This window comes from Paramormyrops kingsleyae, chromosome 1 (genome assembly GCF_048594095.1).
Source record: "Paramormyrops kingsleyae isolate MSU_618 chromosome 1, PKINGS_0.4, whole genome shotgun sequence".
Classification (NCBI taxonomy): domain Eukaryota; kingdom Metazoa; phylum Chordata; class Actinopteri; order Osteoglossiformes; family Mormyridae; genus Paramormyrops; species Paramormyrops kingsleyae.
In genome coordinates this window covers 73,949,919-74,085,078 of record NC_132797.1, presented here as the reverse complement: position 1 = coordinate 74,085,078, position 135,160 = coordinate 73,949,919, and the positions used below count along the sequence as shown (strand labels likewise).

The following is a 135,160-nucleotide window of genomic DNA, read 5'->3' as shown; positions in this document are numbered from 1 at the left end:
TCAGTTTAAATTGTTCTCCCGCTAATTTCCACCTTTGGCCATTTGAACTCAGGGGCCTTGGGAATCGTCCCCCTTTATGGTGGCCCTGGACACCATAATTGAATGGTCATGGTGTTCCTTCAGCAAGTCATTTTACCTCTCCTCTGCCATGTAAAATATACTCAAATATCCAGCTTATTTCTGGACATTTTCAGCAGTAAAAATAACCAATTTAGTAGACACTACCAAGGGGGCCACTAGACATTTTGGGCCCCGTGACAGCATATCATATTGGGCCCCCAACCCAGACCAATCCAATTATATTCCCAATTTTTGTCACTCAGGGGCCCCTGGAATCACCCTAATGTCCCCCCTTTATGGTGGCCCTAGACACCATAATTGAAAGTCTGCTGGTTGCTTGAGATGCTCTCTCTCCTTTGCTCTACAGTCAAGGCTTCCATCAAACCCTCTACCGCACTGGCCAGTGCTGAACCAGTGAGTGGGCACCATTCTTGGGGGGACTCATCATACTGACTGCCATATTGTTAGCTGACAAGTAAAACAAACTTTTACCCCTCTGCAGGATTTGCAGTGTTAATTATAGAATCTTTGTTTCTAGTTATTCCTGAAATAAATATCGATTGTGCAGGATAGGGTGGGTGGTGGTGATCATAGCGGTCTCTCGCTTTTTTTCATACATGTGACAGTAACTATTAATACAGCATGTTTATTTGGTTACTGTGCCTAGGCTTTTAGCACGCTGTTCTTGGGGACTTACACATAAAAGGCAGGGAGGCTGTTTTCAAGAACATCGTCTGAAATTAGCTGCTCATGATGTTCTCAGGAATTATTCCTCCACTATTGGTGCCAGATCCTCCACACTGGTGAAATGTAGCAGAAGCAAACCCTACAAGCCTTCATTTTGTCCCCTGTTCTGTGTGTGTGTGTGTGTGTGTGTCCTAAGGATTATGTGACCTGTTGTGATAATCTGCATCTGTTCTAAAATGCTTAAGCTTGAATTAATTGCGTACCAGTGTAACCTGTAATCTAGAGAATGTTCCTCTGTGCATCGGTGTGTTTATGGTTTAGAACCTGCCAACACAGTGATCTTGTTTATAAGAGACCTCTTTACCTGTGCATATCCAAAGACCTACTCTGAGTATCATATTGCAATATTGCAACCACAGAAGTGGTATATAAATTTTATGTAAAATTGAGGTACTTATGTGATTTTATTTGAGTGATTTTGACTGCTGATGTGGGACTAGGATGGTTGGTGTGTGATTTTTGCTGTGTATAGGGCAGTTTTCACAGAATATTCTGATGGATTTTGGTTTCTAAATGTTGATCAGCTTCACACCCCCAACTGATCCCAAACTGTCCCTTGGCTCAGGGAGGGGTGGTTAATTTTCCATTAAATGTTGCTCGCTCTGCTGCTCTAGGACAATGTACACGCATCAGAAAAACCCCTCAGGTTTGCAGAAGAAGAGTTTAGCCTGAAAAACATTTCCAGTGGCTTCAGCAGTAATGAGTCCATGTTGGAAGCTGCTCTGCCTCGTGGCTTCCTGCGACAGCCACAGGGCGGGCCGGCTGGTAAGAATGATGTCACTATAATAGAGGGGAAACCCGGTTCAGCACCAATTTTCCAATGAAACGAATGCAAACTGTCTGTAGACCCCAAGGTCACCCCCAATAAAAATCCAATAGTGAGTGGGTTCTGTATCTTTCATGTACACTCACAACGGCGTATTGTGTACATGACAGAAGTGTGTGTGTGTGTGTTATTTGTATATTACCCTAAATGTCCCCACAGTATAATAAAAACCTGTTATTTTGACGTTGTGGGGGACCATTTTTTCAGTCTCCACAAAGGTAAACTCAATTTTATAACAATCTGTGGCTGTAATGAAGAAACTAAAAATGACAAAAATCTTGCATTTTGTTTGGTTACTTATGGTTAAGGTTGGGTAGGGGTTAAGGTCGTCATGAGATAATTGATCTATGTCGGGAAATTTTCTTTCTGCCTGCCCCATCTTGCTGTCTGTGGGTGAGAGCAAACTTGGCAGCAAAGGGCAGCCCCTTGCAACGTCGCCCGGAGACCTGGGGGTTATGGACCTTGCTCTAGGGCCCTCAGCCGTGCTGAGGCCGAGCTTTGAACTGGTGACCTTCTAATCACAGGCCCAGAGGCTCAGTGCACCGAGCCACTCACTGCCTCCTAATCAGCTGTTGCTGGGATTAAGGTTTTGCCCATAGAAATTAATGGACGGTCCCCACAAAGATATGAATACAAACACGTGTGTGTGTGACTGTATATGTGTATATGTATATATGCATATGTATAATTATGATTCCAATGTTTTATTTATGACTTTTAGGTTATGGAAATATTGATCTAGAACTCCACCCAAGTGAGCCGGGACTCTCCAAAATGGCACCAGCTGATATCCTAGAGGAAGTCATCTGAAGGACCATCAGTTCTAGAGGCCAGGGGGCTCTTGGAAAACTTCTTGGACATGGAGTCAGGATCAAGCCCTTCTGGAGATGAGCTCTTGCAATGGTTACCTGAAATGACTGGGGAGGATCTTCGGGTACCTGGGACTGAGAGTGGGCAGATTGAGGTGCATAACTCCTCACTTATATTGTTGGAAGAGAATGAATTATTCTCACAATCTATAGATGCATTTGATGTTCAGACTCCACTTTTAGAGGATTTTTATAATTCCCTGGTAATAACCAGGGCAGAGGAGTCAGAAAAATACCAGGCAACAAAGGAACCATTTTTGAGCAGAGTTCCTGTGACTAATACCCAACCTCAGCATACGATGACTGAAGCATCCCCTGTGTTCTGGACTATGGAATCCCTGACAGTGGAGTGGACTGATGAAGCCTCTGGGTTTTATGATGGCTTCAACACAGAGAATCTTGTGTCAGGAGAATTTCCCTCTATGATTATAACTGCAACCACTTCAAATAAACCTCCAGTCTTTGACTTGAACCTTGTGGAGCAAGCACCAGGTCAGATAGTTGAGAAGCTCATCTTTGCCATAGATCTTTATGAGCAGCTGGTTATTAATCCCTTCACAGATGCAGAACAATACTTGTTGCCTGTTACTGAAGAAGATGATGAAGTCCAGAATTTGGAGGTGGTACAAGCTGAGGATGTTCTCACAGAATCTACTGCTACAGAAATTTCTGTATGGGACATAACTAACGACAAAATTTTAATAGCTAGCAGGACAACAAGATGGGCAGAGGTCACTGAATCATTGATTCCTACATACTTGTCTTTACTGTCTTCTTTCACCCATGTCGCTCATGTTGTGCCAGAAGAAGAGCAGTTTCCCATTCTGTCCACATCAACAGACAATACCAGTGAAGTTCCATTTTCCGATGTCAGTAAGACTTATATTCAAACAACCAACTCCACAGAAGGTAAGGAGGATGACGCCATAGACAGACCTTACTGAACCACTAATCCCAAGACACTCATACTTTGATTTGAATTTGGACACAAACATTGGACACAAACAACGTTTGACACAAACACCACTGTATGTCGGAAAGGTCACTGTGATGACGAGATCGTCTTTCTGCCCTGTGACCCAAACTTCATTCCCGTCTAAGACTGTGACTCCTATCATAACTGTTTCTGATGACGTACTTGGGGGAACAGAGCTTCATACTGAGACTGCATCAACCACAGAGTCACCTGCGACTTTCTTAGATTTACCTGAAGATACTGAAATGGCGGGGTCAGTCAAGGCCACCATTGTGTCGGAAGTGTCAAAGATATCCACTGGCAGTCTTGCTAGTGGTGACTTGGCTACCATTTTGACTGAGTTTACTAACTCTCCTCCATTTCATCAGCCAAAGCTCAGACCAACAGAGAACATGAGGAAGATGACGTTTCAGGTGTTACGGTGGAGCCAGTTTTGACAGAGCTCTCATCTCATAATAAGCCAGAGAGTTACCCTGATAAGGAGATTGCAACGCTCCAGAAGATGCAGACATATGGGCTGGATAATGACCTGTTTGATGCGTGCTATCTTGGCGGAACAAGCCTGACAAAGGATGAAGACACTGAACATCCAACTAGTACTGCCCAAGGAACTGAATTGTCTGGTGTTTCCATGCCAGGTAACCAAGATCGAGCCCTTATAGTCTTCTTCAGCTTAAGGGTTACCAACATGATATTCTCTAAAGACCTTTTCAACAAAAGATCACCTGAATATAACGCCCTGGAGCAGAAATTTTTGGAATTGGTCAAATAAAAGTGTTTTTTTTTAAGTGAAGAATCCTTGTATCTCTCCTGTGGGTGTAGTTCTTGTGTGTTACCGTGATAACTTTTTTTCCTGTTGCTTCTGCAGCTTGTGCCTTGCCTGCAGTCCAGTCTCAGCAATTTCAAGAACCGTGAAATCCTCAACTTCAGGAATGGCAGCATTGTGGTGAACAGTAGGATGAAGTTTGGCAAGCTTGTGCCCCGCTGTGATACTAATTCCATCTATCTCATTCTGAAGGAGTTCTGTAACACGGCCTACCAAACTACGAACCTTGCCATTGACAAGTACTCGCTGGATGTTGAGTCTGGTAAGATGTTGCACCAGAATAGGGCTTGTTTAGTGCCACACCAAAGCCTCATTATACAATATCCCTTTTTTTGTTTGGATGTTGAATAGCAATGATATGGTGCTAACAGACACCCAAATAATCCAGTACTTTTGTTAATGTGTTTTACAACCATTCAAAATGAAAATAAAAGTGGGAAAAACCGACCAGGTTCTCTATATATAGTATGATGAAATGGGCAAATGCAAAGTGGGAACTGGGATTGCTCAACAGAATTAGTTTTGGCAACTCTTTGGGAGTTTCTTTGGGAGTTTCTGATTCAGAGTGACTACACTATCCCTGATCTAGTAGCCAAAAACTATTATTGCTAAAAGTTCAGTTGCTTCAGTTGAAAACATCAGTATTGGCTTGTTTTGGTGGATGACAGCCTGTTCCACTAATTACATGGAAAACGAAAGAGCGGTGTATCACATCGATTTTTGCACTTGTTACACTGGGCCAGAGTGAAACTGCCAGAAGAGATGTAACTGTCTTTACGGTAGACTGGGGACACATTAATCGGAAGTAGTTCAGACTTATATAATCAGACAGGTTCCCAGACATTATATACAATGAATGACCCTTGGAATTTGAGGAGTGGTGACCTATCTGAACAGCAACACAGTTTCTTGTTGCTTAGCAACAGCCTCAAACTCTACCTGAATGATGATCAAGTTTGCAGTAACGTTGAGGAAGATGATGCATGAGAATGGCGTGTTTCCTGAGTAACAGCTGTCGGTCCCTTCAGGTGATCAGGCAGCCCCCTGTAAGTTCCTGGCCTGTAATGAGTTCTCAAAATGCCTGGTGAACCGTTGGTCGGGCGAGGTCGAGTGCGCCTGTGACCCCGACTACCTCAGCGTGGACGGCCTGCCCTGCCAGAGCATCTGTGAGCTGCAGCAGGAGTTCTGCCTCAATGATGGGAAGTGTGACATCATTCCGGGACAGTACCGTAAGGATGATTTGGAGGACCCGGTTTGGTGAGTTAAGTCATTTGATTTTGTCATTGTGTCATAGAAGAAATTTGTCATTTGTGCATTTGTTTTTAGTCTGAATTCTGTTTGTGGCCATAGTATTCTGCTTAGAGCCAGACTAGCATGTTTAGTCTAACGTGAGGATCTTACAAAAATATTTGTATGGAGGTGGTTAAAATCTTATTTAGAACAGTAAGATACACTGTTTTCCTGGAGAGAGACTTTCCGATGTTATTTTTATCAGTCCTTTTTATAAATGCACTGTGTTTGTATGCAGAGGTGAGTAGTTCAGGTCCGGAGAGTAAAAGTCCAGACTATGAACTAACCAGCTGAGTACTCTGTGACTGTGACTCTCTGTCTGGATTCTACTCTCTGTACCTGAATTACCCACCTCTGTTTGTATGATGTGGATGTTCATGCTTGAATGTGCAGTGGTTTTGAGGTTCTTGGTCTCCTAATGAGTTTTTGCAGTGCTGTTCCTGCTTCTTCATGGTATGGAGAGCCAATAGGGCATTTTCCACCTCTCTGAAGGAGCTACATTTAGACCTCCTACACTCTTCCTGTAATGTACATCTACCCCTCAAATTGCTTTTGTGTCGGTGATTGCTGTCAACACCTCTGTCTCTCAGCCTTGGTGACAATATGCTGTCCTCAGAGTGGGACACTAAGTGCCAACCTATGTGCCAGAGTGAGAGTACTGCCAGGCAGGGCCACTGCTACCCATACCCAGAGACCACCTGCTCCGGTGACACCAAAGCCTCCTCTGACACTGCCAATGAGGAGATCCAACACATCTACCAGAACAGCGAGCTCACCAAGGAGGCAGGCCGTTTAGTTTGCGGGGGTAGTCCTCTCTGTCAGTGATGGAGCCTAGATGGATTGAAAATCCTTTGCACTCAAATGGAAAAAAAAATAGTCAAGTTTACTTTCGTGGGCTCTGCTACATATTTGTGTCTTTTCAGAAAATTCAGGATCGAATCTGGACGGTCGAGCTGCACGCAAAGGACGGCCACTTTGCAAACTTTGGGCAGCAGCATGAGGTGTATGTAAGGCCATCGTTGCTGTTTTCTTCGTGGTGCTGGAGCTCTCTGAAGATTATCCAGCCTTGCTGGCCAGGAAGAGCTCTGAGAGATCAGCAGGACTTTTATCTGCTGAGGATATGTGATTATTGCCCACAGAAATCTGTTTGACCTTAACTGACAGGAGACTGTAAAGATAATGAAGATTGTTGCCATGTTGCCCCTGCTGTTGCGCCAGTGATGTCATTCATTTGTAACTGATGTTAGGAAAATAGCTGGTGCTTCAGGCACATGTTTAAGCACGAAGCCAGGTAGATTTCTAATGATCGCTTAAAACATGAGACGAAGACCTCTTGAAACATGCCCAGACCGTTTGGTAAAAGCTGCTCTTTGAAGCAAAAGCATTAAGAGAGAGTCTGGAAAGAGTTTATTCCTACAGATTTGGCAATCATTTTAAAGATATACCGGCTGCAGCATTAGGGAAAAGTAGCATGTGTGTCTTCTCTTTACTTCATTTTCTGTCTCGGGAGTTATGTCCAAACCCGTGTCTTGCTTGTAATTTTCTGCAGGTATATCTTGCCAAGTTTTTCCAAGCCAAACTAAACTAATCGGTTTATTTTACTCAACCAGGGCACTGGACATCCAAAATGAGCACTCTTCCATCTAGGCTTTCTGGAAGCTTCTGTGAACAAGGTACTTTTTTGTGTTCTCATATTATGAGAACACAAAGTTATGAGGTAAAACTTCACATCCACCACGACTTTTCCATGAAATAGAAAAGATATTTTTCAAACAGTCATAAAAACTCTGCTCTCAGATACAGAAATGACCAACCACTACAGTGATGTGATGGGGGGGATTATCAGACTTTACTCATTGGAGTTTATTGGGGAAAAAACCTTGTTTGTAACTGTAATGTTAACTGGCAAACAGGTATGATAACAAGTATTTCTGATTATTATTAGTCCTGTCCGGATTTGTAGTACAGTATGTTCTTGTCCTAGGTTCTCTGTTCCAGTTATGTTTTGCTCTCTGTCTAACTTTGCTCGTTACCAAATTCTCTTTTGTAGAAATTCGCCTTTGTCTCTGGAGAGAAAGAAAGCAGCAGTCTGGATGGATCTTGTGGCCGTGGTGTTTGTAGTGGGAGTTGAGTTGTTGTGTGTTCTGGTGTTCTGGTGTTTTTTGTCTGCTTCGGGCTTATCAACTCAGCAAATGTTTCACTGTTTCTGGTTAATGTTTTCGTTCTATTTATTACCCGTTACTACCTTTTCCTGATGTTCTAACACCTGTTATAGACTGAATTAAAAGTCTGCATGCAGTTTAGAGAGCATGGGTGGGGTTGGGGGGGGGGGGGTCCCAGTTACTATAGGCATTTTAAAAAATCTCATTGCCTTCTGTATTTTTAAGTGCTAATAAACACTCTTTGTCTGGAAGTCAGTTTTGCGTCCACCTTATTTGAGGCCAAGTCAAGACCCAAACATAGGGGAAATCCGCGACAAGACCGAGTCCTTTACCTGAGCTGTGTAGCCGAGTCCAAGTCTGGAAAAGCACAAGTTAAATTCTAGACCATAAATCTAAATTTATATTCAACATGAATAATTGCTGACTTGGCAGACATGCTGAGGACGTGAGGTAACTGCATATTTTGTGTGCTCAATGTTGAAAAACATTCAAGCTAATAAGCTAATATATTTTTTAAACGGCAGTGGGGGGCGCTACAGCTCTATAAGGCTGCATATGAACTTGGGAAGCCTTTTTGAGTCACTCGTGTTTGAGTCCCAGTCAAGACTGATCAAAATTCGGCCAAATGTGTGACAAGACTGAATCGACTCATATGGGAACTCGAGAGCGGATGCATAAAAATTAGATGATGTCATCGACTTCATAGTGCACAGTACACAGCTTCAGCTTCATATCAGATTTCGTTTAGGTTGGTGTGACAGCGATGAGCATTTCACTCCATAAGGACTGAATAAGATGACCGCCCGGCAATGTCTGGATGTGTATCTTGTATGTGTGTTTTGGTCTGTACCTACAAGCATGGTTCTGAAATGGTGCATTTTGGGAATTGTGTTTTGGTGCTATGTTACTGTTTTCTGATGCGATGTTTTTAACTGTAGGGAATGGGGACAGAACATAAACAGAAACATTTCTAAAGATGCTTGTTATTTGACCACAGGTTTGCTATTATGCAACAGGAAACATTTTGAGGTTACCTGTAGAATCATAGAGTCCTATTTTACTTATGAACAACACAACCAAGGTTTTAAGATGGAGAAATGCACACAGTTTCCAGTTTAAAACTGAGTAACAAGTAAATGGAAATTAATTAGAAAATAAAGTACAAAAGGTGAGGAAGTGTGTAAATAACCTGTGTCTTCTACCATTAAAGAGATAATGTCAGACTCTAGCATTTAATTTGTTTTTATGTGGTAAGTTAGTGTTTCTGATATTTGATAGTAATATTTTCTGCATATGAGTTTTGTGTTGAAGTCCCTGTATCCCAGGATCTAATTATATACATTTTTGACATTTTTATGGATCCAAAATATGGGCAATTTGGTACCTGTGCTGTAAACTGAATTTAAATAGAGGCCAGTAAGTTACTTTCCCTGCTGAAAAAGTTTGATTCTGACGATTTTAATTATGAGTGAAGAAGAATGCAGAGGTATCTCGACAGCCTGAGGCGACTGACATGCAATACCCTCCATACCAATGGTGAGCGAACAGTCTGCTCTCAGTTTGATGGTTAGTCTTTCAGAGTCATTCTTATCTGGAAGCTTTTCTGATTGCTTGAGAGTCAGGAGGAATTTTTTTTCATAAGCTGAGGCCTGCAACAAAGAGAATGATCAAATCCCTTGTTTCGGGACAAATCCATTTGGTTATGGAGTCTTTTTGGCTTGAAGCTATATGAACTGGGTAGAGTATTGGAAAAAAGGTTTAGTTTTTACATCTGGAATTGTGCTTCAAGATAAAACATTAGTCCCGTTGTTGTCATTTATGAAATGTTTTTACATTGATGACTAATTTTTATATATATGTGCTTTCCCACAAACTGTAGTGCTTATCTAACAAAAATCTTTAACTGTCCACAGTAGCGCCCCAGAATGAGGTCAGACCTATCTGTCTCCTGTCACTCCTTTAGTTCATCATTACACGCTATAGTGCTTTTATGCAGACCATTCAGATAAAACCAACAAACACGTCAGTGCTTGCATTGAGGCAGGAAATAGTTCAACAGACTCCAGATTAGGTTCAGCAAACCTGGCGCGACATCTTTGTCTCATTACTAGAGCTTGTTTTTAAGTATAGGCTGCCAGTCAGTACTGTGTGAACCGTAGTAACTGTACTAAGTCCATTAAGGTCCTGACGGTGGCTTGATGTGCCCAAACATTAGCAATACCTGCAAGGCTATGTCAACTCAAAGCTGACAACATTCAGGGCCACGAAGGAATGCCTTGGAGCCTGTGCTCTGTGCTTTCAGGGTAAACACTCAAGCTTTTCGCATACTTGTCTTGAACTCCGTTGCTCATTAAAGGTTTGAGAGCTGCACTGGTAAAGTTCACCCCAATGCCTTGACCTGCATTTAACACTGCAACCTGGCAACGAAGGAATCTGGCCTCCTGTTTGCCCTTTTCTTTTTAAATATCACCGTGTCTCCGTTTTAATGATGAACCTTGTTTAGTTAAACATATGGTAGCTGACTTCCGAGGCCCCTTACTGGCTTAAATTCACTATATAGTATATAATTCAGGGAAAAAAAGGATAAAGTCTGCTATGCTGGAATGTTCTTCACGTGAAGAGTGCTGGACAAGGAAACGTTGGACAGAATGAGTGCGGACACATCCAGTGAGCTTTACTTGTATGTCTACAGGTTGGCTGGTCTCTAGTTGACCTACTGCTATCTCTCCAACAATTTGAACAATGCTCAGGATGGATCTTCAGGCCCTCTTGTTTACGGCCTGAGCTATGACTACTTATCCATAAACACTCTTGAATGGTGCCAAGTGTGTGAGGAGTGGTATTCCACCACTAGGGGGGGCTGTATATTTATTTATATATTACCAGTAAGTGTAATACAAATGAGATATGGAAATAAGTAGCTAATGTAGCTGTCAATCCGTCCATCCAGTTCTGGGTCATGGCGGGGTAACTGCGCATTTTATTTGAAATAATTCCATCTGTTTTGCTGTTTTGTGGCAGCTTGTCTCTTAAGAGCTTCTCGCTGGTTGCTTCTGGTCACAATGGGCCGACTTTCGCTGTGATGGTTCGATAGTCCTTCCGTCACTTTTCACATCAAAAGCAGAATAAATGCCAGTGATGTCCAGTGGGCTCTGACTGGATACATGATCAAAGCTATGAGCAACTGGATAAGATTGCAGTGAAACGTATTTCATGAGCACTGCGCTTTTCCCTTCTTTGTGTGGAAGTGTCTCCGTTACTTGGATGGCTTATCAGTGCCCATCAGGACTGAGTGATTCCGCCCCCCCGTCCCACCCGTCTCCTGTCACAATCACTCTTTTCCTCTTCATTTTTTATGTTTAATGTTCATGGTGCAGGGAACAGCTCGCAGTAACACACTGCGGCTGCAGGCATTGCGGCCAGATGTCTCTCTCCCTCCTACACAGATTGGCGCCACCAGCTCTACGTTGGAAACTACTTAACACCCCACCCCCAAATAGAGGAACACCTCGGTATCGTGCCACCAGCAAGAACAGGAAAGTCCTTCAGACAAAACATCACAAACATCGCACCTTGACTGATTGTCTCCTTCCCTATTCTGCATCCTCTCAGTGGGAACTTCTAGATTCAAGATTCAAGAACTTTATTGTCATTCCACATATGTTTCTACATGCCGTGGAGCGAAATTAAGTACTCAGGTCACGGATAAGCCACAGAGCTAGTCACACACACACATATATAAAGATGAAAATTAAATATAAAGGTATAGAAGTATAAAGTATGGATTATAAATTAGCAATATGTACAGTTTCTGATACGCAGAAGCAGACATGGATGCAACATAAAACGGATCCAGGTAATTTATTATATATTAGTAATAACTAGTTACTGTGTTATAATGAGCATTGCACATATGGGCTTATTGCACATTTTAAATATCACTACGGTAGGAGGTGATAATAATTTGAGTACTATATGCTGGAGGGTTGTAGTATATTTGTCCTTTTTGTGATGGAGATGGGGGGGATCTGTGCGGGGGCTGAAGGGGGGGGGGCAGAGTTCAGCAGTCTTACAGCATCTGGAAAGAAGCTGTTACACAGCCTGGTCCTTCTCTTGATGCAAACTGTGTGCTGGCTGGGTGGCTGGGGTCCCCTAGGACAATGGATCTCAAACGTTTCGTCTGGAAACCTCCCAAAATCATTGGTCATGTCCCATGATCCCTTTCCTATCCTGACACATTGATCTAACAGGAGATGCTAACGGATTAACTTTATTTTTTAGGATATTCAGAAAATCTTCTTGCTACCCCTCCTATTTATATGCCGACCTCCCCCAGTGGGTTACGAGCCACAATTTGAGAGCCACTCTTCGAGGGAGTATCAACATATACGATCGTAATGATGCAATCAGAGGGTTCAAACCCCCCGGCCTTCCTGCTTGCTTTTGGAGCAGTCTTTACAATTAAGGAGCAAGACGAAATTATTTTACTAACAGTTCGCTCACAAGAATAGTCTGGAACTTTCCCTTTGGATGGCAGGTTTGAAATATTGCAGGCAAGTGCCAGAAAGTAAGACCTGAGTAACAGCTGAGTGATATGGAAAAGAGAACAAAAAAGAAAAGATAAATGATGACTTCCTGAGTATCAGCATATTTCCCCATCCAATATGGAACAAAGAATGTTGAGCAGTGAGGATTTGGTAATCTGAAGCGAACAGCTCTGACAGGCTATTTCGCTGTTTATATGCCAGTTCTTTTCTTGTGGTGCTACGCCGTATATCTAAATAAGTTTTTAGGGTTATATCTTTACTGAACTTGTGGCACTTCAAGGTAAAGCAATAAAATATTCCTGTGTTTTTCTGCCTTATTTTTCCAGACGTCATTTTCAATTGGAAACCAAGATGCTGGCTTATACGAGAATTTATCACCCTCTGTGACCAGAAATTCCCCGATTCTCTCCTGACATTCTTGATTCTTATGTCATCCATGGACAGTTTTTGTTGAACTTAAAGAGGCAGGGATATTCTAATTACATTTTATTATTATTTTTTTTGCAAAAGGTTCTCAGATTCATATTTCGGACCTACGAAACTGAAAGCTGAAAATATTAATGTTCTGTAAGTTGCAGCTGTCGCTGGACGTTTCTAACCACCTTTAAGAGTTTTGTCCTTCTTTTGGTTCTTCCATGAGCTGAAATTCTTGGGCCGCATTCTAGAAAGGACTTTAATAACGCGGTATATAACAGTCCCTACTGAGGTGCTGGTTAGCTGGCTGTGACGACGCCGGATCCGTCCTGCCCGTTTGCTTTGACGAGCTAGCTATAAGCTAATATAATGCTAGCTATAAGCTAATATAATGCTAGCTATAAGCTAATATAATGCTAGCTATAAGCAAATATAATGCTAGCTATAAGCTAATATAATGCTAGCTATAAGCTAATATAATGCTAGCTATAAGCTAATATAATGCTAGCTATAAGCAAATATAATGCTAGCTATAAGCTAATATAATGCTAACTATAAGCTAATATAATGCTAGCTATAAGACTCCCGCTCATGTGGAACACAGGCAGTTTTAATTTCCGCGTCTGTCACATGTCCAGGCGCAAATGAGTGGAATATTGGGAGCCAGGCTTCCTTGTTAACCCCCCCCCCCCAAAGTTGGATTGCATTAAGGCTGTGAAGACGTCAGACTACAGGGCTACTTACACATATAAATTCTGAGCAAGTCTGTGCATTGGCTTTGTGGAGGCTGGAATATGAAAGTTGCTTTTCCATAAGCCAGCATTTATTGAAGGTGGAAAATATTCGCATATTTTGGGAAACAGAAAATTATTCTGAATCTTTTTCGTTCGCAATCATGCAGAAGCTGTTTGGATTTTCCCCCTTCAAAAGGCAAGGAACAATGCACAGAAAGATCATTTTTATGACCCCCCCGCAGCATGCATTTTGCTGACACAGCAGGAAGACAATAGCCCCTAATGTTCTGTGGGACAGGCCTCTGTGTAAATCAGGACTGAAGCCACATCCATGCAAATCCACGCTTCCCCAGCACACCTGTCCACGTTTGTGTGTATTCCTGTAGACCAGTGTTTCCCAATCTGGTCCTCGGGGACCCACAGACAGTCCAAGTTTTTGCTCCCTCCCAGCCCCTTTCAAAAACGTGTCCAGCAGCGAGCTCAGAGGGTGCAAAAATGTGGACCGATTGTGGGTCCCCAGGAGTGGATTGAGAAACACTGCTCTAGATTACCTGTATTTTGTAAACTTTCCTGTATTTTTTGAAAACTTTGAATGCATTCGATCCATTTTTTAATCATACCCAGGTCCAGGAAACACTCAAACCACTCACCTACCTGGAGCCTCTGGAGGTTCTCCATCAGAATGGTCTTCAAACCACGCTGAGGTCCAGGATGGTACTCTGAGCAGAACTTAGGTCAGCGGTTCAGACAGGATGATAAATCAGCCTTTTACAGCTGAAAAACTGGCCTCTGTCTCATCATCCCTCATGGCCCCCAGATTTATTCCAGAGTACTCAGTATGTACGAGTCTCACTGACAAATTGGGCTCTTGTTCACTCTATGGTTTTATAATCAAAACCGTCAGATACACCCCCCTCCAATACATTTATTTGGAATTTATTCTGAAGTGTTTTTAGAACTTATTTCACATGTGCTTTTTATCCAAGCTTTCTTTATGTGCTGGTTATTACCTGCATCTCTGGAAGTTCCCCCTAAAAATGAAAAACTTGACTTGTGCTCATCCTTCATGTATTTGTTTAGCAAAGTATATGCCATTGATCGGTCATTAGTGATGCCCAAAATCTTAATTTAATAGGTTGTTGAGCAATGAATTGAAACATTATTAGAATCTACCAAGATATACATGCACTTTTTCATCATAGTTGTAGTTTGGCGAATGTGAATGAATTTTATTTGTGATGCTTTTGGTAGCTGAGGCTATGGGGCCATCATCGGTCTCCGTCATCGGTCTCCGTCATCGGGCTCCGTCATCGGTCTCCGTCATCGGTCTCCGTCATCGGTCTCCGTCATCGTTCTCACAGCTTGCCGTTTTTCCACCTCCTTGTTGTTCTGCCAGATCGGCCAATCAAGCCATTTGAGAAGCGTGTTAAAGCCCCTCTTAACGCATGACATGGTTCTCCTGGGCACTTGACCTATCATTAGCCATTTTTATTAGCCGCCGTCCTTCTGGTGGAGAATCGTCTTGTTTAGCTTGTGCCAGCAATGGACTTTGATGTGGAGGGCCAGCATCTCCGGCAAACACAGCGAGGAATCGGGAGGTAGACTGCAGCTGCGCATGACAACGGCTGCTTTTTTACGCAGTTAACTCGACGCTGTTATTTTCTGTAGGATCCTGCAATGCCTGTACCTGTGTTAACCTGGTATAACATAGTCACCACGACAAGGCTAATTTTCACCTAAAAAGTCAAGGATACCATTCAGTTTCAGTGTATAATTGTTTTATGTGGATAGACTAATGCATTAATTGACTACATACATAAGAAATGTTAAGTTGAATAAAAGGAATGGAGCGCAATGAAAACCAAAAATCGACTGATAATTTGCAATTTTTGCAGCGACCTGAAATGGGCAAGAATTCACAATATTATGACTGTGTTTATGTTAGTATTTAGATGCAACACGATATTTTAATGTGTCATTTAACCAGAAGGCTGAATGTGCGTAGCAGATGCATGCAGATATATTATTCCTCCCATCCTTTTGCAGCTAACGGTATGATTGCAGTTGACATCAGAATACTGGCAAGGAGAAAGGAGTGAAGAGCAGGTCTATCATGGAGGCAGAACTAACGTGATAATCGTAAATTTAAGTCTACTGGTTTTTTTTACTAGTGTGGAGAGTTTTATTTGTGGTGCCTTAGCTATTGGAAATGGCATCTACCCTTTCAGGTCAATGTTCCCCATTTTATTTGTGCTCATTATGATCGGCAGATGCTCTCGTAATGTCAGGTGTTGTTGCCGTGGTTTCCATAGCATGAGGGATCTTGCGGTTTTTGTTTTGAGGTGTTACCATGGAAACAGACCATTTTTTAATGTAACCTGCGGGTGCCTGGGGGAATGTGGAGGGGGTAAGTAACGTTAGAGTCATATTCCGTCAACGGCAATATTGTGGTTGTTAGCTACAGGAGTAGTTCCTCTGTAGGTTGACCCCTTCATCCTGGGCAAAGGGTTTGCTGATCTTTGTCCTCGCGGACCCTAGTGGAGCCTGAGACATCGTGTGAAATCCAGTCTCTGAACGGACCTAAAGTTACTTCAGCATCTTTCCTTGTTTATCATGAAGTCACGTGGCCCATGTGTCTGTCTGTCCATGGCTCAGTTAGTCCTTTTAGAGCCTTCCAGAAACACAGGGGCGCCATTACTTGCTACGTTTCCATCTCCTAATGCCTCTGTTAACAGATGTTAGAAGATTTTTCACATATTCGATACGGATAAGTTTTTATTCTTTATACAGCGGTGATCGAAGTCCATCATTTGTGATCTACTGAGTGCAGCATTGGTGTAGCTGAGTTTAAACCAGGCAGCAGTGCTTCTGGGAGACGTCCATATCCAGCACTTTATAATGTATCCTGCAGACCTCGCATTAAATTGAGAAGCAGTGCGTGCCAGCCCTACCGGAGTTTCTGTAGCCCATAAAACTCACTTGCACTTGGAGGAGGAGAGGAATTAAGCCCGGGGAGGGATAGGGTGCTGGAAGAGGCATCGTAGTGGCCCTCGTCCTCTTCACTCTATCGCTGTCAAATATGTGTCCATGTGTGAACTTGATTTCAGGTCGCCTTGGAGCTGCGGCCAGATGTTCTCTGTCCAGCTACGGTTCTTCACCTGCTTCCATCAAGACGACCATTTCCTGGGGAGGGCATTCTCCAGCAAAAGGGGCAGCATTTTGCCCGTCGTGATGTGGTTTCTGGCATAAAACGTGATGTCCATTCAAGCTTGAAGGACATTTCTGGCTTCTGCCTGCCTTAGCCTGTGTGCTTTAAGCTAAAGCAGTAGCTTTCAGCATGATTATAGTCTTTAATAAAGGGAAGGAGCACATCCACAGTTTATGTTGGAAACAGGATTCATGTGTAAATGACAAGTATTTAAGGTGCAATACAACTGAGGGGATTTTTAAATTAAGGTTAATTTGAGAATATAGGGGAAATGGGTATAACAGAATTATAACTTTAAATTGGAACCAGCATAGACAAGTATTATATATCTAAATCAAATTCAAAATGCTAAAAAAACAAATCTCCGAATACATCACCGGTAAAAGTAAGGCTGAAAAGGATGGAGGATCAGCTGTGTAAATACAAAGTAAGCTTGGAATGGAAAGTCAGGCTGAAGCCCCAGCTTCAAATACTCTGCGTCCCGCTTTGTACAGGCATGGGGCTTCATTACCGTCTGTTTCTTTTGGCTTCCACTGTTATGATCTTTGTGTGTCTTTCAAGATGGGTGTAGTGTCGTATCGCGCCGACTGTACAAAGGAGTAAAATACTCTAACAATGCAAGGATGAGCTGTACTTGTATATCCATCATTTCATTTTAATGACATCTTTTGAAACGTGGTGATTTGCCTGCAAGCCAGCTTTTACAGAATGTTCAAAGGCATAATTGTGGTTTTTTTGTCCTTTTTTGTCCATTAGAAGAAAATCGCTTAGTTGCGTTATCCGAAATTGACGCCTTTGGCCTTGTGTATAGGAACACTCAAAGCGTATTGCAGCTTGACGTTTCCCATCAGTGTAGCTTGTAGTTTCACACTCTGTCTTTGTGGTGCATATGGCGTTTTACAGACGCTTCACTTCACTTTCAAGACCACTTTTAAGAGTAGCTGCTAAGGCCATCCTTGGATCCTATTTTTGGCTAACTGGTCAAGATCTTTAAGTGTCACAAGACCCGGTTCTGCTCTCCTGCTGAGCACACAGACACTTGTCTTTTTATTGCCCAGAAATTTAAATCGGGATGTTTGGAGGCCCAAGACTTACCTGTCATCTTTATAGACTTAGTTTAACATGAATTACTCCATACTCATGAAGGAATGGGGAATGTTCCGGTTTCTTTCAGCTGGCAAGATGTTCTTGGATTTGTGCGACTTTTACTTCTATACATTCCTTTCTTCTTTCTAAACCAGGGATTTTCCTGGGTTCAAATTTCAACCTAATTTTTTATTTTTTTTTACATTGTCTTTGATTTGTGATAGATCCAGACAAAGTTTGCAGCCTAGATATGACTCTGTGTAAATTGCCTGCTGATTTTCACTTGGCTCCTTCAGGAAATAATCCGAGAGACGGGATGGGGGCCTTGATGCACCTTTTGAGGTGAATTGTTCTTCCTGAAGCACCAAACTTTATACAGAGGCTGCTCAGCAGATCTTATTGTCTCAGTAACTCCATCCATCCATCCATTCCTCTTTTATACCTACTTGTCCTATGCAGGGTCTCAGAAGCTATGGACAAAAGGCAGAGTATAACCCAGAACCAGGTGGCATCCCACCACAGGGTATTCACACCTACAGACAATTTGGCAACACCAAGTCCCCTTAGCCCTTTTGTGGAGGGACCTGGAGGATACCCCACAATGGCATGTAAACACCACACACAGGGAGTCAAGGCGGAGTCATACCCGAGTCTGAGGCGACAGTACTAACCACTGCGTCACTGCGCAGCCCCTCCTTTTCACCCAGTCTTTATTAAATTCAGTTGTTTCTGACTCTGTTGGGGTAACAGCTGCTGGTGTGAGACACCTCAGCTGAGTATCAATAGCTACTGCTTTGGTGAGCCACCGTCTGGTGTCAGAGACTCCGCCCCCCCCCCCCGTGCTGCCGTCTGGTCCAAACGCTCCTCAGTGGCACATCTATGTGCGTTACAGTCCGACGCAGGTTTTCAGTCCTCAGAGATCGTCCATTATGGACTGTTGGTATCTCAAGCGCAGATTTTTGTTTTTCTGTCGGGAACAAAGGAACTGATCTCTGCCATGCCTTTCCGGTGACGTCTTCCAACAAGCTGCATTTCCCTCACTGGATCTTTCTTGGCATATTTGTCAGAGTTGCTGCTATTAGCAGACAGCAGTGATTGATAGTTCTACGTCAAAGCTAGACCGTCCCTACTCAGGAAATTTTCAAACCCTTTCATTTACCAAACAGACAAACAGTATAAATCATAAAAAAAAAAAATCATATGAGATTCATTCTGCACAGACACGGTCTAGTCTTGAGACACCCGATTTCTCAATGTGGTGTAAATTCTGTTTCTTAGAATTCATACATGGTTATGTAATAATCTTTATTCTTCATGCATTAATAGTTTTCTTATGGTGATGAATGTATTTCATAAATACAACACAGATACCTATAGAAACCTGGAATAAGTCCTGAGGAACCAGTGTTTTTTTTTTATTACTCATATTGTTGATGTTTATTAGGAATTCTCATAAAGTCTGTCTTTCCAAACCAGGCTTCATTATACATGAAACAGTGTCTGAGACTAATTTTCAGTAAAGTCCCCACGTGTGAAAAGTAGAAAGACTTCAGCTGGCAGCAGACGATATTTGCGAAGCTGATATGAGTTTGCCGTTTGTGGCGCGTATCCAGTGGCGGAGAGTCCCCGGCATCTTTCACAGACATATGGCTCCCAGATGAAATTCGCGCCAAACTGTGTTTTTTAACTCCTCCTTTTGTTCTAAAAAAAGTCAGACGCTATGCATAGTACCGGCCCCAGCCGATGTGGCAGCTGGGCGAGGGCACCATAGAGACTGATGCGGACCAGGGGCGACGCTGGTGGCATGCGAATCACAGAGTGACTGTTGTGACTTGTTAGGTGGGGCGGAGGGAGGGGGGGGGTGACAACCTGTGTCAGTGGACGTCTTGTCTAATGCAGCCGTAATTTATTCAGTTCTGTTTGCGCTCTTCGCCTTTCGGCTTGGTCCAGGTCCTGCACGAAAAGAACAGCCTGTCCAGTACTGAGAGAGGTCACATGGGGTGAGGCGTGAAGACCGCTCCAGGTGTTCTGGTTAGCGATGGACGCTTAACACGTAATGGAGCAAAAAAAAAAATGAAGTAGACGCACAATGAAGTCAAAGCCCTTTCAGTGCTGCCTGCTTGCTTTGGCCTCCTAGACAGGGGAGTGATCTAGTTCATTACATTTCTGCGTTTTTAAAGTTTTGGTAATATATTTAACAGGAATAAAGACCGGAACTAAATATTAATTTGCATAATGTATTATACTATTAATAATGTGAATGTACTTTTACCTTGCTATTGAATTGTTACAAATATATCAGAATTTCAGAAAACCAATCCCATAATTTGGTAAAATGTTGATTCAGGTTAAGTGCATGGCAGTAGCAGCGCTCCACAGGGTACGTACTTGCCAGCACAGACCTCCATCGCTTCCATGCTGCAGCCATCCATCAGCGTGCCTTTGCTCTTGGTGAGACGTCTGGAAGTTCGTTAGACGTTGTGTAACAGAGTACGATAAACGTTATGGAAAATGAAAATGGCTTTTCAGGGAATATGGCTCGCTGGGCATAAGGCTTTTTCCAGCGATAGACTGGGTGTGCGTGCTGGTCATCTGCACCCAATTATCTCAGAGTGGCGTTTTGGGCCGTGGCGATGAATGTCTGTGTCATGTCTCTCTAAGCCTAGATCATTCTTTTTTCACAGTTCAGTTGGCTGGACCTGGATTTGTGCCTTCCAGCAAAGATGGGCTATATTTATTTTGTCTGTCGTGACACACAAAATTCCCCAGTGAAATTTAGTCCTAGATTCATATGCTACATATAACATGCAACCCTGGTTTGTGGGTAATATAGACGGTACCATACTGGAATAAACCCAGTAAAGGAAAATATGGGTTATCGATTTTCAAAGTATTTCTTCATGCTGAATCTTACACTAATTGCTTGAACTACTGAAGAAAACGATTCAGTTTGCATGTAAGTCTTGGTGTATCATTCCTGCTGTGGAATACTGCAACAGAGCCATGCTTTGACATGATTAAGGAATACCTTTTTATGTTTGAGTTTGTTCCTTAGTTACACTAAGCCTTCCTGACAGTGATTCTCAACTGGTGGGTCACAACCTACAAGTGACTCGTGGAACCATTTTCATCGGGTCACGGATTGCGTGGTTAAACAAAATGTTTCGAATTTTCTTTGTAATATCGGACTTTTGTGGTTGTGAATGATCTGCAGTCATTTTTTTGTTTTAAAGCCAGCACACACCCCATGTGTCACGCCCTGCTCCGTCCGCTCCTGATGTGTGCCACGCCCCCTCATTATCCACGTGTGCTTTCCCGATCGTGCCCAGCTGTTCCTTGTTATGTCGGCTTGTCTTCTGCATTTAGTCCGCGTCTGAGTCAGTCTTCCCCAGATCTGTCATTGATGTTTGTTGATGTGCTTTCCCCGGTCCTGTCTTCTGGAATAAACCCCGTTTGCCTGCATTTTCGGCTTGCTTTGCCTGCTTCCCGGCTCGCTCGCTCGCTCGCTCTCCAGTCGCTCACCTGGTCACAACAGAATGACAGATCTCCACAACGCACCTCCGCAGGTCGACGATCAACGCGTCGACCTGCTCCACGAGGTGCTCTACTGGCTCCACCAGCCGGAGGTCCGGGAGGACTCCGGACTGCTGGTGTTAGCCAGCACGAGCGGGACCCTCCTCCAGGAGGTCACGCCGCTCACAGCAGCGCCTGTCATGGCGGAGGTTCGGGAGAACCTCCGGCGGCTCGTCGAGGGGGTAACAGAGAAGCGGCTCCAGCCGCTCACGCTCCCTGCAACAACCGCGGTTGCTGACGCCGCAAGGCCCGCGGCCCCACCTGCTGAAGCTGCCGCCGATCCGCCCGCGGCAACGCTCGCCCTCTCCGAGGTTACCCCGCCTCCATCGTCATGCCCCAGCCGCAAGAAGAAAAAGAAGCGGAAGGGGAAAGGAGAAGCAGCCGCCCCGACGCTCTTATTGGGGGCTTGCTCCTTACTCCCCGCCTGGGAGCTACCCAGGGAGCATGACAGCTCACCGCCCGCCTGGGATGACACCGCCTCTGCCCGCCTTGCCAGCTTCCCCGCGGAGAAGCCACCTCCGCTGGAGGCGTATTTTTACCGGCCGGAGCGTCTGGGGCACGGCGGCATACGCGCTGTTAGGGACGCTATCCTTCGGGTCCCTAGATCCCTTAAAGGGACGCCGCATACGCGCTCAGCACCCCTCCTACCTGCTCCGGACCAGTCCGATCCGGACCTGCCTGCTGCCGCCGCCGCTCTGCCCGCGGCAACGTCCGCTGCTGCTGCCGCCGCCGATCTGCCTGCTGCAACGCCCGCTGCCGATCTGCCCGCGGCAACGCCCGCTGCCGATCTGCCCGCGGCAACGCCCGCTGCCGATCTGCCCGCGGCAACGCCCGCTGCTGCTGCCGCCGCCGATCTGCCCGCGGCTGCGCTGCCTGCTGCCGCCGCCGATCTGCCCGCGGCTGCGCTGTCTGCTGCCGCCGCCGATCTGCCTGCAGTACCGCCTGTCCAGCCTGTCCAGCCTGTCCAGACTGTCCTGCCTGTCCTGCCTGACCCGCCTGCTGCAGCTGCCACCACTCTGGCTGCGGCGCCCGCCGCGGTGGCCCCTGCTGGCCGCGTGCTGGCGGCGCCTGCTGCGGCGCCCCCTGCTGGCCTAAAGACTGCAGCGCCTGACGTGGTGCCCCCTGCTGGCCGCGTGATGGCGGCGCCCCCTGCTGGCCAAGTGACTGCAGCGCCCGCCGAGGCGCCCCCTGCTGGTCACATGCCCGCAGTGCTGGCGGCCCCGCCTGCGGCCACGCCTGCGGCTCTGGCGGCCTCGCCTGCGGCCACACCCGCGGCTCTGGCTGCTCTGTCTGGGGCCACGCCTGCAGCTCTAGTTGCCGCTCAGCCCAAGGTGCCTGCTGGGGCGCCCTCTGCTGGACTCACGCCCCAGGTGTCTGCTGAAGCGCCCCCTGCGGCTGCTAGCCGTCCGCTCGAGGACACCGCTACGTCCGCAGCGCCCCCTGCTGCTGAGGGCCACTCACCAGAAGAGGCCGCTCTGCCCGTCCAGCCCGGCTCTTCCGTCCTGCCCGTCCAGCCCGACTCGTCCGTCCTGCCCGTCCAGCTCGGCTCTTCTGTCAGCACGCCAGCCACGCCCTCGGCTCTGGCCGCGCTGCCTGCCGTCGCCGCTCTGCCCGCGGCACCGCCTGCTGCCGTCGCCGCTCTGCCCGCGGCACCGCCTGCTGCCGCCGCCGCTCTGCTCGCGGCAATTCCTGCGGCTGCCACAGCACCGCTGGTCCAGCCTGACCCACTCATCCTGCCTGCAGTCCCTGCAGCTACTGAGGCGGCCCCCACTGGCCCATTGACTGAGGCGCCCCCTGCTGGCCGCACGCCCGAGGTGCCCACAGAGGCGCCCCCTGCGGGCCGCACGCCCGAGGTGCCCGCAGGGGCGCCCCCTGCTGGCCGCACGCCCGAGGTGCCCGCAGAGGCGCCCCCTGCTGGCCGCACGCCCGAGGTGCCCGCAGAGGCGCCCCCTGCTGGCCGCACGCCCGAGGTGCCCGCAGAGGCGCCCCCTGCTGGCCGCACGCCCGAGGTGCCCGCAGAGGCGCCCCCTGCTGGCCGCACGCCCGAGGTGCCCGCAGAGGCGCCCCCTGCTGGCCGCATGCCCAAGCCAGTCTCGCCTGACCTGCCCGTCCAGTCCGGCCAGCCCTGCTCGCCGGTCCTGCCCGTCTCGCCTGTCCTGTCCGGCCAGCCCTGCTCGCCGATCCTGCCCGTCTCGCCTGTCCTGTCCGGCCAGCTCTGCTCGCCGGTCCTGCCCGTCTCGCCTGTCCTGTCCGGCCAGCCCTGCTCGCCGGTCCTGCCCGTCTTGCCTGTCCTGCCGGCACCTGAACTGCCTGTCCTGCCGGCTCTCGACCTGCCTGTCTCGCCTGTCCTGCCGGCACCTGGCCTGCCCGTCTCGCCTGACCTGCCCGTCTCGCCTGACCTGCCCGTCTCGCCTGACCTGCCCGTCTCGCCTGTCTTGCCTCCGGCTGCATCGCCGGCTGCTGCCGCTGCTCTGCCCACGGCAGCCCCTGTTGGCAGCTCGCCGGTCCAGCCCTGCTTGCCTGTCCAGCCCTGCTTGCCTGTCCAGTCCTGCTCGCCTGCGGCTCCGCCGGCTGCAACGGCCACGCCCGGGGTCCCGCCTGAGACTCTGACTCCTGTCTCCATGGGGGACCTTGAGTGGGACCCCTCGGGGATCCGATTGCTGGGTTCCCCCGACCCAGGCGGGCACCGGTCTCCTACACCGGTGCCCCTGAGAGGAGAAGCCCGGCAGGCCCGCCTGTCTGTGTCCAGCAAAGGGAGGGGACACAAACGTCGGGTCCGGGTCCCGCCCTCCCTGCCCCCTGGCTCGCCCTTGCGCCCCCTGGCCGTGGCTCGGTGGCTGCCTGCGGGTCCTACGGCTCCGGCTCGGCTGTCGCCTCCGGGTCCCCCTCCGGTGCCTCGTCGCCCGCCTGCGGTCCCTCCGTCGGCGCCTCGTCGGCTGCCTCCGGGCCCCCCCGCTTCGGCTGGGCGTCGGACGGCGCCTTCCCTGGCTCCGGCTGCGCCTCCGCCTGTTGCGGCTTCCCCCTTCTGCCTGCCTGCGCCGGGGTTCCCTCCTGCTCCCTCCTCGTTTCCTTTGTCGGTCCCTCCGTCTGTCTCCTTGTCCCCTGTGTGGTCCCCTCCTGCTCCGGCCTCCCTTCCGCCTGCGGCCCCTGCGGCTGCCTTCCCTCGCCCGCCTGGGTTCCCTTGGGCTCCCCTGCTTCCTCCTCCCTTTCCTTCCGTCCCGCCTGTTTCTGCTCCTCGTCCCTCTGTGTCTCCTCCGTTCCCTTCTGGTCCCTTTGTCCCGCCTGTCTTTGCTCCTCGTCCCTCGGTGTCTCCTGTGTTCACTCCTCGCCCTGTTGTTCCTCCGTTTTCTGTCCCCTTTGTGTCTCCTGTCTCTGTCTGCCTGTCCGCGTTTCCTGTTCTTTGTAGGGTCCTGTCTTTCGTTTCTTCCTTGTTCTTGTTCTGTGTTTCGGTCTTGTTCCCTGTTCTTCGTTGATGGTTTTTGGTTTTGTCTTTCAGGTCCTGTTCCCCGGTCTCGTCTCGTCCGTCGCCTCCTCTCTGGCGCGCCCGGAGTGCGCGCCTTTGGGGGGGGGTTCTGTCACGCCCTGCTCCGTCCGCTCCTGATGTGTGCCACGCCCCCTCATTATCCACGTGTGCTTTCCCGATCGTGCCCAGCTGTTCCTTGTTATGTCGGCTTGTCTTCTGCATTTAGTCCGCGTCTGAGTCAGTCTTCCCCAGATCTGTCATTGATGTTTGTTGATGTGCTTTCCCCGGTCCTGTCTTCTGGAATAAACCCCGTTTGCCTGCATTTTCGGCTTGCTTTGCCTGCTTCCCGGCTCGCTCGCTCGCTCGCTCTCCAGTCGCTCACCTGGTCACAACACCATGTTTGGTGAAATAAATGAATGAGTACCAACAAAACAGGGTCATGATTACTAACTGAGGACTTGTGAGTACTGAGGCTACAGCAACTGAGTACCACTGATCTATGAGACGAGAGGGAAAGGACTTTCTGACAAGAATTTTATATATTCTGTGACCAAAGAAATATCAAGGAATTTGTACAATTTACTGTAGTCTTTACAATGCGCGATGCAAGATCCACGATTCTTATACTTACTGCAGATCAGGGGTCCCCTTCATTTGAGAGGAGCTTTCAAGGCGCCAGGGGTGACTTTTTCCAAATGTAACGCAGTTGCTCATTGGCTCGCTGTCAGCAGTCTCAGCAATGACATCACAGCTTTCACTTTGACTTGGTGCCTGCTACTCTACTTATTTATTTCCAGTAAAATGGTGCTGATTCCCCTCCCTGTCGTTTCTCGTGAAGTTCAGTGACAGAAGCATAGAAGCAGTGAGACTGTTGAAGTCTCTGAGATCCTGTGCTGTGAAGGCCTGCTCATGTGCGCCACATTAACCATTTCCAGCCTCACACCTCCTCGAAGTCCCGTGAGCAGCTTCTCAAATGCGACCTCCCAACCATCAACCCACCTTGTCAGGTCCAATGTCCTCAGAGATACCTCATGGAGGAAATTAGTGGAAAATGAGCTTGACTTCCAGAAACTCCATATCCCAGTTGGTTACAAACACACTGGTTGTCCATAATCGGGGGGGTGGGGGGGTGTGCAGAGTGACTTGTGGCAAATATCCCCAAATTGTTTCCAGTACTGTACTTTGAGCTGTACTTTTTCAGCACTGGAAACAGTTACCAGAGATGGCCCAGTCAGGATCTTGCCACCAAGGGTATATTCACACTTGGCCCGATTGCCTTGTACTGTGCTTAAGCACAGTTGCCCCCCTACCCCACTAAAGTGCGCTTAACGTTCCTGACCAGAGCACGCTTTCGTCATCACCGTGCAACTTTTTGTGTTGAAGGAAAAAGAGGAAGGAAAGTGTTATCGGACAGCAGATGATTAATGTTGTTTTGTGGCTCTTTTGGGACATTTTGGGCACAATGGCGCACGGCCCTCATATAGATTTTCAGTTAATCGTGCTGCATGTATAAGACGACAGACCTTTATTTTACCAAATATCTCAGAGTGTTTGCGTGTTGCATTCAGTTGTTCCTGGATACTGGATGTCAGCCAAAATTTCCAGCTAACAACGTTTGTCGCTGCTTGATCTGTCAGACTATCTCAAAAATGGCTGAGAGGCCTCAGAATCCAATAGTGAACATGTGCGCATGCATGTAATAATAATCATCACTTTATTAATCCCCATGGGGAAATTGTCTTTTTTACACGTCCCTCAACTTGCTCTTTATAAGCAAGCTGTCCATGAAGGGCAGCCACCCATGGCAGTGCCCAGGGAGCTGGGGGTTAAGGGTCATGCTCAAGGACCCGCAGACGTCATGATCACTGATGTCATGCCTGTATTCTGTGCTTAGGCAATGTTAGCAATGACTTATGCATACTGTGCCTGAGTCCAGTTGGGTTGTACGCGGGCCCAAGTCCAGGGAGGGTAGGGAGCGATCACACTAATCAAATGAATTAGACTTTGGGACTCAAACAGGCACGGTACGGATTGCCCAGAGTTCATTTCACCACTGAGTTGTTGTTGTTGGTGTTAATGCGCTCAGTGCTTGGATTAGCTCTGGTACGTGATCAAAACAACCAAATTCATTAAAGTAAGAGGTCACTCTGACTCTGCTTATGTTAGTGCGGAACATCTATCCACACGTTCATTCATCGCACCCCCTGTATGCCTGCCTGGTCAGACGTAGTGAGCCCATGTGATAAAAAAAATCTCACAACGCTGTGATCACATCTGGAAGCGATTACCGTGCTGGGGAAGAATGGAGGACAGGAAACAGAGTAATGAAGTGAACAGCGGCTACTGGTGTGGCTGCATGGTAGGATGTCATGGAGGAACCTCTGAACGGTGACTGTCCATCCAAAAACAGCATGCTGACTGCAGTATCCAGTATTGCCTGTTTACAGGTAGTCCACCAGTACTTTGCCATCATCACCTTGCTTTATTTAACTGGAATGGCTAAATACTCCCCCCCGACTCGTTAACCACCACGGCACTGAGTGATTTTTACGTTGCATCGCTTGGGTTGGGGGGTGACCGATCTTTTCTCTTTTTTCTCCCTGCTCCACACCCCCCACCTGCTTCACAGTGGAACAATTATTTCATATTTTCCCTGCACGTATTTGTTCTAATTGCCTGTGACTGCAGCGGAGAGTTTATTTAGATAAGCGTTTTTGGTTCCAGACGTGACTGCTGATACCAAAAAATGTTGGCCTATCACAGTGTATTCAGAGCTTCGATTTTTCTGCCATTTTTATGTATAATATAAACAGGGATATTGGCATGAATATATCAAAACCTCAGATAACTGATATGGATGCCTGTTCACATTTGTAAAATGATGTGTGAGGCAGTTAGTGTGCTGGTTCTGGTTCTGCAAGTGGTTCTGTTTTAGACTTCCCAGTGGCTCAAAGAAGCCTGTGTCTGACTTTATAATAATAATAATAATAATGACACTTTTATCGATCCCTGTGGGCAAATTCTCACTTCGTCTACCCCATCTTGCTCTGCATGAGACACACATGCAGGTGAGAGCACAGGGACCCCTGGAGCTGGGGGGTTAAGGGCCTCGTTCATAGACATGTGACTATTCTGCCAAGGCCGGGTCTCAAACCAGTGCCCTTCTGATCCCAGGCACAGAACCTTAGCCCCTTATGCAAATAGGTTTGTGGGATCTATGGAAGCCGTGTCCTCAAACAGCTCCAGCATCTGAGGTCCTTCACAGCTTTATAATCAGGCTTAAGGTGGCTGGTGCCTAGCGGAGGGCGGGGCACCTGCCCCCACCACTTTCAGCCAAACCTTAGCCTGAATGGCTATAGACAGGATTTCAGTTCTTCTCGCTTGTGGGCCATTACTTTCTCTGAAGGCCCCTTGGCCTCCCAAGCAGCCCAGCCAGCTGACACCTTACACTCCGATAGGCCTCTCAGGTTAGCCCAGCCAGCTGACACCTTACACTCCGATAGGCCTCTCAGGTTAGCCCAGCCAGCTGACACCTTACACTCCGATAGGCCTCTCAGGTTAGCCCAGTCACACAACCCTATGGGTACCAATGCACAGTAAAAAAATCGGTGTGCGTTACGACATGGATCAGTGTGTTTGCCAGTACAGACCCAAAGGTCTTTCATCTGCTTTGTTCCTCATGGTTCATCATGGAATCCTCACAATGTCTGTTTAAACCTCCTTGTGAACATACATCGTGTTAGTGAAATGGTTTTTGCTGGTGTCTGGCATGACAATTTCCCCAATGTATCAAGTCATGTTGTGAATCTCTCCACCTCCGAAAGTTCTTCACTTAATGCATTAATGGATGGATTTAAGATGGACTCGGTCATTAAGAGGGTCATTTCCCCTCAGCATGTTGTCTTCTCCGTTTTTGCAATTTATCATGTTTGTTGTGAGCCAAAGTCCGGTAGTTTTTTTTAATATAGATAGCTTTTTTCGTCTGTGAGCATGAACGTAAGGTATTCATAGGCATCATCCCTTAGACAAATAGTGTGTTTTAATACTTGGAGCAGCAATTCTTTCCCCTCATACAGCATTCAGATTATTCAGATATGTGACATGTCATCTGTTATTTGGTTTCGTGCTGAAATGTCCTTAGTTCCTTTTGTAAAACCTAGCATTCGTCAGCAGTATAGATCATCCTTTTCATTTACATATTTACATTTTATATTTTTTTACAAGACGCCTTTGACCAAAAGCGACGTACGATCGAGGAAAGCCTGGGAAGGCTTCCTCTACAGCCTGAAGGCTCTTGTGCTTTTTATCGACTAGATAAGGAGCAGAAGCAGGCAGAGTGATTGGCAGTTCAGACCATCCCCGTACGTGCTGGAGGCTAAGCACTGGGCTTCTCCTGCTGTCATGGGTGCGCTTTCCGTGTGCTCCTCACACTGCAGAGGAGGTTCTATGGAGGTCTTAGAGGTTGTGGGACGACATCCTAATGAGGACTCTACACAGACTCTGCTTAAAATCCAGGCCACTATTGGAAATACAGTTAGCTAATATCTTTGAAGGGGCTTAAGAGAATTTCCCTCAGAGCATTTTTCTCATGTATGCAGCGCCTTTGGAGAATCCACACAGAGTCTTATGAGCACAGAATCTTCAGGAACATTCTCAGCTCATTTATGTATCGCAATTATGTCTTTATTTTGTTAATGTGTGTCACTATTGTCTTGGAACAAACTCTCTTACCAAGCAAGGCATGCTGATAAATGCATCCCAGCAAAATGTACCTTTCAAGAAGTGTAGGAGGCTGAAACGTGTTTTTATTTTAATGTGAAGTTTATCGGAATAGTAGAAGCTGAAGGAGGAATTGAATGGTGCCTCTTTTAATGTAACTCCTTACTGAAAATGTCATGAGTAACTGATGACATCATGGGTTGGGAAATGCTGATATTAGAGATATATTCCCCTAATTCTATTATTGTTTTTTTTATATATATATATAATTGCTTTTACAGTTTATCCCAGAGATGATGCAATAATGTACGTCAGAATGTAGGGAAGTTCTTTTTTTTTTTACTTAAATGTTGTGAAATTACACACTGGATTAAATTTCTGCCCAATATCTGTTTTCCATCTTAAGTGAATACTATACTAATATTATTTTCTCGTAATTTCTTGAACACACCACTTTTTTAACCCAGCTTTTTCCAGTGAATACCCAGATTTTCAATTTGTGCAATATTAAACCTTTGAAGCCATACCGGAGTTTGAATGAACGCGTTGTTGTCTTGGCTGTTTAACACAAGTCTGCAGCCTCTGTAAGCCACACACGGAGTGCTGATGCGACCGTTTTTGTATTGACTGGGAAACTCTGACTAGACTTACAGTCACAGGAAGCCATGTTCGATCCAAACATGAAGTTACTAATTAGGTGTCTCATGCACGGAAAACACAGTTAAGATTAGACTTTAGAGTTTAGCAGATGCTGGGACACATGTGAGTCACCTGTTTGTGTTTCTGATGTAGATGCTGTTGGCACAGTGTGTCCCTTCTTTTGACTCAAGCATACACACACACACACACACACACACACACACACACACCTAACGGGCAGAGGAGATTATCGCTTTCCAGAATTAAATATAAAAGCATCGTGTTCAGTTTGCGGTCAAACCGATGTTTTTTTAATCTAAAGACAGGAAGCTGGCGAGCCTAAACCAAAGCATCTTGTTCCTCTTGCAGCAAGATTTATGGAGGTGAGCGGTAAGCTGCTGCTTTGAGAGAGATTTCTCTGCTGGAGCTGGATGAAAGATCAAAGACGTTTGTGGCTTTAGTCACTAATCCACAGCTCATGTTGTGTCGTTAACAAGGGAAACACAACATTCTGACTTGCATGTGTCTCTCACACACATAAGGCCGTCCTCGTGTTTGAAGGTAGTCAGACTGTATTTTATAGTCTTGAGTAGTCTCATATTTACACAAGCACTACATCTGTTGATGTTGTGTGATAAAGTATTACATGTGGATGGGTGGACAACTGCACTCCTCAAAGAGTTAGGTGTCCTTTCAGCCAATCATTGCCTTTGTCCTGAATCAGCAAATGGGATTAGCCTGCTGTGTAACGCTGTGACTTCATTTCCAGTATTAATCACAGAGATATGCCTCTGGGATCAGAATTGCTCTCCTTTTGATTACAAGAACAGGATTTACAATATTGTGCAAAAGTCTTAGCAGTCAAAGAAAATCTTTAAAGTTATTTATTTGGGTACTAAGTGTCTATTTGCTCAGAACAAAAAACAGAATTTATCATTAGAACATATGCAAATTAAGAGTAAAAAAAATTCTTCTGTTCGCCAAAATGTTAGAGATTTATTGCTGGATGGTCTGTTCTCTCAGCTCTCCTCAGGGGCATCCCAGCCATTCAACATACCCGTTAAATTTAAGCACCAGCTTAGTTTTATCTATTTACTTAGTGAGTGAAATATCTCAAAGAGGTATTGATTAGCCAAACAACGTGGGGTGCTAATCCAATGCAAAAGTGTGTACAAGTGTGTACATGTGTGTACTGAATGCGTGACACAAACATCATGGTGACTTTAGAAGAGGATTTGAAATGGCTAAGCTGACACTCTTTGACAGACATAATAGTTTTACACCAGCATTAAAATCATTTATACATCATTCGGTAATGCTTTACATTAATTGCACCTTCATAATGTTTTTATATTGCATTCATAAAACATCCAGTGCACCTTCATAATGTATTCATTAAGTATTCATAAAACATTCATAAACATAATGTATGTATACCTCAACATCCTAACATCCCTTAACAGCTGTAATATACATTAATAACAAACATTATAATTGTATAATCATGTAATATTTGGTATTAATGTATATTGAAGCTGTTAAGGGATGTTAGGATGTTAAGGTGTGCTTATGAATGTTCTATGAATGCATTATGAAGGTGCACTGAATGTTCTATGAATGCATAATAAATGCATTATAAAGGTATACTTAATGTAAAGTGTTACCCATCATTTTCTCTGACTGCCTACGACTTTTGCATGATAGTGTGTAAATTCCTTAGGATTGTTTAATCAGCTCATTAATGTCAGATGGGTTATATTTAGTGTAGGTTGGATTTTTGTGTCCCTTTCCCCTTGACTTTATTTCCCAGGGTGTCGACACATGGAAGATTGACTACCTGCTACATGCTGCTTCCAAATGTCTAAGAAAGAATAATGGACCCGTGCAAGCTATTCCATAGCAGGCAACCAGAAATTAATTGGTATTGTATTAGGTAATGGAAAGTATCAGATCATTTTGTGTTCATAATCTGCGGGATCCAGATGGTCTAACCTGTGGAATGGAGCAGGGTGCATGGTGCGAGGCTGGCCCATGTGGGAACCCGCAGCGGGAACCCGCAGCGGGAACCCGCAGCGGGAACCCGCAGCGGGCCGATGCCAAACCGCTCAACCTGTTGACCAAAGAAGTGCCTTGAAAGTCCTAATTTAATATTGTGCGGTATTTGCAGTGGCCCACATTCGCTGTCTGTGAGCCATGTTTCCACTCCATTCACTTGGTAATCCAGCATGGGAATTGTGGTGGAGATTTACGAAGCTCTTGCCGACGGTCTCCCCCGCCCCCCCCGATCTGCCAATAGCTGGAGAGACCACCAGGCTGACAAACTCACCAGAAGGCACCTGAAAGTGGAGCAGCTCTCGAGGAAGGTATGCATGATGAGATTTTGTGATTTGCTGAGCCTTGTGTGGAGAAACTCAAACATGTAGGGCCTAGTAGAAAAGGTTGCTAGTATATCTCTTTGTGGGGGGGGGGGGGGTTATGGGGTTGGCTTTGAAGTTGACCCCAGAGCTCCTCAGTATTACGCATGTAATTTCTTTAACAGGGTGGAAGACTCTACAGTAATGGTAATGGGAAAGAGCAGCCCTAATGGGTCATCTCTGACCTGCATTGTTCCCAGTCGGCTTCTGTCAGGGCAGAAGGTATTCCTTGGTGACCAGGCTTGGGCCTGCTGTCCTGAGAGATACCCAAAGGGAAGCCCTACATCTGCACGCCAGGCCCTGTCCAGTCACTCCTACTGCTCCAGGCAAGACCATTACGAGAATCTCTTCAGAAGCAATTAATAAAGGGGAAAATGGCAGGGGGTATGTCCAGATGGCGGCCCCTCGGCTCAGGGGTCAGGCTAGCTCAAAGCCATCTTTAAAGGATGGACTTCTGTGTGTCAAAGTGTAGATAGGTAAGATGAAGATAACGCTGTAGTTAATGGGCTGTTTGTCAATGCAAGTGCTTGCATGTGCTCTGCCTGTCAGGTTAGCAGTGGACGAACTGAACATGTTAACTACACTTTCTTCCAAAACTGGGCAGCATTCTACTCTGGCAGAGAAAGATCCGGAGAAAGTGAGTAATGAAACAATGTGAGCAAAAACAATAGTGGCACATTTTGAATTCATTTGGTGTCACTTCACTTCCTACTTTGCCCTTGAGGGCATGAATCTATTGTCATCTATGAAGTTCATTTTCAGGTCTGGAGATTCCAGCATTTCCAGGATTTTCTCTAGTCACTCCGCAGGCAGAAATGTGTAGTTTTGCTCCCAAACTCCATGATCAGTTTGCCAGTATGAATGCAGCAGGAACACTTCTGTAGTGAGAAGTTACAAACCTAAATGAGTCTCATTAAGGGAAACCCCAAAACACTATTCATACGTGAAGCGTTTATTTGTTTTTCATCTATTTCTTCTTTCCTGTCTGCTTCCTACATCCTTTTTGCTGGGAATATCAGCATTTGTTCGCCTCTGTAAATCCTTGCAACCGGAGGTGCAAATGTGAATATTTACCCACTGTGCAAAAGGTCATTGTTGGTCTGATGTCTGTATGCGGCTAGACAGACTGGCAACACAACCGGGAAACAGCACGTCAACGTTGATGCTTCATATTATTGTTATATAATAATAGCTCTTCACGATATTCAAGCTGAAGCTTCACTAACATTGTGGGCTGCAGCCTTACATCAGTGTTAGAACAGAGCCTTATATTAATGTGTTTTGGTTCATTGCTCTGGTTTGTTTGTTTGTGGGCTGACAGGGGCTGTCAAGTGTGATGTCCATGAGGTGGTCAAATGCAGTTGTGTAGAGTCAATCTTTAACTGTCAGACAAGTCATTGACTTTCACGTAATAAGTAAGTCTCAAGTCTTACCACTCAAGTTCCAAGTCAAGTCCTGAGTCAAAACAGGCAAGTTCCACGTCTAAAGTCAAGAGAGTCTAACACCAAGTCAAGTCCTGAGTCAACAAACCAAAGTCTGAAGTCAAGTCTCAAGTCCTAAACAAGTCTGGATATAATCCTTTCTTATAATTTAATGTCACAAAAGTATTATATTACAGTCATGTAATCTATTATAACTGTTTGCCCATTTAATAAAGTATTAGGGGGGATGTACTCAGTGAATATCCACCTGTAAAACTGGGCAATGAGCTGCCCTGAGGAAGGTGCAATGTGAACCAAACCCGGTCTCTGGTATAACGTCTTTTTATTGAAAAGTAAGGGCTTAGTATGACCTGGTCTGGCGCTTTGTCGTCTTTGGCCAAGACTGCAGCAAAAACAGAAAAATTCTTTACAGTTAGCTCATGGAATGATGGAACAGAGTGTTAATGTCAAATCTGCCGTCATATACTTTGAGATTTGAATGCATGTTTTTCTTTATTCCGTTTTTATTTGTTTGTTTGTTTATTTATTTATTATTTTAATAGCCTCCCTCTGTCCTGAAATCCATGCCCAGCCTTGAGAGACAAAGGGATCATTGTGTGATGTGGACAGCCCCCATCCCCGCCCCCCCACATGCAAAAGGATTAAATTACTCACGGAAATGTCATAAGGGTCTCATGCAAGCACTGAAGACATCGAACATCTGAGTTATTGGTTCCCTTTCCTGTTCCTGTGCTTGAAATTCTGATGCATTATGGGACATTTCTTATAGAGTGTGACTCCCTGTCCCACAATGACACCATGTTTCCTTGCCCTGGGAATGTGGACGATGTCTTCAACTGACTCCAAGATATTCATGCAAAGTCTCTCCATGGGGATCTGCACTCCCAATGTTTCATTTATGGGAAAAGTTGGGCCTTGAAGTTCTGTCCTTGAATACAGTTGCACAAACCACATATGTTCATCAACTAAGCAGCAGCACATCTCATAAGCATTTCTGAATGGAAAGATAGAAGAACTATGATTATTAGAGCATTAGCATGAAAAATGAACCACTGGTCATGTGTTCTGTGATCCTCCTATTATTCTTAATTTCAGTAAATGCATATCAACCCCCCCAAAGACACAACCCTACTTTATATAGAGTAATTCATGGATATTCCCTTAGGCCGGCGTTTAGCTGTGTTTCTTTTGTTTTATGTCTTAAGTCCATGTTTTAATATCTTGTTTACATGTCTTATGTATTTATATTCTATTATTACATTTTCTTTTGCACTTGATTAACAAGCTTGACATTTCCTCCGAGTGTATGACCAGTGAATTACATAGCTGAAGGTGACAGTATAGATTCATTGACTCTGTAATGTATGTGTGTGTATGTTTATATGTTTAGCTTGTGTTCAGCTGTGTTCCCTGTGGTGTGGCGCTAACAAGTCTCACCTGGTCCTTGTTTAACGCTGCCTCCCGTCAGCCCTCGTGTGGATGATCCCAGGTGCCTCTCGTCTGCTCCCTCATCTGTGCTGAATATAGTACCTCCTCGTCCTGAGCTCCCCAGTCCAGTCATTGTATTGTTGCGTGTGTGATCCTGCTGCCTGCATATGCCTCCCCCCCCCCATTTGCCTTGCGCCTTCCTCCTAGCTCTCCCTGCCCAGTTCTGACCCCTCGTGGTCCCTTTTCTTTTGCCTCTCCCGGTGTGTTTTACTTTAATGAAGCCCCTTGGTTTTTCCTCGATTCCTGCCTTTGCCTCTGTCCTTCCTGCAACGTGACACTTGTTCAATTTCAGTAGAAATTTAGAAATAGAGTCATTTATGTGTCCCGTTCACTTATATGTATCCATCAAATAACTTCCCGTAATAAATAAAACATTACAGACTTTGAGTAAACACTTTTGTCTCAATAAGAGCTGTTACCCTGGTTTGCCTCTTAACCCATGAGACGTTCTCCCTGAGATATTCTGTATAATTTATCTATCCATCTTCTGTAATTACTTGTCTTATTCAGGGTCACGGGGGTCTGAAGTCTATCCTGGAGGCTACAGGCGCAAGGCAGGGAACAGCCCAGGACGGGGCACCAACCCACCGCAGTGCACACTCACATACCTGTCACTCACACATGCACACCTACGGGCAATTTGGTAACTCCAGTTAACCTCAGCATGTTTTTGGACTGTGGCCAGAAGCCAGAGTATCCAGAAGAAACCCCACGATGACAAGGGGGGAACATGCAAACTCCACACACAGAGCCATGGCGGAGACTTGAATGCTGGTCCTATAGGTGTGAGACAGCAGCCCATAGCCACTGCACCACTGCCTGTGTGATTCTGCCACGCCAGAAAAACCCGAAGGCAAAATGTGTTGCTTGCTGGCTGCTAGTTAGTTCTTTAATTCATTGTTTCTCATCCTGGTCGACAGGGACCTGCAAACTTGCTCGTTCCCAGCTCCCTACCAGGGGGGGGGCACACACACACACACACACACAACTTGGTCTACCTATCTAAATAGGGACCGGCCATTAATTTCTATGGGAAATCCCTAATCCCGATCACGACACCCTTAACCCCTACCCAGCCCTAACCTTAAACATAAGCAACCAACCAAAATACAAGACTTTTGGCACTTTTACTTTTTTGATTGCATTCACATATTTTTTATAAAATTGAGGTTATCCCAAAGGGGACCTGAAGAAGTGTCCCTAAAAGTAAGGAAGTTTCAGGTTTTACCGCACTTTGGGGACATTTTGGTCCCCAAATGTGATCTATGCAAACCCAGACACACACACACAGTTATTTCCCGTATTCACGTGTGAGGAACTCCGCCGTTGACTCTTCGTTCTTGTATGCTGGAAGGGCTGTTCTGCTGGCAGGCTGAAGTCTGCACCTGGTTAGTTGATCTTTGCCTTGCGAGAACGTGCAAACTCATTCCCGTGTCGTCCACAGCCTCTGAGGCTCAGCTGAGCAAGGAGAAATGCCAAGTCGCCTTGGCAAGGGCTTGTGTGTGCAGACAGGGCTGCACGTCTGAATGAAATGTATACTGTTGTGCCGCAGGCTGAGCCAGATTAATACATGGACTTTTACCAGAATCTTATATCATTTACCATCCATGGGCTGCTATCCAGTTTTCCACTATGTCAAAACTATTGTGTCCCGTTGTTATTATTGCAGTTTGTCCAGTTGTGTCATTGTAGCATTTTGAATATATATTGTTTCCATCTCCACTGACATCATTGATGCCAGCAGGGACTCTGGACCACTTTTTGGTATCTTTGCTCCCCCTTTAACATTAGGGGATGATCCCAATCCACAACCACCAGCATCTTGGACTGTGTCCTCTAGCAGAATTACCTGGATGTAGAGGCAGGCCTGCTTATAGGGAATGTGAATTCTGAATTGACCAATAGCGTTTGTAGATTGTGGTCCAGTTATAGTTGTCTTCACTGTACCGATTGGTTGTTATCTTATGTGTGGGAGGTAGTGCTTGCATTGCAGTATTAAAATAGAGCAGTATTCTCGACCAGCCTTGTAGTACGTCACAGTATTACAGCTCAAACTTGAGATAATGGAAAGTATTACTCGCCTTGCAAATCGCAGATATGCAGTTTTACAGATCAGCTCTATAATAATTAGTGCTTTCGGAATCGCAGACCAGCTATCGTGGTGTATTGGGATCAACTGGTGAAGCCATAGAGCTTTAATGGTGATGTAGGGCCAGGGTATTGGGACACAGAGGCCGTCCACCAGCTGGGGGACCACAGCTGAAGATGAAAGGAGCCCCAGCGGAGGCAATGGGGAGCAGAGGAAGGGAAGTCAGTGGCGTTTTGAGCTGAGAAGTGAGGGAAAATACTGCAGAGCAGAAGGGGGGGGGGTGGGTGGGTTGAGGAGGGCTGGGGGGTTAAAACTGTCCCTCTGCAATGTGTTAATGTTTGGAGGTGTTACATTAAGTAGTCCCCTCCCTCCCTGCCCTGGTATACATGCTGCTCGGACTCCCTGTCGACATCACTTCACAGTCATTCGCGATCCGATCAGCTCCAGAGCGAGATCCCGCCTCACTGAAGTGTCCCGTGCTGAGAAGGTCCAAAGGCACCATGCTTCCAAGACCTCTATACCTGCTTCTTGCTGGGATTCTACTGATCAGCTTCAGCCATGCGCAGCAAATCAGAGGCAAGTCATTCAGAACAAATAATCACAAAAACAACTATTATAATTACGTGCATATTTTCTCCAAAAATGGGCTGAATTTCTTTTATTGCCATGCTCTTTGTTTTCGGCGTCATGTTTGTAACACATTTTTGTTTGCACTGCCTTCAGTACCTGCAGTGATGTAAATAGTCTGAGAGATGCCGTGATGGAAAGCTCCAGAACGCTTTGCACTGTAATTCTGTCTCCTTGGTAACCTCAGCTTCGATCCTGCGCAGGATTCTGGGCATGCGGCTAGAGAGGAGATCGGGCTTTGCCCTTTTCACTTTTTGGCTTGTCTTGTGAATGTCAGGTGTGATGCACTTCGTACCGATTAGATTCACAATCAATTGTAACAAAAATGCATGTTTTTGAAAGACATTGAGGTACTTTGGTAATTTCAGTGACATGGACAAGTCTGTAATGTCTCTTATACCGTTAGTGTTGAAGTAGAATATGATCAAAAGTGGGATTTTGCAGTTTGGTGTATGAAGTACCACTCCCTTTGATAGAGAAACACCTCGTAATTATAAGCAGATGTTACAGTCCATGTTCCCAATAAGGGGGAGCTGTGGCAGCTTAGCAGAGTGCAGGCAGAACTACAACCTCACAGATGTTGAGCTGTATAGAATGCTAAATGGCATATAAAACCTTTTGGGTTTTTCTGAAACAAACGGTGTCTTTTAAGTTCCCCAGAAGTACTTAATGTGTTTGTATTCTTATGGGTTTTTTTTTACCTCTAACCTCGAAATGTGAACAAAAGTGTAGAGATGTATTGTTCTGCGATTAAAATCCCTAACAAGGAAAAGACACAAGCATCACAAGCCATCTGAAATTACATTGGCCAAGCTGTCATTCCGGAGCCCTGATTGGCTCCTTCGTTACTTTACTGAGAAGTTCTATGTTGAAGCTGGTTGTAGTATAATGAGAACAGAGAGGTTTCAGGTTCCTCCCAGGTCCTGAACCCCTTTCTGTGCATATTCCTTCAGTCGCTCTCACCCAGTAGGCAGCTGTAGCTGCCTCTGTTTCCTCAGATCCATGTTGTCACAGATGTGCATTTTGGCTGCGTTCCCCCCTCCTATCCTAACCCATGCACTTCTTCTCAGTGACAGCCGGGTCTAGGGGGTTGATTACCATGGGTTCTGGGAATTGTTATCCCATCGTTCTGTCAGGTCTCTGCTCCATCCAAGGGAGAACAGGAGCCCTTCTGTACCAGCGTGGCTGCGCAGTAATTGGACTTTTTTCCTGGGTCGAAGTAGGTGAACAGAAGTTGTCATTGACTCATGATGAACACTATAATGAAACTGATTTAATTTCTGACTATGATGTAAATATGCAATGAATGGCACATGGACCATGGTTTCATGGGTGTGTTTATCACCAATACAGCAGCATAACAGTGCAAAACATGTGGTAAAGCTTTACAGTAACTGTACCTTGATAATGCATTGATAATGCATTCATAGAGCATTCATAAGCAACACGCAAGTATACCTTAGCATCTTTAATATACATAATAAAAAAATATATATTATATTTGTATAATTATATAATGTTTGATATTAAAGTATGTTAAAACTGGTAAAGTATGTTAAGGCATACTTACATGCTGCTTATGAATGCTCTATGAACGTATTATGAATGCATTATGAAAGTGCCGTTAATGTAAAGTGGTACCAGACATGCTCAGTGTAACAGTTCAGAAGATATGCTCCTTAAGTTTGGCGGTCCAGTATGTCTGCTGCTGGTTGGTGTGGTTAGAATCCATCACTTTTCATTGACCTCTATGTAGACGGGGTTTGAAATGCGACAGAGGAGGTTACACAAGTAATCAGGTAGCCCAGTGGTAATGGTGACAATATATGTTCTCCATGAAGCCAGGAACTGTTAGTTCTCTGCTGTTGTGACTCTAACTTGTTGTCAGTACATTCAGCTTGAAATTGGGAGCATTGAATTAAGGTTTGGCTCAGTTCTGTGGTCCAACTTCAGCTTGAGTTCAGCACGGTTTGCTGAGTGTGACTGACCTCAGCAGAAATATTTTTGGTGTCCGTGGTTGAGGATATCTCTTATTTCCATGTAAAATTTGTCAGTACAAGTAATGATTGTACACTGGAGGTATCTCGCATAAACATACAGAGGCTTTCCAAGAGCACAGCAGGTTGCCAAATTCAGAAACTGACCAGTTGATTTGATTGGCCGTTGTTTCTGGCATGTTGGATGCATGGTTTGGCCAAAACACACTTGCCTCTTCATTTGTCAGAATAGTTAAAGGTAAAATTCTGAATGTATTTTCTTTCATAAAATTACCAATTATTAATTGCTGCTGGAAGGCAAGATTGTGTAAGTGTTCGGTATACAGTTTGTGCTAAAATTGTAACAACAATGTTTCCACAGTCAAGCCAATGCACTTGCTAACCTCACATCCACTACTAGCTGAAATATTGTTTCATTGTGCTGTTTCACAGTTGCTTGTTCACCCAGCATGCACTAGACCACACATATAACCCTTAGATGTTTCATTCTGACTCCTTCAAGACGGTGAGTGCACGGCCCGATCTGAATGAATGGTTTTCTTTTCCCTCGTACATTTATTTATTTGTTTTCCTTTCGGTTGAGTTTGGTCTCTGGCCCATGCTGACCAGTCCAAACGTACCAGTCCTGTAAGCTTCGATTAAATGGTGATGTAGGGTCATTTAGACTGGGCTGAGAAAATCATAACTGAGATAGCTGCCCAAATTTTAGGGAACGCGCCGTATTTTGTCTGGCTCTTCGATGGGAAATGATTAGAGCCAGTCAAACTGAATAAATGAAGCAGTGTTATGAATGTGTGTGGATAGACCCTGGGGAGATTTGGATGCCTTCAACAATACTCTCTATTTTCAGTGGTTGAATACTCCCAAGTCAATCTGAATGGTAACAAACCCATTACATTTGTCACAATCGTTATGTGCATATAAACATTTCAGACTGTGAGGGGGGCAGGACAAGCCAGGAATACGTTTAGTGTAATCTGTCCACCTGGCTTCCTATTCCTTGTGGCCATATTTTTCACACCGTGGCCCTGTGACCCCAGCTGTCTCACCATAAGTAGGTCAGCTCCACGTTAAACCTTTGAATAGCTGGATCTTGACAGGGATTAATGTATCTCCAGGTCTGGGCACAACTTCACCTCAGGTACCTGATCACTGAGATGCCGATCATGCATCATCATTCTGTTCTTAACATGAAATATCCCAATATAAGCGGACAAGACAAAATTCTGGACGATGTTTATGTGGTGGGCTTTGTTTCAGATGGCTCTGGGTTTGCCAAAGGTCTCCAGCAATTATCTACACTCCTTTTTTTTTAATCTGTCTTGTTATTCCTAAAAACTCTCAAGCAGAATTACTGATGCTGTATGAAGCATAATACTGCCATTGTTAATCTGACATCCATGTCTGAAAGCACATTTCAAAAACAATGCTCTGGAAAGTGTTTGTGTGTGCCCGTCTGTGTGACTGTTTTCATTCCAGTGGTCTCTCGATTTCTGAATTATTGGGGTATGGAACAGAGAGGAGGCAGCAGCACATATGTTTGGCTGTTTTCATGTGGAAAAAATGTTGAAGACAAGCCATGTGTTTTTCTTCACCTCTGTTCGATTTGAGCTGCATTTGCTACGACTGTCAATCCAAGATTATTTCAGCATTGGCTCTCATTTAGTCTTTGTCTTGAAGTCAAATTTTATTTTGCTGTCAGTCAGGTCCTGCAGTATACGACTTCGGAGTGTTCCAAGTGGAAGGTCCGGGAACTATATCCATATGGAAGTTGGTGGGAAATGGAGACAGCCTTGACATCAAGGAATAGCATGATTAATATGAATATATCTAAGCTATCCACTTGTCATGTTGGAGCAAAGATCAATGGAGTATTAATCTTAATCTGTATAGCATAGTTCCATAACAACCCCTTACTGCTTTGTGTGTTTCTCTAAAAGGTACAGTTAAACAATGCTTGCTGCCTTTCTCTGTCTTGTTTACCAAGTTGAACTTCATGCCTGGAATCCAGGAAACCATCTTTAAATGCTTTTGAAGTGTTGAACGATGTCTCCAGGAGCATTAGTTCTGAAAATTAAGTCACCTTTTCCTGCCTCTCCTGTCTGGTAGTCTGGCAAGAAAATGGCAGCACTTATCTAAGATCAGAAGGCATTGCGGATGGTGATCCAGCTTCCATGGCAACAGATGATACAGTAGCTGTACTGTAGGAGCAATAATGTCCTCCTGTTAACTCAACTGCTTCATGGTATTAAATAAAACCGGTTAATCAATAGTTAATTCAGTCATTTGCCCATAATTGTAATTCCATTAGCTATTACTGTTCAGTAACGTATATGCAATGAAGTAGGAAGATATTAGTACCCAGCATACCCTCTTTCTTATGCTATTAGAATGAGGTGGCTTTTGAATATGTGAATACCCCTGAATTCTTGTGACAGGTTAAATGCTTACAAACTCTGCTCCTTGGTGTCCTTTTCCATCTGTGTCTTGCTCAGTGAGGAGACAGAACATGAAAGTGCGCATCAATGCGACCGGAGACACCATCGTGCTGAAGTTCGTGCGGCCCAGTCCTGACATGAAGCTGGAGGGCTACATCCTGGGCTACGGGAGCACCATGTTCTCGCGGCAGTACATCGAGCTGCCCAGAGACGGGGAGCCGTACGAGTCGGAGATGGGTGAGCCAATCGCATGGCCTCGCACACCGGATGATGCGAGATGACTGCTAATTGCTCACGGCACTTTTAAACGCAATGCCCATTTTAAACGCGAATCTTGTTTTTTTGCTCTTTCCAGAAGCATTTTGTAGTAAACGAACAGCAGTATATGTGAACATGCGGGGTTTATGGGGTTAGCCAAGCTGTGCATTCCTCTCACATTACTTTTTCAAGCAATTCTGCTAAAACGATCCACCACATTTTCTCGCAGGCAACAGGAGCCACGAAAGGGTTAACTGGCAGAGTATTCCAAAATGTGCTCTGGGTTGATTATTTTGGGCTGATTAGGTTTATCACTTTAAAAACTCACTTTCCAAGCAGGTTTTGGCAAGCTATCAAAATCATTGAAGTAGCTAAAAGCTAATGATGTTTTTTAAGGAATATCACAGATAATTACTTTTTATCGGTAAAACATGACATGCCACAGAAGCAAAGCCATTTGTGCTGTTTATGTTATGATATCTTGATGATTTACCGGTTCCGTGCCACAGCTGTTAATTAGTCACTGAGAGAACTTCCCTGGAGTATCTTTCAAAGAAGTGATTAGCCTTCTATCCAAATACTATAAATTCATTGAGTTTGGCCAGCAACCTGCAGGCTAAATACCCATGAAAACACACAAGCTCAAGGCAAACATTTTCTTTTAGCAAATGGCGGCGTCGAAGGAAGCTTTTAAAATCCTGGCTGTGAATTTTGAATGTCCATTAACACTTTTGAATAAATCACAAGCAGTGAATCACCCCTAAATTGAAGTCGAGATGGTATGTCCCATATGTGCATATTTGGGGTCAGGAAGCCAGTTCTGCAAGCTCTGTAGTCTCCTGACAAGCCTCAGATGAAACATAAATCTTCTGACATCCTCCCTTATCGCCATAACTTGGCTGATGATTTACCCTTCAGGAGAAGCTTGTGTTGGGCGAGAGCGCTCAGTTATCTGTTTAATAATTACTGCTATTCATTGTCCCATCACATGGAGCAGGTTTTGGCTATGTTTGCACCAGTACTTGTATTTCATGTAGTGATTTCAAAATTTTCTTAGTTTTCCTTTGAGGTTCAGTTCTTTGTGGTAAAAAGTTGAGCCAAATGTCACTGATGCATTGAGTGTTAAACATGGTTCTGGACCAGGATTTCATCCATTAGAAGATCACAGGAGCTCATATGCTGTTATATTTCACTTCTGCTGAGGTCATCCCTTAAATTTGTGGCCTGTGTCCCCACCCTTTTTCATCTAGGCCCTTATTTCAGATTGATAATTGATGACGGCTGGTTGAGCCTCTAATATAAGTGCTGTGTCATGATCCCGCCTGGCTCTGGCTTCCCCGGACTCTTGCCTTGGCGTCGTCCGGCGCTGTTGAGCCCAGCAGCTGGGAGACCTCATCGCTTCTACTGCAGTCTCCTGATGTTACCCTTTTGTTTTTTCCCACATTCTGGCCGCATCGGGTTTCGTTGGCAAATGGGGATCCCCAGTGCCTCATGTTCTGATCTGTGGGCCGGTACACATACAGTATTATGCATTTGTCAGCTTACATATATTTAGTTAACTTCATTTGCTCAAACGGCTGGGTGTGTGCTGTTTCCCCAGTCATAATCTGCAATCATGTGCCTTTCCTGATATTTTCTCCTTTTGTGGCCAGTTTCTGAGGTGGCCTTGGCTCACTTGTACTCAAAGAATCTGCACAGAGTCAGTTTGGCTGCCCTGGCTTTGTCATGACACTGCGCTCCCTGGGGTAAATAACGCAACTTGACCTTTCAATTGTATTCAATTAGATGCAGAACCCAAGTATCTGATTGCAGTGCAGCCTATTGCCACCAATGCCGTGAAGAAGCAGTGCTCAGGTAAGATACATGGTAACACTTCATTTTATGTATAGTATTATGTTATTACTTATGTATTAAGTGAACAGTCTTAGTTACATACTGATCTCATGTTGATTCATCATTAATGAATCATGACACATTTTATCAAGCAGTATTTCTTACTATATCTGTTAATTCTGTAAACCTTTGTGAACTACTGAAAGAATTAGTAATGAATGACACAAGTTAAATACTGATCTCACGTCTGTTCATCATTAATGAATCTTGATCCATCTTTTATCTCATATATCTACTATATTTGTTCATGATTTGTGCTCCAGTAGTAACTGAGATTTTTTACAATAATATTTGTGCCCTGTCAAGTACAGTGCTACCAAATCAATGTATAAACAGTTTAAATAATTATCTGTATCATCAAGATTAATTTGGTTCTTGATGAGTGTCTTCTGCTGTACATATCAAAGCAAAACTTGACTTCCACAACTTCCACAACTGCTTAGGAAAAATGAACCTGGATAAGCCCCTTCACCTGGTGATCGGTACGGTGTCCCCCACGTCCGTGCTGCTCTCCTGGGGAACCTTACTGAAGACGCCCTACGATGGAAGCGCAATGAACGATTGTCTGGAGGATGGGTGAGTAGAAAAATATGGCCAGGAATATGTCTAGTAACTGCTCACAGCCCTCTGCTATGAATCATGTCCTCAAAATCTCAGGGTCCAAATCCAAGGAGCTGACAGGTAGATGCGGAGAGGGATTTCCCTCAGATTTTAATTCTTGGTCTCTCAGGAACTGAAGAGTGTTCCAGTTTTGATGCATCTCCTGTGAAGACGTGATCCAACATATTTGCTACAAACTTGACAGAGGAGAGTCATGTTTAAACTCTAGGTCGTGTAGTAGGACTTCGGGATCATACCTGGAAATATGAATTTGATCCTTTGGGCTTGCAGGAGGACATTCCATCAGCCACCCTATCCGTCACATACTGAAAGTGGTTCACAGGAAAATGTCCAGTGTGGTTTGAATGCAGCCCAGCACGAGACTAGCGGTTATGTTTAAGCAACCACTAGGGGTGTAATGAATGAAATGTATTTATCTTTTTATGAAAATAATGTAATGGTCACCTTCATGCTAGTGACTAATAATATCAGTAGTAGTACAGTTTGCCAAGGAACCCCAGTATACCATATTAGCCCTCCTACCATCAGTAAACCAGAAATCGATGGCACTGCCGGCCAGACTTGGAATTTAATAGTAAGCCATTGCAGTCTGTTAATACTTTGAGCTTTGTTCTACGTTTCTGGAAGAAAACATGTTCCTGTAAAAGTTGCTTCCAGAATAAACGGTCACGCTGAAAGTTACTTATATGCCCCAAATGGTTCCTTTGACAAGCATCAGGTTTTAAAGTTCAGGTACCTGTATCACGAATCAGGATTTTCTGCATAGCTGGATAACTTTTTGGATTTAAGGTAGTCTGGGCTAAATGTAATTGAACAAAGATAAAGTCAAGTATACTGGGGTACCTTAAATCCTACAAGTTATCCGGCTAAGCAAGAAATGTGGCTTTGTGATACAGGCACCCAGGTGCTAGGAAAGGTCTAGCTGCAGAAGCCTGAGGAAAACCTACTTTAGTCCAATAAAAAATTACAGACTTGTATATAAATGTAAATGGGCAAAGGTGCTGATTTTGATGGATATTGTAGATGGCATCATGAGTGTGAATGACAACAGACTATGGTGCTGTGAAAATGACATAAAGGGGAGGATCTTGGGTGGAGCTTGCAGGTGTGTAAGCAGAGTGAGAGCCAGTGGGACTCGGCCGCTGCTGCACACTTTTCCACTTTGACTTCGAGCTCCTTCTCCTCCCTCTGTTGGAAAAGCTGTCGGAAAGCTTGACCTAAGCCAACTCTCAAAGTGTCCTCTAAGCCTTTGACGCTGAATGCCTAACGTCAGCTGCCGCAGTTTATTGCCTGGCTACTGCCGTGAGCGTTACTGAATGCCTGAAAACTAAAAACAAAATAAAAAAAAAAAAACGAATGAAACCTGATCAGCTGACATTGACCGACCGGGTGACTGTGTTGCTGCGAGATTTATCAGCCTGTGATGTAGTAAATTATTCCACATTCATGTTGTTTTGGACAAAAGTTTTGGACAACTAAGACGTAAAGAGATTTCTGTAAACTACGTTGGCTATTTTTGTTTTGTACAGGTACTACACTGTCCGGTACAGGGAGAGGAACAGGAAGTGGAATTATCAGACTTGCCCCACCAGCAATACGGTCATTGACAACCTAAAGCCCAACACGCCGTACGAGTTTGGCGTTCGGCCCAGCAAGAATGAGCGTATGGGCACCTGGAGCAAGTCCGTCCTTCACAATACCGGCGTAGATGGTACAGTATATTGCTTGTAATGATTCTTACCTACGTCAATGGGGAAGAAACATGCTGTCCTTGGCCAAATCACAGCCATAACCTCCACTGTTAACCTAATCAATTTCCTTGTATTGTCGTATTTAGCATACAGTCCTCTCCTTGCCGGTCCGAGGGTAAAAGCATTAAGTATCACACCAAACATGTGGTCTTAATAAATCTTTGAGGAACACAACAGCATGTGCAAACTTTTATTTTGAAAAATACTGCCTGCCACTAAAATCAGTTTTTGCGTCACTATTTTAAGTGCTACAGCAGATTGCCGTTCTGCTCGGCCAGCATGCAGGCTTTCCATATGCATACCACCAATGCTAGCCACCCTTGGCAGGAGCAGAGCCCGGCCACATGCCGAGCGTGATGGGGACACGTGTAGGTTGCTTTGTGTGCAATTAACTCCAATATTCCCCCTCGTAAAGTTGTGTGCAAAGAATAAGCGATTGACAGCTCAGGCTTTAACGCCTTTTCTCTTGTTGCCACGTTATGTCTTTCAGACAAAGGCGTGCCGAAGCCCTTCAAGCCGAGGGTCTCCAACATGAAGCCGGTGGTACGAATCCCTCTGGGTCACTGGTGGCTTCTTTACTAGAAGACAGAGAACGGGGTCCATCTCGCTTTCAAACCCCTGATTGTTTCCACAGGCAGCTGCCTTTAAAAGCTCCACAATATCTTGCTTTGCCGTTTTTATATTTTGTGAGCACGACTGCCTCTTTTTTTGTCTTTCCTTCCATTCTTTTTTTTCCGCCCTGCGTCCCCAGTGAGAAACAACTAAGCGTGCCAGAGGCAAGTAGGCCAATGGGAGGAAGCCCAGGGCAATCTAACATCTGTTTTCCTTCAGTGCCCCCCCCCCCACCCTGTTCTATCCTCTTCCCCTCCTGGAGATGCTTTTTGCTGTCCATCACACAGGCGGGTAAGGCAGGGTCAGACGAGTCACGACCCAACTGCAGGGCAGGGTCAGACGAGTCACGGCCCAACTGCAGGGCAGGGTCAGACGAGTCACGACCCAACTGCAGCGTGTCTTAAGCTTCATCTTCGCTTGAGCCCATATTGGATTCAGTTCTTCTTGCAAAGTGGATACTGTATCATTTTCGCAATTTATTTACGCATCTGGGTGCAAGATGGTGTTTTGCTTCAGGGTTGCATCCCTTGGATCCGATGCCCCAGATATTTAGATACAGCTCCTTAGGTTCCAGGTGCTCCTGAGTCGCACTTGCTAAACACTCTGCGTGATGTTCAGCTATAACCAGAGGCTAATCCTTCTTAGCAGCTACGCTACGCTAAGCGCCCCTTCCTTAGCTACCAGGCTACAGCACAGTGACAGACATTCTGGCACCTTCTGAGGGAAATTCAAACTGGAAGGCAGGCCGTAGCATGCGATACTCCTGGGGAAAGATGGGGCTCAAGAGATCCCTCCGTTTTGGTCAAGTAACACCGCAGGGCGCTGGAAGTGCAGGGCACTGATGACAGCGCGGATTATAATTACACGGGGTAAAATTTAAGCACTTGACATGACACAGGAAATGTGTGGATTTCTAACTGAAAATTCATTTCAATTCACTTTTTAGAAGCCAGTGACTGGAACCCATGAACACTTATCCCCTAATGGTGAGGTTTAAACTGTTTTCAGATCCTAATAAACCTTTATTATATACATTAAAATAACTGGACTTATTACGTATGAATACATGATACATGTACTGTTATAGTGTATATGGAGATCTGGATTCTGTAGCATGAAATGAGTATGTTATTGGCATACTGAAGAGTAGTGAAATGAGTATGTTACTGGCATACCGAAGAATAGCATTGCGAAGCGGCTACATATTTAAGATTTTTGGTTTCTCGTATGAAGTAAATGGTAGAGATATTGGGGTAACACTTGATGGGGCACAAATATTCAGTACAAAGTACAAATCATAAATGAATATAGCAGCTATGAGATAAAAGATGTGTCGATTCATTAATGATCAGTATTTCACTTGTGTTATTCAGTACTTGTTCCTTCAGTAGTTCCTTCAGTAGTTCACAAAGATTTACAGAATTAACAGATATAGTGACAAATATAGTAACTGCTTGAGATAAAAGATGAACAAACATGAGATCAGTTTTAACTAATACTTTGTTTGTGGTTAATTAATAGAAAAGTAATAGCATAATACTATTATTTGAGCCCCATCAAGTAAAGCATTACCAATAGTAGCGGAGCCGAATTTGATTCTCCTGTAATGAATCACAGTTGCTGTGCACCTGAATGAAGTTTGCCATACTGCGAGATGGGAAGAGCTGCAGGTCATTTTTACGATTTGACCTCCCTCCGCCCCTTAGGCCTGCAGAACGGGACACTGCACACAGAAACAGCCCCAGTGAGGAATGGATTTCCCAGCACTCCAAAGACCTCCTATGGTAAACTTGAGTGTGGCTCTTTGCGTCAGCCATGTGTGACCTTCTGAATCCCTCTGTTACTACTGAGCCCAGCTCCTAGTCCTTTTCCAGATGGGTACAACGCGGCTATCCATCCAATGTGCTTCCCCTGCTTTATTTTAGTTATTCTGAGTTTTTGAAAGCCTACATTATTTTTCTGCAGTGCTACCTTCAGGCCGTCTGGAAACATCCCCCATCCCAAGAACCACTCTGCCTCACTGGGTTCAGTTGACACCTGGTAACAGAGAGACACTTTTTTTTTTGTCTTCCCAGTTGGTCAGTGCTTGGCTCCTCTCGTTGCATTGCTGCTGGGGGGGCGGGGGTGGGGGGGGGGGGAGGCGGGGGCCCTCTGCTCTTGTATTGGCCGCATGCTGGCATGCCATGAGTCCATAGAAAGTCCAAGATCCTCAATGATGGTATGAGAGGAGTCTCATACTGGTATGAGAGGACCATCAAGGAATTGCCGGTATAAGTAAGCGACACTGGGTGACGAAGTGGTCTGGCTCCGACCCTTTGAGGTTTGTGCATGGAGTTTCTCTTTTGCGTCTTGCTCACGCGATTGCCCGGAAAGTCGCTGCCTCTGGCGCCTCGAGGGGATGTTGCTTGTTCCTGCTGTAGCCACCATAAGTCCTGCCTCCATCGCTCATTCCACTGTGTCGCACTCACATCACCGTTCTTGTCCAGTGTCTACGTCCCCATGTCCCAATCACAGTTACTGCTAGTTTTTTCGCCTCATGCACCCTGTGTCTGAGATGGTGGGGGCTTTTCCCCTTGCCAGTACTTTCTTCTGTTTAGTTTATGAGTGGTTTCACTCTCTATCTGAACTCTTGTACAAATGACTGATGAGGTCAATTCCCAAGAACCACAGATCATTTTTCTATATGGTGAAAATGGGATAAATTAATGCTTATTACAGATCCTAATAATGATCCAGTACGCACTTCACTCGTAATGAGTTACTTCCACCTTACTATTACTTACTACTAAAAGCAGGAGTACTTCTCAGTTCTTCTGTGCCCTCCTGTGGTACATCTCTCACTTCCTTCCTCCTTCCTTCACTTCCTTCCTCCTGTTCACCTGAATATTCTTCCATTCATGGTTTTTGTTTGCAGAGATGTGCTTTCAGCCCGTGGCAGTGCTGGGTTTGCATGTCACCATTGCATGCACTGAAAGAATTTGTATTCTCCAGGAGGTGCTACTGAGATCCAGAAAACTTTGACGACACTAATGCAGATTCTTTTCTGAATTCCTAAATTCTATCTAAAGAATGACTATTACAATTGATTTGAATTATATCACAGACATCAAAGTCCAGAAAAAGAAGCAAAACAACTGAACAGTCTCAGTTGTTGATTTGTTATGGTAAAAGTCCAGGTGCTACCAAATCTGGTCCTCCGAGTGATTCAGAGTCGGACGCCAGTGTGGATCCGCCAGTCACTGCTCCTCTCTCTTTATCTCACCCAGGAAGGGCAAGTTCAGTTACAAACGTGTCACAGCAGTCAGGGGGAGCTCCTCCTACCACGAATCTCCTCCGCAGCTCCACTGCACATGTCCCAACTCCCTTTCCAAATCACCAGGGGCGAGCCCAGCCCAGAGTACCCCGTCCCACTCGGAAGTTCTACAACCCTTCTGGTAAATGCCCCCAAAATATGTACATATATTTTTCTCCCTCATTTTGTGCCCCGACCATGTATACCAGGGTTCTTCAACTCTGGACCTCGATTCCAAATCCAGGCCGTGTTTTCAGTTCTCCCAGGTAGTTGTTTAATAATTACTGATTCTGATTGGTCAGAGGCTTCACACCTGACTGACAGGTAAAGGAAGGCTGGAAAACCAGCAGTGCTCGGACCTCGAGGACCGTGAGTTGAATAACCCTGATGTATACTGTTGTCCTGCAAGTCTATGGGGGCCATGTGCGAAGACTTGGAAGAAGCCTCCCCGTGTTTTGTCTCTATCTACCTCAGACACATAAAAGCTCTGTCTCTCACACAGCTGTTGGCGAGTCTTGGGAAGGACTCTCTCTGCTCACGTCCACCCCCACCTACGAGCCACCACATGATGATGGCTGGGGTAATGGTGATGTCATCACATTCATCACCTGACTGTTTCTTCTGTCCTCACTAGGCTCATCCAGCTGCTGCATTACTCTCTGTGTTAATTGTTGAATTTATCTTCCCCCCTCTCATAGGTGTGACTTCCGTGTTTCATTCAACCACCTCCCCATTACCCACACCCATAAAACCATAAAATTCCCAGTGTAGTCACTTGTGATGGACAAAACGATGCTTCATGAACCATTTGCTGTATTTTTTTTAACTCCACTAGATAGTGCTCTCTGATCAAGAAAGGGCACAAAGCATGTCAAAAAGCAAATCAACAGCACCACCTAGTGGGGTCAAAAAATAAAGGAAATGGTTCATGGTTAATTTTGTCCATTACTACTAGTCACCCATAGGTGCTTTCCCACTGAAGCTCATCAGGAACCTGGTTCCTGGTTCTGAGTTCCTGGGCTATCTGGACTGGGAACTTTTGTATTTCCTGGCCACTGTCATGTGTCGTGTTCCCACCGCACAACAGGAACTGTGACCGTTATGCTAAGTAAGCATACGAGACGAAAAACTTTGTAGGTGAAACATGATGACATAATCTTATAAGTGAGGAAACTACAATGCCACCCCAAATAAATGGAGGAAGAATAAGTTGTTTTATTAGTCATTTGCTAGTTAGTGGGGGTGGGGGAGTGGGGGGTCGATTGAGAGGTGCAAAAATACGGGACAAATCATGTCCCATATTGATTAAAAACGAGACACAGCATTTTATTTTACAATACGGGGCAATCTCGTAAAATACGGGATGGATGGCAATTCTACTTAAAAAAGGTCTCGAAGTGCTGGCCCGCAATACAGTTTTTTTATGGCATGCAACATGTTTTTAATTCATCATAAAATATGGCCAGTAGATCGATCTTTCACTTTCCACATAATAAAAAAAAATTATGGAACATTATTCCACTGGCAAGTTTCACCGCCGACTCATCCCACCTCATCCCCCCGACGCTCAGTATCGGCAATATTGCACAAAAATATTTTGGTATCAGCCAAATTTTACAAATTGGTACAAAAATAATTTCATCTGCTCAGTTTTTGCTCCACTATCTCCATCTCTGCTCCCCGCACTTCTGTGTAACTTCCAAGTTAGCCCACTTCAATAGTTCCTGGTTGAACAAAATAAATTCAGGGACCACCACCCAGGAACTACATTGCGGTGGGAACATGACAGAAGTTCCTGTTCCAGAAAAAGTTCTTGCAGTGGGAAAGGCCTCCTGTTGCTTTGAGTTCCGTTTTTTCTGCTTGCTGTCTACGGACATGACTCCACAGTTCTGTGTCACTGTGACTACTCTTTGGGTTAGTTCTATTAACCAGCTAACCTGCACCTGCATCTCAGTGATGCATATGCCAGATGTCTTTTTTGTTGCACTCGGTAACTGGAGTAAGTAGGTCACTTGTGACTTTAACAAGTGTTTGAGATACCTTGAGCACCTTGTACTCCGATAGTTTATTAGACTATCAAGAGGCCTTTTGATTTTGGAATTTTAATCACTTTTAAAGGCTTCAGCCCATAAAACTAATTAAAACAAATGAAGGGATTTAAGAAAAAACCCAGCCATTAGGCCCAAAACCATCCTGGATGCCAGGGTACTCTCATTTGGGTTCAGCCATACCTGTAGTCGAAGCCTATTTAATGCACCTCTCTGAGTCCCCATAACCCACACCTGCTGTTCTCTTTGTTCATCCAGGTACAAATGCGCGGAGAAACTTGACCTCGTCCACAGCACTTGTCCCTCAGAACTCAGCTGTTACCATGGCAGCCAGAAACCTGACAACGTCACGAGACAGTGCTGTTCTTTTCTCGGCCTCTAACAACATGAGGCAACATTTCCCACCCAGGTCGACTAATTCTTCCCAGACCGTGATGACACACGGGGGTAATGGAATCTCTCTTACCCCTAACCAGCCGCCTCGCCACCTCTGTTTTCCTTCCTAACAGTGAACCAGTGTTGTCTTCCAGTCCTCAGCATAAGCACTCTGTGCTTTCTTTGCTATCCTCAAAGACAGCGTCCTCTGTTTCTCTCCAGACTGGTCTAAAATTCAGCTGCAAAGCCTGGCTTCTTTCATTCCTTCAGTGAACTACCTCAAGTTGACATACTGTAATGGCTCAAGAGCCCACTCTCTTTCCACAGATCATGTGGATACGTGTGTTAATATGTTTCTTCCACTGTTCTCTGGTACTACCTTTGCAATCTCAGTGCAGCTAAACTGTCCGATCCCCTTCTTGTCTATTGGCTACAGCTTGCTAATAATGTCCTCCTTGCTCAGCCCTTTCGGAGAAACTGCCGAAACATTAGGTTTTTAAAGTTATTTCCACCAACATAGTCCACCATGTACATAAATCAGCACAATAAGCTTTTCCGTATTGGTCCACAGTTAGTTGTATGTGTCCCAAATATGCTTAGCAGGAGAATTTCCTATCTAATTGAGCGCTCTAAATCATTCAAAAATTTCTTTTGTAGAGATCTCACATTCATTCTGAATGAGTGATTTTCCATCAGTGAGGTGTATAGTGATGTTGACCCACTATATTTTGGCTGACACATGGGATTTTCATGTTTTCCCTCAACAGTTAATGGTGAACACCTTAAAGGATTCTCTCTTCCCATATGGTCCGGATTGCAATTGGGTAATCTAGTTGAATACTACTTTGTCTCTCTTGCTCATTAACTACTTTGTAGATACACGCCTTTGTTCCATTCTTGCAGGGCATCGTTGTTGATGCTGAAGTCCGCCCATGTCATGTGCTTGTTTGTGTGTGTCGCCCTCCATCCGTGACCGTGTGACCCATGTGTTTTGTGCTGCCCAGATGTGAGATGTCTATGCAAGCTTCCGCAGACTTGTTGTAGGGCACAACAAACTTCTAGCCATCACTAGATGGTTTTCGGCAGTCACCTGCAATCAGACCCCACGCCGACGGCAGAGAAGCCATCAGCAAAGGCTTTCTGATCGGCGCTTGGCGTTTGAATATTCTGAGTGCTGTGGATTTAGTCCTGGGTCATGTTCAGGAGCAGAAACTGACGGTTTCGTAAGCCTTCAGCCAGTGCAATACAAGACAATTTACACATAATCCTCTCATGCCCAGCTATGTTAACTGGGCTATTTGACAATCTAGTTGCCAGGCTCAAGGCTAATCAGTCAAATTATTCTGGTCAGCAGTTCATCAGGATTGACTGTGCCCTAGATCTACTTCATTCCTCTGACTTGTATTCTGTATTCCGTGGCCTTACGTTAAGGACCACCAGGCGCATGCGTATTTGCACGTTTGTCCCGTCCTGCACATCAAGCATGAGCTACCTACATCCATGGTAAAATAGTGTTGGGTTCTCGTCCATCTGTGTGAAATTTCCAGTCTGTCTGAGTATACGTCTTAGTCTGTCTTCTATGCTTGCTGTGTAAATTTTTGCACATGTTTACAGTAAACTGCTTTTAAGAAACAGATGTTATATGCTTTGGAAAAGTGCTTTTGTCTGAATTAAAATCAGAGAGAAAAAAACTTTACTTTGGCTACGTGCCAGTATATTTAACATGGAAAAAGTCTCCAGTTTTGCCAGTTTTTTGGGTTCAGTGTATTTAACACACTGGATGGTAAATTAATAGGCACCATTCACTGGCTGGTGGAACTGAATGGGTACCAGTAAAGTAACCAACAGGACGTGGGTATTGAAGTCTGTGACTGGGAACATATGGTGATTGACAGTTTTGCAGGCTGATTTTCCCCATTGCTTAATTGCCCAGTCTGTCATCCAAGCATTTGATCTGAAATTATACAAACTGAAATTAAAAGAATAATGCTGACTATGTGACTGGTCTCATCGTACGTCATGCACTTCTTGAATACCCAGCCCCCTGGTTTTAACACCAGAACTTTCCCCACAGCAAACAACTCCCTGGAAGACATAAAGCCTGGGGTCCGTGATGGTATTGGCCAATCAAGGCCTTCGAGTGGCGATCCACGCTATGGTAAAGTCTTGTGCAGATGGCCAGCTTCCCATTCAGCCAGCCCCATGCGCATTTTGAATTCCATCCTTTAGTCATTGCCTGCATGTTAACATGCTGCCAGTTAATATTTAGCCTCCCATTAAAACCATCACCCTTTTTCCATTCAGCTGTCACCACTACCAAAGGCTCTTGGTAGTCTTTGGACAGTACTTTCGCACAGAAAGTATGATGCTTTTTGACATTAACTATATATCGCATTTATTTTTTTTTCCAGCTTTTGCATTCAAATTTTTGTACTTGTTTTTTTCCCCCAGTCTCACCCCAAGAATTACATCCTCTTCATCTTCTTGGCAATGCAATGATCACCAGGTTTAGATTGTTAAATTACTTAATGTTGAATTATTACATATTTAGTACGTGTATTTGTTCAGCTGGTGAGATCTGAACATAAAAGTGAGACAGAAAAGTGGAGACCCAAGCATTTACTGCTCTCTACTCTTTCCCCTCTCAATGAAATATCTTGTGTTGGTTTTGTTATGAAAGAAAATGAGTGAAGTTTTATTAAGCAAAGGTTCTCTTTGGTAATCAAAATTTTGCAATGCCAAATAGAGTTTTTGAAAACGCTAAGCCTTATAAATGACTATTCCAAGATATAAATTATGACCAATTTAATAAAGTGTTTATTTTGTATAGTAAAAAGTTTTTTTTTTTTTACTGAGTTATAAAAATGTACTTGGAAAAGAACAGATACACACAGACATGTTTTCGCTTGATTGTTTTGATTCTTCCCAGGTGACTTGTTCAGGATTTCACTTCATCTGTGGACTGAAGCATTTTAGACGACTACAGTTCAGTGCATAGTGTTCCTCTAAAAGTCAGAGGAGTTGTTTAATTGGACTTTAGCTCAATGAGCTTATAACAGCTTTTTACTGAAAAGTCTGGTGATTTGATTCATTGCTTGGCCGTGTCATATTAATGTCATGACTCAAATACTCGGGACTGATTCCTATTGGTTAACTTATGTTTCTGCTGGTAAAGATAATATCGGTGAAGTAGTGATTAGGTTATGCTGTGATAACCTGCTGGCTAAACCAAGTCCAATTTGCCATGACTCTTTTTAAAACTTAAAAATTCAGAATCCCTTTCTTCTACTTGTGTTTCCTACCAGACTTTCAGAATGTTACATTTATGGAGATCTGGGCATTGGCCTGTTAGCTCTCCCCCCGCTTTTGTCTTGACAGCAATCTGTATTGTTTACAGTTTTATGTAAAAGATGTTCTACGCTTCCACAAGCAAAGAATCACTTCTACATGGGTCAGTGGTTGCTCACTGTCACTTCGATTACTAACGGTGCATATTTGGCTCCATTTTCCAGGATCTTCTTCACAGAGCAACACTGTCCCAGGCAACAAGAAGATCAACCAGGTTGGAAAGCCTGGAGATAAGGGTAAGTGCTGAGGAGGACCCCAGTTCTCTGTGAAGGCTGTGTATACAGACGTGGTGGTCAAGGACACTGTTTGTAATTTGATAGTTCCAAGAGTGACTTAATATTACACTGGAGGATGTCTCACCTGAAATCCAATAATACCATAAATGCTGGTTAAGCAGAGAGATAGTAGTAAAAATAGAGTAGAAAAAAATCCTGCAATGCTGTAGATACTGTTCAATTTTTGTGTTGCATAATGTTTTCCAAGTGCTTATCACCACTCCATATACTGTAGATCATCGCACATTTATGAAATGGCCTTCTTGCGGCTGTTCTTTATTCATGCCCGAGGTACCAAAGGGTCAATATTCTGCTTGGTGGGTCAAACCAACTCCCACTTCTTCCTCATATGTAGTTGCAATCTGTAAAACGTTTATTTTAGTAAAACAGACTCAATTCTTGTAACATTTGCTCATTGTAACCATTCTGAGGATTTCTGAACACCAATCCCTAGGCTAGTTTAGATGATAGAGATGTTGACAAGCGGCACCTCTAATGGTATTCTGTCAATCCCTTTCAGGAAAGGCCACCGACCTGAAGCAAACAGACATGTCTGCATTCCCGAAGCCAAACTTACCTCCTGCCACGCCAAAGCCCACCAAGCAGGAGCATAGAACAACAACACCGGTTGCTCCAGCGTCTAATGGTACAACTGCATAGTTGGACTATAGTGAGAAATGGAATATTGTCCACTAGGTAGCTGTGTGGGAAGGTAGGGAACGTAGGTTTGACCTTTGGAGGTGGAGCAAGGCCTATAGACATGTGGGACCTGGGGACTCCTGGCTGTAAGCACTAGCACAACAAGTAGTCATTCTGGACAGTATTTTGAGCTCTTGATCGTTGAAAAGATTTGTAGTTTTGGACCATTTCTTGCTCTCACAGGTAGCCAGTTTGACATTCGAGACAACTCCCCCGTGTTCAGCAACCGGCCCATCTCAGAGGTGGATGCAATGGGGAAGAAACGCTTTGTGGGTAAAGTACTCCACACTCTGTTTTTCACGAGTGGTTTGAACCTTGTTTTATCAGAGGATTTTCCAACTCTTACTTGCTTGAAACATTGGAAGCTGCTTCAGACACTTGCTTTATTTGCAGATTTACTTTAGACCATTGGGTTTTATTGTACAGTTCTGGCAGGGAGACTGTCATCCTCATATGATAAACCAATCATGCTACATTAGAGCCAGCTGATAGGCTGTCATACTTCTTCTGTTGACAAATCGTTTACACTTTTATGAGCTTTGGAGGGACACTGCATGGTCTCTTAAGGTAACTAATCTGGCTGCAGCTCCTCATGTGATCTACAAGACGGACAAGAAGCAGGATGAACCCTGCTCCATTACCACCTCCCTCAGCCACTTCTCAGACGAGGAGGGAGGGGAGCAGAACGTCACTGGCCCCCCCAAGATGGCACCTTCTAACCTCACAGTGGTGACGGTGGAGGGATGCCCATCCTTTATCATCTTGGACTGGGATAAAACGGACAATGAGACCACAGGTGTGTGGCTGGGTGGGGCCATGAATTATAGTTTTGCACAATTCATTCAAATGTATAATTAGGTAACACTTTACTTGACGGGGCACAAATACTTATTAGTAACTCAGTTACTATTGAGGTACAAATCATGATCAAATATAGTAGGTACATGAGAAAAGATGCGTCACGATTCATTAATGATGAACAAACATGAGATCAATATAATGTGTCCTTCATTACTCATTCTTTCAGTTGTTCACAAAGGTTTACAGAATTAACAAATATAGTAACAAATACAGTAATTGCTTGAGACAAAAGATGCGTCATGATTCATTAATGATGAATGAACATAACCACTATGTGCCTAATACTTTTTTTGTGGCTAATTATTACATAAATAATAGCATATTACATTATTTGTGCATCATCAAATAAAGTGTTACCTATAATTGCACTAATAGCACTCTGAAATGCACAATACAAGCAGAGCATCAAACCAGGTTATGCAATGTTCTCTTCTGACAGAGTATGAAGTAATCTCCACGACAAAAGGTCCAGAAGGTGAGGAAGTCTCCATACTGACCACCAATCAAACGCACACAGCTGTGGAGAACCTCAGGCCAGAAAGAAGGTACCGTCTGCCGTTTTTAAGAACGTAGAGCCTTAATTATGAGCCACCATAGTATTGTGCTGGAACGGCAGACAAACTCAGTGGTGTTTTGCTGATTGGAATAATTCTATTAGACTGGAGGGTATCAAGTAAGCCGCCGTTATTGAGTGTGCATGCAGTCGATTACGATTCAACATAACATTCTCTAGCAGCAGAAAATTCCTGTTATTTACGTTATTTCTTCCTGTCATTACTCAATATGACATAAATATTTCCTTTGGAAACTCCTATTTTCAAAATCAAAGTCATTTGTTTTCACAGTGATTTCTGTCGAATCCTGTGGTTTTCTGATGGAGAATCCCTCACCGCAGAGTAGGGCCTGGGTGAATGGGGGTGGAACACTGCTTCAGTAATGGGGCTGAACATCTGGCACTGCTTGTCAGACACAATATAAACCAGGGTTTCCTCGATCTGAGGCCACTGCAACGTCTCACCATTTCACATGGAAAAGTCATTACAGAAGGTGTATGGCCATGACTGGAGATTGTCTGAAGAATAAAAATATCAGATGTCACTACTTTGGAGATGGGATGCAGACATTGTATGTGCTGTCTTTTTTTTTTTTAACTAAACATAAAAATAAATTAACCTCCCCTTGTTTCTTTATAGCTATGAGTTCAAAGTAAAACCAAAGAATGAACTTGGAGAAGGCCCAACTACTGAGCCGGTGTCATTCAACACAGAGTCAGGTACACAGCCACTGCAACGCGTCGAAACTGAACCCAACCACCTGAGGCCTACCTCCACACATCCAGAACCCAACCGCCTGAGGCCTACCCCCACACATCCAGAATCCAACCGCCTGAGGCCTACCTCCACACATCCAGAACCCAACTGCCTGAGGCCTACCTCCATACATCCAGAACCCAACCGCCTGAGGCCTACCTCCACACATCCAGAAAGGGGATCCAACTACACACATCCTAGTCACTTTTGTAGCCTAAGACCTGCAGGGGGCTAACGCCAATGAACAGTTGCAGATTTGCACAGTAAAAAGCAGAGTCTCCATAGCCCTGTCAAATTTGTCTTGCAATTTCGATCTAAAGGACTGCAACAGTGTGTAAATGGGTAATGCCTTTGTCTGCTCTCTTTTTGCACACCTCAGCGGACCCTCGAGTGAGCGAGAATGTTTCAGGTGAGTCCCTCCTGGCAGCCTCTGATTGGGTCGGGATTAATGGCGAGCATAAGCTTTTCTGGCTGGAACACAGCTGGTCGATGATCCACCGTCCAAGGAGAGAACTCCCCGGTGTTATGAGTTCACTTCTTCCAGACCTGAGAGCAGGCCAGGCCAAACACTGACACAGGACCAGCACAAGACAGCGTTCTTATACTACTCTATCCTGTACTGCACGGGCAGTTACTGCACAGCGCGTTACTATGTAAACTGGGACAGTGTTCTTATATTTTGTCAAGCACATTCTTACGTTCTCTCTCCTTTCAAGGAAGAAAGCATTATTTTTAGCCCTTGCAGCCAATTCTTGAAATTTACAAGTGCACGGAAACAGCTTAAATAGAAAATAGCTTAATAGATTAGCAGAGATAGGATATTTTTTATAAGCCTCCGAATTCAGGGATGCAATTGTATAGAACATTCGGTAACACTTTACTTTAGGGGGTACAAAAGCCTTAGTAGTAACTCAGTTACTACTGAAGTAGAAATCATGAATAAATATAGTCGCTACTTGAGATAAAAGATTTGTCACGATTCATTAATTATGAACAAACGTGAGATGAGTATTTCACTTGTGTTATTCATTAATTGTTCCTTCAGTCATTACTTTCTCCTCCACCCTATCCTGCAGGTAAAGACGCCATCTGGACTCAGTTTCCCTTCAAGTCGGACTCCTACTCTGAGTGCAATGGGAAGCAGTACGTGAAGAGGACCTGGTATCGCAAGTTTGTCGGCATCCAGCTTTGCAATTCCTTGCGATACAAAATCTACCTGAGTGACTCCCTTAATGGTGAGCCTATGTCCTCCACTCTGTTTAGGAGGCAACTTCCTGCACAGCAGATCTAGACCCATAACATCTCTATGGATGTTATGGGTCTCCATCTATATGGAGTTTGCATGTTCTCCTCATGATTAAGGATCATCATCGTTCTCCTTGTAGGAAAATTCTACAACATTGGTGACCAGACAGGCCATGGTGAGGACCATTGCCAATTTGTGGACTCCTTCCTTGATGGGAGGACAGGAAGCCAGCTTCTGGCAGACCAGCTTCCCCCACGACCAGGTACTACTGTTTGACGGAGTTCTTCTATCACACTGCATTGGTGCTTCGTACCTAATCACTGCCCTCAAAAACTGAAACTCACCTCTGCATGAAGTACGATGAGACCTCTTCATCTGCAGACAACACTGACACTAAAAACATACATCATTTGCATTAAAATACAAACCACAGATCCGTAAAATTACAGCCCCGCATGGAATGGGGCTGTAATAGTCCTATTTATTGTCCATTTTATAGACTTTGTACATGGATTTAGACAGTTAATTAGGGTGACCAGATAATCCATGACAGGGATGTCACTTTGAGCTAGGACAGGGTTTATAAACTACCATTTCAATTAAAAGGACCTGCATTTCAATTAAGCACTGAGTTGTTGCTGTGTGCTGATTGGTCAGTCTCCTATAATGGCATGTGCTGCTAATTTTATTATGAAACAGCTAGATGAGTCTTTCAATCAAGGAAACAAACCAGTCAAAACACAAGAAATAAGCTACGTAGCCAAGAACAGGAGTTTTTAAATAGTTTGTAAAACCTGAAGTAGCTAGAAGTGTCCCCAATGGCAGGGATTACCTGGTCACCCTACATTTGATGCAAATGAGTAATGGAAGAAATGACTGTTAAAGCCATAGTGGTTGGTTTAGACAAACGGGATGGGGGGCGAAGTCGTACATCCCAGCTTCCTCAGCCTAATCACCCTCCCGCCCCCCAGGGTACTACCGAGCGGTGAGACAGGAACCCGTCCACTTTGGCCAGATAGGAGGAAACTCCCACATCAGCTATGTGGCATGGTACGAGTGCGGGACGCCAATACCTGGGAAGTGGTGAGAAGATAGAAGGTGTCTAAGGATGAGCCACTGAAGAGGCCTCGTCAGGCACGGGGTGGGTGGGACTTTCCCCAGGAAGTGTCCCAGAATGCCACAGCGATAGCCACACCCACCCTGCCTAGTTACAAAATGCATACAGAAATGACTTGAGGGCACCTGTAATATGTTACGCCTGCTTAGTCATTGTCGGTATTTATCAAATGGGACAAACGAGAAAAGGACAGAAAAGCAAAGCAATAACTTCACAGGAATTATGAAACGACAGAGTAGATCAGTTGTACAAAACACTGGGAAGCTGGCTCCCTGAAACTGTTCAAATCTTGTATATTGTTATTTATCTAAAGGATGTAATTAAGTGTTAATTATGCTTTAGCCAGTGGGGTTGTGAGGTACAGTACTTAAGGGGATGAGAGAGAACAAATATGGGGGGGGGGGGGGGGGGGATGGGGGTTGGCTGGCAGATAACGTACCTCTTACCTGATGTACTTCTTCTCCTGCTTACGGTCTTACTGAGGGCCAGAAAAGGCGACACATGATACTAACAGGACACTTTGTACCAGGTTCACATCCCTGTCACTGTAGTCCTGCTCTACTTTATGGCTAGAGGGCTTTAGAATTGTAATTTGCACAAATTTAAATGTATTTATATGTATATGGAGAGCAACATCTTTTTGAGCAGACTTCATATGGCGGGGGGATGGCGGCAAACTTTGGCCTCAAGTGTTGAGTCTCCACAGTCATAACACCTGTACAGGTGTGTCACAGAAACATTATGGGGAGAATGAGAATAGGGAAATACAGCAAGTCATGCAATGCTTTGGGTTCAGGGTTTGATGATTTTGTACAGAAACTCTTGACCATTAATTGCAAATATGTTTTAATCATTTTTAAGGGAAATGTTTAGCAATTTGTACTGTTTGACATGTACGATCATTCATACTGTTTATGTAATTTCAGTAATAAAAGACTTTTGTCCCTTTTTAAATGTTTTCTCCTTTTTCCTTTTGTTAATTGCTGAATTTAAGTGATGGTTAAATAATGCAATCATGGCTTGATGAATACAACAATTACACAATGCTTTTCTAAATTTGAACCTTTTTAAAAGCCTTTGTCAGACTCCCTCTCCATTAAAAGTGGCACCCAAACCTGCATTTCACAAATTCCTGCACTGCCATCTATAGCAATGCGGCTAACCTCCAGATTTGAAGCTTTTGAGGATTTGATTCGTCATCTTTCTGAACCCTGAAATTGTAACATCCTTCGGTTTTGATTCAGGCCAAGTTGTTCAGAATGAGAAAGGCGCTCAGAAGAAACATCTGATATTAGCTACAGCCAATCGCACACAGCCATCCACCCAGCTACAGCCAATCACACACAGCCATCCACCCAGCTACAGCCAATCGCACACAGCCATCCACCCAGCTACAGCCAATTACATGGTCTTTCAGTCACTTAGACACACAAACAAGCACAGCAGAAAGAAGTCAGGTACCAGACACATTATGCTGGGTCTCCATGCCTTTATTAGCTCAGAATAAGGAACTTTATTGTTTATACAGAACACCTACCATTGCAACGTGGGATCCCGATTTGGTTATTAGTAGGAAAGCAGTTCAGAAAGAGAAATAAAAGGGTAAACTATTCTTAGAACTAAACAACTCGACATCCATTCTACATCTCCCAGTTAAGACTCATTACATACTTTATGCCTATGTAGTGTTTTAAACAAAGCAGATTTTCATAGCATTTACATACAACACCATGGTGGCAAATGTGATTTTTAAAAAAATGCTCCTTCTTTACATAATTATTATGTAAATGACTATTTGGTTTCCTGTCTGTGTGTTTTGCATCGCTGTTGGAATGTGCCATGACACACACAGAAGGGCGGTCCGTCTTGTTAATCAAAGGACAAATACGCAATTAAAAAGTTTAACTGGGGGAAATCAGCAGACCCACTGTATCTTTTGTACTCAAAAGATGGATATGGGTCACTTTTAGGGATCGGGTTTAAATTCTTACCGGTACCCAGGCCCAGGTTGGGTATAGCTCTGACCGTACGGCTGGCGGTTGCGAGCATAAGGGTTAGATGCTCCCGGAGGCGGGGTCACCGTGCTACCTGGGGGCGGGGTGTAGCCTGGGCGGGGCTGGTAGCCTGGGCTGGGCTGGGAGGTGGGGGGCATGGTGTAGTTGGTGGGCTGAGGTGCCTGGGAGGCATAATTCTGTGGGGGAAATGCCCCTGGGGGGAACTGCTGGACTCCCTGGGCCTGCGGCTGGGGGGGCGGCTGCCCGGCAAACCCTGCCACGGGGGTGCTGGCCTGGGAGGTGGCCTGGGAAGTGGGCGGAGCATAGTTCTGGAACTGCTGCTGCGGCTGGGGCTGGGGCTGCTGCTGCTGCTGCTGCTGGGGGGCCGGCTGGGGGGCCCCGGGCTGCGGAGTGTACCCGGCTAGAAAGGGGACATGGAGAGGACAAAGACAGGGTGAGAAGCAGAAACCCAGCAGATACACCACACCAGGCCTATAACACACAGCTGAAAATGGAATATTCCTTGGGTTCATTAACAGCAAAGCATTATGGGTAAGAGATGCTCTCACCCTGGTACTGCATGCCATACTGCTGCTGGGGTGGGTACCCTCCTGGGGCCTGGTACTGCGGGTACATCTGACCTGGAGGGATGCAGAAGAGAGACGTGAGACACCAGGTGCTAATCAGGTCACCCTGGAGAGATGCTTTCATACCTTGGGCACAGAAATGGCTTCATTTACACTGTTAGAGACCCACAAAATTGAACAGAGAATAGGTCTGTGGAACTCCAGCCAACTGAAATCTGCCATTCTTAGTTAAATGTCAGGTAGTGACTTGAAGCTTTTAAATGCTGAGGTAGCAGAGCCATCTGTCCATCTAAGCTAATCCAGGTGACACTGGGGACGAAGCCGCTGGACGGTCCATCGAGGAGCACAAACATGCCAACATGAACGTATGAAAAGTTACAAAACAAAAAAAGGGTATGAACTTCAGAAACCAGTTACAATATTTTGGCGGAAAATCTGGTTTTTCTGTAACCCCACATTAATCTTCGACACACAAACTGCCACGAGGGTGACAGACATCTTCACGTTCTGTTCTTGCAAAAAGAAAATGTGTGAGAAACCAGATTTTCGGAGAACCATAAATGGAACAAAATAAAATTTAACTGCACAAACTACGGGGGAGGGGAATCAGATCAAAAGTTGAAAATGTCTCTTACACCCCCCCCCCCCCCCCAACCCCAGAGCGGAATCCCCTACAAGCACGCTCCGGACAAAACACAGGACTCCGGCTCCCAGATGGATCTGGGGAATTTCCTTTAAGAGCACAGCATGTCTGTCTCAGAATATCCACGAGGGGATGACAATGGTGGAGTCGTGCCTTCAGACGCTCAGGGCTGCCAAAGGAAAAACTAGTGTGAACCGTAATCAAGTGCAGAGGCCACACACACACACACACACACAGACGACACAGACACAGACACACACAGACACACACACACACACAGAGCGCCTTTCTCCTCTGCAGCACTTGTTGTCCTTACAAAACTGGTTTCCAAATCACCACTTTCCGAAAGCAGTGCCAGATTGGGTCACACGATCATAATGCTCAGAGGAGAAAAAAAAATAATAAAACCCAGGATATACGGAACCTAAGAAGGTCAACAGCACCGTAACCATGAACCAGAGACAACAAAATATCAAAACAAAAGCTGTGCTTATTCTGACCTGAATTTGTCTTTGGGTTAAAAAAGGAAAGCGAAACAGTTGGGCCGGTGGGAAGGGTCTTCAGACAACAGACATCTAAAATATACCTCGCAGGCTTAAACTAAGGACATTTTAAAACTATACATTAAAATTTAACCCTGTTGAACCCACGGAGCCATATATGACCCTTCTTTTTATTTCTGCCTTACATTCAATCCACTCAACAAAATTAAGATTTTTTTTTTGCTTTACAACCCATTGTACCATATAGGACCCAGTGACATCCAGTGGTTACTGACTGATTTCACCAGATTTTTTTCCCCACATTAAATATGGCCCCCACCGTGTTTTGAGGTTCTTGCTGTACATGCTACAAAGATTCACCTGTCAAGCTGTGAATAGGTAAGTGGCAGAAATTTTGCATCATCAGTTATGTTTAGATGTTATAGAACATGAACAACTAGGTTTTGGATGTTTTGAAACGCAGGGTATGGGGGGAGCTGCCATAAGCTCAGTCTCACCGCGGGCCGAATAAAAGTCACTGGCGGTAAAGGCCAGCGGAGCAGCGGGAGAGCACGCTCCTGGGAATGAATAAAACAGTCAACGTGACACCAGACAAAAAGGCTTTTTTGCATTTATAAAAGTAAATGTGCACACAGACAGCTTAAAGGTTTGCGACTTTGAAAGAGAGGTTAATTTTAAGCTGGACTTATCTCTGGGTTACTTATCTCTGGTCTTCATGATGGGGGGGGAGAGCCCTGAAAATGATGCCCGATCCAAATTTCAGGATCTCCTGGGGGCATTATTCGGAAAGTGCCAAGTAAGATACCAACATTTCTGAACCTGCTTTTCCTTCCACATGTTAGCGTCCTCCAAAAATGGGCAACACTCGTTTTATTTGGACAGATATTTCTGCTGCCGAACTATCTGTATAATAAAGTGCCCTGCATTAAAGGCTAATAAGACGTATCATCATTCACCTCTAACTTGGCTGCTCTTACTGGCTGCTACGACAACAACACAGCCTGAGCAGGGAAACACTAGAGAGAGCATCAGCCTACCGAGGATGCTGAAGCTAGCGGAGCTTTCGTGACATTTAACAGGCGAGTGGGATATGAGCACACAACCCCCATCTCAGGAGAGCCACCCCTGCCTGTGAACCAGCTGCTCTTCAGGACCTTTCTCTCGCAGTTCCCGAGAAAATAAAATAACTGTGGATATTCCAAAAGACATCGTTTAATCAGGGTTGGACGCAGGATTTATGCCATAGGCCAGCTGCTGGGCCAGGAAGACGCGATGATGTTCCCAACAGATGATCGTTGAGGCAGACGAAAGGAGCCACAGCAAACATTTCCAAAACAATTCACAATCTGATGTAGTTGGAAGGAGGGTCTTACATACCGAGTAACATAAATCTTGGCCTATCAGAGAAAGGGGCATTAATTCTCTGATGAATCATTGGCTCAAACTTGGAAGGGAGTTTACATGCAAAAGACCCCACTGCTCATATGAAATCACCGTTCACAGCAATGCCAAGCAGCATGGTAACATTTGCCCATTGTGAGAGCATCTCCCAGGCACATCATTGCTGGCTTCTTGGAAACGTACTCATCATACTGGGATCGAAATCTTTACGACACCTGTGACAGATATCGGTTACAGGGAGACAAACGCCGCTTTTAAAAACGTTACATTGTTACAGCCTCCACTCGAGAATGCTGACAGGTCAGAAGCATGAAGGAATGTGCCGGAAGGGGCCAAGAAATGTCCAAAAATTAATAAAACATTAAGCATCACAGACGCCTATTCTGTAAAAACATCAGATTTCCAAGAAGCGTAGGGCTTCATTCCAGAAAGTAATCGGATGCCCCCTGGCAATGAGACCTCACTTGAAACTGAGCGACAGCATTATGATACAGATGAGCTCTTTATTGCAGTCAACACTATGGTGACAAGGAGACGACGTACAGATTAACGTGAAACTGTCCACACCAAAGTGGATGAATACAAGCATGTGTGTTACCTTACTGACCTCCAGCACTGCTAAAGTCAGAAATACCAAGTGCAAGTTAGTCCCATTTCAATAGGACACCCTCCTTCCTAAACAGATTCTGCACCATTTGCAAGACAGATTTGGTGCTACATTTTTATCCAGTAACGAGACTGACAACCTGAGCTAAATGGTCCCAATGAACCAAATTTTGAGGAAACCTGGCTGGGTGACAAGCATTTTGAGGATGACCTTCCAGTTGTGGTGGTGGGGGATCTATGGTTCGCGGCAGTCTCTCACAAATGGCTGGATCCTATGCTGTTATGTCATTGTGACTTTGACTAGGCAGCAGGAAAATCATCAACATCAATTAAAAATAGCTTCCATAAGACAACCTATTGCTGCATTTAATATATGGAAGTTGGCTATAGTCAGATAAAATCTGTCACTATATCTTTGAGTCTTCTCAACCCAACTCAGAGGAACACCATCGTGGCTCATTGCTGCCACAACAGCACACGGCACTGGGAGATTATGAAAGACTTGGGTTTGAGGTCTGACCCACAAACCACTCCAATGGCTCTGTGGAGCTCAAGAATCTGAGCTGAACCACCACTATTCCTACTGAGAGCTTTTTAAACTTTATTTTATTACTTTAGATGTGTGTTTTGTAAACACTGGATACTCTGCTCAACTGTGCTTAATTAGTAACAGATCCAAAGCTGACAAGTTGACGAATACAAAACACTCTACCACACACCAGCTTATGACAAACACCTGCATCCAGACACCTGTCAGACCTGTTATTACCCAGGACTGCCTACAGACCCTGAAACAGCAAGCTGGGAGAGATGTACCAGCTGTGTTCAATTCAACCAGACCTGAAAGCCCTCAATAACCAGTCAACCTCAAGATGCCTTCTTGAAGGTCTGGGCTGTCATGTTTGCTGTGGGTGGTTTGAGTGGGTCGGGAAAAACTTTAACCGGGAATTACACAGAAAGAAAAGATCTCGAATCTCTCTCAATGCTGCTCACTCCAAAAGGGCATTAAAGATGAGGTTTATGGTAATTTTTTTTCACACCCCATGGACATAATGAGAGACGTGTGTGAGGCTTTTATTTGCAACCATCTCTATATCTGGCACATTGCATAACCTGGCTTAAGGTCATAAAACACGGGTCTCCCACTAACACTCCGAAACTTTGAAGTGCAAGATGAAACACAGCGGTGGTTTATGGCCGTCGGTGTTTCTCGTGGCTCCATGTGAGCTGCACACCAGAGCGACCTGCTATTTTTCCACCTAAGGGGCTTTTTGGCCCACAGACTTCCTCGCCACTCACCGATGTCCCCACTGACTTCGTAAATTGAAGCCTACTGGTTGGAAATCAAAACACAAAAACCGCAGTGTTCCTGTTGGCCAGAGGATGGGATGGGGTTGGTTAAAACCATAGTGATGCTCAAGCCAGCCATGCGGTTAGTTTAGCAGCAAACATGGTGTTTCTAGAGCCAATGGAGCATTGAGATAATGAGTGAGGTCTGGAAGAGGGGAACATGTCAGGACCAGACTTCCATTCTTTGCAGCCTATTTTTATAAAAACGTTGAAGTACTAGACACGCCCAGTCTCCATAATTAAATTCCCGCCAATACTTCAAGACAAAAGGGAAAATGGAAACAACGAAACATATCCACCTGACCAAAAGACGCATCCCACAGGATTGACCTACCTATCAATGACAGGGTCTTCTCTAGCGTCCCACTGTGACAGGATGCCAGAAGGCGAAGTCGTGACACATCATCAAATGCAAGTTTAACGATATTTTTCCAGAACGTGGTGGTCCTACACGTAGTGGGTAAAAAGTGAAAAAGACTTGCGTCTACAGTATTCCCTCTGGTCTAATCCCTTGCTTGAGAATTTTTAAAGGACAAAATCCAAATTCCTCTGCTCTGACTAACTGCTTTTATCAAAACCCCTAAGGTAAAGGAACAGAGGACCATGTCCCATTGATTTATTCTCTTTGATCGCAGTAGGAAGGACAAGCTTAACAAAACAAGGGTTCAAGTAACGGTATGTTACTAGGCTATCGAGCTGAAGGTCTAGTTTGCTAACTGTATACTAAGTGCCCACTTTACTTCTTTGAATTATTGACCTGATGAACCTCTGCTGTTATTTGTTCATATCCTATGAATCCTATGAAGGCAGAACATCTTGAATGATCCTAAACCAAGCGGCACTGGCTGCCACCACCCTCCCCGTCATTTCTCTTTCAGAGAAGGGTCATGGAGTACAATTTGATTTTGAGGTTGGTAAATACGCTGGGGCATCCTCCACCACCAAATAAGAGCCAAAGGCAAAGAAATGAATGATGTTCCCCGCATCAATTTCCAAGCCAGTCTGTTGTTTCCAGGTAACCAAACTAATGGAGCCATAGCAAATATGATAGGATCTTCCCCCCAGCTGTCCTCTCATTCCCCCGGTCTCATTTGAAAGGTTTGATGGAATGCAGAGGTATCCTCCTCTCATTGGAGTCCAGGGAGGAGACCAGTTCTAAGCTCATTAACTTACATCCATGCAGCACATCCTATGAAGGCAGAAAATCAAGACCTTCTAATCCATCTACTGTTTGATGTCTCCCGAGTCTGATAGAGCAGAAAAAGATCCTCAAACAGGTCCTGGGACAACAGCAGAGGACCACCCCAAGCAGATAAGACCTTTCACTCCCCAGTCTTACTGCTGTGTGTAATTTTCATAGCTCCTCTTACCAAGTGAACAAGAGGCAGGATAAGCTCTACATGACCTATCGTCAGCTGCCTCTCCCTCCAGGCCATCCCGCCTCTCCCTTCTTGCACAGCTCCTTCACCCTTCTGACTTCTACCACCTTTTTAGTGATGGACAAAATAACACTTCATGACCAACTGGCTATACTTTTTGACCTCACTAGATGGTGCTTTGTGTTCAAAAAATGGCACAAAAGCATGCAAACCAACGGCGCCATCTAGTGTGCTCAAAAAATACAGCTAATGGTTCATGAAATGTCATCCTTTCCATCCCTACACCTTTTATATAAGCCAATACCCTCAGCCGCCATACAGCCAACATGCACAACCTCGCAAATGGGATTGGATTGAAACTAAACAGCACTGCATAAGTAAACAGAGGTAGATCGGTGTCCAATATTTGCTGGACATCTCATAATTCTCAGCGTTCATGTCTTCTGGGAGGTAGAACAGGTGCTGATGTGTATTTGAATTATCAAAATCAAAGGGAACCCCGAAATCCTCATTTGTTTAAAATACCAAAATCCTGAGAAGCATATCAGTTAGCTATATTAGTCTGCATTTACAAATTTCTGCAGTTGGAGTGGAAAAGGTTTTAGAATAACATCAATACTCCATCACAAACTGTGAGAAATGTGGTGAGGACAACCACTTCATCATCAAACTAGGCCACATTCGGAAAGACTCGATACCTCCCAAACCACAAGCAAAAACGAGCGCCAATGAAGGTGCTGATTGGCCCCTGGCAGAGCACAGTGAGCTCTGACTGGTTTAAAGGCACCAAGCTTCCTCAAAAGGGACCCGGGACCACACAGTGACAGACAGACGAGCGCCGAATATGAACACAGCAGCTTTAAGAAAAATCCGAGGTAGTGGAAAGATGACATCAACGAGTCCATTTTGAGGAACTCCATACAAAGTGCCAAGTAGGGAAGTGTGCAAAAACGGGGGTGACAAGGCAGCAAGAATGAAGCCCAAGTCACAAAGACAAACAGCAGCTTATGACAGAGTGGTGACCTCACCTGAGCTGCTACCCAACCAGCCGCACATACAACCGATTTCCATTAAGGAGACCAATCAAAATGTTAAGTCAAACCAACTACACGTTTTCTCCCACCGGTGGCCATTTCAGAGGGTGTTCTTCCATCTGAACTCATTTCATTTTGGGGTCCAACAGCTGCTGAACCAGGAAGATTCAACTCATCACCAAAGTCTGGATTCTAAGAACTTTATCACATAAGCAGCAAAAATCCAAGAATATTTAACCGAAAATGTCAATGCCCACAAAAACAAAATTACTACTGTGGAAAAACATCTAAGTGGAATGGAAGCAATTAAAATTAAGGCTGGAACACAATCCCATGGTAACCGGAGAGGTCGTCAGAAACCCTGCGTGATAAAATTATTTATAAAGCCATGGGAAATAGGGGTAAACTCCCGGCACCCAAGTCTGCTTGCCTAGAAGGAGAAAGATGTGGGAACTCAAACCATGGTGCTCATTCACCATGTTCTTGGCTATTAGATTCATCTAAACCAGGGGTCTCCAACTCTGGTCCTGGAGAGCTACTATCCAGTAGGTTTTCTGTCCCACTTGGCTTCTGATGAGCCACACCTGCTCCTGGTATTTACCTGAGAACAGCTGTGGCTCATCAGAAGCCGGGTATGACAGAAAACCTACTGGACGGTAGCTCTTCAGGACCGGAGCTGGAGACCCCGGATCTAAACAGTAATCCAGTTACCACACCAGCCCGGTTGCAGGCTTTCTACCCAAAGCCTGAGGTGTACTACAGGAAGCACTGCAAAACTAATTAAAAACTAAAAAATAGAAACTGTAACATGCTTCTATGTGCAGAAGCACATTATCTAAATTCACCCCTGGTCAATGGCATGCTGCACAGACAGCAAAAGGTGGCAGGTCCATAGACAACTGGGCCGAATCAGCTCTAAGCAGGGGTCCAGTGTCCTCCGACTTTAGTGTTAAATGGTAAGCAGGAAGCAGTCGTCAAGTGCTTCTCAAAAGCGAGCTCCTGCCTAGATGTTTGCCTTGTAAAATTTCCATGGATAAAAGGCTTTGCACCAAAACCAGGCAGATAACAGATATAGTGCAAAGCCAGATGGTGCAGCTCTCTGGCATGGGGTTGCTGGAGTCCACATTTCCCAAGGGCTGGAAGTCTCCAGGACAGAAGGCAGACACCCATGAGGAGAAGGGCCCAGGGCCCAGAGAGCGGGCATTGCCAGGCTAGAGCACCGTGACGTTACTCTGTAAAAGGCTTACGTTTCCATTCAGGCCATCATTACCGGATCCTAATGCATTTTTTTGGACGAGTAGACACTTTGGATAAATGGATAATGAGATGGTATGAACCACTTAGGGCAGGTGTGTGAGCTTTTGTACCCGCACTCAAATGTTCTGGGTTCACTGTAACTTGTGTTTTGATACTTCTAAGAACACATTTCTTTAAATTTTTCTTGACTGGATGGTTTTAGGATTTCGATGCAGACATTATTCAGAGCTCTTACAAGTTCCCTAAAGTACTCTAACTTTACAAATTTCCGCCTTGTAAAATCCCGATAAAATTTATTACACGTATCCACACTTATGACCTCTATGCACCTTATTCAACAGCAACCAAAGTATGTACAGCATCTAAGCACAGACTGATCAGTTCTAGGGTCACGTGCACCGACACTATCTTGCATAGAAAGATCAGCTCAAAGGAAGACTATAATTGCATAAGGTTTACAATTTAAGTACCTTCCATTTGTCACAATCTTTTACCAGACAAATCTTTCTGTTTGAGCCCTTCCTGCTGAAAAGCACTTAATCTCCATGTGATGAACAGCATGAGCAACTGACTTGGACTTGGAACCCAATACGCTCAAAACGAAAGGCTCAGAATTGCTGATCGTCCTCGCATGAAGCTGATGACGCTCATAAATCAATTCGGCAGTTAATGAGGCCCAAAGCCCACGGCGCGATTCAATCGCCAGCGCACACATCAGATTTGGACCCTCGCCTGCTTTGGGCTCTCTGTATGCTGATGGAATTAGCAGATACCACAAGCTACAGCCATATGGAGTCGCCCCTCGGGAGAAAATGTGCGTTTTTTTTAGGCTAATCAAGAGAGGGCTGATTGATTTGCATGTATAATCCCTGGATAATGGGGAAACTGTAGCAGCCCTAAGTATATTATTTCGGGCATGCAAGTTGTGTTCCAAATGCTTTTGGGAAATATGGCTGAAGAGACGAGACAAAAGCAAAGGAAAACCATGAGAGCCACTCACGCCAGACAGCGTTTACGAAAGCACCACCCAGCTGCAGGCTTTCCTACCAGCGGGGCACTGAGGAACCCCCCTGTTCTCAAAGCTGACATCCCCAACCGCAAGACTATGTGTCGTCTCAGTCAGCCATCTACTGGGTCGCCAATGACCGTGGGCCGCAGTGTGCCGAGGCGAAAGCCGCAGTGCCTGGAGCTAGTGGCCCGCCGTCAACGCCACCATCTGCCCGGGGGGGAGGGGGGACACCAAAGTGACCTGCCAACACCCCACTGGCCCAACAGCAACTCGCAAAGTCAAAACGTTTCCGTGGATGGAGCACGAGGGATAATGACTTTAAAAATGTGAAATCTCAGCCTTTCCATGGATGAATTAGTACAAAAACATAAAACAATCTTCGATGACAAAAACTAAAAATGTGTAACGCTGAGGTAGTACAACCCGCAGAGCTCTTGGAACATATTAGTAATTTATATTAACAATGCTTGTCAGCAAAGTATAAAATACTGCAGAGCTGCTCACCTGTACTAATGCTTATGTATGTTTATGTAACGACTGTGAACCATTTTTTCAGAGACCGACTCTCGTCAAGGTCACCTCCGTCACAAGAGTTATTTTGCCTTTAGGAGACGTAAGCCCTGGGACCACACAGGCAAGCGAGCGCCATCATGTCTCGGTCCACGGAGAGCCGCGGTTCCCCGAGTCACACGACAGGAAGTCTGACAGCTCAGCTGCGTCTGAGCTCATTGAAAAGCAGCCGGCGTGTCTGAGGGCCACACTTAGCTATGCCAGTCAGAGAGCAGGTTATAAACCCAGTCACAACAGGCACATCGCATGGCGATAGTGCTGGCCAGTATATCCAGTAGTGCGGCTAAACTGCTACACCATAGGACAGCTTCAATAGGCAGCAAATTATGCAACACTGTTCGCTGTTAGAAACGCTACGGCTGGTTATGCAGAGTGCATTGACAGGAGACCCCTGTTCACCGTGCGCACCCTTCTTACCAACAGTTATAACACAACAAATCTCCGCAGGCAGCTCTTATCAAGATGACAGTTACAATCAATGAAACATGTCGCTATCTAACTAAATGTAATCTAAATAAATGTCAAACAATTAAATCGAGCCAAGTACCCGGTTATGATCACTAAAACCTGTCACTATCAAGCTGAACATACATTAATAATCGAATAAAATATTAAACTACCAAGCTAATTGTAAATGATTTTTTATAATGATGAATAGCGCAATTTTTAAAATATGTTTACAAATGTTTTTCATGCGCGCGCACACACACACACACACACACACACGTACCGTAAAACCAACCAAATCTTTAAAAACAACATGCTGTGATACAAATTTTTGGTCATTTCGCTCAGCACTACATGGTAAATGTCCGAGTTCAGACGGAGTGCTGGGTTATAAGCACGGCATTCTCACCTTCCATGGTGGCAGGGGGGGGCTGCTGAACCCCAGCATAGGGAGCCTGTGCTTGGGGGGGCACCCCAGGTTGGTGGGCAGCTGAGGAAGAGGAGGCGATGCTGTCAGGGGTCCCAGAACGCTCCTCGGCCACGCCGCTGGGGGGGCCTAAGGCCAGAGGCACGAGGCACGAGGGGTTATTATGCTGGGGGAGAGGGGGCTCCACGGAAGGAAGGAAACCCCACTTTCACGCACAGATATGACAGACAGAGAACTTTGTCTACATGAGCAACGGCAGATGGCAGCTTGCCAATGATACATGATAGCACCTTGACGAACAGGCAAGCAGCACACAAAGCAAGATACTACAAATCATCTTCACTGCAAAGAAAAGTGTCACCTGCTGATGTGAAGATACCTTCCATTTGTCACAACCTACCTGCTGAAAAGATCTCCAGGACCCTAAATGGACTCCAGTCAGCCACTTAATGAGCTGCATCAACCAATGAACAGCCAATGACTTTGACGGTTATATGACTGAGACCAGGAAAGGGAAACCAACCTTCCCAGGTCTACGAGAGCCCAAACAGTCAGCTTACCTGAGACCTGGTCCTCGGAGAGGCCGAATGCAGAGATAACGTTCTTGCTGACCTCGTCCTGGTTCCTCAGTGGGTCGAAAGCAGACATGCTGGCAGCACTCACCGGCACGGCTTGCTTAGGCACAGAGTCTGGGGCCACGGCCTTCCCCTCGCCTCCATCCACTGCTTCCAAAGAAGAGGGCGATTAACGCAAAACGGCAAATGTATGTATGCAAAGGTCATGGAGCAAATCAGAAATCAGGGGAAGATAAAATACTCTGCAGACAAAACGCCAGATTTGTGAAACTACCGGTTCTGTGAATTTTCCTCTGTTCATTACAAAGAAGTCTGGTGAGAGAACCACAAGGACGACCTCACAGTATTAGCAGACTAGACAGCAGGGACACTGAATGTGTCAATCCACCTGGGCTTCCTAGCTAGGAATAAATCAACCCAACCCCCAGCTCAAGAAAACATAGACCTGCTTCCCAATCTGGTCCTTGGGGATCCACAGACGGTCCACGTTTTTGCTCTCTCCCGGCTACCTGCCAGACAGAGCTCAGTGTGTCCCCTACCATTATATTATGGATGGATCTGTGTGGTCCCTGAGGATCGGATTGGGAAACACTGATATAGAGAAAAGTACAGACGTCTGAGGCCTGTTCTGCTGAACGCTTTCCCTGGGGAGGAACCAACACCCATCTGGCAGGTGCACACTTACCATTTTCAGGTGTACTGGCAGCCGGACCAGGTTCTGCCGGTGGTTCTAAACTGTCCAACAGTCGGTTGACTTTGTTCCTCAGCTCGATTAGCTCCCGCCTGAGGTACTTCACCTGGCTGGATTCAAGTGGCCGGGGCTGCCCATTGACTGCAAATTGAAAGAGAGTCAACAGTATTAGAGACGGCCAACCACCGGTGGCCGGATTTACGCAACACCACAATGTCAACCCTGCAGCAGAATGAGGCCTGTAAATATATATGGATATACAGTGGCCAAAAACGTATAGGGAGACTTGGCCAAACATCACCGATGAGTGGGAGATGGCCGCCAGCAGAGCCCCAGAGTCAACGTGCGCTATAAATTTGAGAAAGTGAGCTGCCTTTGTGATTTAATACAAAATGTCTGTCACCAAGATCTGAACCTTCCAATGAAAGAATAAGAGAGATGGAGCCTTCAAGCTAACAAATTAAACTCACAAAGACCCTTTTTTGAGATTAAACACAAAACATATGAATAGAGCTATATCCAGGGATCGTCATAACTGGTACGCAAGTACACATTCAAAGCATAAAGCAATACATGCGGAAATTTGTCATAACAGCAAAAGCCTGGACAGTTCAGTACATTGCTTATGTACATTTTATAAGAGACACAAAACAGCAACGTTTAACTGTTATGAGTGAATCTGACCTTCAGTTAAAGGTTCCCAAAGATAAATCAGATCATTTAAGGTCTTGCATGTTACCAGTGGCTGACGCACACATGAACAGCCCAGTCCAATCAGATTCCCGGAACATTGACAGAGTGGTATGATGTCTTGCGAATCATCATCTTCTCCTGCCATCTGGTCTCATGATACTCGCCTCATTGGACATTCGTCCAAAAGTAAGTCTCTGCTTCCAATGAGGGCCATAGAATCTCCTTTCTCCTTGTGAACTCAGGGATCTCTACTCAGAACTATTCAGAACTCAACCTCAGAGGACCCTGTCAATGCTCCTCTCCGTAGTTTGGACATCAGTAGGCTCATAAACGTACTATTTGCATCTTAATGGCAGCACCACAAGACAAAAGGTAACTGGGATGAGGAGATGGCTTTGGAATATTGTTCACAAGCACAGAAAAATCCCAGGGAGGCTCCTGAAGGGCAAACCACGGCTACGGCAACCCCTGAAGCCAAAACCACAAGGCTCCAGGCAATGTCTTACCCCTAAGGTCAGGCCCGCAGGGTGACTCTGGCTAGGGGCAGCAGTTACATTTTACGGCTGAAAAAAAAGGAGGGGGGAAACACTGATTCTGATGGGAAGAGGAGACTGCAAAATGTTTTACTGCTTCATTGGAGACGTCATATCTTCACCTAGACAGGAGCTGGCTGCATTTCTAGTGCACCCTGGTACTGTACTTTGTGATTCCAGACTGTGAAATCGCTCCCTTTTCCATATGGTAATGTGTTTTTGTTTTCATTCCCTTCAAACCCAAATCTCCAAACCATACCAACTTCTAGCCAAATAGGGTAGCGGTTTTATGGAGATTCTGCGCCTGTTATTAAATTAAACATCGACAAACTTAACGGTCACTCCTTCTGGGTAATTCATCGGTTTGGATCACTACATAAGTATCAAAAGGTTGGCAAAGTTCACATCTAGCCACTTCCTGCTAAATCTGAACTGCTTGCCCAGGTGGCACATGGCCCCTATGAGCCTGTTGAGTCTCACAACAGGACCTCCATCTAGATAGTGAGCTGAAGAGGATGCTACCAGGAAAATGCCAATGATGGCACAACACTAACAATGGCCGTCTGTAATTCTACGCTCCCGTCGGCTCAGATTCATTTTGTACGTTGCTGCTAAATCACTGCTTTGCAGCTACTAAACGTTAATAAACATTAACAACTTGAGCGTCGTCGTTTATGACCACAAAACAGTCTGAGAGAGATCCATGGACTGGGAATAAACAGATGGAACATGCTGCAAACCGCTACCCAAACGTATAGCCATGATTCACCGTATACAGATGCAAGAGGGGTAGCAGGTCAAGGTCTCAAAAAAAGCATGCATTAAATCCTACAAATAAATGGAACACTTTAGGATCCGCTTTGCTACGAGGAACAAATCTGTGGCTTTGGAAAGGATGTTAAGACAGGGGGGGGTATGGAATAATTGATGGCACCTCTTTTTTTTATTATGGGTCTGTAAATGATATAAGAAAACCGGCCATGATGGATTTTACGCAGCTTGGTTTCCATCCTCCAGAAATGAGCCACAGGACCCCAAATGCAGGGAAGAGCTAGCGATCATTTCAAAGGAATCCAATAACTCTACATAATGGCCTTTAAGTCTTTAATATTTCCACTGCATGCTGCCGTAAGGACTTTAAATCAGAGGCCAGCAGAGTGGGGAGGACGCTGCACGTTCCCTGCTTAAGCAAGTGGCGTCTTTACTAAGCTACACAGGAGGTACCTTAGTGGGGTAAAACCCGGGCCCTCGTTTATCAAACTTTACCTAAATTTTATTGTGGAAAAAAGGCATATGCATGAAAAGGAGAAAGGTGCATACAAGAAAAATGTATCAAACCTGGCGTATGGACATACGGACACATTTTTCCTTAATATTCCCTCCTTAATCTTGTGAATATGCCTAAGTACGAGATTCTGCTCCACCCACAAATAACCATAGTCAATGCAAATTATGACATAGTTACACACATACATACACACACAAATTATTATGTTATATTATATTACATATATGTGTGTGTGTGTGTGCGCGTGTATGTCATAATTTGTACTGTATATACACACACACACACACACACACACACACACACATATATATAATAATTTGTGTGTGTGTGTATTTTTTTTTTTTGCAATATCATGCAGCCCTAATTTCTTCCATCAGTTTGTAGGGCATGACGGCTCTCGGAATGAACTACCACAGATGTCCGAGGGAAAAAAAAAAAAAAAGTGTTTCACAGCAAGGTTTGCCATAAGAAGCCAAAGTTCATCTTGAATTCATTTATCTTGTAAATTCAAAGGCTAAGTGTTAAGCTGAAAACAGGTCCTGCAAAATCATCTGAACTATCCAGCGTGTGCATGGCTGTCGCCTTCAACACTCATTCTGCTGCTCAAACTTCTAGGTCTCGGACATTCACACGCTGCCGGCTCGGGGTTTGCTCTCGCATGCCAGTCTGTGTCCTTGGGCATCATGGTATGTGGGACCCAATTACAGGCTGGTTCCAGGATCTGCAGTCTCTCCTTGCCATCATGTGAGCTTACTACCATGGCACGGTGCTTGTCAGCCCAAACACACAACACCCTCTCTTGTGGTAGCATAATCCAAAATAACTCCCCCCTTATTTTCTTTATATAGTGTAAAAAAAAAAAAAAAATCATCCAACATGGAAGAAGAAAAGTGAACGGACTGTACTGACTGAACAGGAAATGACATCATGTTGCTATTGGATAAAGAGGAAGGCAGCGCCTACTGCAAAGCAGCAGGGATGAAAGAGAGCAGAGTAATTCAGAGCAGACTCCAGCCCCAGAGATGGTCGACCCTGCGCCCAGCGTGCAGAAAGCCTCCCCAGTACACCGCCGTCTATCCGCTTAAATCATACGTGCATATGGCATACGGGAGCAATTTTTTAAAAAGCATGCTCATCAATCATGAATTATGGGTTATCCCAATGGGGCTCACTTATTGAATCAAATTCATATTCACCACATAGCTGCATGGATGTCGGGAGAACAGATCGGCAGCTTGAGGGCACAGTTTGGGATAAATGCAAAGAGCTCGCCACCCCCCCCCCCCCCGCCACCTTCGGCCAAAGGTCCGCGGCATCAGGTTCTGGCGCTTGTGGTCTGAGGGTTTCTGCTCCCTCATCCCTGAGTCACGGCTGGTCTCCTTGGATACAGACTGTTGTGTCTCCAAGTTCCTACATTTCATTTTTGCAAGAAGGATGGGGAAAAACATGGGGGATGAGCAAGGAAGTAAGGCTGGCTTTCTGACATTGTTCTGATGACGACAGCGATGTCTTCTACACCAGCTGCACTTGCCGGATACTGACTCACACCCCAACACAGCCCAGAGAACAGCACTGACACAGTGCAGAACACCAACGGCGGAGAGGTAGAGCACCAAGCAGGGGCTGCGGAGACTGAAAAGACACCTTCCTTCTTCAAAATAGGCGGGACGACATTCTCAAACGCAAGCAGACTGCATGTAATAATCACCATTAAGCTTACATATATACACAATATGCTAACAACTAATGGTATAGCAGAGATACGTTTTAAGGGAAATCCACACAAACCAGCAAAAATATTTGCTACCAGCTCAGAGAACCGGGAGTCTGGTATTTTATGATAGAATAACTAAAAACGGACCTTTTAAAAGATAATTTCCGCCCGCAACCAGACTAAGGCATTCAAAGACTTGTCAGCACTGCACTGTTGGTTCCTCAGTGTGGACAGAACCTCTGTTTAGCCACAGACTTGCTATTAAACTGATTTACGGCAATACTTAAGAGTCCAGAATCCTTATTTAACAGTTTTAATCATTTTAGCTCCCAAAGGTTTCGATATGCAAGGGATTATAAACCCCCCCACACTTATAAATACTAATGAATGCATTTTCCAGTCCATTCTCACAAACGCTCACATTAATCAGGTGAAATTCACTCAAGATCATTTTCCACTTTTGGATAAAATCCATATTCGCCTAATGATTTTGCTGCTACAAATCCAAATAAATTTATTATGTCCACTATTCTGACGACACTGGACTGACAGTCTCCTTGGAAAAACTCTCCTCTCTTGGGGATACAATTTCAGGACCAAAGCTGGTGATAAATACTAAGTCGACACAGCACTGATTGCTGGTTCCACTTGGATGAACCTGCAAGCTCCAGTTCCTTCAAAGCCAAATTGGACGGCACAGTGAGACATCCACGTGCGCTTGCAGAAATGGCAGGCCATAAATCCACCTCTTCAAGCATTATTCCCTACTGGCCAGCCCTTAGTCCCATACTTGAGATCAGTGTTTTCCAATCCGCTCCTTGGGGATCCACAGTCGGTCCATGTTTTTGCTCCCTCCCAGACAATCCACGTTTTTGCTTAGGTAGCTGGGAAGGAGCAAAAATGTGGACCGTCTGCAGGACGCCGAGGACCGGATTGGGAAAACACTGCTCTAGATGGGGGAAAAAAAAGAGCATGGTGCAGGGGCAAAAGGAAAAAAGGGGAACAGGTGTGCAATAAACACAGATTCCGCTAATAAAAATATTTAAAACAGCTGAGGATGCCATGAGCATTCCAGCGGGGTGGGAACCCAAATGCGACAGGAGGGGATTTTGGAAGGGTCTCTGGTGTCCAACCTTCAAGTAGAACTGCCACCCTCTTTAAGAATAGGCTGATTAAGAGGCACTGGCATGAGAAAAGCCTCAGCATACTACAGCCAACATGCATTCTGATAACCAGCACATGACCCCGCCCAACCCCCCAATCCTCTCATAGATCGGAGATCAGGCACCAACGCCTCTTTGAAGAACCTTCTTTTGACCACAGTTCTCTCCACAAAGTTAGTCTTTAAGGTCACAATGTTAACTCAGAACTCATGCATCTGAAGTTAAGAATGACAAACATACAAAATCCATCAACCAAGAACAATAACTGCTGTGATATAGAGCATCAGCAGCCCCTACTGGTAGACTATAGAAGTACAGTCAACCTTACCGAACAATGTGAGCTTGAGTATCCGACTGCACTGGATGGCAAAGGAGAGGTCTGAGCTGTCGAAAATGGTGATGAGATCATCATCTGTGGGAAGGAAAAAAAGGTCTGATGTGAATGGAGCAACAAATAACTTACCTCCCGATCCAGCAGTGAGCACAGATCTGAAGCTCAGACTCCAAGCTGTTTCCCGGGCCCAAAAAGACAAAACCTGACCCTCAGCTCACAAGTAAATATAGCTTAATGTTAATCTTCAGCTATCTGGAAAAATGCAATTAGATCTTAAGTATTAGCCATCAGTATTTGGGCTGTGTTTTAATCTACAACACACATTTAACACTTTTGACCTCAATGCCTGTACAACAAGGATAAATGCATTGAAGTTGCCACTATTCTTCAATCCCAAGCTCTGCTGGGAAATTCATTTGATAAAAAGTAAGCAGGCCTCTCAGTGTCACACTAAAAGCTACAATAAATTCTGCGAAGTATTGATGGTCACCCTTATCAATGCCTATGGATTCCAGAAGAAAGATGGGTGAGCATAACCATCTACATCAGTGGCTCTGCCGTCAGCAGACCTCAGAGCACAACATGTGTGGGTGTAGACCTCAGTGAGGGCCCTCCTACAGCCAGGATGCATCCTCCCTGACTAAGGACGTGTGGGTGTAGACCTCAGTGAGGGCCCTCCTACAGCCAGGATGCATCCTCCCTGACTAATGGTCTATGGTTCGGTTCCTGCGATGCCTCGGATCGCCAGTCCCTCCAGTGGATCATTAAAACAGGACCACTCTGCCTTCTCTGCTGGACTTTGACAACGGCCACTGCATCCAGTGGATCACTGGCATCATCAAGGACCATCCAACCCCTCCTACAACCTCTCTCCTCCACTGTCATCTGCTAGGAGGTCCGGTAGCCTTAAAGCCAGAACAGTGAGGCTTTAAAATACTTTCGTCCCCTCAGATATTTGACTATTGAATAGTCTGGGCCCTTCCAGCCTCAGCCTGGGTCTGGCAAAACAACCGACATCCTTGGACTCTATATAAATCTATTTATTTATCACACATTCTGCTTCAATGCCAAACTTTATCATCCCCACCAGTCAGGTAGTTAAATATGTCTGTCTCTGTCTTAATGTCAGGTCTTAAAATGCCATACTTACATTATGTTCATATGTCTCAGCATTTATATTGTTTTTTTACTTATTTGCACTACGACCAATGAGAATGATATTTCAGCTCAGTGAATGACTCCATGCATCATACAGCTGAAGCTAAATATGAAAGATACTTTTTGATTTACCGTGGGTTTCAAAACCTTGAATCTCCTATAATTAAATATAAATTGGTTTAGGGTCAAATTCAGTATGAATTATCCAACTGACAACAGCAGTACAGAGCAGTTTCCTAAGGAAGCCATCAAAACTGAAAGTGAAAGTAACTGGGTGCCAATGCCTGTTATTGTGTTGCCAACGATAAAGGCTCCCAAGCAAGGTCACCTTCGTCCTTGTATTTGATGGTGACCTCGTCGCAGCTCTGCAGCTTCCCGCGGAACACACGCTGCATCATGAGAACCAGCTCATCGTAGGTGATGTCCTCGTTGTGGATGGGGATGCGGCGGATGTCGTCGCCCAGCTGCGCCTTGATGATCAGCTTCCCGCTGAGGTCCAGCTGCCCGTTCATAGCGGCCCCCTGGTCTGGCTGCTCGCACAGTACTGAGGTGGGGGAAATTAAAATTAGAGAAGCACCGGCCACCCAAAAGTTCTAGGTTCCCTAATACATACAGTCAGTCCTGCTTGGGGTGGAGTGGTGGCCCTGAGGCTAGGGATCTGTGCCAGCAATAGGAAGGTTGCTGGTTCAAATCCCGTGAATGGGAGTGATCCTACTTTGTTGGGCCCTTGAGCGAAGCTCTTAAACTGCAATTGCTTCATCCTGAGTATGACATTAATCTACACCCAGCCCTACAAGGAGGTTCTCCAACTTACAGGGAAATTTGGGGGTTGGTAGCAGGATTAGCATTCTAGCCTCCGGAAAGGTGCTGAGGTATCACCTGCTACCCGGCTGCATTCAGGTTCTTATCCCTAAGGTGGTGTGTTGTATGGGGGGGGCGTGTGGTGACGTGCTGTAATCAGCGCGCGCTCCTTAACGCGACTAATGCGTTCCCAAAAAACCTTGGGTGCACTAATAGGGTTAGGGGATGTAACTCCAAAATTTTGAAACTTACGCCAAACTAAATGAATTTGATAATTAAAACAGTGGTATAAAGGGCCAATATCGTAATTATATGCATTTCAAATAAGAAAAAATGCATTCATAAATATCATAAGCATCTTCTATGGGGCTTATGAGTCTCACGGGAATCGCCTAGCAACCGCTTCAACCGAACGTGCCGAACTCGCTAACTTGTTGATTGCTGAGAGTTAGAAGTACGAGTCACAGCCACCATGTGGCCAGGCATGCACACGGAACAAATACAACCGATTACGGTATGCGGAGGGGCACCATGCGGCCAGGCATGCACACGGAACAAATACAACCGATTACGGTATGCGGAGGGGCACCATGCGGCCAGGCATGCACACGGAACAAATACAACCGATTACGGTATGCGGAGGGGCACCATGCGGCCAGGCATGCACACGGAACAAATACAACCGATTACGGTATGCGGAGGAGCACCATGTGGCCAGGCATGCACACGGAACAAATACAACCGATTACGGTATGCGGAGGGGCACCATGTGGCCAGGCATGCACACGGAACAAATACAACCGATTACGGTATGCGGAGGGGCACCATGCGGCCAGGCATGCACACGGAACAAATACAACCGATTACGGTATGCGGAGGGGCACCATGCGGCCAGGCATGCACACGGAACAAATACAACCGATTACAGTATGCGGAGGGGTTCTTTGAGGTCTGAAAACTGGTTCAACCAATTTACTGAAAAGAACTAGTTAAGACATCACTGCCATTCACTCGGATAGAAGTTTTTGTATGCAAGTAGTGTTACTTGCTTAGACCATGTCACATTGTAATTCGCGTAATGCTTTTCTTTCCAATTGAAAATTGCACAATTACAAATGCGATTCCATGTTGTATTGGACTTGGATACTAATATATAAATTGTGTTAGAACAGATCGGCAGTGCGATATCACACGTTGTAGCAAGACTGTACTAGAACATTAACGGGCTATATTTCTGTATTATTCACTAGCTGTGTTTCAAATTGCACACTATGCATTGCTGGCTTTTACTAAATACAGCTTACTAATCATAAGTACGTATCCTGGCCAGTGTGCAGTTTTAGCTTCTATTTTTACCATCCTCACAATCTGCTCCACAATTCAGACACCAGTTTTCAGTATCTTCCAGGCCTTTGGACTCTCCATCTTATTGTCTGTGGTACATGCTGGGACAAAACCCTAATACCGCAGAGAAGGATTAATTTTTCAGAAGCATCCAGAACCATTACTTTGCACTTACATCACCACGTGCTATGGTACAAGGAATACAGTGTTTTACTCTGGTGTTAAGAGGTACTATTAAACATTATAGACCTAGTATGTTACAGGAGAGAGTATGCACACAAGCCTCAAAGGACTGCTTGTGTGACACACTGGCCTCACAGAACACTCCCATTTTACCATGCAAGTACCGGTATCTGAACATATACTCAGTAAGCAGGGGTGTCCGAAAGCAACTCGGAAAGCGTTGTGAAATCAGTGAGAAGCCCAACCACCCAAACACATTAACCTAGGCAGCCACAAACAGATGGGTACAAAATGCCATTAATAGTGTCAGCCATTTCAGTGTGGGCTCGGCAGGTCAGAACAAGCTTCTGGGAAAAATAAGAAAATAAACCAGTCATTCAGTATCTGTAAAACGAGAAGCCAGGCGAGAGCAAATCGAAAGGTCTGAAGTTCTTTTGTGGGCTTCACTGCATACATTTCCACACAAAATTGCTATCACTGCCAAAGTATGCCCCAGTTATAGCAACACATACAGGCGTAACTGGACAAAATGCTTCTGACTGACGGCTGTCCAACACCAGACGCCATGTAACACACGAGACATTATACTCGTCTGCAGCCTGACTAGGCTGACGTGCCGTGCCACACACTGTGTGGAGCGCTAATCTGCGCCTTCAAGGGGTCTAAAGTTCAGAGGCGGCCGAGTGAGTTGGCAAGAGCATGTATCACCAGCAGTGACCAGCGCACCGTGGAACTTCTGATTCATATACGAGTTACTGCTGATTTAACCTCTGAAACAAATAGGACAGGTCCAAACTGGGACTAGTTGTTGCCAGTCATTCACAGTAAGGCAGAGACTTAAGATTGAAATAACCATGAAATGTAATATGAGGATCACTCCGTAATATCACGCAGCTCAAGTCCGTTTGGATTGTCTGGATTAGTAGCAGGAAAACCATTCACTCATCCATCCATCCATCCATCCATCCCTTCTCCCGTTTTGGATGCCATGGCTTGAATATCACCAGCTTCAACACCCGCCCAAGCTTATGTTTAGCAATCTGTGGTCCAAACATGACACAAAATATAGACTCCTTCAGTAAGGATGACTCAACAGGTACGGATCAGCACAAACTTCCGAGCCTTCGGAAACACATTCATGACTAACCGAGGCGAGCAGCGAGCCACGCAGGACCGATTTAAAAACCAAACGTTATAACTGGAGGCGTGATTCTCCGTCCGGCCGGCCGGCTCTTTTAACCTTTATTTAATCATGTAGAAACAGGTCGTCACCCTGGCATTATATCACATCACTTCTTAATTCACCTTAGTTATAAGTAAAACTAGAAATCCAAAGCAACACGCCCTTTCGCGTTAACAGTCGAACCTTTTGTTTCGTTGGTTACTCCACTTTCTAATTTTAAAAAACAAGCCATTACCACCGGATATGGCAAGTGCCAAATAGTGCTCCTGTGCGCGGGCCCGACAGAACACGCGGTACAAACCGGTCTAAGTCAGCAGGTCTACTTCCTGCCAAATAGGGATCCATGGCTCCTTCTCAACAACCCTGTCCTTCTTATTTAGCTAGTTTTAACAACACGAGCCGTACCGAAAACCCGTACACGTGTTTAAACGTCTGCAGTCGTATCACATTTATTTTCCGCCAGTTCAGATGACATTTAAATTCCCTCACAGGACCAGTAATGACACGTAATTCTTTTCCTCCATTTATGACGGCTCTCCGAACTGGTCCCGTCGTAGGTGATTCACGCCGACCGACGGCTTACAATATAATTTCTCACTGCTATGTCCGACGTTTACGGTTACAATCAGAGCCGTGGCCAGATCTTAAATCCACCCACCTTTGACCGGTCCGTCAGATCTGAAAAATGTTCTTGGTGCCGTGCAGGCCGTACCGAGTCGCCTCTGAACACCAGGAAGCGTCTCTTCAGCTGGACGTGGCAAACGACGCCGCGCATGCGCATTTGGCTACTTTGGCCGAGAAGAGGGACGACTGATGATGTACTGATCTTAAGATGAAAGTTCATTCATAGCATGTTCATATTGCACGTTGTAAATATATGTGGGACCACCACATGCCCCAGATGTATACATTGAGTTGATTGCTATTGAGAGATGATGTTTATCATTACTTGGATAACTTGCTCATTTTACAGCTTTGAATGATTCCTGCTGAACATTCATTTTATGCATTTCATGTATGAAATGTTGTGTGTTGTTTTACCAGATATTTATATCGTGAAATGTAGTGAATACGAAGATTTTTAATGAGACGATGTGTCGCTTCAATTTACAGACCTCGCTAAAAATTACTAATTACAAAATGGCATCAATTTGTTATCCCTTTATTACTATTCTGGCACAGAATGGGACTGGACCAAAAAAAAAATTCAAGATGCAAAGATGCAAGGTGACCACTAGATGGCAATGAATTGAAAGATTTTCTTCAGTTCGAACGACTTAAAATATATAACTCTGTGTTATATGCGCTACTGAAACAAACATTACATAGTAATTTGTATAAATATATTTTATGTGACAAAAAAAAAAACGGAAAAGCAACAAGATAATGATGAATATAATGTAAGTATTCTTAAATAAAGCCCTATGACACTCACTGACTTTGGACTCCACAATAAAAAAAAACGATTAAGCAGAAAATGATCCCAAGATGTATAGTGACACTTTGATTTGTTTCGTGGTTTCGTGATTTATATGACAATTCTTTAGACATGTCTACTGTTCACTAGCGATTGAAACGATTACTGCTGTAATGTATTTCCCCATTTCACAAAAATGCCAAACCCATCACTAGTTAGTTATCTTCTTACCCTTATCTTCATTCCAAGAAAATGTAACTGTGATTGTAATCTACACGGTACGCAATAAGAAGTTTAAAACAAGAGAAAATGGTTTTGAGTGTAGTGGAAAATGGCTGAAACGAAGAGTAAGACTGTATTGTTTTGGGTGAATTCACCTTTATTAAAAAATAACAACATCAACAATATTAATAGTAATAAAATAAGAAACTTCATTGTTCACCGGGTTCTAGTTTAGCACCATTATCAGCCAACAACGGGTACATGTGGTGTGTTATTAACTTGCTTTTCATCGCGAAGCCCCACTGTTTCTCCCACAGAAACAAATTCACGCGGTAGTCAGTAGTCAAACATAAATATGAGACCTACCTATACTGTTTAATCATCTCATTCTGCTAATGATGCCCCCTGGTGGGTGTAGATAGAGGTGGAGGGGCAGATGTGTGTCTGTTTATGGAAGAATACACTCTTCTCAAATTATTGTAATAGACTTGTTACTTTTTTCATCAGTTATAATGCCTTATAAAGCATCCCTTATTGCTAAAATAGTCCCTGTAAATAATATTCATTTGCGTGATCGTCAGTCCTCTTTCAGACTGAGGTCTGTTCATATTTACTCACCTATTTGCATCCTGAATGTTACTTAAGAGGACAACCCTGGCAACTTCAGCTTGCACATAATGCAATTTAAACCAAACTACCAGCCTGTATTCTCTTTGTTCTCAGAGGTTTCATAAATATGTAAAAAAAATAATAATACATTGCATATGCACATAGAAGATAACCTTGAAAAAACCTCAGCAAAATACATTTTGTTTTTCATATGTATAGATGTCTTAATAGATCTCAAAGGAACCATGTACTGATTCCTACCAGGGATTATCGATAACTGTAGTTGTGATTAATAATCTTCTATGGACTGTACTGTTTTACTTGGCAGTGGTTATTTTGCTTGTATTCCATTTTACTAAAGAGGAAACAAAACTCAGTGAACTCCCTGTAATTTAAAAAAAAAACAACATTCTGGTCCATGTTTACTGAATCAGAAAAAAAACTCCTGTTAGTTTCCTCCACCAGCAGCATCTCCTTGATCAGAAACAGACATTTACTTCCATTTAAGTACAATTTGCCTTCAGCATTTCACGATGGGTTTGTTTGATACTTTCAGTTCTACCATGTCACCAGAAATACAACCCTTTCCCTCTGTAACAGCCATGCTCACTATTGAGTATATGTCAATGTCATCCTGTTAAGTATAATTAAAAAATTTCAGTTGTGTTTTGTATTAGTTTCTAGTTCCTCAATAAATAATACATATATCTCCAGTTTCAGTTGCCTGGATATTTTTTTACACTTTCTGCCACATTCCACTTAATTTGCCCTTAAACACGGAAGTGGATGTTTTGTAAAATGAATTGTTTAAACTGGATTTGTACACATTCCCTTCCCTTTTCCATATTGTTCCTGGAGAACAATTGCTAAGTGTTGCTTTAATATAAATGGTGGTTTTCAGTGTTCAAAGTGACTTGGAAAACTGTTCAGAAGAAGTTCAAATTGAAAAGTTAAGCGAACTGCAACTTACGTCCTTTCTTTACATAATAATCAATAGATTTTTTTTGTTTATGTGTCTTGGTACAGAAGTGATCGGTATCTTGTTTCCATGACAACAGGAACTGCATGCTCAGTATGCTCTTCTGACCCATCTGCTGGATACTCCAGGAACCCAGTTTTGTATTCAACAGTACTGTATAAAATGCTTAAACAATTCTGTAAAAGCTAATGTATACACTTGATTTCCCCGCCCTTTTTACATTGGGTACAGTAGGTATCCAGAGAAGGATGAGTGGACATATTGGCCAGCATATAGTCCTGCAGCCTGGTCGGATGGCAGCTGAATGTGCACTGTATCCCCGGGCTCCAGAGGCAGTACTGCACTGCCTGACGCCTGGTCCAGGAAGCTCTTTTTGTACTCATCGTATGTATACATCACTGGCTCACTGTTCCTGTAGAGCGCCACCCACACGTTGGCTCCTTTGCAGTGAACGTGGTATGCAAAGTAGTAAATCCCAGGGATTTCACAAGTAAAGATGCCGGTCTGTGGATTGTAGTTCTGGCGGCCATTGTAGAGGATCTTGTCGAAGACTACTGGGGTGGCCACAGGAGGGAAGGGAGTGGTCAGCTTAGCAGTGAATGCAGGCATCTCTAAGCCATTGCCACCCATCACTTCTCCTCTAGACTTCCCTTTGGTGTAGGCCCCAGATGGGGTCTTAACACCATCCAGACCTGGGCCCATTTCAGGTAAGATTTGTCCGAGATCAGGTAGCTCTGCTGGAGGCCCAGGTGGCCCAGGCGGGCCAGGTGGTCCTGGCTGACCGGATACACCAGGAGGTCCACTGGGACCAGATTGTCCTGGTGGGCCTAAAGGACCTTGAAGTCCAGGTTTTCCTTCACCTGGGCTGCCAGGCTGGCCAGGTGATCCAATATCACCTTTTGGCCCTGGAAGTCCTGGAGGTCCAATTGGCCCTCCAGGGCCCATAATTCCTGGGATTCCCTTTGGGCCTTGCAGACCTTGTTCACCTGGCACCCCAACTTCTCCTTTTGGGCCAGAGATTCCAGGAACTCCTGATAAACCTGGAAATCCTTTGTGTCCATTTTCACCTTTTGGGCCCAGAGTGCCAGGGAGACCACGTGGACCTTGTGGACCTACCTCTCCATATAACCCTGGCTGACCTGGATGCCCTGGAGGACCTGGTTCACCTTTAGGACCTACTTGTCCTTGTAAGCCTCCTGCTCCAACCTCTCCTTTTGGACCAGGTAAACCAAGACCTCCTGGTGGCCCCATTGGACCTTGCAAGCCGTGTGGTCCAATAGGTCCTTGGGGACCAGGCATCCCAGGAAGGCCAACATGACCTTTGTCACCTTTCGGACCTCGAACACCAGGTAAACCAGTTAACCCCTTGTCACCTTTTGGCCCTGGATATCCAGGCTTACCAAACCCAGGTAATCCTGGATTGCCTGGTAAACCTGGTGGGCCTGGTTCTCCCTTCCCACCGGGAAATCCTACTTGTCCTGGTAGGCCATCAAGGCCTGGTTTACCAACACCTGGAAGTCCTGGTGGTCCTGGCTGACCTCCCTCACCAGGAGGACCCATGGGCCCTGGCTCTCCGGGAGGGCCTGGTTTTCCTTGCCCACCTAAAGCTCCTGGCAGCCCATTTAAACCTGGTTTACCAATTCCTGGAAGACCTGCTTGACCTGGCTGTCCAGGAGGTCCAGCAGGACCTTTCAGGCCTGGCAGTCCTGGCAGACCAATCCCTTTGTCACCTTTGGGTCCAGGTAAGCCTGGTAATCCTGGCAGACCTTTGTGACCAGGCTCCCCTCTGGGTCCTTGTTGACCTGGCAGTCCCTGACCTCCTTGTTTCCCAATTCCAGGGAGTCCTGGAGGACCAGGCATTCCTTGCTGCCCTGGCAAGCCCATTGGCCCCTCTACACCAGCTTGACCCATGTCTCCCTTGGGGCCTGGGGCACCTGCTGCTCCTGGTTTTCCTGGCATTCCTGGCATACCAGGTTTACCAATTCCTGGGAACCCTGGAGGACCAGGTGGGCCAGGTTTTCCTAGGGGCCCTGGCAGTCCATGTCCGGGCAAACCTGGAGGACCCTGAGGTCCTGCTGGCCCCTTGGGGCCCATCTCTCCAGGCATGCCCCTCTCTCCTCTGGGAATAACTTCACCTTGGGAAGATAAAGCATATGCAAGTAATAAAACTTTCTGAATATTGAAATCCATTTTAATGTGTATCATGAACAGGTTTTTTTAAAGAAGAACTGAATACTGCATGATGTGAAATTTTAAAAACTAAAAAGTAAAGTTAGTAAATCAGTTGTTTCTGTAAACCTTCTAGTATTATGGAATAGGACTCAGTGAGTATGTGTGTGGGAGAGCGAGAGAGTCTCACCTTTACCATTCTTGCGTGGCATATCCTTACCCAAAGGTATGGGCATCTGTGGAAACTCCTTCCTGTACTGTGGGATCATGGGCATCTCTTTGCCATACGGCATGTGTGGTGGCATCTCTTTGCCCATGTACTGTGGTGGCAACCCTTCCTTGCCCATGGGCATATGAGGTAACTGTGGCAAGGGCTGGTGCTGTTGAGCTAGCTGCTTATGCCCATAGTATGCCCCTCCATGTACCTGGCACAACAGCGCCACCTGGAGGGCCGCCACCAGCAGATGCGTCGGGGGAGAGGGCACGGCCATGGCCTGGAAGAAAGAGCGAGGGTCAAAATATGGTAAATCCACTGTTATTATTTAAAACAAAAACGCCAAATATCTTTTTGATGGAAAACACCTATGCAAACAGAAATTTATAACTGAACAAATAATTTAAATCTATCCATCTCCCAGCCACTTATCTGGAGTGAGAGTCATGTAGGGATTGGAGCCTTTCCCAGTCAGCATATAGCCTGGCAGGGCTCCCGGAGTAATTGCAGTACAAAGACTAATTACATGCTTTAAATATTAGCCAAATGGTGGTTATGGGGGCGGGGGGGCGTCCAACCCAAATTGTTAAAGGTAGATACAACATATATTAATTATCATTGCTCACTTTAACACTATGCAGGACATCTGAATCTAAAACATGTATATTCTAGGTAGGTAATATACACAGCTTTCCTCAGCAAAGATCCATCCATTTTCTGTAATTGCATGTCCTATTCAGGGTTGTGGGCACACGCACACACCATTCATTCACACGTGCAAGGCAGGGAGCAACCCAGGATGGGGTGCCAACCCATCGCAGGGCACACTCACACACCAGTCACTCAGACGTGCAAGGCAGGGAACAACCCAGGATGGGGTGCCAACCCATCGCAGGGCACACTCACACACCAGTCACTCAGACGTGCAAGGCAGGGAACAACCCAGGATGGGGTGCCAACCCATCGCAGGGCACACTCACACACCGTTCACTCACACCTATAGGTAATTTGGTAGCTCCAATTAACCTTAGCATGTTTTTGGACCTTGAGTAGGAAACTAGAGTACCCAGAGGGAACCCCACAACAACATGGGAAGAACGTGCAAATTCCACACTCAGAGCAATAATGGAGACTCAAACCCAGGTCCCAGAAGTGTGAGGCAGCAGTGCTAACCACTGCACCACTGCACCACTAATTTTTGTCACTGATATTAAATATAATAATATTAATAAAGAAATGGCAGGTTAATAGCCTGGGAGAAAGTGAGTAAAAAGTAAGGCATCGCTAATTTAACTCTAAGCAGCCCTGTTATAAAATCAGACACTTTCTTATCATTCACCTTGGAGACATTTCTAGAGTATGGTGAGGATTTCACTCACGATCTACAGTATTTATTGGCTACGCTAATAATACATCCTCCAAGCTAAACATATAGAGACATTAGCGTGTGAGGTTAACCTGCTACTGTAAGTGATATATCCTGCACCTGACAGCAGAGGGCGCCCTCAAGCTTCGGTTACCCAACACAGGTAGAACAAGTGATCTCACTTGTGAGCCGTAGGTCACAAAGCTGGCAAGTGAAATGAAGGCGGACAGATTAGATAATAAGGTACATGAGACTACACTGGCCCAAAACGACGTCAAACAGCTAAAGGGAAATTAAGTCACATGTCCTCTTCGTGTCAATGAGAAACAAATGGTCTCAAATGATCTTGGACAGAAAGACTGTTTTGCTGCTGCAGCCATTTGAAATTCAGAAATACCAGCCTGTGATTCTGGAGTGCTTCAGTTATAATTAGGAAAAACATACTGAAAATTTCCCAATCATCACACCTATACCTAGACTTAACACCGTAAAATGCACATTAATCATCAAATCTTTCTTTCCTCTATGCAAGTATTATGTACTTACAGCTAAGTGTTGTAAATTAATAATGAATGTAATTGCCTAGTAGTCAGTTTAACACATTTTAAGGTGTTATACTCTGCGGAAATGAATCAGTGCAGACTTGCTGTAACCTGGGGATCTATCAGGCTGGATCAGGCTGATTCACTACAGGCTGCCTCCCTCGCATACCTTCCAGACATGAAACAGTGACATCATAAATATGGACCCAGTGGTCTTCTCCCAATGGATCATAATGGAGGGTCCAGCAAAGGGAATTCCTGAACAGTCTCCCCACCCTGTTGCAAACGCCTCCACGAGCGCTGCGTTCCCTGGAACGCCGAGCAGGAGAAACGGCATCGGGCCGCTCTGGGATTCGCCAACCCCAATAACACGCCCTTTTCAGCAGCGGTCAGCGGGGCTATAAACTATTGTTATTTTACAGTGTCTGCTCCTGCTGGTGGACGCTGACACACCGGATGGTACAGCCAAAAAACACTGTGTGTGTTGTATGAGTCCACAGGACCTTTCAGTCCCGTCCACGGTATTATGGAACGCCCTCTTTTCACCAGACATCTTTAAAACATTCCCCGGAAGATCAAAAGTGTTCTCGACTCTTGACGTGTCGTCTGTGATGTATCACTGTGTGCCAGAAAAAGTGTCAAGGAAGTAATCAACCTAACAAAAGCTCAGTCCAATAAATCAAACTCCTCCCCTCTTGGCTGTTTTCTTCCCGTCTGTCCCTGAGTGGCCTCTTCTCTTTCCCGTGTCTAATGCCTCCTTCCTGGAAAAGCTTGGAGCTGGAGAGGCTTCCCTCGGCCTCCGAAAGAGAAACAGGTGACCGGTTATGCGTCACCCTGTGAATTATAAGATTGGACCCAACACTGATCGTCAGGGCACAGACCTAACATGCTGCTGTGTGAAATGGCAGAACATTTTCCATCTGGCACTATCTGCTATTTCTCAACTGGGAACATTTTAGAAGGCCTCCCGGGGAGAGTGAAATTACCGGCAAATCATTGGCATTTCCTCAGCGTTGGGTGGCACACAGTACCTGCAGTATGACGGGGTTTCCCAACCCGGTCCTCGGTCCATGTTTTTGCCGGGTGCTGGGAGGGAGCAAAAACGAGGACTGTCTGTGGGTTCTCGAGGACCGGGTTGGGAAACACTGCAGTACGGGAACCAACATGCGCCACACAGTGCGGAACCCACCCACCAGAGCCCTGGAACACTGTTAAATCTATCAGCCTGGGAAATGAATTAACATTCTTTCAGGTGAGTGCTTAGAAAGTTATCAACACTGTGTTCAAAATTTCCACATGAAACCCCTGCCTCATCATTCCAGGCTTTTGGGGAAATTCCTGCAATTCCAGACACTAATTTTGGTTTTAACTTTGCATGGTCTCAGCATCGATTTCTAGTTTATTACATTTAGGAATGGTCTGGAATTAATTTTTGAGTTCACTGTTTTTTTTTCTCCTTCTATAGAAACGGCATGATTTTGTTAATGAGTGCATATGTAAATCATTGAATTTTTACAATTTTTTTCGGGGTGTTGAACCGACAATAAACACACATGGAAATACCAATGGTTAGCAGTAGGGGTCTGCCATGGGCTAAATTACAGGAAGTGTCGTCCGCACGGCTCAACAACCCTGATGAAAGGCCGCGAACATCCCTGTGCACTTGCACAAGGACAGCATCAATAAACACGAGTATAAATCATGGTGAGGAAGCAGTGCATGATGGGTAGGCCGTGCTGCTCTTTGGGGTACTGAGGTCTAGCGGCTGCTAGTCAGTGAGGCTCAAATGAAAATATGTTTGTGCTGCTCTACTAATTTGCTTCTTATCCCGGTAAAACCAAACAGTTTCATTCCCCAGCTCCTTGAACAGAAACACAAAGAATTAACCCACTGCTTAAGCCCATATATTCCAGCTAGTTCTAGCTACTTTGTGTGCTATCAGCGTTTTCTCTCTTCGTCACACAAGAACAAAAGGAAAGTGCCATTTCTCAGGTGATGCTGTTTTTAATTTGGAGATTTTTAATTTTTGATTTTGTACAGAACCCGCCTTCCCCTTCACATCCGCATGGAATTACTCAGCTCTTCCTGTTTTAACTCCCTGACTAATGCGCTGCATTACTCATTTTGTACAGAAAATGAGAAAAATCAAAGCTCTACACAGAAACGTCAAATCCTGTCAGTGAGTCACATATTGCGGTTTTGGAGGAAAGGCTCATTTTGCACGAGGGCATCAGAACATGAAGCAGAGGCCGATGAGGCCGACAGCAGGCTTTCGTCCCAAACACTTCCTCACATTTGCAGTTTCTTCCTGTGATATTTCCTGCCCACATTTACTCTGCTGCCACAGAAATGTGCTCTCCAGGCAGAGTCTGCACAAACACAGTGTGATTTTGACAAGCGCCATTTTCTCCTTTCTTAATTGTTGTGGACATCACAGAAAACATTACTTAGCAAAGATTTAAGTACCCAAGTTATAAAGCCAGTTTAAGCACATGTCTAATTTAAAGCCATTATAGCTAAGTAAACAGAAAATATTTTTGTAAAAAAAAAAAAAAAAAAAATCAAATAAAATTTTTAGAAAGTGTGTGATTCAGTGTCAGAAATGTGCGACTCCTTGCTTTACCTCTAGTGGGAGACATTTATCAGCGTTACTGTACATTATGTATTTTGATTTTAATCTAAATAAAAATACCTTAGAAAAAAAATAGTTTTACACTAACGATTTTACACTATTCATATTCATCCACCGACACCAAGGCATAGAATGAAAAAATCTATGATTATTTCCACAGGAAGGCAGACTATTCATCCATCCATCCATTATCCAACCCGCTTATCCTACTGGGTCGCGGGGGGTCCGGAGCCTATCCCGGAAGCAATGGGCACGAGGCAGGGAACAACCTTGGATGGGGGGCCAGCCCATCGCAGGGCACACTCACACACACACCATTCACTCACACATGCACACCTAAGGGCAATTTAGCAACTCCAATTAGCCTCAGCATGTCTTTGGACTTTGGGGGGAAACCGGAGTACCCGGAGAAAACGGCAGACTATTCATTTGTTGGGAAACAGTTGCTTCTCCTCTGTGAACCTTCCAGCATTTATGGAATTGACCTAAGTGTGTTTGTGTGTGGACAGGGAGGGAGTGTCACGAGTGTGTCTCTGCTAGAAAGATAATCTGCTGTTATGGTTAGAGTTTCGCCCTTTTTGCTGTCTAAAGCATCATATCTTTCTCAGCTCCTATCCTGTTCCCTCTCTTGTTTGAATCCCCTTCCCCGGCCCTGAACCTGACCACACCCCCCCACCCCCCCACCCTGTGTTTTCACCACATGTTCTCCCATGCTCCTGATTTGGGGGGTTGATACCCAGGTGAAATACCAGACAGCTGTGGCTTCATCTCTTTTCCCCACCCCACCCCCCCCCGAACATTTGTTCTTACTCGTCGCATCACCTGTAGTGAACCTCCTGATAAACATCTGTGGAGGTTGTCTGGGGTGGTTTTGGGTCAACTGCTGCCTTCATTCCACCACATATCCACACAAATAAATACTATGCGCCTGACAAACGCTGTGAGAAATGGGAGACGCTGCACTGAGAGTTCTCCATCAAATTTGCGATCTACGTCACCAAACCAGCCATTTCCAGGAAGCCTTTGAGGTGCAGTGAGGCTGTGGGCTGTTCATCCTTATCACTCCTGAAAACCATCCTTACTGCTTTAAAGAAAACGTATCTGCCTGTTAGAAACCTTAGAGAGGAAATGCAGTTAAACCAACTCTGCGTGAAGCCTGTCACATCCTCCAGCATCTCTGGCTTAAGTCTAGACCATGCACACTGCAGCTCGGGACAAAACCCAGTTCTTCCAGATGTTCCTCAAGCTCAGACACGAGAACTGAAGTTTTTAAAACTGTGCACAATTTATTTGTTAGAACTTTTCTCCAGAGCTTTGTATGAGTGAGGGGTAAACAGCACCCCCTGGAACAATTGGAGTTAAGGGCTTTGCTGAAGGGCCCAGTGGAAACATTATTCTGGCAGCTAAGGGATCTGAACCAGCATCCTTCCGATCACAAGCAAAGAGCCCTAACCCACAGAGCCACAGACCACCGCACTGACATCATACTCTGTGAGAGGTAACACTTCAACACTGAATGCTGAATTAATACATGAAAAAGCGAAGGTTTACGCTTCAGCTCTACCAAACAGAACCGAGCCAATCTCCCTCCTCACTGTTCTTGTCTGTGTATCTGCGACATGGTAGGAGATTTTCTTTGGCTTGCTTGGCTTGGAAGGACAATGTCTTTAGGTCTGTCTGCTCATGTTTGGGTAGCTGGAACCTCCTGCTGGACGCCTGGATCAAGGCCCTAATGCAGCCCACACCCCTGTGACAATAATGAATCAGCCCCAACCCCCCGCCCCCCCCTCCACCACCGGCGCCCCCTAACTTTTCACGAGGTGCTGCCGATTTTAACACAGGGCTGCTGTCCATACCACCCCATGGAGCCTATGCTGCACGCTTTGAAGGTCGCGTCCTGTTCCTGCAAGGAAACCGACAGACTTGCCAAAAGTCTATAAATATGTGCTGATCTCTCATAAAAGATTGCCGTTTGAGACTCCTGCCTGCTGTTTCTGCTGCAAACAGAAGAGATGTAGCTAAGGACAGTCGCTGTTGCCCACCTTTTACACTGATTCGTGCAGGAACATCTTGCCTGCCAATCCTCAGAACCCTCTTGCATTCTGTGGTGTGACAAGTAGTTCAGCCAAAACAGCAGTCAGCTTTGTGGCCTTACAGTCACACAAGAAGGTCACCCTTTCCTTTTATGAAGACTGTTTCGGCCATCGACCAGTGATTCTCAAACCTCAAGTAATTCATGAATTAGCGCCTCAGCCGGCACTTTATTGACTAAGGGTAGCAAAAAACATGGAATGGCTGGGGGTCCCAGAGGAGGGGGCTGAGTTCCACTGCCTTTGGCCAGTTTCTGAGATGCTGAAGTATCTCAATGGGAGACTGACGCCGTAGCACCAACTAACACCTGAGTGTTGCGGTACCAGTAGGGTGCCCAGAAAATCCATGTCGGGGGGGGGGGGGGGGGGTTTGGGGGTGACACTATGAGCTCGGACAGGGTTTATAAACTACCATTTCAATCAAAAGGACCTGGATTTCACTTGAGCACTGAGTTCTTGCTGTGTGCTGATTGGTCAGTCTCCTATAATCATGCGTGTGTCACTAATGCTAATGTGAAACAGCTGGATGAGTCTTTCAGTCAAGGAAACAAACCAGTCAAGGCACAAGAAGAGCTGAACTTTGTAAAACCTGAAGTAGCTCATACTGCCCCCCCCTGACATGGATTAGATGGTCACCTTAGAGGCTCACCTCTCAGAGGCCAGGTGAGCACACATTACGGCAGCAATGTGGCAGACCTCACAAAACCTAGATGTCAAGCTCACCTTTCTTATAATGTTCTTGACCCAGAGTCCAAAATGGGGGGTAAAGTTAGGAACGACAGGGGCCTTAAAAAAATTGTGACGTAATATGACTGGTCTGGGTTGGGGGCCCCATGTGATATGGCTTCCTGGGGCCCAAAATCTCTAACGACACCCCTGAGCAACCCTGGTCTTTCATGAATTGCAGCAACATAGATGAAAAAAGTTGGCTGCCCTTTGAGATTTCATCACGCTAACTGTCAGCTTGCTCTGTGGAATTCACAGTCTGTGCTTGTATATCTTATGGGTTTGTGCTAATGACAAATACATTGTATTCCAATGGAAACACGGCCTGGATTCCTTTTTGTGGAATGGCGAATGCTGTAACCTTGAGATGAGGTCATGGCGCTGTGGTAATCAAAGAGTTCTTTGACTACTGCTGGGAGCAATGGGGTGGGGTTGGATAGGCACACACTAGATCGACTGCGTGTTTCCTGTTGGGGGCTGGTGTTGCGCTTGAGGCCGGAATAACACCACGAAGGCGGGAAGCCGGTCCATCGGCAGGCATGCCTTGAGAGTGCCACAGTGGGACAGCTATTTGCTGACCAAAAAAAAATAATAATCACAAGGCAATCAGGGTGTCATTTTTGTAAATGTTCCTATGGGGAAAGAGAAAGGGGCGGAGCTGGAATTAAGGAACGAATCAGCCTTCGTTCTGTCTAGACATAGGTGGGACCCAAGTCAGGCACACCTCTTGGTTGTTGTTGTCTATGGCCCAGTCAACTTATTAGCATTGTGGGGGGGCAGGGGAGTGTGCTGAAGTACACATGCATTTATTTCTGCTACGGGGTGCTTTCTGCCTCCTGTCGACTGAGAGGCTAAGCAGGCGCCCATAACCCTAGTCAGAAACAGAAACATTTCCCAAATGCTTCCAAACAGATTTCTAATCTCGAAAGCTGAGTGTGCTGTAGACCTGCGTCACTTATTAGACTAACACTAAGTGATTGTACAAAAGCATTTCAGCAGACCCAAGACACGGAGAACAAGGGCTCTGATACAATCTAGGTTGATGCAATTCTAAAATTCCAGAAACTTTCGGAAATACTGTATGGTTTCTCTTCAAATCCTCTAATGGGATCTTCTACCTGCTCTCAGCTGTCATTCTTTATAAAGTTCTTCCATTGAGCACAATTATGTCCTGGACTTGGAATGGATTCCACTTGAGAAATTTACACCAGGCAAACAGACAGACATAAACATGGACCTGAACCCAAACAGTGGGGGCTCTCCTGCCTAGCCCTCCACACTGCCGCAGAGACATTCGCTCCTCAATCCCACACTCTGGCGCTGAACAGGGACTTAATCATACCTGCTACTTTTCACATCCCGCTTAAACGGGACATTGCTGTTTTTCACAACAGAATGGTACCCCACAGATGCAGAGAAAATATTTGTTCTAATCCCAATGCACATCGGCTCCAACCTGTCTTCCTGTCCTTACAGAAGAGAGGGGGTTTACGACCAATCTAAGGTCCTAGGAAAATACCTCCGTTATCTTGTCAGAAACTTGCCTCTGTAAACATTCTGCCTTATAAATGACCTGGAGTGAGCGAGGAGCTACCATTCAGCTTTTTGAATGGGTGTGACATGGCTGGCTGGCTTTGGGTGAACCTTAGCAAATTTCTGTGATTTCTCACACACTCCTGAACTGCAATGGCCACCGTCCCTGTTGTCCCAGACTGCGTGGGTTTAGAGTTCTCGTCAGGGCCATTGAGGATGATGAAGATGAGGATAGCAGGTTAGAACAGGCCAACCAAAAAAAAAGAAAGATGCAGGTGACAATCCCTGCTGTCTGTTCGCTTCACTGGAAGTGACATCATGTGAGACATGATGCACTGGTGGAGCTTAAACCCTGTGACCGCAGCACTATTTAATCTGGACCAGAATCAGCGTAAATATGGATCTTGGTGTTTTCTGAAGTCAGTCAGAAGCCACAGTCCGTTTATCCCTCAGACAGGCAATGCCATAAAAACAAAAAATACAATTCTTCTCTGTACTTCCAGCCTGCTACCAGATGTGGCTTCAATTATTAATAAAAAACCAAAGTGTTACAAAAAAAAAACATCAAGCCAAATGGATGTATCATTGAGACATATGTATACCCTTGTGCAAAATAATTGAAGTTGTCACACAGACATGCATGTAGTGGCCTGGGACCTGGCCAGACTGGCAGGCCTGCTTGGGTGGGGTTAGGGCTGGGTCGTATGACTGAGTGGATGGACAGATGAGGCACTGTGCCCACAGATTGACAGGCCTGCTCGGGTGGGGTTAGAGCTGGGTGGTGTGACTGAGTGGATGGACAGAGGAGGCACTGTGCCCACAGATTGGCAGGCCTGCTCGGGTGGGGTTAGAGCTGGGTGGTGTGACTGAGTGGATGGACAGAGGAGGCACTGTGCCCACAGATTGGCAGGCCTGCTCGGGTGGGGTTAGAGCTGGGTGGTGTGACTGAGTGGATGGACAGAGGAGGCACTGTGACCACAGATTGGCAGGCCTGCTCGGGTGGGGTTAGGGCTGGGTGGTGTGACTGAGTGGATGGACAGAGGAGGCACTGTGCCCACAGGTTGGCAGGCCTGCTCGGGTGGGGTTTGGGCTCCGCCTGCCCCCGTGTCATCTTGGGGTTTCCTGTGGGTCCTCTGGTTTCCTCCCCACAGTCCAAACACATGCTGAGGTTAATTGGACTTGCCAAATTCCCCACAGGCATGAATGGTGTGTTTGCCCTGTGATGGATTAGCGCCCCAACCTGGGTTATTCCCATATAATTTTTATCTCTCCACCAGGTCATAAATCCAGACCCAAGGCGATAAGTATGAATTGATGTGACTGTGATGTCTGTCTTAACTGTGGTCAGTCTGTCTGCATATAGACACAACAGCTTGTTTCAATTAATTTGCATGTGGGTGTATATGTTTCTGCAATTAGCAAGATGTCTTCCGTTTTAAGATCTGTGAAATCTCAATTGAAAAAAACACCAAAAGAAAAAGATGAGATTAATTTAATCCCCGCCATTTTACAATTAGATTGGTATGTGGGCTAATTACCACAATGATTACCTTTAACATTGCCCTAGAAACAAAATCAAGAGTTCTGTTCACGCTTCGTTATCTAGTCACCCCATACGTTTTACAAAGAGCAACAGTGAAACTCTGACATGAAGCAGAGGGTAAGAAATTGGGCAAATAGTTTAATTCAGGAGGATTTTAAATCAGTGTGACCTGGAATGAGGTGGCACCAAGTTCCTGGGCTGCTGTGGATGTTAATCTTCTGACCAAAAGAAACATCTGGACAGCGGAGTGGTTGAGTGTCTGGGCACCATGCAATGTTGTCCTAGTAGGAATCTATGTGATAGCACCACCTTGTGTAAGCAGAGGACACTGCGCCTGAAGCTGATTACACTGAGTGTCTGCCAAACCCCTAAGCGAAGCTTGCCAGCTTCCTATCTCCCCTACAGTGAGTCTTTGCCTTTCCTCTGTGTTTTACCCAGAATGCCGCTGTGTGGGTGCTAGCTATCCCTCAGCGGGAAGGCAATCCCAGCTGATTGGCTGACAGGACCGAGGGCGTGTGGCAAGCTCTGTATTTCTGCCTCTTCCCTGCAGACTCCTCAGAATTATGTAACCTCACATGTAATGTTACAAATAAGAGGCCACCCGTCCCGTCAAACACATTGGGGTATTTCATTATCCAGCACCGGCAGAATTTCTAGTGTGACTTAAATTAATGTGAACACTGTGCTTCCCCAACACTACTAAGAAGCCCATTCCAAACTCTAACCATCCTTTGGGTAAAGAAATGTTGGTAACACTTTCTAATAATTATGATGCATTATGGATCCCCATGCAGAAATTCTCTTTTCATCTGCCCCACATATACAGGAGAGCAGACCTGGCAGCAAAGGGAGCTGGGGGTTAAGGGCCTTGATCAAAGGCCCACAGACATGTGACTATTCCACTGAAGTCTGGGTTCAAACCAGCATCCTTCTAATCACAGGTACAGAGACTACACTGAGCCACAAGCTGTCCTTGTACTTATGAATGACAAGTCCATAACACATTCATAACACATTATAATTCATTCATAAAGCATTATAGACATGGATAAAATATTTTAACAGGCATAACATATTACAGCCATGTTAATTATGCATTATGACTGCCTTATGAAGCTCTCATCTAGAATGCACTATAGATACCTTTGTAATGCCGTACAAGGCATCCTTAATTATTATAGTAACCATTATAATGCATTATGAAGATATTTATAGAGCATTATAGAAGAGAGTTTCATTGGATCTTATGAAATATTAGAATACTTAATACATTATGACACTATAATGCCTTATGACTGTCAATAGGAGATGATGTAATGCTTTATTAATCCTTATGCCGACCATTATAATGCATTATGAAGTTGTCTATAATACATTAGGAAAGACAATTTTAAGTGACACCAAAATGATTTATTATTATTATTATTATTATTATTATTATTATTATTATTATATGTGAGCTAAAATGGCCATACAGAAATAATCCGAGGCATTAGCCTCTCTGCCTCACAAAGACACCCTGGAGGGCAGTTTACATGCTTTCAGGATGTTTTTAAACAGCTGGTAAGCTCAGTGCTCATTGATTTAGGTGCATAGAGTGAAAATCTCAGCATCTGTGACTGGCTAGACCGCAGAGGCATGAAGCGGGATCAAAATGAGTCAGCGTCCACTGCCATAAAAGCCAGATGTTTCTAATCTGTCCTGAGATTTGTTCAGCACCGGTGGTTTTGCTTGACATCAGAAGTGTGAATATAACATGTCACTCATGCAGACTTGCTTTAGCCAGGTTTTAAGGCAGGAGCTGTGGATGAGCCTCTGCTTTAGCCGAAGATGCCACAGGGAAGCAGAACTTGCCAGGTTACTGGAGCAACGTAAGACCGGGAAATCTGCCGCCTGAAGAAAGCAAGTGGCAAGGCTCATAACAGCCATTTCCCTCACTGAATACCAAAGGGCTTAAATTGTGATGTATGTCTTAATTCTTTGCCTTTCTGCTCTCAATTTGCCAAAGAATGGCAGATTACGGTTCTTTTATGACGGCTACGGGCTCTCCTTCGCTACCGCGGGCACCCACTCTCGCAGCTAAATGCCCCTGGACCGCATGTACGTTCCGGGCCTCATGTGCGAATGCTACCTTTCCTGCCCACCCCGGGAGCCATCATTACTCCCAGGCGAGAGGCGGGACAGCGCTGCTCCCACACCGTAACCGCGTCTCCGCTTCCAGCGCTTATGGTTCTCGCAGCTCACAAGACGATTGGCTTTCATGGTAAATGCCCTTAGTGGCTTCTGGCTGGCATTGTGCTACCAGACTTTATACTACTGATCACGGCTGGTGTCAGGTTTAAAGCCTGGCCAATAAAACGGCTTTGGGCCTCTCCAGCTGTCCCGGTCCAATTACTCTGCTTAGCAATTACTGGGTGTTAATGCGATCCCTACCTGCTGTCGGTTCCCCTACAGAGCCCACAGATCCTGTGGTAAGTGTCACACATGCCGAACCATTCTTTTGATATGGACTAAAACAAAGATTTGGAGAAACGTCATGGAACATAAAAAAAAATGCGACCTCTAGATCCAATGAAGGTGTAGGAGAAGCAATCTAGTCAAAAATTTCCACAGTGCTTGTTAAAAAAAAACAAAAATAAAAAAATTCAGATTCAGTAAAGCTTGGATGGTCCCAGGTGTTCACCTATATCTCACAGTTGTGCAGTTCCATGGTGTTTTCCACAGGAAAGTGCAGTAAGGCGCCGCAGTGTTTATGAGAACATTCTTACTGAGAACACCATACAAAATAAACACTGTGTCAGAGATTGGGTTTGTGCACGTCTGAGTTAGTGTTTCCCTGTGTGCCAGGCAGACTTAATAAGGCAGTGGGAAACCCTCACACGCCAGTCCGCAGCCTCCCTCAGTGCTGATACTGATTTACTGATTTATTGACTGGCAAAAGTTTGTTTTTCTTTGCTCTGTTTCTTTCTTGCTCCCTCTCCCTCATTTTCAGTGCCGCTCCTTCTGGTGTAAACAGCTGAGAGTGAGGAATGAAAGCGCCAAGCCCAACACAAACAGCTCGATAAATCTTAACCAGGGGACCAGCGCTCCCCCCGGACCGCCCCGTCTATAATTCTGTTCATGCAGCATTCGGCTGACAGGTATATATATATATATATACAGTATATATGTGTGTGTGTGTGTGTGTAATATTTGCTGCTCTCAGGGTAAGCCCAATACCACCTTTTGCTCCTTGTTTGAGGTCGGGAGGGAGGGAGGGGGCTGGGGGATTCCCTAAGGGGTATTACCTAAATCAGCAATTTATAAAAATGCCCAGGTAACACAGCTTACATATATCATCACCTTTAAGACCAGTGACAGAGAAGCCTTATTTATTTAATATTTCCATCCATCCATCCAGCCATCAATTTGTCTAATAGTGTCTTATTTAGGTTGATCACATGACTCATCTAGAATTACCAGTTAACTTTAGAGATCTTAGGTAGGCACCCAGATAACACCTATGTGAAAGAGGGACAAACTAGGGCGGGATTATAACCCATCGCAGTACCCCAGGCTGACCACCAGGGAGCGTCTGAGAGCAGGGCAGCCTGCACAGCCAAGCTCCTGTAGAATATTGGAGGCAAAGTGCCTGAGCAGAAACCTGAATGCTGCTGAAAATGTGCTGCTCAGAAGCAGAAGCCCCTCCCACTGCTGCCCTGCGCTTCTAACTGTCGCTGCGGCTGTCGGGGCTGCGGCTGCGGGGCTGCGGCTGCGGGGCTGCGGCTGTGATTTTAGTCAATTAGTCAAGAGCCACTTCTGCCACCACACCTCTGTCCTTCATGCGGTAAAGTCAAGTGCGTGACAGAAGCCGTCACGAAGCAGCGGTATGCCACACAGACAGCCCCCGCTCGTCTCGCTCGCGGAGGCTTGTGGGTCAGCTGTCCAGATGTTTCTTTGTTTACATGGCACTCGGATGTCGTTGCTCCCTCATTTCACGCCTAATGGGACATCGCATGTCTTTGGAAGTGGCTGAACCATTTTCCACATGCTCTTCTCAAGTCAACGGTGGAAAATTTGCCTGTTTAATTCAAAAACTGACAGATTGGCCACAACAGTATGGAAGGGCTTTTGGTGACAAATGAGATATTTGCCAGAAGTGGCAGGAACGTCGCTTCCATTCAAGCAGTTTTTAACATTTTCTCTTTGAATAAAATTAAATGCACAATGGATTTGCACAACTGAGCAGGATTTCCTGGAAACTTCTAAAGGTCGAAATTTTGGGATGATCTATTGACACAGACAGCTGATAGCTGATGTGGTTCCCACGCAGACCCCTGACAAACCAGTTTTCATCTTGCTGAAAAAATCATTCCATCAACCCCTTAATGCCTTTGCTCTAATAAAAATGCATTCAAAGGTATTTGCAGACCAGATAACTGTCTTTTGGGATTACTTTAAGGAATTGGAATGCAAAGGACATCGAACTGGAGCTCTCAAAACACTTGACATCTGCTTTGAACCAAAAAATAGAAGCCGAACTGCTCGAAAGTGATTTCCTCCTTCAGTGTCATCCCTTTGTCCATCCTACCCTGACTCACAGTGAGACACAAATGGCTTCTTATCACAGACATTTTCAGTGACAGGTTCCTGTTTGTGTTTTGACTGAAGAATCTTGGAAGCCTTTGGCTGTCCCCTCGACAGGTGGTGTTTGGCACCTGTGACTCCTGTCACGAAATTGCAAAGAATACGGCCCCCATATTATCTCCGAATTCAGACACCCCCCATTACAGTGCTGAGGGAATGGGCTGGGGCAACAATCATACCTCGCTCTACTGTGCTGATCTAGTAAAATCTCCTGGAAGCCACCTCTCATATCTCCCCTGGGGCGTGGGGGGGAGGAGACAGGGGTCACTGACTGTCGCCCAGGAGGGATCTGTGATCCAGAAACGGCTGCCAAGCAGTAGATGTACTGCACAAGAGCACAAGACAACACCCTGACTGCTACAGGAGCCCAAAACCAAACCAAGTCTCGCACAGACAGGACAGTCCATATAAACACACCTCTGGTGCAAAATAACCCCAGAAAACAATGTCGCTGGACTATTTAACTCATGATACAAATTCATAGGACTTTTCAGGATTTTGACTAAATATATTGCTAGAAGGATTAGTACAATTGATTTTCATTTTGTTCCTCGCCAGGAATCTTTACGAAATCAGTGATCAGCATGGAGCTCTTCCATTTATTGCCATGGTTTTTCCAAGCTTTTCAAACCTGTAGATTGTTGCAAAATCTTTCAGGCTTCCCAGCAATATCTGCTTTGTATAATATTTAAAGGCGAATTATTCAAGAAGAAAAAAATCCATTTTAGTCCTGACCTGAATGATTTATAAAAGAAGTTGCTCTACAAAATTCCACACAATGCTCTGGTGTTATGGTAACGATACATACATGAAAGGAGAGACGAGTTATTATTCATGGGACCAAGTTTTTCTGCTTTTGACAAACTGTTAATCTGCCGCCGTGTGACAGCATGCAACTCTGAACTCCAGGAAGAGATAAAAGGACAAATCACAGGCGGGAACATATTTTCAGTGGGACAGAAACAGCGCAAGGATGGACCCTCACTCAGAATGTCACCCTCTCTCTCTCTCTCTCTCTCTCTCACACACACACACACATGCACACACACAACATTTTATGTTATATAATTTATATATATATTAGACAAACACAGAAGCAGAAGGAAAGTCAGTGAGAAAGTTAAGAAAACTCACATATAATGTGGCATTAATGTGTTAGACATGTTAGAGTAATAATAATAATAATAATAATAATAATAATAATAATAATAATAATAATAATGAGGGTAATGGTGATGAGTATAAAATGTGTGCGCCTACCTTAATCAGCATGAGGCCGTGTCAGAGGGACGAACGCTCCAGGCTGGGGACTCTGAACAGCGGACGAGAACATGCTCTTAGTTTTTATGTATGGGTGGGTGGAGTTACACCGTTCTGAGGAGGTGGACTGAGTGACAGAGGTGGACAAGTTTGTGTGTGTGTGTGTGTGTGTGTGTGTGGGGGGGGGGGGGGGGTGGACAGGCAGGAGGAAAAAAAAAGGGGGAAAAGAGGCTGAGCAAGAGGACGTCAAGGAGAGAGAGAGAGAGAGAGATGAAGTGGAGAGAAGAATATTCCGGGTGAAGATAGAGTTTATGTTGGACGTGATGAATGTTCATGGTTCTGTGAGTAGGCATGTCATTCAGAAAAAAGGAAAACAGATGACAAGCGTTTATCTAGGGGAGAAGGACAGAAGTGGAGGAGGATGGTATATCCCTCCCTCTGCTGACTATCAGTCTCATCAGGAACGGCTAGCATAATAGACAGGCATTTCCTCCAAACATTGTGTGCTGGGATGCAATCTGGTTTTATGACCCTGATTTATTTTTTTCAAAAGCTAGGAATTTACTGCTCGTTGGTACAGAAGGTTGTTGACAATAGCTGTTAGAGGGGTTAAGTCAGCAGTAAGCATGAATTACAGTCGTTCTGCATGTGAAGCAGGTTTATCTCAAAGAGATTGTATGAGCTCTTTACTTTTAATTTTAGGGGATCAATAAGACATTTTTTGTTATCATGCCTGGTGTCTGTGGTATAGTGTTGGGGTGTTAAAGCTAATCTGTCCACAGCTGCCTCTGAACTGCCCATTCCATCACCCCAGAAAATCACTGCATCAACTAACATACGGAGCTCACAGAAAGTCTTGGGGCTCTTGCTTAATTCAGTAAAAATGTTGTGAATTTTTTGGTTTTATATTATAACAAATGCCCATTGACTAGCAACGTGTAACATATCTACACGTCTTCCACACAGACATTTTCTTTTTATTAAGTGTCATAATTTTTTTGACTGACTCGTTCAGTTCTGTTCTCACCGTTTTGCTATTAATTGCATTTAGAGTCACTGGCTCCCACAGGGATACTAAACACAAATATTTGGTATTTTATGTTATTGCAAAGGTGTTACTAATTACAAAGGACCCAATGATGCTTGTCAATAAACTCCTTCAACAGCTCCTTCAATTCATTACTATTTGAAATGCATTTTTTACATAAAATCTTGGTTGTTTCTAATGTGATACATTTTTGTCATGGTTTTTGGTACAAAACCAATACATTTGTGTGTCGTATCGGAGCTGATATTGTCATTGTGATAATTTATGGAACATAAAACTTCACCTGTATTTATTTATTTATCATTTTGATTAATTTATTATTTTAATTAACTCCACAGGCCGGCTAGCTGAGTTCCCATGTCATGGGAGAGAGTCTTGGGAATGGAATAGTAGAGTCAGATCTCTTCACATACTCTTGGTCAGTTTGCCATATGAATACATCTTGCCCAATTCGGAATTAATAAATCCCAATCTCAATCCCAAAATCCTTTAAAAATCTTAAATTTAAAAGCTGTTAAGGATATTATGCACTGGGATCAGGGTTATTTTGGTCCATTTCAATTGTTATTGATATAGAACTGTCTATAAGCTATTGTCTGTATTTTCACCTCAATAGAGTTGTCCTTACTTATTGGGGATTGCTGAATCCTAAGGTTTTACATATGCATGTAAAATCATTTTTGCCAGAGGTGTTGTTACAGTATATGTACTGTAGTGTATTTTAGTGTTTTATGAGGCCATAAGGCTCGTCTCGGACCACAGGCCCAACAGAGAAGGCTTACTTAAATCTCAAAGCCAAAATGGTGGTTGACTTCATGATGGCCGCTGAAATTTCTTCAATGGTGCTGATAATTTAAGTTTTCTACAGTTTGATGAATTCCGTTATAGTAGACTGGCATGTAGCCACTGATGGTGTAATATAATTCTATGCTAAACAAAAAAGATTATATTATATGAAAATTATATATTTTTAAATATATTGTAATCTGTATCTCGAATGAAGGAAACCATCTAACCAAAACAACAGGATAGCATATTTCTGTAGCCACTTGAGTAATTCCTTCACATACATTACATTTAGCGACTGTTTTTTTTGTAATTTCAGGATCATTCAGGGACATTATTACTTCTTATCCTCCAATGAAAGCACAGAAATGGCAGTGGGTAGTTTTCTTTTACATAGAGTGATTAATGAGAGTATTAACATGGTGTCTGGGTCAACAAAGGGCTGTGAAAGAGTGCAATGTCTCCACATAATCATGACTGGGCTTTTTAGATTGGCATGGTACCCAGAGCAGAGGCTTGGGGCAGACCTGTGCCCTCAGTCCCGGCAGGATAAATTATGAACCTTAAATTCTCCGAAGTCCCCAAGGGCTCCAGTCAAAAAATAATGTCCTGTCAACGTTTCCCCCAGCATGCTTCAAAACAGCAACTTAATGTGACTCTAACATCAATATTGTTTGAAATGTGTATTGCCATAAAGTTGTTTCTGCCAAACGACTTTCTTCTTTATTTGACTTTATAAGTTCTCACTCGTCCGTTTTAAGGGTACCGAGGGACATTTCCCGTAACCAATTCACTGGTTCCTTAATACAGTATATTCTGGATATTTACATTATCAAACATAATGGTGCTGGGGATACTGAATTGCAAGAATGGAGGCTTTTCATACATTCATAAGCAAACATTTGCTTTTACTAAAGGTATTTGAATAAGAGGTAAAGTCCTATGAGGTCATCACATTCACACAAAGAGGCTGTTACTTAGGCCAAACAGGGAGCACAGACCGAAAAGTGATTAGACTAAATTATCCGGATTTACTCCTCTGGATCCAAATTAAGTGAGAATTGTTTATTGTGACTGGAACTTTTGAAAGCCAGTTTTACAGCTCCTTGTCATTCCATGCTCCAGATTTTTTTTTGTAAAAATTTATTTATTTATTTATTTATTACAAAACAAACACATATTAAAGTAATATCTTTATTTTTATGCTCATATGGGGATTTGGCTATGAGGACCAAACCGCTGCCTGTTCTCCGTGCTTCTGAGCTCAGAAACATGAACTTCCAATAATATAACTAGTCTAAAACGTACAGTCAACTCTCGCTGTCAGTTATATTACATCACATCTATATAATGTTTGATAGCCCAAATAATTTGATTTGTTTTTTGTTTTATTGGGTTGGAAACCTAGAATTGTTTATCTGGAAATCATTGCAGGGACTGCTACATGAAAGATAGAGTTCTAAGTATTCACATCTGTTGGGTTTCTTGATGTAAATGAGGGTAAAATATGTAGTTCAGACAGCCTAATGAAAGTGAATGCAATGGTCTCTATACATGATGAGGTGAATGAATGTCATAGGCAGACAATGTACTGCTTTTGGGGCTAGAGAGCTGTCTCACAAGGTTTTGGGTCCAAGCAGAGAAGACATGTTAGACAGCGGGTATTTATACAGTTAGAAATATTCAGTCCTGCAGTCTAATTATCTATTTCAAGTATGCGTATTGTTTCGATAATTCCCCTCATACTTTCCAAAGAAAAAAGCAAGAAAAAGAGAAAAGACTATTAAGCAAAATAAGTATCAGAGTAAATGGCATAGTAACCAGGTGTTCCTGTATGGAAAAATCACAAAGCAAGAAGAAAGAGTGAAAGATGAGGATCATACGGTGTCAAGCGGGGCCGTCGTTCTGCATCCTCAGCAAAGCCTTCAACCAACCAGATCAACACAGGTGTGGCTCTTATTTCTTAATAAACTCTTAATGGGGTTGGTTTTTTTAAACCTAAACCTCGTCAACCCTTATTTCATTCACTTATAAAATGTTTGCATCCAGAAATATTTATATGACAAAACACAACACATGAAGTAATTCAACAAAAGTTCAAAGGAAAAAAAAGTATTTATTTTAGCTTGCATGGTACATTTTTACATAGTGCATTGTTTGAATCCCTTAAAAGAATCATGAGTTCTAAGAAGCTGGAGTTTCTTCCACCACAGATGGGAAAACCAAGCATGAGCAAACAATTATTTGAAGGGTGACTGTTAACCAGATAGGCCTTTCCATTTTGCATCTCTTATGTCCCCAAGGGTGTGATTCTTACTTTTGTGTACTGGACAATGGGTTTGGAATGACAGGAATGGGGAATGAGTAAACTCCTCCGAAGGGACGAAAGTAGACATCGTTGTATCTGTGGTTGTGGGGGGGGGGGGGGAGCGAAACAATAAACTTGATGCCTTCGCTGTTCGGAAGCCTGTAGGGTGAGAAGTTTGCAGCAATAGCAGAGATGGAGAACTTTGCAAGAATGTAGATGGTGATGCAGGGACGTCTCCCAGATGTGCAGGAAGGGAGAAGAAGAGAGGAACAGTTGAGTACCATTCATGCAACAACGACGTGAAAAAGATGGTTGTGAGGTCATCAAGTCAGATCAAATAAGAGCCAAGTAATCTGCTTGTCTTCATTATTCTCACTGAAGGACCATGTCTTAACAAACAGGAAGGCAAAACAACTGTGGTTATAAGTTTAACTTTGCTTAACTATAGATGTATTCTACAGCTGGAAGAAAAAAGATGGAAATTCCACTGTATAACTGCATTGTGTTGCTTCTAGAAGATTGATTGGTGTCTGTAGAGTCCCATAGTTGCTCAGGCTCTCACAATGAAATGGGGTTTGATGGAGCTCTCCCCTTATTGAGATCACTGACCTGGGTTCAGGCTCTCACAATGAAATAGGGTTTGATTGAGCGCTCCCCTTATTGAGATCATTGACCTGGGTTCAGGTTGAGCACCCTAATGTTTTCAAGCAGAATTACAGCCATCTAGTTTGGCTGCAACCTCAACACATTTTCCTGTGAGAACATTTTTCACTCGGTCACAACATTCCAAAAAACACAGAGGGACTTAATAGCGTTGCACCATGTCACATGACATTCCCTCATAAGATGGTCAAATTAAGAGATGGGAAATATTTTCTGCTCTTTGTATATAAGTGAATTATTCCTTAATCTTGTTTTAAATTTTTTGTTATAAAGTGAATACCATTTGATGATTTATAAAGACTCACAATGACGAAGCCTTCAACAAAAACTTGCATAACCTCATAAAGGATGATAACGTAAAGACTATGGAAACCTTTGGGGAGACAGAAACTGTGTATAAGACTTTTTTTTACAGAGACTAATTCAAGGTATGACATAAAACCACTACAGAAGCGAGAAGTTCTTTGACTGTCGAACACGGTACTACATGGTATATGCTTGTCTTAGATTAGGACTCTAGTTGAGAATGTTGGGTAGGATCCATGAGTATTTGAGTCTGGATTTTTAAATTCATATTTTTAAAACTGATTCTAATCGACTTCCTCTGAACACATAGACCAGGCCTAAAACCCATTTGTCATTTAGTTCTTTTTCTGGGCTTATACTCCCAACCCCCCCCCAAGTGGGAATTCTTCGGGGGGAAAGGGATTGTAAATGATTGGCAAAGATTTTTCATGGCACTTTAATGGAGAACATCATCTCATGCTTTCCCACCAGTGCAAAGGACAACTGGTTCCATCAATCCATCAATATAGTTTTACTAGAATATTAATCCAAGGTCTTATTTTTATATGAATTTTTAAGCTTTATGGCTGGCTATAAGCTTTAGGTGAAATGGCGGTCCCATCATGATGACTAGCCTGGTTATTGTATTTTACTGTTCAATGCTCTCTATTCACCTTGGTTCCATGATACAAACAACTATTGGATCTTACATCTGGAAACTGAAGGGATATTACTAAAGCTTTGGATCATGGGTGATTGGGGCAGGCTGCAGACAAACTGTCTTGGAGACCTAAGGATACTGCTTCTCTTTTCCAGTGGTAACTGTAGTCAGCTGGATCTCAGACACACTCTCAAAATTGTTCCATCTGCAGAATTTCTCCTGCCATGTTGAACTGTACGTCGGCCTTTCCACTGCCAAATGACACATGTGCAATCTTCTTGTCCACAAAGGGATTTTGGAACCATCTCACATGTAAGGGGGTAAAAAATATATATATCACTAGTGTGTGATATTTTAAAATATGGAATCGCCGGAATTAATTTGTTATGCAGAAATTAATCACAGTGTAACTGTCTGATGTAGCAAACGCAGTAATTCCATATTAATGTGTTGCAAAAATTCAACAAATATATCCCATATGTGGTACAGTGTGAATTCACAAGTGAAAAGCCAGGGATACTTTTAAAATAAAAATATCTTACATTCACACACTTGGATAAACAAGGATGAAAGTTTTCCACGTCTCCTGCTCAAGGGGAACTTCAGAGCTTATTGGTTCACATAGTTAAACCATCTCAATCAAAATCAATCAAACCCCAACCTTCTCAAGACCCCATGAGTTGTATATCAATGTGATGTCACCACCCACAAGCTTTCTCAGTGGTCATTCATACACAGAGGTCTTGGTCCGTTCTTCCCGTACAGGACACTGCAGCTTCTCTCGAGTCGTGACCTTCACCAGAAGAAGTGTTTGCCATTTTCATTTTGTTTTCGTTTTTGCCAAGTGGAGCATATATCTTTTTCCCATTTATCTTTTTTCCCCATTTTTTTGTGGACAAACATTAGGGCCACTGGTAGACTTTTATGTATTAATACTTTCCAACATTTATGACTATATTGGTTGTGTGAAAGGGGATTGTACCAGATACACTGGATTTCTTCATGCATATCCTACACTTCTACTTAAATATTGTAACTAACCTTTTTTTGTTTAAATGTACAAAGTGCTTACAATAATTATACAATAGTCAATGGGTTTTGAGGCAAAGTATGGTGGCAGGAAGATCATGTCACTACTAAACAGGAACTTTCACAGTGAAAGGACACAGTTGGAAACTCTCAGGAGACTCGGTCAAACGTCTTTAATTTGTATATTTTTAACAGTCATCTATAGTAAGTAACTCAAGACATATATTTGTAGTTTTTTCTCTACCCATTACTACAGAGATCTGTTGGAGAGCGGCGTGGATATAATCTCTAACAATGTGGAACCCATCATTGATGTGTTCACGCCATTTCTAATTGCTTCTGCATGGAAGTTAAGTTTCAAGGGTGGTGCCCAGTATGGGTATTTATGGGTATTTAGCTTCCATGTATATTCTGTTAGTGTGTACTTAGGGATGGGGGTGACTGATCATTGTGAGTGAAATGCACTACATTCTGCATATTTTTTTGAGGAAAGTTAAAATGATCACATTGTCACTCTGTTATGCAGAATCCACTCTGCCTCAAGCAAGTGGTAGGTGTGGCTCCATGGATCTGATTGATGACTCTGATACTGTGATGCGACTGATGTAAACTGGGACCAGTGACTTATGGTTTGACTATCGTATGTCTGGTAATAATCTGTGGTTGAACACACAGGAGAAAGACAGCAGGATTGTAGGTGATTTGGCCTAATTGGGCTATCAACTTGAATATAAGAGTTGCCAAGAATGTACAGTCCAAGAGTGGGAGGGACATGTGACCTGGAGGAGGGACATGTGACTTGCAGGTGGGACATGTGACCTGCAGGAGGGACATGTGACCTGCAGGAGGGACATGCAACATGCGGAAGGGACATGTGACCTGCAGGAGAGACATGTGACATGCAGGAGGGACATGTGACCTCTGTTGTTCTTCTGTCACTCCCACTGAGAGAACAGCAGTTTGTCCCTACAAATAAATATCTTACTTTCTACCATGTAATCCAGTGTAACCAAATGTCAACATTGTTCCATGTTTTGGGATTTTGCCAGATCTCATTTATCATGAACGGTAAGAGTCTAGCTACTTTAACACCCTATCAGTGTAGCTGTTCTCCTGGAGCCAGGAACTCCGATGGACATCTCCACTGATCGCCAAGCCTGATGGACGCCATGCTATCGAAGCGTTATGACACTCAAAACATGAATTACAGATCCTGCATATGCATTCACTATGGACGTTTTACGTCCATTATGGGTGTTTTTGTTCTAGTGTATATGCTATATAATTATGTTTTTATTTTTCCAGCATATCAATGCCACCCATAGGAGGACACGTTCCCTCCTGCGGTTTGGTTCCTCTGCTTTCTTCCTATCGCTATTTGAGTTTTTTTTCCGCCTTTCTGCCCGAGGTTCACTCAGTAGGGAATGGGTCTGTCTACCAGTGCAGCTGATTTCAGGCAGATTTCTATTGTGAAAAGCAGTATATAAATAAATCCGAATTTGAATTTTGAATTATACTTGTTCACTGATGCCTTTGACAGAGTGACGAAGAGGAGAATAAATCAAAGCAGCAGAGTGTTTAAAGGCAGTATTGTAGTTCCTTAAAGTGAAATATTACAATAGAGAATCTATTTAAAGGAATGGGCGAAAATCAGCGGCTACAGCATTAGCTATGCAACTAAATGTAAATAAAAACTGGAAGTCTCTAGAAACATCCATGGAGCACCTCCTCTGAAAGGGGCCACCATGGTGACCTGCTGCATGAGGTGACAGCTTGTCCACGGCCGACTCTGGGAATGTCAGCAATTCGACAGCGCAGAGTGGAAGCTCTGCAATTACGTGAACTGCGGGACCTCCTGTTTGCTCGCTAAACACTCGCAGTTCTCAGCATCTGGTTCAATGTTTGTCATCAGGAGTGAGACAGCAGAGGTCGACTCTATGGTGTCAGAAACATCCGCAAAGAGATTACTTCCCAGCTCGGGGGAGCCCAATGAGCAATGCTTGAGTTATGATTTCCAGACTCTGTGAAAATCATCTTCAGTATAATGACTGCAAATGGGAGATGTCTTGGTTTCAAACGAAAGTGATATATACTTGATTATAAAGGTCTGTCAATGGAAGGGAGGGAGATTTATGCTAAATACAACACATTTTAATACTGGTTTGTGTTTGCAGTGAGCAGTATTTGTACAGCTGACTCTCTTATTTATGCCTTTGGGGGATCAGGGAGTAAAATTGGCTTAACAAGGAACTATACTGATGCTTAACTAAAGAGGAACTACAATGTTTATGTATATATAAGGAAATGTGGCATAAATAAACCCCTAACTGCCCATAAAAAGACTAATTCTAGTCTTGCTGGTGGTCTCTTTCCATAGCGATGTGTAGAACCGGACTCAGGACATGGGTCAGCAGTTTGGACTCATCGTCTGACCCAGATTGTCCCACCCCTGTGGTGTCTCATAGGTTAACACTGGAATTCAGTGAATACACAACCTCCTTAGAAACAGAGGCCTCATATAATCTGACCTGAGTGTTGGGTCATTTGAGTCGCTCAGCTGTGGTTGTGCTTAGTCCTGTTAGGCACCGTTCCGCAGATATAAAGTTTAAAGCGCCCTACAGATTGGATTAATTTGGCTGATTTTAACATCATGTGTACAGTTTCGCTCAGAGACCCTGAAGATGAAGGGACCAGACCTTCACTGAGTGGCCCGACCCGTAACGACATTCTGGCTCAAATTCAGGGTGGTCCAACACACTGCTCTGTGGGTTACAGAGGAAGTTCTAGCCTTTTCGAGATGGTTCTTTGCTGCCCTCTGTGGTTTCAGACGAGATGCTCTCATGAAGTGCTTCATGCATGTGATTCTACATTTGGTCATAAATCCATTTCACCATGGGTCTCTTTTCCAAAGATGCCCACCTGAGAGGGAATAGTAGGCTTTATTAATTCAACGTTCAGTACTGAAACAGAAAAGTGTGTTGATTCACATGATGCATAAATACCTGGAATCTCACTGAGAAACAACAAAAATAAAGCTGGAAGAAGCAGAAATTGGCACATCCATTGTAACCATAGCTGGTAACAAACAGGTGCTCCTGACCGTGACTGTGATAGTGTGGTCTCTAGATGAGGAGCAATATTCTTCAGTTCCGTTTTTAAAACCAGTTTGTAATAAAAAAGCAGTTTGCAATAAAACAGTAACAGCATAAATTTCCCTCCTGCAAATATAACGTCACATACTGTAAGGGCAGTGAAAATGCATTACAAATAAAACCATGTGCACATACTGTACACATATCCTCTCCATGCATGCTGGTGGATTCTCGTAGTAATGCGGACGTGATCTTTCTCACGGTTAGGATTCCTCACAAGCCTGAGTTTGGCTCATTGCAGGAGATGCACAAGGTGCGCGAGCATCCAGGCGATGCACTTTCACCCCCTACGTGAGCGAAGATGAGTCCATGTATCCGTCTGAGTGTGAGCCCTTGCACTGGCGTGTGCAAGCCCTCCTGGTTTTGCATCAGAATCCCAGCTTCACAAAGGTACCGTTCATATGGATTTACAAAGGCACCAGATGCAGCTCTTTGGTGGGGGGCTGGGGTGGCGTTGGAGGTGGGGGTGTAGGATGTGGTGGGCTGCTTGCCCAGATGCTTGGCACATTCTCTCTGATTCACATGCCAAACGTGTCCCTTACCATCAGAGGTGGGGCAGCTGGGATTCATAAACACAGTGTAATATTATCTTGATAAATAAAGAATATATATGGCATAAAACCTGCAATAAGCATGCATATATTATCAAGCACCATAAATTGACTTCATGAACTAAGACTATAAAACATTATCATAACCGTGACCAATTAATAAAAGCTTTGAGTCACCTTTATTGCATTTATAAATACACAAAAGTATGAGACAGACGGAAACAAAATATTTTGTTCATTTATAGCTGTGATTCTTTTTTACAGCTTTCAAATATTTTTATGGCAAATATTTTCAATATTTCCATAAATCTGCTTTTCCCGACTTTGGTATTTTTACGAGTTATAATTTTCCGGGTAATTACTAAGCAAGTCAACACTTTTGCCAGTCCCTTCAAGGATTATGTTGCACATAAACTGAGTGACTGAGAGGGTTTTACCCAAACCCTCATTCAGCACTAGTTACTGACTCAGCATGCAAATTCAAATGAAATATGTTGTTTGGCTACCAGACGGAGGGAAAGGTATAATCACAGCATAGCTGGGGGAGGAAAAGAACGACGATGGCAGAAGCCAGGAGCTGAGGGTGGGACGTGGTGGTTGGTGAGCTTTACATTGCATTGTGTGTCCTTGTGTGCCCCCCCCCCCCCCCACCCCGTGTGTCCCTGTACAGCTGCTTGGTACACAAAGCCTGGTTTTTGCACCCCGGTGCTACAAAAACAAGGCCACAGACTTCGAGGAATCTATCCCACAACTCTGGGGGTAAATTAGCGGCCTGGAACATTACATGAGGTACAGAAGAAAGTTGGGTATTCCCTTCTGACTCGAGTGACAAAGTTTGGGGTCGGCTGTTTATAGGGTTAGGGTTAGGTTTAGGGTTAGGGTTAGGGTTTCCCAGATTATAATGTGGCACGAACAGCATCACCCTGTCAGCAAACTCTAAGCCAAAGATTATGTGCTGCCTCTCATACAAGCATCAAATCAAAACCACTAAGTTAAAACACTGAAACAAAACCATTGGGGTATATTCTAAGATGATATCCATTAAAGCTACATTTTCAAGATATTACAACGTGATTACAGTATGTTATAATATTACACATAATCTAATCTTCAACTGCTGAAGAGGTAAAATGGCACCCCATTCATACGTATGTACAAATTATGCTGTATAAATAATCATGGGGGAGTTGTGGAGACTGTAAAGACAGAACTGTGCAGTGGAGTAAGAAACGCATACAAGAACCCCCCCCCCCCACTCAGCACCACCACCAAGACCCCTTTCAGATATGCTACATGATGGCCAGGACCCTTGCCATGTGGAGCTCAGATTTCACATCTCCGTCAAACAGCAGGGCATGTCCCCTTGGGCCAAGAGTTTATTTGGTGGGGGGGTTGAGGGCTTGGGTGGAGTTGAAGTCATGAAGGCGACCATTTGTCAGCATTCCCTACATTTTCTATTATCCATGTACGTTCCTCCCAGAAGAGATTGCAGCCCTGCATAACTGTAATCACTCTTCATGGTTTTTAGCATTCACTGCAAGGGGGAGGGGGGGTCTCTTCCCTGGGGAATCTTTTCAGCTGTTTAGGGGATACTAACTGATTTACACCTGAAAAACTAACTTAAAGCCGTCATCATTAGATCATGCTGAGAGGGATATTAACTCGACTCGAATGTCAATCACATTTCTAATGGTTTCAGCATCATGTTTCAGCACCTGCTTCTCGGAAATATTCACAAATATTCACCGTTCATCCAGGGGGCTTTAAAAGTTAGTCATGCCTTAATTTTTTTGACACGGCTGTGCTTCATGAGACTGAAGTCTCAACATGTCAGGCTTCTAGAACAGTGGGAACAGCTGTCAGAACACTGGAATATCAAAAAATGTTGAGATTTACTTGTGTGTATCGAAAATCCATCATGTGTAATGGCCCCATAGGGGAACTGCATGTGAGCTAAGGTTCACGCGATCATCAGACTAAGCATGTCTCCTTTTCATCCTGGATGGCTTCTAATCAAGAGTAGGAATTACTGAGAGTTCCGGATTTCTTCGTGTTCTGGACTGCAGAGCCCTACTGGAATTTTTATTATCGTGTCTCCAGGCAACATCTTTTCTGCCTTTTTCCCCAAGCTTGGTTCATTCGGCTCAGTACTTTCAATGAGAATAGAATGGAAGCATTGCTGAGCAGGTGTGATTTGCTGCTTTCATAGGCTAGTGTCAGTTTTCACATTTTTGTGAGGCAGATGTGTTGGTCCTCCTTTTCGCATATGGCAAACATCATCATCGCATCATTGCCCACTATCAAGTGTTTACTCAGTCTGTCCCATTTGGAAGTCAAATAGGCAGCAGCACTTGCTAAAGTATGGAAAACAGGGAATGATAAAGTAAAATATTCATAATTTTCTTTTGAATTTTCATTACGGAGGGCAAAAGCGGCTGCAGGGAGAATAAAACTTGGTTCTCAATAAACAAACAGTCCATTATGCCCCTAAGATATATCCTGAGCATTAGCCAAAGGGCTGTGTTGAAAGTCAGGCCCAGTGCTCACAGTGACAGCCTTTGAAACTGCCAACAAGTGGTGGACTAGGAGATCTGAGCCTGGAGCAGTGCCTGTCAATAGGTCACCTGTTCCCCTTGAGTTTGTTAGCGACTATGAGCTGATGTCACACTGCCAGAGTGCAGACCACAAATTGACCAGTAAATCTGGATTGTGTTTGCTGCTGAGTATGGAAAGTGTATTGTTTGTTTTCTGCTTCACTTCAAATCAAATCAAATCAAATCAGATCAAAGTTAACCCTGTTCTAGTCCTCATGGTTTGCATATTTTTGTTACATTAATGTCTATAGGCTCTGAAGACCTATGAAGGGCAGTGTAATATTCAAATGAAAATGTGCCCCGTTGTGTGGATTAGGAGTGGGAAAAAGACAGGCATAGATTAAGCACTGACCTGTGCCTAGCTGTGCCAGATTGATCCTTGAGGCAAAGCCAGTGTTGAAATGGTTCCTGACCTCTTGCTCCCTCGGTGAAAGAGCCCAGTATATGAAGCACTTAGTGGCAATGGCAGATTCTCGGCTTTGAGATTCGAGTGGGTTTTACCACACAATGATTGATTTACCCAAGAAACCGCAAGTCACTAATGAGAAGTGGGTTAAACCAATCAGAGTGACGGCACTCAACAGTCCCACTCATAGTGTGTTATATCTCCTCATGTCTCCCATTGCATATGAACCTTATGAAAGTCTTAGTTCATCGTGAGTATGAGTTGGCCTTCCATGTGGGCACGTTGGAGAGAAAGAGCCGAGGGAACCCATGGCTGCTCAGAGACTGAATGATGAGAGTGCTCTCTAAGAGATAGGACATGGACTGGACCTTTACTGACTGATGTATGATAAACCATTGTGGATGAAGTTCTTGGGTCTCCTTCTGACGTTGTCATACTGATAGTCATAGACCAGCTCCTGTGAATTATATCCTGTTGATGAGCTTTGCATTGTAATGCCAACTGCCACAGCATTCTTTCTCACCTCTGGTCATGTGCAGATCTGTGGAAAAATAATGGACAAAATTCAAGGGCTGTGGTTTTGATGCTGGGTCAGACTCCGCTGTCGACTCGCTCCAGTAAAAACAGAGCTCTCCGGTCTTTCCTTGGTCTTTGCTGTCAGGCCTGGATAAAAGCATCTGAACATCGACTCGTCTCGATCCCAGCCGGCTTACCACATATAAACACGTTGTTATAGGATTTCATTCAGCAACATTTGTATTCAATCACTGGCTTTCACCAATCTGCCCAATCTTGGATCTCTAACATGGTTTTGCCTGTCTGGATGTTGCCATAAGCCACGTGCCAGAGAATCTAAGCTTGTCTGTTCCTCTTGGGTGACATTACGTTGGGTAAATCCATGCAGAAAACTGTCTGAGTACCTGTTACCTATCTTTAGGTAGTGGGCCGTGAGGGGGAGGGAAAAGTAGCCCCCCAAAGTATTACTTAGCGGTTCAGGACATCTTTGTTTGTTCTTCCACCTTAGTTGTTTCATACTGTAGTTTGATGCCTCACTGCCTGGTGCACATATGGAGTACATAATATCAGAGTTTTCCAGGGGGGGGCAGTGACTATATATCCATAATTCTCTTCCTGCTACTGCACTGCTCACCATGCACCTGGTAGCACATGCAAGTGCAGGATTGGGCGAAACATAAAAACAACTCCCTGCCGTGTACAATTTCACGGCTGATTCCCAGTGAGACAATCATGACAGATTTGTTGCTTCTGTCTCCACGTGAAGATTGTTCAGGAGCGCAGGGTTCCGCAGGGTTCCGCTCTCCCTCGAAACTGAACAAAATGATGAATATCTTTTCGAAAACACAAACAATCCAAATGTGTGGCATGTTCAGACTGACATTTCCGTGGCGCAGTGAAGTTGAGAGGATCTGCTGAGTTCAGGCAAGAAGGGGAGCCCCTGCTAACCCGACAGGGAGACCCTGCTGAGCCGCCAAACCTCAAAGGAAAAGGAAAGTGGCCCCACAGCCAGAGCACCTTCCAGAACAATGTGAAGATCCCCAAGGAAGGTTATTAGCTGTGCAGATGTAGGACCTATGTCATCTGTTGACAATACAGCTGTGGGGGAACCGGGGAACAACCAAGGAACAACCTGGACAGTCAAAGAAGGTGGAGACACTTTTTACCGGTGAATAGGACTGGACTTTATTTGGCAGTTTAATGCAACATGTTTGCCACAGGTGCATTTATACCTTAACGCTACCTGACACCCTTCCAGCAGAATTATGGGTAGGTTTTTGCAGTGTCAAACCCGGATTATACAGCTGGATTAGATGGGACACTGAAGAGAAGCATTCCTCCCAACAGTGCAGATATGTTTGGAATGTGCTGCCTTCTCCATATTGACTTAGGACAAATACCCACACCAAGTGAATTAAATGACTTCAAAAGCAGAGGGTTAGGGGTGGACAGCACTGTGGGAAAGGTTAACGGTCTAATCGTTTCTGTCTATCTGTGAACATACACCTTCATACATACAGCATTTTCTACTCCTTTATTATTCATGCATAGCATGTTTTAGCTAATGCTTATGGGTCCACTGTACAGTAGTTTACTCACACTGCGGCACATCAGTATTTTTGTTATCATTAAAATTCCGGGTAATTACTAAGCAAATTCCCCGACAGAGGAAGATGCACGCCACCTAGTGGTGACAGCTTGTTAGCACATTTAACACAAAATTGCTACTTTAAAGGCTAAAATCGTTTTAATCGCTTCTGTCCATGTGATCAGACCTATTGCTGATCCGATTAAACCCACACGCTGATTTCTAAGTAACTAAAGTAAATTAAAAGCCAGTTCTGGTGCCCTTCATACAGCGCAGCAGTGGATGTGTAACAGAACATTTTCAGTGTTCACCGGCTGCTCTGCATGTGTGTTTGACTGTGTGTATATCCGAGTATGGACTGGCCTCCCGTCTAGGGTGCACCCCAACCTTGTGCCCTGCGCCACCTGTGATAGCCTCCAAGTCCCCTCTGAATCCAATCCAGGACAAGAATTTAGAAGTTGGATGGATGGATGGATGGATGGATGGATGGATGGATGGGTGTTAGAAGAGCAGATTCACTAATGTCTTCCTGAAGCCACTTTGCGGACGATGATACTTTCCTTACTTGAGCTACCAGCACTATTAAAAATCACCAATATTCCTCACGAATATAAAGAAATACGGATTTATATTCGGCCCGCAGACTTGATGTTGCGCTCTTATACCTTTTCTGAAACAATTTGCACACATGTTATCAGAGGTAGAGCAGAGATTAAGTCAAACCTGACACAATCGAATTCACCGCCTGACGTTGTAAAAGAGTCCATATTCATCTCTGGGTTTCACAGTTTAAACTACTGTCAGTAATTGCATATTTTATTTATTTCAGAAACAGGTGTTGTAGCACTCAAAAAATACAAAAAAAGCATACTGCCATAAATGGTCCAGGCCTATTTTGTGACAGTTGTGTATTATATTCTTTTAAAATATTATAGACAGATTTTTTGAAAAAGAGACTGTGGATATTGCCTTTGTCAGGTTAGTGGTATCATGTGATTTTATATCTACGAAGTCATTGGTTCGTTTCACCTGTTAGTACCTCTAATTGTTATTTGCAATCAACCCACCCTGGATAAGAGCTTCAAATAAGAAAGTATATAATAATGTTATAACAATAATGGTAGCAATAAAATAGAGATCACAAAGATACCAGTACTTGTTGATCTGATCTGGGATTTGGGATGTAAGCCTTTGTTGGGTTTTATTGCAGTGACTCAAGGTAATTCGTTGACGCAGCCTATTAAAGAACTTTTAATCATTTGCTTGAAATGTATAGTACTCTCTGCTCCTGCTATGGGGAGATCGAGGTTTTTTTTCTCAGTGTATCCTAATACAAGGTTCCTTCAGAACAGTCCGGAAATTGCTGGGAAGGACTACTGCTGTGTTCTTTGACTAGAAACCTGCACTGAGTTATAAGGAAAGACCCAACTGGCGGGATACTGGCAAGCCGATAAAATGAAAGGCACTGCATCACCGTCTAGTCATGCAGTGTAGCTGCGGCGCAGTGCCACTCAGCTAGTGTGCGGGCGTCTCCAAGCCATGCGAACTCTAGACTGATCCTCCCACCCACCTAAAAGCCAGGCTTTGTCTCCTTTGTGGGTCTGAAGACGGTCGCTGTGGGGACCCGCCGGACGCCAGTTCTTTGGCAAAGGCCTGTTTGCCTGCTGCATTCCGAGAAATGGACCCATCCGACAGGTGTGCAAATGTTATTCTGGCGCCCGAGGGGGAGAAGAGCACGTTCTGCAGCAGCTGAGATGAGAAATACCCTCTTTTTTCAAAATGCGTCCCATTCAGAAGTCACAGAAGGGTCGCCTACGGGTGCCTGGGCCTTCCCATAGCGTATAGCTCCCAGGGTGTATTTGTACAGAGGCTAGTGACTGAACAGGCCCAGACAGATGTCTCCAGCTGCTTCTCCCCCCTCACCTCCATCAAGGTGGACAAACCCACTGGGTTTATTTACAGCATAACAGCTAACAATCCCTTTAGGGCCCATTACCCAACATCATAAAGCTAAGACTATTACATAGCCATATTCAGATATTTATTCAGATAAAGAAAATAACAGAAGTATATTGCCGTAGTGTTGTTCTGGTATACAGTAAACATTAAATGGAGAAATGAGTCCGGGTTCCGGTTCTGAGAGTGGGGGCTGAATGAATTGCAGTCAACTTGAATTGCTCTTCATTGATCTGAGTGTCACATCAATAGGAAATGCATTTTGGTAGAGTGTGGGAGGCATTTATTCACAGCTATGAAGGCTGTAGGTTAAACGTTTACTCTGCTACTCTTCTTGGCACCATGACTTGCAGGAAACTTCTGTAGGACAAAGGAGGAGCATCATCCTGCTCGAAAGTGTCACCACTGATGTGCCCAAGGAAGTACTTGCAGGATCCAGTCAGTGATGAAAAAGTAATGTTCAGTATTTTGTCAGCCTTTTTACTCGTCATTCCCAGCCTTCACGCCATCCTAGACAAATATGCGTTTTCACAGCCTGAGGTCCTCAACCTACATGCTCCAGACCTCAAACGGATGAGAAAAACAATAGAGATTAGTGTGTGTCATTGGGGGCTGGCGGGGGGACTTGGAATCGGCCCGTTCTGGGAGGTGTACTGGGACAGGCGGTATAAGCCATTCCTCGCATTACTCCAGCTCCAGAATAAACCGACATAAATGCATTCTCTTCCACACCCCCTCCCCTTCCTGCACTTTGGCTGCCTGACATTTATGAGGCAATTGAAGTCAATAAAAACTTCAGCCATTATTACAGTCCGTCCATCGTTCTGTCCTGCTCTCTGTGGATTTGTATTGCGCTTGCAGTTGTACTGTTGTGCTTCAACGTTAAAAGCCTCACACATACTTAAGAACAAGCAAACAGAAACAAGTATTAATAACTTTGGGTTCGGTAATGAAAAACCAAGAACAGCTGATGCTTCTAACTGAACAATATATTACTATTCTTTAACTCCAAAGTCCATTTAAAGTATAGGTTTTGGAAATGTTTTGTGCTTGCAGTACGTTTGAGGTTCACGATAATGTCAGGGCAGGAGGTATTTGGGAAACCTGAATTTACGGTATAGTCCCATGTATTTTCAGGATTGGCTGGGAGATGAAAGTAAATCAGGCATTCCGATGTAGCTTCTATTGTCTGTCCAGACACTGGACCTTTCAGTATCTGACTAGACCGTCATCAGGCAGCCTCACTGGAAGATAGAGAAATAAAGCCCAACTGGGATGATGACCTCATCTAGATTAACTGCATAAACTGTTTACTTCCTTGTAGTCATTTCTGCACCCCAGTCATGTGATATATGCATACTGCCAAATCTGTAAGATAACATAAAGAAAGACAGAGACACTGGGATGATGTGGTGCTGGCTTTCTGGGAGGGAATTCACTCCATAATATACCCCGTTGAGTGTCGGCAAGCCCAATGCCTGATAGAGCCCCCTCCATGATCTCTGGGGGGGTTGGATCCACAGACTTGGGCTGTTTGGTTGGGTAACACGGGCATGGTACCCTGCTGTGTGATCTAACACACACAAAGCGCCGGCCGACAAGAGGCAGCATCCCTGCTCCTTCATGGCCCACTGGACAAACTGACCCCCCAACGGGAGGTTTGGAGACAGAATCCTTCCTTTCAGACAGTCGGCCCTCAGTGCGGCCAGCAGCCATCTGCTACGTCTCGATTTGATTGCCTGAGCAAGTCTGCCCACTTCCTTCACATTAAACCCGAACACAGATCATGCATATTTAAATGGAATGACACTGGATTCAGTGATGACTAATATTACGGCACTGATGCTGTTTCAGATATATTTAATTAGGGCAAACCGGTAATCACATAAAGCAATACAGTTGCACAAAATGTAAGATTCATCCCATAACTTTATAAAACAATTATAAAAAGGAATATCCACATTGGCGGCTTGCTTAGGCCAAATAAAGGAACTATTAACTTCTGAAATGCTTTAAGTTTTCTACCTGGAAAAGTGTCTTTAGTTTTACACAGGAGAGACAGCAGGAAGGGCTGCCCCCCCCCAGCCCCATTCCAGCCCCCTGTTCCATGTTTCTCAGTGCTGCTGTTTGTTTGGGTCTAACAAGTATTTACAAAATCTGCCTTCTCCTCTGTAACCATTCTGTCTCCAAAATAAACCAGCAGAAAGCACACAGGCATAGGTATATATATCAGACAAACACCGTGTCAGGGGTACAGCGAGGCCAGTATGAGTTACAGGAGCCTGGACTGTATTTTCATGTAAGTGATGAAAAATGTTACAACAGAGCTCTGCCAGGGACGGCCGGGGCTGACTGCTGCCCTTCTGCCAGAATCTAGATGGGTTCTGGATAGTTTGTGGGTGAGACCTCATTATGCATTACCTGTCACATTACCTTCACATTGAAAATGCAGTGTTTGGTTTTCCATCACGTGCCACGCAATAATCTTTAGTAGTCTTTGCTTGTGCTTTTACATATATTGTGCAATGAAGAACACATGTTCATTCATATAAATGTACTCTACAGTTTGTGAATGGGACACACAGAGATAGATCTTGGCCACAGTTCTTTGTTACACGTGCCGCAGTGTCTGTCATGTGACAACGCTAACAGTTATATCACACAGACTCAGTGGGGGTGGGGGGGGGGGGAGATTTCGGGCCCCATATCATATTGGGCACCCAATCCAGAGCAATCGAATTACGTTCCGAGTTTTTAGGGCCCTTGTCACTCAGGGGCCCTCAAAGCGTCCTAACTCACCCCCCCCTCCCCCCTTTTACAGGCCCCCTGCACACAGCACACACACACACATTTACATTAAACATGTCAAAGTGCCGTTTACAAAAGCAAATGGCAGAGGACCCACAAAGATCCGGTAGCATACATATCTGACGGGCTGGTTAATTTAATGTACTAATGTTCTCCAGTATATTAGCCTCCAGATATAAGGTCCCTTCTCCACCCCTTTCTGACCCTCTCCCGCTTGTCCCCCACCGGGGTGTCAGGTTTAAGCTTTGGCGCCTCCAAGGTTTGTTTTAAAATACCGACCCGTGATTATCCTGGTCCGCGCAGAGACCGTCAGCTCCAAAAACCATCCAGACGCAGTCTGTGCCAGTGTACATAAGCGTCTGGTCTGTACCCATCCGGACGACTGCGTCAGGCCCCAGGAAGATCCGGGCTTATCCCCCATTCTCAGGTCACCCATCTGGGCAGATAAAACAAACACGGTCCCCTGGCCTTCCGGACCGTAGGTAACGCTGTGTAGACCAGGCGCATGTAGTGAGAACAGCAACCCTCAAACAACATGAGAAAGCGGACGCACTTTAGCGTGTTCTCCAAACAGCCGGTGCATTATGTCTCTCCCATATGTACTAAGTGAATGAAACCTTTGTCTCTCTGTATTGCGCGATTTAATCTCTCTCAGCCTTAGCCTAATTACATACCCCATTTAAAGCCATCCCCAGTGTTAGAGATGTTGTGTGTGCTGTTTGATTATGGAATATAATCACCAGACCCACAACGTTCCCACCATGGAAACGTCTACCATGACAAAAAACATGCTTCCCACTGAATAGATGCAGTTAAAAATCTCAGGTTGTCTCGATCCCCTCAATCACTGTTTGTTTATGGGAAGACTGAGGCTGAGGATTCCCAAAAGCCCCCCCCCCCCCATATCCAGCAAAGTCTGACAGATTCATAGTCACCTTCCATGTTTTAGCCCATAGCAAAGAAATGATTGAAAGACAACGCTTTTACCTTAAATCAAAGCAGTAATATGCTCTATATTGTCTTCCATGTTACATGCAAAGTCATGACTGACCTTTATTTGACATCCACAATCGAGAACTTTTTCTTGGAAAAAAAAAATTCACTATCCTAAACTTTAAAATTAGATAGTCTGCACAAGTCATCATAAACCCACTAAAAAGTTCTTGCTGGTTGCTTCTGCAGAACAAGGCTGTGAAAACCCATCTATTTCTATATAAAATTCCTCCAGCTTTCATCTAGACAGGGGTTCATGGACTGACCACAAAGTACAGCAAGGTCAGCGAGGAAGGAATGCTGAAGGGAAAAAGAGATTTCTTTGGTTTGAATGACAGCAATTGGATCTACACAAATCAATGTCTTTACATTCTACCATTAAATAATGCTAAAGCTTATATAAATATACTTACAGATGTTCAGGATCTGAACTGAGAATGATCTTTAGACTATTGAAATTTTGGTCTTTCAGTCCTGTAGATTAATTGGTTTATCTAATTGTTCTAGTCTTTCAAATGTTACATTGAATGACTTGATGTGTTCTTCCATCCATTCATCCAGCCTTTGTCGGACTCCTTATCCTGATTAAAGTCAGGGGGGACCAGGACCTTACCCCACCCCAGACAGCATTCATCCCCGGTCCCACTGGTTACCATGTCCCACACTGGTTTCCTCCTGTCCGCAAATCCAAACCAAAATAATGTTTCTTGAAAGACAAACATACCGTTGCAGGTTTGGGGGCCAATGCAGCGCCAAGGGCTGGAGCGCAGTGACCCCTAGTGAGGGAAAACAGTCACTGCAGTAGTGAAATAGATATCCTGTGTGATTCTGTTTTTTAGGGATCATCATAGCCCATTTCCCTGGAACACACCTGATACCCATAAATGAGCTGATGGATTTTACTTTGAGCAGATTTTTAGCCAATACAAGGTCTCATTTAGTGACCCATCACCCATAAAGAGTATCGATGTTCCTTGAATCTTTAGGCATATTACTGAAATTGGACACAAACAGTAAAACAGTTTATGGTTGCAACCAATTCCTGTTGGCCTCCCTCCCATCTGATGCAGGACTGAAGTCAAGGTCAGAACTGCAGCAATTTCCAGATAATACTGAGCTACACAGCTTGTGATTCTACTTTTACCACATGGTTTTAGACCAGAGTCACCAGAATAATACAAACAATACTGGTGCTCTTTCTTTGCTTTGTGCACATTTTTTGAACAGAGAGCACAATCTAGTGAGGTCAAGTACAGCAAATGGTTCAAGATGTGTCATTTTGTACATCACTAGTGTCATTCATCAGTGAAAGTTTTCGCGCAAATCAAATTCTGCACATGTGAAACTGACAAATATGTGGCAGAGGGAGATCTTTAACTTTGAGGGAGCAAGGAAAGGTGAGGAACAACAGCAGTGCGTTCTCTGTGCTGCTGAGCTGAGGCCTGCTAAGGAGAACCCCCCCCCCCCCAGCTCTCCTACACCCCTTCACTGGGTCCCAAACCCGTTCACTGGGTCCCAAACCCACCCCATTAACCATCAAATTGTTCACCTTCTATAAACGCTTGCCACTGGGAGCTGAAACAGTGGACGATTTATCGGCTGTGAACCTGGATGAAGGCGGACTTACTTTAATCATCGTGCTCTGTTACCTGGGCCCAGCTTCAAGCCAAGCCTCTGTCAGAGCAAGGTGAAGTGCTAGATTAGGTGAAGTGGAAACTTTCACATTCGTAAGGATACGATTGACGGCCATTGACCAATTTACATTTATAACAGAAGTACTGGAGACGTTTTTGTTATCTTTTAATAAAACTAGATTTGTATCAAAAGAAACCAGAGAGTACATTGTTAATACTCGTGACAACAAAGTAAAATGAAGTGACCTGATCACTGTATCAAGCTCTCTGGACATTAACCAGCAATTTGAGACAGTTCCAGATTTTTAGAGGCATAATTTCTTCCAGATTCACCACTGTGTTATTATATAAAGTATTGAGAAGTAATTCAGTGGAAATAAAAAGACTTTGACCACAGAGAGAAAGAGAAGCACATTTCTAATATGACCCAACACCCACAATGACTTGCCCACAGCCTTTTTCTATGTTCTCATATACAGTGTATACACTGCCATTTATGTCTTTTGTCAACATACTGAAGTATGTTCGCACAGTTCAAATAAATCTAAAAACTCCACACAAATGTAAATAAAAAATTTAAATAAAAAACGTACAAGGTACAGAAAAAAACACATTCAGATAAATGATTATATACTTTGACGTAATTATGTATTACATTTTAGAATCAAACCTTGAATGTCTGGAAGACGTTCCTGAGTGGAACCCTGAATAGAAAAGTCAGAAAACAAACGTAAATCTAATACACATCTTATGGATCTCCATTTCTTTGAGAAATCCTGATAAGATGGGAGCATGAATTTTACCTTTTGACATCTGACCTGAGAATGCGGTCTGTGTTTTTAATTAAGTAGGTCAGAGCCAATCACAGTTGATTGTAAGCCATGACTGTGTCCTCAGGGATGTGCTACAGGAAATGATTTGCTTTGGATTCAGAGAGACTGAAAGGACAGATGTGATCAGATGTGCTGAGTCTGTAAACATCTGGCAAGCCTAGCCTAACAGACTCTAAGGTAAAAATACTGAAGTGTCACCCATAGAACACTGTGAGTGCAAACGCTAAAGCAAGTTTTAATCTAATATGCAAAATATTACTGAGGATGTGAAAAGCCTTGAGGAGAAAAGTTTAACATTTTAGAAGCTTTAAATGGCCTGAACCGTGAACTGTAAAATACAGTAAGTAGACATACCACATTTCAAGTGTAATTTGGACCACTTAAACGGTTTCTGGACAGGGTATATTGAGTTCCTCTCATCTGGACTCAGATGTGGCTGTTCATGGAAAATATCCATCCCTCGGTTGATGTCATCAAACAGCGACACTTAAAAGAAAAGTCCTGTCCGCTGTGAACATGACAGTGAGGCAGCGGGGATTTCAGTCAAACTTCAGTCTTTCTTTGAAAACTGGCAGATGGAAAGCAACCTGTTGATTCTTCTCTAAACTGGTGACTTCAAGGGACAGGGGAAAATACTGTTTGGCCACATGGGCTGCTAGAGTACCCAATTGTGGTGAAGATACCATCACTTTGTGATGGACAAAATGATACTTCATGAACCATTTGCTGTATGTATATGCGAACGTTTTGCCCAGGGGCCCACACAACCCATAATCCATCCCTGACTTTGAGAAATGCTTTGTGTCCATTTGTGAACAGAGAGCACCATCTAGTGGGGTCAAAAAATACAGCAAATGGTTCATGGAGCATCATTTTGTCCATCAGTAACATCAGTATATAATGAGCAGAGAGTGAGCGTCTTCCAGAAGCAGAAATATCTCTGCCTCTGTTCTTCCTGCCTTCAGCTGCCCAACTCCTGACTGGTGCAGATACAAGACTGATTTTCACAACATTCCTGTATCCCATGGAAGCTCAAGGAGGCTATTGTCAAAATATATTGTGATGATTGATTGAACATGAAAGCTGCTTTTGATGTCAGTGTTTCTAATCGGGCAGTAAAGCCGAATTAATTTAGCATAGCCCCTTTTATTATTAAATAGAGAAAACAGATTTCAGCAGATGAAAACTGTTCTTCAGAACAGCAGAATACACAAATCATGAATATTTAAGGCACAGGTGAATGTATTATTAATTACGAATAAAAAGCCAGAGTATACAATGTTAAAGTCTACAAGTATATTAAATGAACGCAGGCCAACCAAACATTTCCAATGCAAATAAACAGTAACACATTTCTTTTTTAATCCCAGGGTTTCTCAGCATTGAATTGGAGAGTCAGAAGCCGGCTCTGTGTCACGGCCTCATTTCGCGATTTTTGAATGGACGCCAAAGCCCTGCAAACGGTGATTCCTTCTCCAGCCAGGCCACCCTTCTGCTCCAAGAACAACCATGAGATCCAGGGACATGCGGCACTGCCGGCACTCAGCCTGCCGCTGAGCTGTTTGCTCTGGACCGAACCACCACGGAACAGAGGGGCGTATTCCATTGTTGTTGGAGAAGCGGAATTATGCAAGGACAGCATTACTTGGCAAACCATTCTCACATCACTGGAACATTTTATCCACTTCATGCATGCTGAGATTTTCTTCTGTGCCCTGGTCTTCCATTACCCATTATCTATCCATCCATCTACTCTCAACAACCAATCTGAAGTCCCGGTGATGCGTTCCTCATCTTGGGATGTGTGTGGTTAGAGACACATGAATACCCTGCATGGATCAGCAGGTCTCGCATTCATTCACACTCACACAGTGACACAATAATCTTTACGTCATTTGATTGTCGGGCAAAGCTATAGTGCCCAGATGAAGGATCATACTTTCCCCAAAGCTCAGTGGCACACGTGCAGAAGCAGGTAGGTGAAGACAATCCGACCCAATGCAATATCCTTCATCTTTAAGCTGATTCCCTTGTCTAAAACAAAAGCATTAAAAATAACCAAATTGCATTTAAAACAGATGACTAACCCAACTGGTAGATTATTACTTAAAGACTGTGACTTGGGGAAAAAACGGGAAGTTCAAAATGTTAACAAAAAAAGATTTAGGAAACCTTTGAAAGTTCCTCTCTCTTACACTAGGTGGTGTCGTCTTC

General features: G+C 44.5%; 3 protein-coding genes across 14 annotated transcripts; 1 reads left to right on the top strand and 2 right to left on the bottom strand.

Moving 5' to 3' along the window:
* The first annotated feature begins 37,922 nt into the window (after nt 1-37,922).
* On the top strand, nt 37,923-62,753 carry abi3bpa (ABI family, member 3 (NESH) binding protein a). 10 transcript variants are annotated; one of them, XM_023800950.2, is made up of 24 exons: nt 37,924-38,148; nt 42,692-42,871; nt 44,678-44,746; nt 45,229-45,361; nt 46,936-47,117; nt 47,648-47,700; nt 48,716-48,755; nt 49,476-49,553; nt 49,735-49,809; nt 51,036-51,203; nt 51,564-51,641; nt 53,368-53,556; nt 54,252-54,308; nt 55,559-55,642; nt 56,997-57,068; nt 57,628-57,753; nt 57,990-58,079; nt 58,393-58,602; nt 59,107-59,212; nt 59,861-59,940; nt 60,357-60,386; nt 61,054-61,212; nt 61,363-61,485; nt 62,195-62,753. In XM_023800950.2, the coding sequence occupies exons 1-24, from the start codon at nt 37,959-37,961 to the stop codon at nt 62,308-62,310; spliced, it is 2,688 nt and encodes an 895-aa protein (XP_023656718.1). In that variant the 5' UTR covers nt 37,924-37,958; the 3' UTR covers nt 62,311-62,753. The 10 variants fall into 10 exon arrangements, with proteins under 10 accessions (XP_023656720.1, XP_023656718.1, XP_023656719.1 ...); XM_023800952.2 differs by lacking the exon at nt 49,735-49,809 and having other exon boundaries at nt 37,923-38,148; XM_023800951.2 differs by lacking the exon at nt 54,252-54,308.
* Nucleotides 62,754-63,809: 1,056 nt separating this feature from the next.
* On the bottom strand, nt 63,810-88,009 carry LOC111838214 (trafficking from ER to golgi regulator). Of its 3 annotated transcripts, none has more exons than XM_023800963.2 (8): nt 87,866-88,009; nt 84,025-84,240; nt 82,533-82,616; nt 76,808-76,954; nt 76,108-76,272; nt 75,530-75,676; nt 64,904-64,975; nt 63,810-64,755 (listed from the first exon to the last, which is right to left on the bottom strand). In XM_023800963.2, exons 2-8 carry the CDS (start codon nt 84,206-84,208, stop codon nt 64,328-64,330), a joined length of 1,227 nt encoding a protein of 408 aa, XP_023656731.2. In that variant the 5' UTR covers nt 84,209-84,240; nt 87,866-88,009; the 3' UTR covers nt 63,810-64,327. The 3 variants fall into 3 exon arrangements, with proteins under 3 accessions (XP_023656731.2, XP_023656733.2, XP_023656732.2); XM_023800965.2 differs by having other exon boundaries at nt 76,108-76,269; XM_023800964.2 differs by lacking the exon at nt 87,866-88,009 and adding an exon at nt 87,330-87,440.
* Nucleotides 88,010-88,982: 973 nt separating this feature from the next.
* On the bottom strand, nt 88,983-109,211 carry LOC111838134 (uncharacterized). The gene is made up of 3 exons (XM_023800773.2): nt 109,136-109,211; nt 92,794-93,097; nt 88,983-92,569 (listed from the first exon to the last, which is right to left on the bottom strand). The coding sequence occupies exons 1-3, from the start codon at nt 109,145-109,147 to the stop codon at nt 90,651-90,653; spliced, it is 2,235 nt and encodes a 744-aa protein (XP_023656541.1). The 5' UTR covers nt 109,148-109,211; the 3' UTR covers nt 88,983-90,650.
* Nucleotides 109,212-135,160: the final 25,949 nt, after the last annotated feature.

What these genes read in the sequence shown, in the direction of transcription:
- abi3bpa (XM_023800950.2), top strand. Translation starts at nt 37,959, where the DNA reads ATGCTGCTCGGACTCCCTGTCGACATCACTTCACAGTCATTCGCGATC. An exon ending in AACGATTGTCTGGAGGATGG is followed by an intron (nt 45,362 to 46,935) that starts GTGAGTAGAAAA and finishes TGTTTTGTACAG; the next exon opens with GTACTACACTGTCCGGTACA. An exon ending in AACGGACAATGAGACCACAG is followed by an intron (nt 58,603 to 59,106) that starts GTGTGTGGCTGG and finishes CTCTTCTGACAG; the next exon opens with AGTATGAAGTAATCTCCACG.
- LOC111838214 (XM_023800963.2), bottom strand. Translation starts at nt 84,208, where the DNA reads ATGAACGGGCAGCTGGACCTCAGCGGGAAGCTGATCATCAAGGCGCAG. An exon ending in CATCAAATACAAGGACGAAG is followed by an intron (nt 82,617 to 84,024) that starts GTGACCTTGCTT and finishes TCCTTCCCACAG; the next exon opens with ATGATGATCTCATCACCATT. An exon ending in CTCCGAGGACCAGGTCTCAG is followed by an intron (nt 75,677 to 76,107) that starts GTAAGCTGACTG and finishes CTCTGGCCTTAG; the next exon opens with GCCCCCCCAGCGGCGTGGCC.
- LOC111838134 (XM_023800773.2), bottom strand. An exon ending in GCCACGCAAGAATGGTAAAG is followed by an intron (nt 92,570 to 92,793) that starts GTGAGACTCTCT and finishes TATCTTCCCAAG; the next exon opens with GTGAAGTTATTCCCAGAGGA.